This window comes from Giraffa tippelskirchi, chromosome 6, assembly GCF_054371585.1.
Source record: "Giraffa tippelskirchi isolate mGirTip1 chromosome 6, T2T-mGirTip1v1.2.pri, whole genome shotgun sequence".
NCBI lineage: Eukaryota > Metazoa > Chordata > Mammalia > Artiodactyla > Giraffidae > Giraffa > Giraffa tippelskirchi.
The window spans coordinates 51,128,588-51,272,766 of NC_137280.1; the positions used below are offsets into that span (position 1 = coordinate 51,128,588).

The 144,179-nt window shown below is 45.6% G+C and overlaps 1 long non-coding RNA gene and 1 pseudogene across 5 annotated transcripts; both read right to left on the minus strand.

Moving 5' to 3' along the window:
- Nucleotides 1-13,616: 13,616 nt before the first annotated feature.
- LOC145510774 (SKA complex subunit 3 pseudogene) lies at nucleotides 13,617-16,812 on the minus strand (annotated as a pseudogene). Its single transcript, XR_014057277.1, has 2 exons — nucleotides 16,252-16,812; nucleotides 13,617-15,961 (listed from the first exon to the last, which is right to left on the minus strand). The product of XR_014057277.1 is annotated as an SKA complex subunit 3 pseudogene (transcript).
- Nucleotides 16,813-20,901: 4,089 nt separating this feature from the next.
- LOC145511568 (uncharacterized) lies at nucleotides 20,902-85,290 on the minus strand. Of its 4 annotated transcripts, none has more exons than XR_014057958.1 (5): nucleotides 85,112-85,290; nucleotides 62,321-62,440; nucleotides 30,106-30,418; nucleotides 24,278-24,526; nucleotides 20,902-21,701 (listed from the first exon to the last, which is right to left on the minus strand). It is a non-coding gene; the product is annotated as an uncharacterized LOC145511568 (long non-coding RNA). The 4 variants fall into 4 exon arrangements; XR_014057957.1 differs by lacking the exon at nucleotides 85,112-85,290 and adding an exon at nucleotides 72,650-72,854; XR_014057959.1 differs by lacking the exons at nucleotides 62,321-62,440; nucleotides 85,112-85,290 and adding an exon at nucleotides 30,659-31,364.
- Between the last annotated feature and the right edge of the window lie 58,889 nt (nucleotides 85,291-144,179).

Below are 144,179 nucleotides of genomic sequence, written 5' to 3' on the forward strand. Positions count from 1 at the left end.
TGCTAAGTCGTGTCCAGCTCTTTGCAACCCCGTGGACTGTAGCACACCAAGTTTCCCTGCCCTTCACTGACTCCCAGAGTTTGCCCAAACTCATGTCCATTGAGTTGATGATCCTATCTAATCACCTCATCCTCTGTCACCCCCTTCTCCTCCTGCCCTCAATTTTTCCCAGCATCAGGGTCTTTTCCAGAGTCAGCTCTTTGCCAAAGTATGGGAACTTCAGCATCAGTCCTTCCAATGAGTATTCAGACTTGATTTCCTTTAGGATTGACTGGTTTGATCTCCTTGCTGTCCAAGGGACTCTCAAGAGTCTTCTCCAGCACCACAATAACAACAATGGGACATACATGGGATAGCCATTCAAAAAGGTGTGTGCCATTCAAAAAGGGTGAAAACCAAAGAGGAAAAGGAGTATGTGGGTCTCAGTCAGTGAATATCCACATGCAACCAGCAAATTCCATGACATTTCAGGTCCTGGGAATGACTCTCTGTGGCTCTCAATCCACAACTCCACCCTTTTTCTTGAAGGATACTGCATGTTTGCAGCTGAGTACTTTTACCAGCCTGTCTCCAACCTGTAGATTTTGGGGAGCCCACCAGCCTTGCTTTATTTCATCCTCTTTCTGTCCCTTTCCATCCAAGTGGCAGTGTACCTGCTGGAATAACATTCTCAAAGCCTACGGGCCATTATTCAGCCTGCCACAGATCGCACGGACAGGATAATTAATAAAGGGAGGGAAACGTGACTTCTAGAGGGTGGACTTGGCTATCTACGTTATTATAAAGCACTATACACACAGAATGCAATCATTCCACGTTCTTAACCATGGATTTAAGGCATGTCAGACCTTTAAATCTCAAGTTATACACAAGAACACGATATTATCTGAAAGACCTTTCAACTGTGATATATCTCCTTACAGAAAAAGTCAGAATGAATGCTAAAAAGTAAAAGCTGGACTGCCTGAAGGAGGCCTTTATGATTAATAAACAGAGAATAATTCTTAAAAGGAGGGAGGTTCAAATGACACAGGAGGTATTAGGAAGAGCCTCCTCCTAGGACCCCAAACAAACAGCAGGGTGGTTCATGAAGCCATGGAACCTCTTTCCTTGAAAATTCTTAATCACTGCTTCGGAAATTAATGGCATCAAGAACTGTCTTTCCTGAGTCAGGGCCCCACTACTGGTAAGGTGGACACTGAAAAAGTGGCAATCAACTACTTGGGAAAGCAATTTGGTAAAAATTAAAGAGGGATACCATACAACCCAGCAATCCCAGTCCTAGGTATATGCCCCAAGTGAACTCTTGCAAATAGGCCCCTTTAAACATGCTTAAGACAATGTGGCATATAATGGCAAAAAAATGTCAATAATCCAGCTATTTATTGACAGGAAAATTGATAAAGACATTGTTATGGGCTTCCCAGGTGTTGCTAGTGGTAAAGAACCTGCCTGCCAGTGCAGGAGACATAAGAGACCTGGGTTTGATCCCTGGGTTGAGAAGATCCCCTGGAGGAGGGCATGGCAACCCACTCCAGTATTCTTGCCTGGAGAATCTCATGGACTGGTGGGCTACAGTCCATGGGGTTGCAAAGAGTCGGACATTACTGAGCACACACGCAACACAGCAACCATCATAAGCTTATGATGAGGTCCAATAACTTTGGACCTCATTTATGAAATGGGCATAATATTACCTGCTTCACTATGGTGAGTGTTAGATGGATACAGAAGTAAAGCACCATACAAATCCAATTTGTTTTTATTGCTTTGACAATTTAGCACTTCCTTGACTATCTTGGAGATAATAGTCTAGAAAATAGCCATGGAAGTCAGGATCAAGATCTCTTAGAAAATATAGAATTGGGGGAAAACAAAATACGATTAAAAGGGCACAGGAATTAAAAGTTCTAGAAGATGTGTACTGCTTAAAAACAAAAGTGTTATATTTGAATAATATTTTTAATTACTAATGAAAAATATAGCCGTTTTCCTGAATGATCATATCTAGCTGTTCAAAAAATATTGCTTTGGATCATGGTCTATGATAGTTTTAACAATAAATACTGTTTTAGTATAAGTCAAGTACCTTGCAATATTTGGGATGTTGTTATTATTTAGTTGCTAAGTCATGTCTTATTCTTTGTGACCCCAAGAATTGTAGCCCAGCAGGGTCCTTCTGTCCATGGGATTTCCCCAGGCAAGAATACTGGAGTGGGTTGCCATTTCCTTCTCCAATATTTGGGATGCTATGCTGTGCTAAGTCACTTTAGTTGTATCTGACACTTTGTGACCCTATGGGCTATAGCCCTCCAGGCTCCTCTGTCCATGGGTTTTCTCAGGCAAGGATACTGGAGTGGGTTGCCATGCCCTCCTCCAGGAAATATTTGGGGTATACTTGTGCAAAAAATTATCTGCATTTCAGGTACAGTGAATGAGTTTTGAGATGAGGGAGAAACAATAATTATTGTTGTGCTATTTCATTAAGGACCTTGAACTAAATCTCATGTATTTATTAAAAGGTCATGGATTTCTGAATTATATTCTACAGAAATAAAACAGTGACATCTTAGAACCTCAGTTGGCAAAACTAAGGCAAGCAGGAGTTTGCTGTCCCCTGACCTTCTACACCAGGTCTCTTCTTTTCAAAGGTCTGATCAAATTGCTGCTCTATCCTTTTAGACCCATTGTTAATATGAAAATTCCAATGTACTTTTCCATCCACAGAGTCCCTTTCCTGGGACCTACTGACATACCTATTTTTTCACTATTGTATGAAAACAAGATACCTATGGTTTTCTTCTCTAAGATATTTTAGACCCTGATGGGTTCCATTCCCATCCCAGTCGTCATTGGTCATCCCTTTTAAAACACTATAATGCCTTATACCAGCTTCCTGTCCTGACCTCAGTGATGAGATTTTGCAGAGGTAGTTTTGTACCATGAAGATTTCTCTGCAGTTCACCTCTTTTTTTAAAAAATAATTTTTTTTTTTTTTGGCTATGCTGGGTCTTCATTGTTGCTCGTGGGTTTTCTCTAGTTGTGGCAAGTAGGGGCTACTCTCTAGTTGCGGTGCAAGGGCTTCTTATTGCAGTGGCTTCTCTTGTTGGGGCCACAGGCTCCAGAGCACTCGGGCTTCAGTAGTGGAGGTTCCACGGGCTCTAGAGCACAGACTTAGTAGTTGTGGCTCATGGGATTAGTTGCTCCGCAGCATGTGGGATCTTCCCTGACCAGGGATAGAACTCATGTCCCCTGCATTGGCAGGCAGATTCTTCACCACCGGACCATCAGGGAAACCCTCTTCACCTTTTTCATTTCAAGTACCTTTTATTAGCTCTTACAGTGCACGTCCCAAGACAATCTTTGATTCTCCATTTACATTTAAGTTTTCTATATGTAAATGCACTGAGGTTTGGACTCACAACTCTCTCCATTTCTAATTACCTTCCCTGAATCCAGGGTTTCCCAACCTTGGCACTACTGACATCTTGAACAAGATAATTCTTCATTTTGGGGGTGGGGGTGCTGTCCTGTGCATTGTAGGATAGGATATTTAGCAACATCTCTGGTCTCTACCCCTCAATGCCAGTACCTGAATTCTCACCTCCCCCAATCAAAAATAGTTCCAGATAATATCAAATTGCAGGAAAGGAAAATAGGGGTTCCAGTAAAAGAGGGGAGCACAAAATCTTTCCTGACTGATAACAACTACCCACCTCAAAGTCTTTTTTTTTTTTCACTTGATACCAGTTTTCTTCATGTGCAATATTTTACAGGGTAACCAGTTGTCTCATTTGCCTAAGACTAGGAGTTTTCCAGGAGACAGACTTTTCAGTGCTAAGATGAACAAAATTCTGGACGTACCAATACAAATTAGTCATCCCACTGGGTGATAAGAGTTTTAAATCCTTGCAAATCCACCAATATCTTCCTTTCATTCTGTCAGTTAATCGTAATCTTGCCTAAGCATTGGATTCTTGTCTTAGTTCTGTATTCACAACAGCCGAAGCACATTATTGCCTATTTTCTAGCACAAGAGGGACATGTAAACAATCCAAGTCTAGTCTGGTTTCTGAATAAAAGTTTGATGTATCAGTACTTCTTATCCTTGCATCCGTGCTAAGTTGCTTCAGTCATGTCCGACTCTTTGTGACTCCATGGACTGCAGCCCGCCAGTCCCTGGGATTCTCCAGGCAGGAATACTGGAGTGGGTTGCCATTTCCTTCTCCAAGGGATCTTCCCAACCCAGAGATGGAACCTGTGTTTCTTATGTCTCCTGCACTGGCAGGTGGGTTCTTTACCACTAGCGCCACCTGGGAAGCCCTTCTTATCCCTGCTCTTCTATAAATAAATAATGTACTCCCCCATGCCACCCTGGGGCTTCTTTAAAGATTTGCTTTATCTTTGATTTTCTAAAGTTTACATGTGCTATGTATAAGTGGTTTTTTTGTTTTGTATTTATCCTGCCTGGTGTTTTCTGAAGTTCCTGGCTCTGTGGTTCTGTGTCTATCATTAATTTTAGGAAATTTCCAATCATCATTGTTTCAATGGTTTCTTCCATTACTCTCTCTTGCCTTTCTTCTTGCCTATTATGCATATGTAACACCTTTTGTAATTGTCCCATGGTTCCTGCATATCCTGTTTGAACTTTTTCATTCTATCTCTTTGCATTGTTTCATAAGTGCATACTGACATTTCAAGATCATTGATTCTTTCCTCAGCTGTGTCCAGGCTATTGGAGAGTCCATCAAAGGCATTTTTCATTTCTGGTTTTTTCCTTCTTTTTTTTTGCAAGCCTTCCTTTTGGTTCCTAGAGTTTCCATCTCCCTGTTTATATTACCCATTTCTTCTTTCATGTTGTCCACTTTTTGAACCAGGATTCTTAGCCTATTAATCATAGCTGTTTTAAATTCCCAGTCTGATAATTCCGACATCTCTCCCATATCTGAGTCTGGTTCTGATACTTGCTTTGTCTCTTCAAATTGTGCTTTATGTCTTTTAGTATGTCTTATCATTTTTTGCTGAAAGCTGGGTATGATGCACTAGGTAAAAGGAACCTGGTACTGATTCCTGTGGAGGTTTCTGCTCCAGCACCTCTACTCCAATAAACTGTGATCCTCTGAATCGGCCTATATAGCTCTAGTTTGGGGGTCAGGGGGGAAGTTTGCCCTCTGGCTTTGGTCTCTGATGGATCTAATAAGTGGTGTTGATTTTCAGCTTCTTAATTTTTTTCTTGCTATGAGGACTGGAATAATGACTTCTAAGCTTTTTATAAGCCAGACTGAAAGGCAAGGATCCTCCCTTCTGCTTCTACCAACAATAAGAACACTACTGTCTAGCACAGGGGAACTCCGCTCTGTTATGTGGCAGCCTGGATGAGAGGGGAGCTTGGGGGAGGATGGACCCATGTATATATATGGTTGAGTTGTTTTGCTGTCCACCTGAAACTATCACAACATTGTTAATCGGCTAGACTCCAACATAAAATAAAAAGTTTTAAAAAAGAAAAAAATACTCTTATCTCTGCAGACCAAGATACAATTTATTTGCCTAACCCAGGCTCTCTCCATTAACTCCAGGCTCTTGTCAAGCAAACGGAGCAGAAATCCTGCCTCAACCTTGGAATCCGCCAGAGACGAGGCCATCCAGCCTCATACCCTCCAGCCTGGCATGCCTGCTGGCTTCAGCAAGCATTGGCTCAGGAGAAGAAGCCTGGACACATTCAAGTTGCCATCTTTCCAGAATTCTCTTTAATCCACCTGGACCCGATTAGTTGCCAAACCAAATGTAGATTCTGCCTTTTCTCTTTTCTTCCCCCCTGCTGCCTCCAGCCTGGCCCAGGTCCCGACTCCTTCTGCTCTCTCTTCCTCACAGGGCATTCTACCAGCTTCCGCTCTGCAGGTCTCTTCCCAAACCATCCCAGCTCAGTCCTCACTATCAGTGAAGCATGACTTGGATCATGTCACTGCCTCCTCAGAAACTGTCAGTGTCTTCCAGTGCTTTCTGGATTAAATACAACATGCCTCATCCTGACGTGTAGAGCCAACCTACATTCCTAATCTTAACTCTTACTGATTCCCTACAAACAACCTTCTGCCAGCCAAAGTAAAATTACAGCATTTTCCCAACACCTGGGCATCTCCTATTCCGTGCCTTTGCCTTATCTTTTCAATTCTGCCACTTTAAAATTCTTTCTCACTTTGCCAAATTCTTAGCCACTGTTCCAACACCATCTCCTTTCTAAAAGAACCCACCACATGCACCACGACCTCACAACTAAAAGCTAGTTCTTTTTTTTTTTTTTTTTAAAGCTAGTTCTTGTGGCTCTTTCTCCTCCGTGAACCTCCAGGCCACTTTCACTTTCAGCATTTAACACCCTCTTTTATTAGAGTGTGATTGTCCTTCAGACACCTGTCTTTTCTATAATACTTCTAATTCTTTGAGATAGTCTGTGCCATACCAATCTCCATATTCTTCTATAACATCTAACACTATGCTCTGCAAACGGTACATGCTCAGCAAACATCTTTAATTGAAATTGTGTTATTTTAAGAAGGCAACTCATGGGTTTCAGCAGTCATTATGGTTCTAATGTATTGGATAAAATAGATGATACAATACCCCTGACATTCACAAGGGAAAGAAGGAATGGGGATCAGACGAATCCCAAATAGTAGAACTCAGAAATGCTCATTTACCTACTGCATGCATGCATGCATGCATGCAGTAGGTAGATTGTGTCTGACTCTTTGCAACCTCATGGACTGCAGCCCACCAGTCTCAGTCCATGAGATTTTCCAGGCAAGAATACTGGAGTGGGTTGCCATGCCCTCCTCCAGGGGATCTTCCCAACCCAGGGATCAAACCCATGTCTCCTGCTTGCAGATGGATTCTTTACTACCGAGCCACCAAGGAAGCCCCACCTACCTCTTACTTCCTCCTTTGTTACATCTCTGTCAAAAGATACGTGTTGACCAACTCTCCACAAGTTAACTCCATTTTCTATCTTTACTTAACTTTCTCTCTTAGTTAATGGCCATTTTATTCAAAGGAACAAAGTTTTTAATCACTCCATGAATATTACTATACATGTGCTTGGTGTAGGTGACAGAGGAGCCTGGCAGGTTACAGTCCATGAGGTCACAGAAAAGTCGGACGTGACTTAGTGACTAAACAACAACAAACCAGGAGAGATACCGGCAGCCAATGAGCCTTGCAACATGTGTTGTTAGGTTTTTTTTATTTCCCCAAAATAACAAATTCCTATAAATTATGGACTTCACACTGTTTTTCAATTGTTAAATCCTTATTGTGAAGAAATTACTATACTAAGATATTATATATGTATATACAAATTATCTACCACCTGCCATTGATAACCTTTAGTGCCAGCAATAGATAAGTCCAGATGTGGAATATTCCCCCTTAGCCCACTAGCTTTACCTCCACCTCACTAGAAACCACACAGCTACAATGATAGTCAACATCAACATTCTCAGCCACTAGAGTAAGATAAATTTTCTCTATTGACTTTTTTATTGTGATAAAATACACATAAGATTCATGATGACTGACATTTAATGCGTTCATAGTGCCGTGAAACCATCAGTATTAACTAGCACCAGATATGTGTTGTTCAGTTGCTAAGTCATGTCCAACTCTTAACGATCCCATGGACTGTAGCACGCCAGGATCCTTTGTATGTGGGGTTCTCCAGGCAAGAGTAATGGAGTGGGTAGACATTTGCTTCTCCAGGGGAACTTCTCGGACCAAGGATCGAACCCACATCTCCTATATTGGCAGGCAGAATCTTTACCATTAAGCCACCAGGGAAGCTCACCAGGTATTTTTATTTTTATTTTCCTAATGCTTTTTCTAAAATAAATAAAGACGATTTTCTATAATGTAAATAGTATTAATTTTGCCTAATTGAAATTTTCAGTCTCTGAGATGCACCAGCTTTTGTCAATAGGACAAACAGCCCAAAAGAAAGAAGTACTGCTAGATCCCTTTTTTGGTCTGTGTAGAGGTATTTTGAAAGTATAGGCAATTGACAGCCATCTGCCTTGGGAGGACCGGCAGGTGACATGGTTTTTCTAGCCTCTGGCAAGTATGTTCCTGGAACTATAACAAACTTGGATGAAACGCAGGAGACCCAAGACCTTGGCACATTTTCACCTAAGCCAAGTCACACCATTAAACCTCAGTTAGGAAATATCAATAACTTGGGGAAAGTGGATTGCAGTTTAGCGTATTACCAGCTGTCAGCACCTCAGGAACTCAATTGAACAGCCAGGGAATTGAGATATGAAAAGTAAAGAAAGAAATCGCACAGGTCTCCTTTAATATCATCGGTGACATGACACCCCCTCCAGCCTCACACCACTGCCCCTCCCCAACTGAAACCAATGTAAACAGTAAAACAGACGTTTTGTTTTGTTTTTAAAGAAACAGGGAACAGAGAGATTGTGAAATTCCAGAAATATAAAAGCTGATGTCTCAAAGACTGCTACTCTTTCTACACTTATATTTTATAATATAAACCAGATGTTTTGAGTTTTCCAAATAACCTCTTTCAGAGAAATAATGCCTTAGTCTTTGGCATGCTTTTGATCTTAGGTCAATTATTCCTATCTATTTTTTTTTCTTCAACCTTCACAATGTTTTCAGAAAATTCAAATGTAAATACCCCCTAACTGGGCTAATTTGAATTTGCAGCTGTTCATCTTAACATTGAATATTTATCATATAACAGGATATTGGTTTTGAAAAATGTGAACTTAATGAGAAAAATGCACAGGCATATCCAGAGACATGGCAGATTTGGTTCCAGACCACCACAGTAAAGCTAATACTGCAAGAAAGTGAGTCTCACAAATCTGCTGGTTTCCAGTGTATGTAATAGTTATGTTTACACTAAACTATGGTCTATTAAGTGTGCAATAGCATTATGTCTAAAAAAACTAGTGTACATACGTTAGTTAAAAAGCACTTTATTGCTAAAAAATGCTAACCATCATCTGAGCCTTCAGAAATCTGTAGTAGTAACATCCAAGATCATGATCATCATCACAAACATAGTAATGAAAAGATGTGAAGTATTTCTAGATTATCAAAATTGATGTTTTTGCACTGTGGTGCTGGAGAAGACTCTTGAGAGTCCCTTGGACAGCAAGGAAGTCAAACCAGTCAGTCCTAAAGGAAATCAACCCTGAATATTCATTGGAAGGACTGATGCTGAAGCTGAAACTCCAATACTTTGGGCAGCTGATGTGAAGAGCTGACTTTGGAAAAGACCCTGATGCCAGGAAAGACTGAAGGCAGAAGGAGAAGGGTGTGACAGAGGATGAGATGTTCAGATGGCATCACTGACTCAATGGACATGAGTTGGAGCAAACTCTGGAGATGGTAAAGGACAGGGAAGCCTGGCATGCTGCAGTCCATGGGATGGCAAAGAGTCGGACAGACTGAGTGACTGAACAACATCAACAATCAAAATGAATACAAATACACATACTGAGCAAACACCACTGGAAACTGACACCAGTAGACTTGTTTACTCAAGGTTGCCACAAACCTTCAATTTGTAAAAAGGCAATGGTCTGTGAAGTGCAATAAGGTGAAATGTGCCTGCAGAGAACTCTTTTGATCTAACAATATCTAATTCTTAGAAATTTTCAGAGGAAACATCATCGGTGTAGTTACTAAACTAAGATAAAAAAGAATGGCCCAATATATACAAAAATGCCTGAAGTCTCTACACTGGGGGATTTCACACACCAGCATCAAAAATGTGGGAAGAAAAATTCTTGAGTTCAACAAATGTCCTTGAACTTGTTAGAGTTATTGTTAGAGTGAAAAATACAACCAGTTTCAGAATGAATTAGATTAAATCTTCTGAGTTTTCACTCTGAATCTTCACAGTTTGCATGCCTTTCAGACTCTGTAGAAAACCCAGCAGGTAACACAAATCAAAATGGCCATAAAAAATAGGTATAAGCTACAACTAGAAATTTCCATACTTTCTGACCAAGATACTACCTCTTGCCGAACCCTGGTCCCTGCCATGGCCCTATGGCCAGAGATGGCAGATAAATAAACACACAAACATGGCACCTGAGTGTCCTACTCCAAATTAGGGAATAAAGTCATCACTCGTGCCTCATGACACAGCACAGGGGAGCAATTCCTGTGTGTGTGTGTGTGTCTTGGTGCCCCAGATAGTTAAAATAACCACACTGCAGAATGTCAAACAAATAAACCTCCCTCCTTCCCACAGCCTGTAACACGTAGCTTCTTTTATCAGCTGCCTGCTGCACCCTTTAGACAAGCACCCCTATTGGGTGGACTGTGTGGGCACAGATGCTGTCTAGGATCTAGTCCTGAGTCCAGATGGGGGTTCTATTTAAAACTTCAGATCAGCACGCCCCTCAGCTTCCCCCGCCACCAGCACTACTTGTTAAAACAATAGGACTGCAGGGCCAGTCTGGTCTCAAGTCAAGCCAGCTCAGTCTAGCTCAAGGACACAAAGGCTGTGGGAGGAGGAGCGGAGTCTGGGAGCTGGCCACCACCAGGCCACACCAGCAGTGCAGACTCATAGGCCCCTGGGCGTCGTTATGTGGCTCCGGCGTGGTCCAGGGTCCACTGAGGCTGCCGATGCTCTGCCAGCTGCAGGAGGGGAGCCTAGACAAGCACTTTGCTTGATCCAAGGAGCTTGCTATCATACTCCTCCCTTTCCAGCTCTGACTTCAGATCTCGGTCTGCTGGCAAAAGTTTAGCGAGTGTTTCAATTTGGAGGACTTGCTGGCTTTTAGGAGCTCAGGAATAGATGAAAGCTATAGATTCTGGGCAAAGGAGATTATCTGGTTTCCAGGCCAAGGTCTGGCCCAAACCCAATAATACGTTTTGGTAAATATTTCAAAGACCAAATGTAACCATATAAAACAGGAGCCCTAGCCTGAGAGTAAGGCTTAGTAGTACTCCCGGGGAGACACAGTAATGGCCTAGCTGGAGGTTTGCAAAGTGAGAGGAAAAGAGAGGAAAGGCATGATTGCCAGAAGATGAAAAATAGGCCTAAATCTTAGTGTCGGGGCTCTGGCCTTCTTCCAATGGGACGTATTAGAACGGGTATCAGGAGTGATACAGCAGGAGCCACTGAGCTGATGCACTCTCCTGATGAAGCCACCCAAACAGCTGGCAAGCTGCCCTGCTCCACCCATCTCCATGAGCTCACCACAACATGGGAGCATCTGGTACATTCATCATCCTCTCCCAGTGTGAATGGATGCTTAGGAGGTAGATAATTTCGCAGGCATATGTGTGTGTATTATCACGCAGATGCAGATATGATGATTATTTCATAATAGAAGTGGAACACAGCCCAACTTTGCCTGACTTTTGATCCTGCCGTTGCTGCAGAAAAATTCAGGCTGATCTGTTCCATAGACAGGAAATGGAAGGACAGAAGGAGAAAGAGATTACAGGTCACTCTGTGCGTTCCCTAACGCGTGCTGTGATCTTGGCTCTTTCTTGCAGAGATCTGATTTCACAGGGAGGAGGAAAAGGCAAGTGGGAGACAAAGAGGCTGCCACCAGGCATGCACACACTTTCCATCCCTGTGTGAAACTAAAAAATAGGACAGGGTCATGTAAATAAGGCAAAAGCGTATCAACAGACCACATGCTGTAAAATGGTGCCAAAAAAAAAAGAGAGAGAGAAAGAGAGAAAGAGAGAATAAATAAATGAAAGAAAGAAATATGTAAAACTGATTTTTCCTGAAGAGAACTTTCTTTTGAATCAGATCAGAGTACCCACCTTGTTTTCTTTCATGTTGAGTACATAGATACGTAGACATCCATAGAGATAAATAATTTTTTTTAATTAATTTATTTATTTTTGGCTGCACTGAGTCTTTGTTGATGCATGGGGCTTTCTCTAGTTGCAGCAAGTGGGGGTTACTCTCCAGTTGCGGTGTAGCATATGGAATCCCTCTTGGACAAGTGATCAAACCCAGGTCTCCTGCACTGGCAGATGAATTCTTAACCACTGGACTCCCAGGGAAATCCAAGATCAATAATTTTCTACTTTAGATTTTAAACTCGGTGAGAACCATGCATGGTACTAGTCTTTGTTTAATTCCATAGCCTCAAACTCTTGGTAGAAAATCTAATATTACATTTTTTTCTCATCTAATTTGGAAAGATTTGAAAGATGTAGGGGAAGAAGGAAGTTAAAAAGGATATGTGAAAACAGAGTTCTCTGAACTTGAATTGATTGAACTATAAAAAGAAGCAGGGAAGGAGACACTGTGGTCCAAGCCATGGAGCCCACCATATTCCATTGGTAACCAAAGCAGCAATACTTAGTCAATGGCCCAGGACACCCTGGGTGTTTTCTGAGAAGAGCATGTGAGAAAGAGGAGCAAGGATAAGTGAGGGAAACCAGTACTCAACCAATCATTCACATTCATGGGCAATCACAAATTAGGAGTTTTCATTGTACTATGTCTGGAAGAGGGCATGGCAACCCACTCCAGTGTTCTTGCCTGGAGAATCCCCATAGACAGCGGAGCCTGGTCGGCTACAGTCCATGTGGTCACAAAGAGTTGAACACGACTGAGTGACTAAGCACATTGTACTATGTGCATTATTTTCAAATATCTTTTGATAGTGATTTCTAACATAATTACACAGTGTTAAGAGAACAGACTCAGTATGATTTCAATACTTTTTGACCATGAAGTTTTTGTACCTTGTTTTATGTCCCTGGATATGTTCCAGTGTCTCCTAGTTTATAATCTATGGGAACTTGAATAGAATTTGTATCCTACTGTTGTATGAAAATTGTGTAAATCTTAGTTATGTTGAATTGATTCATAATGCTTTTCAGGTCTACTATATCCTTCTACTTCTCTGTATATTTGTTCTATTCATTTTTGAGAGCTTGATATTGAAACTCCAAATAAAAATCTTAGTTTATCTACTTAAAAAAATTATTTTAATATAATAGTGGAACTATATGTACCCTTGTTCTGTGTTTTCCAAGTCTCCTGTAAATGTGTTATCATACTTTCATAATTTAAAACATAAAAAAGAAAGAGAAAAAATAAAGTGATTTTCTTATAGAAAAGATAAATAAATAGATAATAAATAAATTGTTTATAATTTGGGAAATACTTTTGTTTGCATCATACTTAGAGTAGCTTCAATCATAGTGAAAAGTTAGGAAGATGTGACGAATGTAAAAGTCACTTCATTTTAATTTGGATCTATTTCACGCATCTGAGAAATGGTCCTATTGGCTCAACTCTGATACCCCTCTGGCAGCCTCTGCAGAGGTTGCATCTTGTCAGCAGTGGAGGGTGCTTATGGGTTTTTATGCAGATAAACGTAGAGGTGCCTGACTGATCTGTCATAATTGTTTCAGGGGGATGGGAAGGAAGGTTTGAAGGAAGCTTGATGATGGTGAGAGAGAAGCGGGGACTGGCGAAGCCGCCCAGCGCAGGTCCAAGAGGGCTCAGGCCTGAGACCATTTTTGTTTGGGACTCAGGCCTCCGAACTTGAGGAGCAAATTTTAAGGTCAGCAAGGGGTGGAGGATGGGAAACAGCCAGAAATTCTTTTTTTTTTTTTCCATATAATGTTCTTTATTTCCCATCTCCAACATTCCTGTTTCACTCATACCCACTCTGGTTGTCACACCATTTCCTCTCTCCTTCCTTGAGCAAAACTCATGAAAAGAGCCATCTCAGTTCATTGTCTTTGCTTCCTCACCTTTGACCTCTCCACTCAACTCTAGACACTAGTCCCGAGCACTCCGTCAGAATTCATCAGTGCTGTCAGTAACAGTGACTTTGTCAAGTCCAGTGGTAATTCTGTCTTTTTTTACTTGGATTCTCAACAATACTGATAAAATCGATCACTCTCCTTAAAATATTTTCTTCCTATTTCCCTAGCCGCTTCTCAATCTGCTTTGCTAGATTTTTCTGCCTCTTTCCATCTTCTAAAATGAGAACTCCAGGATTCCATCCTTAGTACACTGTGAATATACTCACTCCTCCTTAAGCAATCCTGTCCACTCTGTGGACTTATATATACCAAGCCACGGTAAACAGTGTACAAAATGTTGACACAGTTCGGGAGTGAGCATCATATACTAAAAGGTTGACCAGAGCTTACCTTGAAAAACAAGGTAACATTATACTTAGCAAAACTTAAATTATAACTACACAGTAGTTCCTAGGACAGAGAATAAGTTTTTCTTTAGTGACAATTTTCTGACAAAATGAAGAGACACAACGTGACAGGTCTTCCCACATGACTTTCAAGGCACAACCATAAAAGAGGGTAATCTTTGCTGAACCAGCTTGATGTGGATCATAAGGCGCTTGGGCTCCATGGACAGGGCAGCCTGACACTCTCAGAGACAGGGCCACAGGCACAGCTGACAGTCCAGAGAGGAGCACCCCCTCAGGAGGATGCCCAGGATCTTCCAGAGGGTGAGGCTCAGGCTCTGTTGGGGGCCGAGCTACATGGGAGTCTGGGGAGGTCACAGTCATGTGCTGGGAAGAGCTGATTTGAGAGGATGAAGTTGACAAGTTAGAGGAAAACACCCGTCCTGACATGACAGCAGGCAAGTGTCTAAATCCAAATGTTTGAGACGCCCACTTCAGTTTAGCTACCGAGGCCTGTAAATTCCTCTTTTTCTGAATCAGTTCAGGCTGTCTTTTGTAAACAACAGTGTCTTAAAGAGCATTGTTGAAATAAAAGGTGTAGAAGACTTGGGACAGTCATCAGAGGAGACAGTGGGCAGAGCCAGCCCCAAGGAAGAAGCCCAGCTCTAGCAACAACTGTCCAGCCCTGAGAAGACTGAAAGTGGTCTCATTTGAGTGGCAAACAGTAATGTTTAAGTTTCAAAAATTATTTATCCTGCTTCCTAATATTACTTAAACCACACAGTTCCACGAGGCAGGGTAAACTTGAAATCAATGAAATAATAATGGTCTTTCAAAACTGAGTAGCTGATCTACACATCAACAAGACAGGTTAGATTAAATCAAACTTAATAAAAAGCATTTTGTGACATCACTGTCCATACTCATCTTTAATATGAGTCAGTTTTTCAAAAGGGGGAAGACGTAGGGGAATGTCAAAAACAAAGTGAGACCAGATTTGCCTTAATCTCTGTTCAATTTCTACAATGGAAGCATGGATCCACTATCATTTCTTCACCGGTTTTCTTTGTTGCCGGCATTTCGCACGTTCCGTCCTCCACGCCGAGGAAGGAACGGTTTGCTGGGTGGCACCACTCTAACTGCTACCAGAGTCTCTAGATTTGAGTTATATTTTGACAAAATCTGGCAAGTATCTTTTGGAATCTTCTGTAGTAACTTCTGGAGGTGTAGGTGTTTTGAGCAGATTCTTGTAAGAAGAAATCGTAGGAGAAGAGGGACCTGCAAAATTCTCAAAGCATTTGTCTGAATTTGAAACTAATGATGCACTTTTTTTCATTTCCAAATCATTTGATGAACTGTTTGCTTTTGATAATGGATACTCTGTGGATACCAAAGCTGTGCTGCTCTCTGTAGAAGGGACTTTCAAACTAGGAGTGCAGAAGAGAGAATGGGTGTGCTCAGCATCATTTTTTTCCCAACAGCTGGCTCTTGAGGCCAGGAGTGGCAAAGACATTATCATTGGGCACTGGTTCTATTTCTATGGTCTCCTCACTGTTAGTCTTCACATTTTTAAGTCCAACTGTGTAATCGTCATTTAAGCACATAGTATATTCAGAGATACCAAAGTGTTCTAATTTAGGAGTTACACACTCAAAATCATCCAACTTTAGTGCACATTTTGGAGTTTTTACTAGTGACTATTTGGAAAATGGAGTTAAAATTTTTGGCTCTTCCTTCTGGTTGTTTACTGCTTGGGGTGGGTTTGGCAGAACTTGGGATACAACGTACTGCTGCTGCTGCTGCTGCTGCTGCTGCTAAGTCGCGTCAGTCGTGTCCGACTCTGTGTGACCCCATAGACGGCAGCCCACCAGGCTCCCCCATCCCTGGGATTCTCCAGGCAAGAGTACTGGAGTGGGTTGCCATTTCCTTCTCCAGGGCATGAAAGTGAAAAGTGAAAGTGGAGTCGCTCAGTCGTGTCCGATTCAGTGACCCCATGAACTGCAGCCCGCCAGGCTCCTCCGTACATGGGAGTTTCCAGGCAAGAGTACTGGAGTGGTGTGCCATTGCCTTCTCCTACAACGTACTACTCAAGTCCAAAATCAGAAAGTTGTGGACTACGTGGTGACTTCTCAGAAACAGAAGTGCTTAGAGCAGCAGAATCCAACAAGCCGTCTTTCATGTCGAGCTTCTCAGGATTTTCACATTCACTGGACTCTGGTTTAGAGTCAGTGACTTCTTGCTCATCCACTGAATTTTTCTTGGCATGTGGATTATATCCGTACTTCTGGAAAAACTCTTTCATCTTCATGATATCCACTGAATTCTTTTTCATCAATATTTTTGTTGCCTTTATGAAACCAATGCTTTGTTGACTTTCCAAGCTTGCTTTATCAAGAAGAATATTGATCTCATTCTTTAGAGTTCATACTTCCGAGTGAAGGTCATGCAAAACTCTCATTGGACAATCTTCAAAGTCACTGTCCTCTCTGTTCAGTGCTAACTGCAACCGGGCCATCACACCATTCAGGGTGACGGCCAGAGACGGCAGCTTCCCCCTAAGCCTCGGATCAGATCCATAGATGAGCCTGGTGCTCCACCTCAGTGCCTGCACCCATTTGAATCCCAGCGCTGGAAGCGCCATTGGCTCCAGGAGCTGCAAAAAGACCTTTTTTGCAACCAGAAATTCTTGAAGACTTGAGAAAATGTGCTGCTTTATCTCAACATGTCATTAAACGCTCGTTGTCCTTGGGAATACATTAATAGTTTTGACAATAAAACAAGAAGAAGGATTTTAGAAAAACCAAGCTGTAATTCTTGGATTAATACCAACAGCCCAGTAAGCAAACCACACTGCTGACAAACTTAAGCTCTCAAAGACTCAGCGGATGAAACTAAAATGATGAGGATAATGAGCATGGTATAAGGACTAAACACAAAACATGCCAGGGGATAAAGTCACCCACAGAAAGCCGGGAGAGCTCGGAGAAAGGGGTTCTGCTCAGAACCCCACAAACACGCGCATTCAAGCGGAAGGCAGAACAAGAGACATCCAGGGAGGGGAAAAGAAACCTTTCCAGTGCTGTGAGGGGAAAGGGGGTGTGTGTGCTGGGACATCAGAAAACAGGCAGAGACCGGGGATGCTAAGACTGAACAGAAATAGGTAGCAACCGAGGAGATGCTAGCGTCCCTAATTTTCAAGAGGTGCTGAGAGCAGAGCCAGGGAAGGATGGGGAGGACAGGGAGGTGCCTGACAAGGCACATGGGAGGAAGCCTGGTGACTGACTCAAGACATCTGCTCTAAGGTTCACCTCGAGAACTGTGTTACTTATTAACAACTACTCACAAATGCAAATGGCTTACTTTCAAAGGGAGGGCGGAAAGGAAGGGAGAGAAGGGAAGGAAGGGGAAAGCAGAGAGGATTTAATACAATCCTTGGGCTTCCCAGGTGGCACTAGAGGTAAGAATCCACCTGCCCATGCAGGAGATGTAAGAGATGCGGGTTGGATCCCTGGGATGGGAAGACCCCTGGAGAAGGGAAGGGCAACAACCCTCTCCATTATTCTCGCCTGTAAAATCCCACGGACAGAGGAGCCTGGCTGGCTGCAGTCCATGGGGTCACAAAGAGTGGGAGAGGACTGAGCAGCTGAGCAGGCACGCACACAATATCACCTGTAGTTACCTATATTCTGATATGATTTCTGGAAATAACGCAATGTAGGAGAGTTGGCACTGGTGCGCTGGGAATTGTCCGTGATCCTGCATTTTAAAAGATGCTGTGTGACTGCTGCTGTGGAAGAGGGCAGATGGAAATGCGGGGCAGGTCAGAAGGCTAGAATCCTTCTGGTCTGTAGAATCCAGAAAAGTGATGAGAGCACAGCCTCTCCACAGGCAGAGGGGCATCCATGGTGGAAATGGACCTGGAGATTGAAGAGCCTCCTGGAAGGGGAAGCGGTGGGAGATGAACCCAGGAACGAGGAGGACGCAGATCCCCTGGAGAGGCTTGTGTGCCCGAGAGGGGGCCACCTTACCTTTGGAGGTCAGGCTGGGAGGTCGTGGGTGTAGGTAAATTGGAGGTAAAGGGTGGGAAGTTACCAGAAAGCACACACATGACCTCAATTTTCTCGATGACTCACAAGGTGAGTTTGTCTGCTGAGAGCAGGGGCAGGCAGGAATTGAGAATGAGTCTTGAGAAAAGTGCCGAGGTCTATAAATAGTCTTCTAACTAATCAGGCTGCTAAGGGGGACTGCGGGTCTGTCTTTGGGCATCAGAGGCATGAAGGCGACCTCTTACCGGGGACCACAGTCCCAGCTCTTCACCCGCTGCTGTGTGTGCGGGATGGACAGTTAACACTCCCATCTTCCCTGTGCTCTGCAGCCCTGGGGTCACCACCATATTTAAATAGCATGAGGGTCACTCACATTTCTGCTGCCTCTGTGAGCATTCGTGCCTGAATAGCTAAGACACGCTGGGATTTCAAATAAAACTTAAAAACTAAATTGTACTATATAGACTGTCCTTGCTGAGAAAAGTAGCCTAAAAACTTACAAAATATTTTTATTGTTGTTGTTGTTGTTCAGTTGCTAAGTTGTATCAGACTTTGTGACTCCATGAACTGCAGCATGCCAGGCTTCCCTGTCCTTCACAAAATATTATTAATGAGAATTGAAACAAAAAGTGACTTCTGCTCACAATATTCTGATTAAGTGTTTCTGAGTTTTGCTCCAAATCTACAATAAACAGAATGTTATTTCTCTAACCTCCATACAGATTAAACTTTTTTTCAGTTATACATATACATATATCTATTCTTTTTCAATTTTTTTCCCCAATTAGGTTGTTACATAATATGGAGCATAGTTGCCTGTGAATGTTTTGCTTTAAAAAAAAAAAAAGGTTATAGAGGATTTGCTGACGTCAGACAATGAATTATTTGCAAAGATTCCTTGTGGTATATTATACAATTCAGTCTGCTTTCATATATATAGTGTCCCGAGTGGTATATTGGAAGAGGAAATGGCAAATCACTCCAGTATTCTTGCCTGGGAAATCCCATGGACAGAGGAGCCTGGAGGGCTACAGTCCATGGGGTCACAAAGAGACACCACTGAACAACTGAGCAGGAACACATGCATGGTAGTGGCTCAGTTATTTTTGTGCTGAGTGAGTCACTCTTGTCTTGTTTCAAACTAAACGGGAAAAATAGGAAATAAATAAAAGTGAAAACTTTGTTTACCAGAAAAAAAATAGCGTGAAGCCTGGAGGAAGCTATTGATTCCAAAGTGGGAGCCTTTAAAAAATGATTTAGATTATTGCTGGGAAATTTTTTTTGTGCTCAAAATATATGGCTTGTACATACATATACATACAATGAGTGTATATATACTTTGTGTATTCGATGATAGTATACATATACATGTGTCATAGCACTAATATATGTGTGTAAATGTTTGTAGGTATGCAGACATATGGGTATTATAAATGTATTATGTATGTATACACATATGCATATAATCCATATGGGTTTCCCTAGTGGCTCAGTTGGTAAAGAATCTGCCTGCAACACAGGAGACCCAGGTTCAACTCCTGGATGGAGAAGATCCCCTGGAGAAGGATATGGCAACCCACTCCAGTATTCTTGCCCGGAGAATCCCATGGACAGAGGAGCCTGGTGGGCTATAGTCCATGGGTTGCAAAGAGTCAGATATGACTGAAGTGACTGAGTACACTACAGTATCTTTTCCTTAAAGTCCTTCAACAGTTCCCCATTTTCTCCTGACCAAGTACAAACCAGGCCCTTTGTGGACTGGGTCCTGCTGGTCTCCTCCTATGTCTGTCCTTCTTGAACCCCAGGCTCCACCCAGGCCAGGTAGCTTGCATTTCTCCCATCATGCATCTGTGCTTTGCTTGCTCGCGTTCTGATTTCTGCGATGCTGTTCTCAGCCCCCACCACCTTCCTGATGGAAAACACCTTCTTATCCACCTCAGCTCCTCTAGAGAACGTTTCCCAAGACTCAGTTGTTTCAAATCCTCCAGCCCTGACCAGGGAAATGACTGCTTTCCCTCTCTCTCTGTCTTCTTCACTGTCCCTTGTACACATCATTATCACAGCAAATACAATATTAAATGCACTTGTTTATTCATAGGTCTATCTTCCTGTGTGATTCCCAGGTGGCACTAGTGGTAAACAACCTGCCCGCCAATGCAGGAGACACAAGAGAAGGAGTTCCATCCTTGGATTGGGAAGATCCCCTGGAGGAGGGCATGGCAACCTACTCCAGTATTCTTGCCTGGAGAATTCCATGGACAGAGGAGCCTGGTAGGCTACAGTCCACTGCGTCATAAAGAGTCAGACACGACTAAAGTGACTTAGCACGCACAATGTCTTCCTATGCCATACCCTGGGCAGGGGGTGGGGTGGGGGTGGGGGGGCAGGGGCAAAATCTGTTTATATAGTATGGTTTTAAAATCTTTGGCTCAAACTATTGACCTTGGGCAAGATATGTAACCTCTCCTATATCTGTTCCGTCTTCCATACAATTCAAATGGTAATCATAGTCTCTATGCCATAGAATAGTTATGAAGCATAAATGAAATAATGCATGTGAAGTGCTTAGAGAAGATCTGATATAGTCAACCAAGTGTTTGATCTAAGGAAGTACATAACCAATAACAACTGTTCAGTAGTTAAAAGGATGAATATTTATCACTGAGACTTGATAAGAATGAATAACTTAATCCCAGATGTTTATTTAGAAAGACAAATGAGGAAGTTGAATGATTGGAAGAAAGAATATTATAAGGGAACATCTTTTGGTGTCTGTATGGTCCAAATACCTCCAAAGACCTCTCAAGTTTCTGCCATAAACTCTTCCAGTCCTCCAGAACCAGCCTAACCAGGCTACAGAGATCTTTAAAGCATCACAGTCGTCTTAGAAAACAAAAACTCAGGGAAACCAATAAGAAAGGCTCACTGCCATAGTTTTCACTACCAAGCCAGCAGAGGCTCATTGTGCTTTAAGAACATAAGCCAGTCCTGCTGTAGACTTTGAAGAACTTTTGCGTGTTTTCTACACTGACCCACTTGCATCAAAATGTTGGCAAACTAGGCTCACTCCTGAAAGGTAAATTGTAAATAACCTTTTCTCCAACTAGCCTGGCTTTGGGCATAAATTCTTATTTCACATGAACAGGTACTATCTACTTTCAAGGTACGCAGCTGACTTCCACAGTGGACACTAAATATTATATGATATACATGCATCATTTGTTATAAGGCAACGTGCGATGCAGTGAACATTACTGGAGTCTTCCTGGTGATGGTACCCGATTTCCATGCCATCCCATTAAAGCGGACTTCACAGCCAGTCTCAGGGGGTGGAACTTGTGATCCAGGTCTAAGCCATCAGCATGTCTCATCTCCCTATCCTTTGATCTTCATGGACCTTATGTGACCTAGTCAGAGCCAATGAAATGCAATGAGGTTTTCACTGCATCTTCTGGAGAAGAGACTGTCACATAAAACCTTTGACCTAAAATATAAGAGAATAAGTGGGTTAGCGGGGACCTTTCTGCCACAAAATCCAAGGCTGAAGTCAACACAAAGGAAGGCAGAGCAAGGAATAAAGTTTTTAAAATTTGGCAGGTGCCGCTGAGAAGCCTGAGCCCTGAATCGAGTCTTGTCTGTAGCTAGCATCCTCTTTTCAGTTTCTGAGTCAATATATTCCCTTTTTGACTAAGATAGTTTGGGTTGGGTTTTTCTGTAATCGCAACTAAATAATCCCAACTGGCCCTCATCAAAGCCAGTCTTCCCAAACGGGAGCTCCACACTCCGATTCTATCAAAAAGATACCTGGCGTCCCTGGAGAACTCAGACGTGAATGAATCACAGCGTATTCAGGAGGATAAGTGTCTTGGGTAAGAAAACACCTCCTTTGGGGAGGCCTGTGGTTCACGTTTCTGTGTGGGCCAGGAAACTCCTATAAATTTCACCTGTTGACACATTTTCTTTGCAGGCATTTTGCTGCTTCATGGGGAGGAGCCGGAAACAGAGGTGGAGGAGGGAAGGCGTGAGGCAAATATGAATGATTGTGCAGGAAGCAATACAGCTGATGGCCTTTTAGCAGAGGGCTGGCATGTGGGTACATGCGGTGTGAATTCACAGGGGAGGAACTAATCAGGCAACGTTATCTGATCTGGAACAACAAGAAAAAGAAAGGGTCTCTTTCATTTTCTCCTGCTTTGGTCTGTCTGAAAGCCCTTATCAAGGGGACAGGCCTTGGAAGCACCCAACCAGAAAACCTTGACTTTGGATTGTGCTAAAGTGGGGCCCCGGGATCTGGCTTGTTTTCCAGGGACCGACTGTCATTTCATCTACAGAATGGAGCTGGAATTTTGTTCTGTGAAAATAGAGCAGGTTCTGGACTGAAAACAAAATCTGACATGCTGATGCTTGAATATGAAGAAGTTCAGAGTTTCATAAGTTCTGAGTAATAGAGGCTAGTCTCCAGCCTGGAGGTGAGGAGGTGGTGAGAGCAGAACCAGAGTCTGGGAGGTTATTTCTCCCGTAAAAATCAAAAGCCTGAAGCAACGCATTGAACAAAGTGCAAAGCAACAGAGCTTTCAGGAGAGGACTTGGCCTTTGGGTACCAGGATGGGTTTCAGACTTCTTCTGTCTCCCACTGTCTCCATGGTGATGAGAAGTTAGTTACCTTCTCTGAATCTGTTTCCTCATCTTTAAGCATCAGTTAGGTTCTTGAGAGAAGTAAATAGGTTGGATTACATCAAGAGTTTTGTTATGGTTCAGTCACAAAGTTGTGTCCAACTCTTTGTGACCCCATGGACTGCAGCAAGCTAGGCTTCCCTATCCTTCACTCTCTCCGAGAGTTTGCTCAAATGCAAGTCTGTTGAGTCAGTGATGCCATCCAAGCATCTCATCCTCTGTCACCCTCTTCTCCTCCTTCCCTCAATCTTTCCCAGCATCAGTCTTTTCCAATGAGTCAGCTCTTCACATCAGTTGTTTATGCATCGAGAGTTTATGGCCCATTGTAAGAACCTAAATAGAAACTAAATAAATGGTAATGACACATTTTCACTTACTCTGGGAGGATTTAGATCAAATACAGGGTTGTATGTACCAAGACATGGGTACCTTCTTCTCATATGGCAGACAGAGGGGGCAAAGTTCAGTTTCACCTTAATGTGATTTTCTAAAGAATATCAAGAGAAAAACACCGACTTGCCGCCATATCTCTGCACTTGTCCATCTTCTTTGAAAGAAAGATCTTCTCTTTCAAAATCTTGTCCCTACACTACCGACAACTCTCTAACTCCAGACTGGCTAGAGACAAACAAAAATCAAAAGACTTCCATTGGACCGTTGATTTCTTGAGTATGAAAGAGAAAGTGTTAGTCACTTAGTCGTGTCCAACTCTTTTGCAACCCTATAGACTATAGGCTGCCAGGCTCCTCTGTCCCTGGGATTTCCCAGGCAAGAATACTGGAGTGGTTTGCCATTCCCTTCTCCAGGGGATCTTCCCAAGTCAGAGACTGAACCCACATCTCCTGCATCGCAGGCAGATTCTTTACCACTGCACTACCAGGGAAGCCCATGGAATTTGCTCTTTACTGTATGTCAATTCTACTTCAATTTTAAAAGGATGTGCCCTTTTTTCAACAGATAATGAGAATAACAGAACTTGGTGGTCAGTCAGAAGTATCTGCTCCAGCTAGTTTCTTTTGCTATGTTACTATGAAGTCTGGGATGTTCTGGACCAGAGGAAGGGAGACTATGGTAGGAAGATTTCTGTTGAGAAATAAGACTCAGAAAAGGATCTAGCCCTTGGCCTTGCCTCGAACTCACGTGCTTCTCAAGCACCAACTGAGAAACATCTCTGGTCTTGTTCTTTGCAGTGAATACATCCCATCCTGCACAATGCCATGAAAATCTCCCACCCATAGCATGCAGTCCACAAAGTCCACTGCCAGTGACTTGGCCCACTTGCCTCAGCTCTGCCTGCCAGACCACACCTTTCACTGCAGCCTGCTGGCCCCAGGCCCTACTCCAATTCAGCCCACCAGACAAGCTTCTAGTAGGGTTGATGCTGACCTGGGCAACCGGGTAATTTTGCTTCCCTTGACATTTTCAACAGGGTGAAAAAAGTGACTATCTCTGCATCCCATTGAAACCTGGATAAAACTTTCCCTCAGCATTCCAGTTAGCATCAACGGGACTTGTTCTCCAAGTACTCTTCAAATAGACGTCTTCAAATCCAAGTCCTTTGGAAGCTGCCACGCTCCTTCTCAACAGCCTGGCACATTCCTTTTGGTGACACTTTGGATTCTTCCTAGATGAAAGCTGAGAGATAAAAAGGCATCGTAAAAGAATTCTGAAGGGTTTGGGCAGGATTATTCTAAGAAATTTATCTACCCACTTCAAGCAATTTCTTCTGTTGATCTTTAGGATTACTAGGGAAGCAGCCAGGGCTTTTGTTGATGGATCCCAGAATCTCATCCTTGTGGGTGCATAGAGTGTGGTATTGCCAATGCAAAGGGTTTTTTTTTTTTCCTCTGACTGGCTCAAAGTGGGATACCAGAGCTAAGTAAGAAATAAGCCCATGTAAGAATGAGAAGATTTAAGGATTATAATTGATTCTCCTAAACTTAGTTTGGAAGAGCAGGGTGGGGGTAATGGGGAGCAATTTTCATCTTTCTCCATCACATACTCAGGCCTCACCTGAGAAACAGAGTGTGTCAGCCACCCTCCATTTAAAGGTGAGGTTTTTCTTGGAGGGGTGTGTGTGTGTGTGTGTGTGTGTACAAAAGATGCTAGCATTAGCAGGACTTGATCAACGGAGCTGGTGCTAACTGGAGTTAACAGCTGCTGATAAATCAGAAAAATACAGGAGAGAAGAGATAAAGCATAGAAAACACTGGAGATGGCTTCATTGGATTACCCCAGGACAATGAGACTAGGGTGGTCTGTGGACCAAAGGCCTTCCCTCTTGGGTTCTTTGGGCAGAATTAGCAAAAAAACAAGTTGCAGAAGAGCCCTTTCTCCAGCCAGAATTCTTATTAGGCAGTCATGTGGGGGTAATCGCCTCTTTGTCTGGCTCCGATTCCCTCTCGCCATCAGACCCTCTGATTTCTGCCTGAATGGAAAGAACTCCCAGCAGTTGAGTCTGGGGGAAGCGTGGGAGGGGGGAGGGGAAGGAGAGGAGCTCCACTCTCCAGACAAAGGCCCTGGAGGTCTCCTCTCCCCATGTGGAGACAGGCAGGAAGGAGGCTGGTAGTGACACTGGTGGAGGTGATTGCTCCTTCGCTATCTGCCTTCACCTTTATGACGTGCCGTGAGATGGGAATTATTGACCCCATCTTCACAGAACAAATAAGGTTAAATAAGTTGCCAAAACTTCCCAGCTACCATGTGGTTGGCTGGAGAATTTTTCCTACATCAGCCCAAGGGCAGGAGATGACTCAGCCATGGGGGTAAGGGACTGGGGATCTGAACAAGGCTTGACATTCTGAAACATGAGAGTCAAGTGTGTGTGTGTGTGCATGTGTGTGTGTGTGTGCGTGCGCACATGGTTGCTCAGTCATGTCCGACTCTTTATGGCCCCACGGACTGCACTCCACCAGGCTCCTCTGTCCAGGGGCTTCTCCAGGCAAGAATACTGGAGCGGGTTGTCATTTCCTTCTCCAGGGAATCTTTCTGACCCAGGGATTGAACTCAAGTGTCCTCCTTGGCAGGCGGTTTCTTTACCACTAGGGCCAGGTGCTCAGTGATAAATGATACCCTGGTCTCACAGACAGAGATAGAGACAGAGAGAGAGACTGATCTGGCCTGCCCCACACCACTAAACTATTTTAGTGTGGAGCCTTTCATTTTCTGATGATTATATATATATATAAAACAGGGAAAGGCAGACTTCTTTTTCTACAGACTCTCCTTTTGGGTTGCTGTCTTTTTCTGTTATTATAGACTGAAATTTTAAGATGTCAAATTCCAATGTAGAAGCTAATGAGGTAAGCAAAACTCAGTGGCAAACCAAGGAAATTAATTTAATACCCTCTCTTGAGGCCCTGGCAAGTATTCCCACATCCTTTGGAGTAAGAGTCTGGCCACTAGCCGAGCCAAAAGCTTCTTGACTGTGGTCACAGAAAGCAGACACTATTGTTACAAGTTCAGGCTGGCATGCAGTTAAGCTGCATCCCTCGCAGGGAGATGTGGTCGTCTGTGGTCCAGCATCCATCCTGCTCTGGTCAGAGGGTTGTTGTTGTTGTTCAGTCAGTCAGTCGTGTCCAACTCTTTGTGACCCGATGGACTGCAGCACGCCAGCCTTTCCTGTCCTTCACTAGCTCCCAGAGTTTGCTCAAACTCAGGTGCATTGAGTCGGTGATGCCATCCAACTATCTCATGCTCTATTGTCCCCTTCTCCTCCTGCCTTCAATCTTTCCCAGCATCAGGGTCTTTTCCAATGAGTCAGCTCTTCACATCAGGTGGGCAAAGTATTGGAGCTTCAGCTCCAACATCAGTCCTTCCAGTGAATATTCAGGGTTGATTTCCTTTAGGATTGACTGGTTTGATCTCCTTGCAGTCCAAGGAACTCTCAAGAGTCTTCTCCAGCACCACAGTTCGGCTGGTCAGTGAATAATAAGCAGAATTGGTCCACACCAATCCCAGGTCTGGATTACAGATCACTTGTGACCTTCCATGCCCCCTTCTCTTCCAGCCACGGGAATGAGTGGACCCCAGGAACTGTGTCAAGAGCCACATGCCAAACCTGGTGAAGCCACAGATAAGGAGGCGAGCTGCTTGGAGTCAGCCTTGGACTGTCCGGAAATCAGGACACAAACTTGTGGCATGTAAGGCAGCTACCATGGGGTGATTTTTCTGCTATAGCAGCTGACACTTCCTTAACAAACACATCCCAAAGCCAGCTTCTGCTCACCTTCCTGGCATCAGGATGGGAACCAAAAAGCTCGAGATCTGGGAGAATAAAACATACTTTTCCAGAAAACAAAACGACCTACAGACTTCTAAGCATCAGGACTTTCTTCTCTTGTGCTTTATGTTCCAAATACAGGGAGTGTGGAAAGAATTTCGAAAACATTTTCTTTATCTGGTTTAGAAAGCAGCATCCAATTGTGGCACCCAGAATATTTTTACCTCATTGGAGGGTAAAGTCATAAATTAAAACAATCTTTTTTAGATGATGATGGGAGAAGTCCAAAGGAAATTACCTTAAAGAGTGAATAATAGGGTTTTAAGGTAGTTTTATTACTGTAAATAAAAAGTAGAGTGAACACCAGCTGCCTCCAGAAATCCTCAAAACCCTGCTTTTGTGAATCCAGACGATTTTTGTGGACCTGGCACCCATTGTTTGGGTGCAATGTGTCAGTCTAAAGTGCTTGAGGGTGTTTAAAACATTTTTTCCCTTAAACATTTTAAATCCACCTTTCCTGCAAGCATGTTTAGTCTGGTAAAGTGTACTATCTCCAATTATCTGAGCGTGCTGCGTGCTAAGTCGCTTCAGTTGTGTCTGACTCTTTGCCACCCCATGGACTGAGCCTCCTGAGCTTCTCTGTCCTTGGGATTCTCCAGGCAAGAATACTGGAGTGGGTTGCCATTCCCTTCTCCAGGGGATCTTCCTGACCCAGGGATTGAACCCGTGTCTCCTGCACTCCTGCAATGCAGGTGGATCCCTTACTGCTGAGACACCAGGGAAGCCTAATTATCTGAGCAATAAGTAGATTTTGTTTCCACATTTGTCAAGTGCTACAGATTCCAAATGGGTGGCTCTATGGTTAGTGAGGTTGGTTGAGCTGGTGTCCTTCATTTCCACAATGGCAGGAAAGTATATGATTGGCTGGAAGGCTCAGTGATGTTAGATGATGAAAGGGTTGGTGTGAAAGAGAAGTCTTCTCAAAGGAAACAAGGAATCCTGAAATAGGAGCAAGCAAGTGGGCAACAGGGCTTCCCTGGTAGCTCAGATGGTAAAGAATCTGCCTGAAATGCAGGAGACCCGGGTTCAATCCCTGGGTCGGGAAGAGCCCCGGAAGAAGAGAATAGCTACCCACTCCAGTATTCTTGCCTGGAAAATCCCATGGACAGAGGAGCCTGCCGGGCTACAGTCCACGGGGTCACAAAGAGTTGGACATGACTGAGTGACTAACACACACACGCAATGAGGCAATGATTTTAGATGAATGGGATTTATATCGAGACTTTGGGGTCTTGATACCCAGGGGTCTCTGAAGTCCTAGTTTCAGTCTAGGTAACCAGGAATTATCACTGGAGCATCGTTTACCTGGTCAGGGTGCAGAGAAGATCAGGGCTCTCTCAGGGCTGATTTACACATCTGGCCACATAGGAGAGAGCCGTGAGATGAGCCAAACAACCCCTCTGCACCCAGACCTGTTAAGGGTAAAAACACATGGAGAAGATGCCCCAGGTGGCACAATGGATCTTCAGAGCTGAAAGCTAGCACCAGTGGATTACACTCTGTTCCTGGTGTCTTTAAGACACTGCAATGAGTGTGTGGCTGGCCCTTTAAAAAAAAGCACCAAGTCAGAGAAATCTCAGCCAGCAGAATTAGTCAGTTTGTTTTAGCAACAGCTTCCCGGGCCCTGGTCTCCCATTACTTCATCTGCATTCCCCAGATGCTGGGCCCCCAGCCCGTGGCAGTCCCCTTGGTGGTTTTCATAATCTCTCAGGGAACTCCCAGTACCTGGACGAACCCCGTGACCCCAAGACACCACCTCCTGGGTCACAGGTGGAACCCAATGCCCTCGCCCAGCATATCTGGTTGTAACCCTACCTACCCCCGATTGCAGACCTGCGTCAGAAGCTGCCACAGGCAGGAGGGAGGTGACCCTGTCTGGTCTTGCCCAGATCAGCCTCTGCCACACAATTCCAAGCAGCAGAGAAAAGTCCTGAATCTGGGGGTTGCTTAGTGAGGCTTCACTGAGAGGGTTGCCCCCTCAAGGACGGCCAGGGTCCTTGCCCAGTGGCTCAGAGACCCAGCTGGTCAGTCAGCGAGTTGGCAACATGCCCCTCCTCAAGCTCTCTCCCTAGGAGAGGGCATCAGAGAAATCCCTGTGGAGGTGACGGACAGAGGATGATTCCAAGGAGCTTAAAATAGAGCTTATCGGCTGGAAAGTGACATGGAGTCCAAGGAGGGAGCAGGCTTCAGGCAGGGCTGGATCCAGACCCAGTCCAGATATTCCTGTCAGGGACCTGGCTCTTCATCTCAGAAGGAGTGAGTCCACCCGAGAGGCCAGAGGCAGGGACGTCTACCCCAACAGCTTAGCAACTCCAGGAGATGGGCCTACCTGCCCTAACAACTCCAGCAGGAAAAGGCCAGAGGGTGGTCTGACGGGCCAGGCTGGACCTGAATAAGCACGAAAGCCAAGGGAAGAGATCCCTGTGGTCAGCCAGGCCCGGGCCCACCCCTTCTCCAAGAGGCCAAGGTTGGGGCCGGAGCTACAGCTAAAGAGTATCGAAGGGTTTTCTTTACACAAAATCAAGCTCAACAATGGCCTCCACGTTGCTGGGACCAGCTACCATCTTTAGGCCTTATCTTTGCTGAGGTGGACAACCACCCAAGATACTGACCTGCTCAACCGCTTGTCCTGTCTCCCTCTTAATTGGGCCTTTCTTTTCCAGTCTTTCTCTTTGGTCTTCCTTGGCTCCCTGATCTGCTCACACTGGAGGCCACAAGCTCAGGCCTCGACCACTCTCTTCTCTCTGCCTGCATTGCCACACCCCCACGCTGGTAACTTCATCCTGTCTTGTCACCTTGAATGCCAACTCTGTGCCTCGGGCACCAAGTCTATCCCTGGAGGACTCTCCTCTCATGGGCTGCAGACTCCACTCCTTGTCTGTGGTGAAGGACAGTCCTCTGGGGTCTATGCAGCCCCCAGCCCCCCACTTACCTTGCCCCTCCAGCCCTCTCCTTGTCATGAGGATGGAGAGCTCCAGGTTCGCTATTGTTCAGGCCAAAAATCCACCTCCTACATCTTTGCTTCCACGCTTTCTCTCACATTCTACATGCAGGCAGTCAGTGAATCGGGCTGTTCTAAGGCTGTCTGCACTCCGGTTCTCGCTTCCTTCAGCTCGGCCAGACTAAGTCAAGTCATATCATGTCTCACCAGCATGATCACAACAGCCCCAACCTGGATGCCGTCTTCTCTTTGGTCCTCTTTGGACCAAGATGAGAGGGCTGTCATCTCAGCTGTCAGAATGAACCTGCAACACAGTCAGACAATGACTTCCTTGCGTCAGCTCCCGCAAGGACTCTCCAATCACTCAGTAAACCTCGTCCAGCCGTCTGCAAAGCCCCTCAGGGCCCCCACCCTCACCCTTCACCTCCCTATGTCCCCTCTGATAAGCTCTGCCACCACCACCCCCACCACCGTCTCCATTCACACCAGGTCCTCAACATTCCTCTCCCTCACAGAGCACAATCATGCCTCAGGGCCTTTGCACCTGCTTTTCCTTCTGCCCGGAGTCCTCTTTCTTTCCTTAAGTCCATCGGATTTTGAATCAAATGTTCCTCCTCGATGAGACCTTCTCTGACCACGTCTTTAAAAGTGCAGAACTCTTCCTGATGCTGATACTTTCTGTCTTCCTTCACTGATGTAGTTTTCTCCATAGGAGTTGTTATATTCTAACTCACTTGCGGTTGTTGTTCAGTCGTTCAGTCATGTCCTTCACCTTCTCCCGGAGTTTGCTCAAACTCATGTCCCATTGAGTTGGCGATGCCATCCTGTCATCTCATCCTCTGTCACCCACTTCTCCTCCTGCTTTCAGTCTTTCCCAGCATCGGGGTCTTTTCCTGTGAGTCAGCTCTTCATATCAGGTGGTCAAAGTATCGGATGTTCTTTGTCTCTGTGTTGTAATGTGTCTAGTGCCGGTCTACCAGCCCTCGGTGACGTGGGGAATCAATGAAATGGAGTGACTGGCTCAGTCCCCCAGTCTGACTCCCACTGGCTGGGAGGCCCTTTCACCCCGCTCACCTGTCTCAGCCTCTAGGTCTCTCACTGCAGAGAACAGGGGGCAACACGGAGTCATGACCTAGGCCTAAGCACGGTGGTAATATCCGTCAGGAGACGTGAGGCCAGACCCCGGACCAGCAGGGAAAACGTGGGTGCGCTGACCTTCCAGCTGTGGGTTGGACCCACTGGACAGTGGCTGGAGAGGGTCAGGCAGTGGGCAGAGTCTGTGTGTGGCGTCAGTCTTTCGTGGAACTGGCACTAGGTAGATGCCAGCGCCAGGCAGGGGAAACAGGGGACAGAAATCATGAGACACATTGATGTGGCTGGGAGCCAAAACACAGCCAGTGAGCTTAACCGAAGACAAGCGATCCAGAGTCCTCTCCCAGCCAGGACTGATGGACGCCCGGTCTCTGAAGATGCCTGGCTTCCCCAAGGCCAGTGCCTTCCCTTACCTTAAAGGCTCAGCTCTTTCTCTTTCTCACTTGACTGTGCTTGTTCAGGAAGGATCCCAGTAGCCTGGTTCTGGTGAGCCCTAGAGGGTAGCTTCCCTGACTGGGCCCACACCCTCGGGAAAACAGCCACACTGCTCCCCAGACCTGGCAGCAGGCAGGCTGGCTGCCAGCATGAAGGAGGCCCTGTCTTCCCAACTCCACTGCTTCTGAAGCAATTTCTCTTAGCATTACAGAATCTAAAGGTGCCTTGTGGAGCTAGGGTCCAGTGTCCAGTCCTCATTTTATCAGCCAGGAACCTGAGCCCAGAGGGTTGGGTTAGTGGCAGTGGCCACACAGTGTAGGTGCTTAGCTGCAGGCTCTCCCACAACCGTCCTATTGAAAGTTGCCTGCCTTTCCAAGGACAGGCCTGGCTGCCTTTCCTGTGAATTGTTATTGTTTAGTCGCTAAGTCGTGTCCGACTCTTTGCGACCCCACCGACTGCAGTCCACCAGGCTCCTCTGTCCATGGGATTCTCCAGGCAAGAATACTGGAGTGGGTTGCCCTGCCCTCCCCCAGGGGATCTTCCCAACCTAGGGATCAAACCTGGGTCCTCGCATTGCAGGCAGATTCTTTACCATCTGAGCCACCAGGGAAGCCCCAAGAATACTGGAGTGGGTAGCCATTTCCTTTTCCAGGGGAAACTTCCTGACCCAGGGATTGACCCACGTCTCCTGTGCTTCCTGCATGGCAGGAGGATTCTTTACCACTGAGCACAAGGGAAGCCCTACCTATGAATTAGCAGCTCTCTAATATCCTAGGAATTCGCCACGTGATGGGTGAAATGATGAAGCTGCGCTGCAGCGGCGCCTGTTCATCCCGCCCCTTCCTCTCCTCTATGCTCCCCACTCTCTGCTCCCCACTTCATGATGGAATGGGATAGGGGTCACTCCTCTGCCTGATGGAAGTCTCAGCTGCTTGCCCTCTAAGCTCATTATCTGACTGGCTCAGACCTTCCCAGGGGTTGCAGGGAGGCAGAAAGGTAATTAAGTGTTTTGCTTAAATGGCCTCTTCAGTTGACAGAAATGCTGCCCAGGGATGCGGTGGCTCTGCTTCCCACTTCCCTCTATACAACGCCAAATCTGCAGGCCCTGGGCAAGGCGGCCAGTCGTGGTGCAAGGCTGAAGGGACCAAAGCCTGCTGCGCTCCCTGACTGATCCCCAAAGTGGATCATCCTCAAGCAGATCGTAGAGGAGAAGGCAATTGCTCTGAGGACCCTGTGTCCACCCCAGCTGGCCCCGTGTCCCCTCCTGGCAGTGTCTCCCTGTGTGTCCGCATGCCCTTGGGCGCCATGTGTGATCAGGCCAATGAGAACCAGGGTGTTTCTCCTGCCTCCCCGGCCCCTCTGTGGGACCAGCAAACTGAGTGCCACTCCAATCAGTGGTGATGTTTACTGTCTCTTTGCTGCCCGGGGTATCACAGTGGCTTAGAGGATGCGTTATTTTGGGAGAAATGATCCTGCCCTATGGAGCCCCTTGGAGGCCGGGGGATGGGATAGGAGATGCAGACAAAGCACAAGAAGGCATCTCTCGTGGACTCCATGAATGCAAACAGAATTCAACACTCTCCTCCAATGGGCAAATATCTGTTTCCAAACAGAGAAGAATTTGGATGCGAAAGGCGGTTGTTATAGAAATACACATAAGGGGACTTCCCTGGTGGTTAAGGTTAAGACTTTGCCTTCCAATGCAGGGGTTGCAGGTTCGAACCTTGTAGGGGGATCTAAGATCCTACATGCCTCAGGGCCAAAAAACCAAAGCATAAAACAAAAGCAATATTGTTAACAAATCCAATAAAAGCTCTCTTTTTTGCACTGGAGGATAATTTGCTTTACAATATTGTGTTGGTTTCTGCCATACATCAACATGAATCAGCCGTAGTTATAGATATATCCCCTCCCTCTTGAACCTCCTTCACATCTCCCACCCTACCCCACCCCTCTAGGTTGACAATAGAATATTATTCAGTATAATGACTTTAAAAACAAAAAAGAAAGAAAGGATTGAGACTAGGGAAGGAGGAGAGAGTGAATGCAGCAAAAAATAAAATGAAAACAAGAATGGGAATTCCTGAGGGTGGAAATCACCAATAGAACTGTGAGAAGCAGCTGAAATCAGACCAGAAAGAGTTAAGTCCAGTCCTAACTAACAGCACCTACTTATGCGTTCGGGCGCCTTCAGCGTTATTGTGCTAAAGATAATAGGAGACTTATTACAACAGAGTGCTCCATACACATTAGTGCCCACACAATGTCACCTGTCTGTGAATTCAGCAGAATTTGCTCACAGAATAATACAGTATTGCCATTGTCACAGCTTAGAATCCATTAACAGAAACAGTGTTTCTGGCATCTCTATGTAACACTCAGCCCCCAAGAAGGCTCATTATGGAATGTGGCCCTGGATCCAGTAATGGCAGTCATTATGACCATGTGCATTAATATCAAAGGATCTATAATCATTTTCACATTTTTCCTGGTATCATCAGTGAGCCTCTAAATGATGCACGTCTTCGGGTATAATTATGGGTCCTTCAAGTCTCTAACCATATGCAAAATTCCACAGCAAGCCATTAAAAATTACAGAAGATATGCCTAGTAGAATGTTTATTAGCTACCATTTTGTTTCACATTGAACCTCAAATTGTAGTCAAGGTGATTTTTCTATCGTTTAGTGATATTTAACACAAATCAATCAAGTGCTTTGGATTTCATAATTGGAAAGAATATAATAAAGGCAAAATCTCTCAACTTCTCTGTGTTGGGTTGGGATGGTTTGAGCTAGACACCAAAACTGAAGGAAAGAAGAGAAATTGATACATGCAAGAAAACTCAGTGGGAAAAAAATGACTTTGCCAGATTTGTGCTCATTGTTATAGAAATTCCTATTCTTACCCATATCTTGCTCTCCCCTTCACTTATAGATGGGTCGTGTTCCAAGTTTTAGCCTAGACTTGACAGTGGAAGTGATGGCAGTTTCTAGGCTGAGTTACAAAAGAGTCTGTGACACCTTGTACCCTTCCTCTTCTTTCTGCAATGTTCTTGGAAAAACTCAGCAAGGTGTATATTTCAGTGTGCTTTTCTGTACATGCATTATGCTTCCATTAAAAAAAAACATAAAAATAAGACACATACAATGGAATATTGTTCTTGTTGTTGTTTTGTCACCAACTGTCTGACTCTTAGCAACCTCGTGAACTGTAGCTCTCCAGGCTCCTCCATCCATGGGATTTCCCAGGCAAGAATACTGGAATGGGTTGTCATTTCCTTCTCCAGGGGATCTTCCTGACCCAGGGATCAAACTCACATCTCCCATGTCTCCAGCATTGGCAGCTGGATTCTTTACCATTGAGCCACTTGGGAAGCCCTTACGATGAAATATTACTTGGCCATGAAAAAAGAATCAAATGATGCCATTTGCCAGAACATAGATGGACCTAGAGATTATCATAGTAAGTGAAGTAAATTAGACAAAGACAAATATATTAAATCATCTATTTGTGGAATCTAAAACAATGATACAAATGAACTCATTTATAAAACAGAAAGAGACTCACAGACATAGAAAACAAAGTTATAGCTACCAAAGAGGATAGCTGGGATGGGGAGGAGGGCTAAATTAGAAATTTGGATAGTCTATATAAAACAGGTAAACAACAAGGACCTACTGTGAATCACAAAGATTTATACTCAATATCTTGTAATAACCTATAACAGAAAAGAATCTGGAAAAAATACATATATAAAATCACTTTGCTGTATACTTCAAGCTAACACAACATTGCAAATTAATTTTACTTCAATTTAAAAATTTTAAATTTAAAAAGTAAAAATAAGAGGTGGTCTTTAATACATTTTGCCCTCTATGGCACCTTTCAGTTCTAAAAAGTCTGCCATTAGAAGCTTCACTCCCCAGGGTTCTTATTTTTCTTCACAGGGTAATCCTTCTCCCCAGGTAAAAGGACTTACAGAGGGAGAAGATCAAAGTTTTGGTCAAAGGTTCAGAACCTCAGGATTCGTTGAGGGGGCACCTTACAAGGAAAACTGGTGAGGAAGCAAGGGAGTGAAGTGTGGCAGGGAGAGAGAGCTGAGCGAGGCTGTTGTCTTGGGAGAAGTCCAGTACTGCCTGATCCACGGTGTGATAGAGGGAGCCCCAGGGCATGGACAGAACTGCAGAGTCATCCCCCAACCCTGATGCAAAAGATCCTGCCTTTCATACCCTTTTATCAGTCAGTCATTGCCTACAGGCCCCCCAGCCTGGAGGGCTGTCCCAGTTTCCTCAACAAGTCTATTTGAGAAACAATCACTTCCGGGAACCGAGGTGTTTAAAATTCTGACATTTTGGCACAGGCTGCAACATGAAGGAACTTTTAGCTGCACCAGTTCTTCAGGTGTGGCACTCAGGATCTTGGCTGTGTCATGTGGGATATAGTTCCCTGAACAGGGATTGAACCAGGGCACACTGCATTGGGAGTGAAGAGTCTTAACCTTTGGACCACCAGGGAAGGAAGAAACCTTAAAGACATTATGTTCAGTGAAATAAGGCAATCATAAAAGGACAAAGGCTGCAGAATTCTACTTAGTATGAAGTACCTAGAGTAGCCAAATTCATAGAGCATGCTATTCTATGCAGGCTAAGTCATTTGAATCCTGTCTGACTCCTTGCAACCCAATGGACTGTAGTCCACCAGACTGCTCTGTCCATGGGATTCTCCAGGCAAGAATACTGGAGTGGCTTGACATGCCCTCCTCCAGGGGATTTTCCTGACCTAGGGATCAAGCCTAAATCTCTTCTATCTCCTGTGTTGGCAAGAGGGTTCTTTACCACTAGCGCCACCTTCACAGACAGAAAGGAAAATGGCTGTTACCAGGGGCTAGAAGGAGGAAGAAATGGGATCTAATGTAATTGGTACAGAGCTTCTCCACCTGCGATACAGGAGACCCCGGTTCGATTCCCAGGTCGAGAAGATCCACTGGAGAAGGGATAGGCTACCCATTCTAGTATTCTGGCCTGGAGAATTCCATGGACTGTATAGTCCATGGGGTTGCAAAGAGTCAGACAAGACTGAGTGACTTTCACTTTTTTTCCCTGAGTGACTTCCACTTTTTTCAGCCTGGGAAAGATGAAAAATTTCTGGAGATGGATGATCATAGTTGCACAAAAATGTGAATATACTTAATGCCATGGAACTGCATACTTAAAAATGGTGACAATGGTAAGATTTATGTTATGGGTATTTTATAGAAAAATAAAAAATAAAATTAGAAAAATATTCTAAAATATTAAGGGTTTTTGTTGTTTTTCAGTTGCTGTCATGTGTGTCTGACTCTTTGTGATACCATGGACACAGCACACCAGGCTTCCCTGTCCTTCACTTTGAGTTTGTTCAGATTCATGTCTATCGAGTCAGTGATGCTCTCTAAACATCTCATCCTCTTCTGCTCCCTTCTCCTTTTGCCTTCAATTTTTCCTAGCATCAGGTTCTTTTCCAGTGACTCAGCTCTTCACATCAGGTGGCCAACGTATTAGAGCTTATTACTACTCAAATGCACAATTTTGGTGTCATGGCAGTATAGGGCATATTTTATATAAATGTTGGTGGTGGTTTCACTAAGTAGTGTCTGACTCGTGACCCCATGGACTGTAGCCCACCAGGCTCCTCTGTCAATGGGATTTTCCAGGCAAGAATACTGGAGTGGGTTGTATTTCCTTCTTCAGGGGATCTTCCTAACCCAGGAATCAGACCCAGATCTCCTGCACTGCAGGCAGATTCTTTACCAACTGAGCTATGGGGAAAAAATATTGAAAATGTCAGTCTCCTATTGAATGCAAGTTGTGTATTCTGGCTGTGATTTCAGTGGAGGTTCTTCTCTCCCCTTCCTAGTCAGAGAGGCCCAGAGTCTAGTTCTGTGTCAGACACATGACAGGAGTTTAGAAATACTCATCATATGGCTAGCGGGAGGTCTGATGGGATGTATGGGTGGACAGACAGTGGATAAATTTAAAAAAGGATGTCCATGATAAAAAGTTGTTCAAAAGTATGTTATGGAAACTAGAATTCATATCCTACACACTGGTAGTTATGACACCTTATATTCTCAAATCACTTCATTCCCTTTTCTAAAGAAAGGTATATAAATGATGGAATTCAGGGGAGGGGGCGGGGGGCAAGCCACGCAGCAAGTGGGATTTTAGTTCTGACCAGGGGTTGAACCTGTGCCCCTTTCATTAGAAGTTCAGAGTCTTAACCACTGGACCATCAGGAAAGTTCCCAGTGATGGATATCTTTAATCAAATTTGAGGGTAATCTTGAATCAGAAAGGCAGAATTCAAAATTGTATGGTGCTATTTATTTCTGAAAGAAGTATTTTATTCCCAAAGATTCCAAAGAAATCACAATGCTCATTTTAACATTTACAAGTGAGCCATTTTTATCAGCCACATTTTACAGGAAAGGTCACTGGAGCAAAGGGAGAGAAGTACCTTGCCCAAGAGCACGTGATGAGAAAATGACAAAGCAGGAGCTGGGGGACAAGTCAGAGCCCGTCTATGGACCAAAAGTTCTACTGGTTCTTCCTCTTAAAGAAAGAAAGATAGGAAGGAAGCGGGGGAGGGAGAGAGGGGGGAGGGATGGGAAAGGAAAGAGCCTTCTCGTTCAGCTTTCTAAAAATTTAAAAGCCAAGTCATAATAACTCTGTGGTCCAATGTAATGCTTCATTCTAATATGAACAATGCAGAGTGGGGCTTCTGCGTGTCCTCCAGTTCAAGTCTTACCAAACGATGTCTCTTGTGTCCCAGGATGCTGACCCCTTGCAGCTGCCCTGAGAGTCCGGGCCAGAGGTCCCACAACACCCAACGCCTTGCTCACTCTTCCTGTAACAGAGGGTAACTTCCCTTAAAACACTCCAGGTTTCCAGGAGTCTGCATTGTTCTCAAATCCCCACTTTGGAGTTTCAAAAGACCTCATTTCCTCTGGTCATTCTTTCCCCTCCTCAGGCCAGAGGGGGAAGAAAGTCACCCCTACCGTCCCCCTTTGCTCTGGGTCACCCTCTCCTAAGGGACCTTCCAAAGTACACTTAAAGTGATAAGACATCAATATCCTCTGTGAAGACCCACGACCTCAGTGGCGTGGTGTGGAGGGTGGGGATGGTGGGGAAGGGGCAGGAGCAGGACGGGAATGAGTGGGAAATCACAGGAGGAGGAGCCTGATGAGAAAAGTCCAAGAAAGTCCATGACACTGGGTCTAAAGATACCAGTCTACTCATAAAAAAAGTTCATCAGGTGCACCCAAAAGTATCATTGAATTAAAATTTATTCGAATACATGTTTCTACTATCGTTGCCAAGTTAAACCAGCTTATATATAAGATGGGGTTTCACAGGTGGTGCTAGAAGTTAAGAACCTGCCTGCCAGTACAGGAGATATAAGCGACACGGGTTTGATCCCTGAGTCAGGAAGATCCCCTGGAGAAGGAAATGGCACCTCTCTCCAGTACTCTTGCCTGGAGAATCCCATGGGTGGAGGGGCCTGGTGGGCTATACAGTACATAGGGTCACAAAGAGTCGGACATGATTGAAGCAACTTAGCACGCCCGTAAGATAGTATTTATAAGCAGTAATTTTTTAAAAAAGAAAAGAATTTGAGGGAAAAGAATCTGTGGTCTGCGTTTGTACATGCATGCACACTAAGTCACTTCAGTTGTGTCCAACTCTGTGTGACCCCATGAACAGTAGCCCGCCAGGCTTCTCTGTCCATGGGATTCTCCAGGCCAGGATACTGGAGCGGGTTGCCATGCCTTCCCCTGGGGGATCTTCCCAATCCAGGGATCGAACCCAGGTCTCTTGTGTTGCAGGCAGATTTTTTACCATCTGAGCTACCAAGGAAGCCCCGGTCTGTGTTTACTAGCACTCTGTTCTCCTGGAGAAGTCACTTATCATCAATGCTGGGGTGTCTGCCTGGTCTTTATTCTTCAAATGAGTCTGTGGAAGGCCTCCTGTGCCTTAGAGAACTGATCACTGTATTACTCTAGGCAGACACCTGCATCTCCAAGCTCATATTAGAGATTACACTGAGCAGATCCTTCCTTATTCTCCTCTCACAATTCTGGCCACCCCTTGAACGTGCAGTCCTACTCTCAGTAATGGTAAGACAGGTCAGATCCCCCAGGCTAGTCACAGGAGCCCCGGCCTCGGCACAACTATTCTTTAGGATCATATTCAAAGTGTTGGCAATTTCTCTCCTGGTGGTGAGCCTAAGAAAACACAAAATTACTCTTAGATGTCTTGCCCTTATTTTATCAGTCTACTTTGTAAAGTAGAAAACAAAAACAAAAGACAGAACTTCAGACTGGAAAATGCAAACAATAGTAGGAAATGACACTCTAATTTTTGAACTCTCAAGAATCGGTCAGTTTTGGTGAAGGAGGAATTTCAGACTCTCCCCTCCCCCATCCACTGCATCATAGTGTGAGGTCAGGGTAGGAAACCTGCAGCTCTCCTCAGAAGAAAAGACTAAAGACCAAGAATTTCAGTTTTTTTTTCTTGATTCAGTTTGCATCCTTCAGAGTTTAACCTTAAAAATAAATTTCAGGGTATCCAAAAAAATTCAGAAACTAATTGTTTTACAATATACGTTTTCATAAAAATCTATGCGTATCCCCACGTTCATTGCACCATTATTTACAATAGCCAAGACTTAGAAGCAACTTCAGTATTCACCCATAAATGAATGGAGAAAAGGGATATGGTATATTTACACAATTGAATATTATTCAGCCATTAAAAAAATGAAATCTGGCCGTTTTGGACAACATGGATGAACCTTGAGGGCATTATGCTAAGTAGAATAAGTCAGACAGAGACAAACAAATGCTGTCCAGTCTCACTAATTGTCAAACAAACAGACAAACACGCAAGCTTGTAGATACAGAGAACAGATAGTGGTTGCCAGAGGCAGGTGGTGGGGGCTGATTGAAATGGGTAAAAGCAGCCAAAAAGTACAAACTTTCAGTTACAAAATAAGTAAGGCATGGAGATATAACATACAACCTCTGATCATAGTTGATAATATTGTATTGTATGTTTGAAAGTTGCTAAGAGAGAAGATCTTAAAAGTTTCATCACAAGAAAAAAATACCCTATAACTATGTATGGTAACAGATGTTAACTAGACTAAACATTATGTTGTACACCTGAAACATATATAATGCTGTGTGTCAATTATACTTTCATGAAAAAGGAAAATAAATATCATGTAAATGAAAAAAATACATAGATACATTTTCAAATAATATGCTCAATACTTATCTTCAGCTTCCAGACTCCTTTTCTGATGAAGCAGCTCTAAATTTAAAGTATTAGGCCCAGTTATTAGCCTGAAAAAGTAAACTCTATTATCTAAAACATCTGGAAATTCAAGACAACTGTGTATTTATTGTACATTTATTGGATATATCTTGAGTTTGGGGACCTCCTATGTTTATCTCTTTTTTTCTAAGACCTCTGCTTCTCTTTTGCAACCACTGTATTGAGTTCTTTCAGGAACCACTGAATACAACTTCCCCAGAGAACTATTGCAGGTAAAAACATTAAGCTGCACTGAAAAAGTTTTACTCAAAGTTATACCTGAATGGGGGATTCCCTGGTGGCTCAGATGGTAAAGAATCTGCCTGCAATGTGGGAGACCTGGGTCCGATCCCTGGGTCTGGAAGATTCCCTGGAGTAGGAAATGGTAACCCACTCCAGTATTCTTGCCTGGAGAATTCCATGGACAGAGGAGCCTGGCAGGCTACAGTCCATGGGGTTGCAAAAAGTTGGACACGACTGAGTAACTAACACGTTCACATTCATATCTGACTGGCAATAGCCTTGACAAAGAAGCTCCCAAAATGGCAAAAGAGAGAGCAATGGTCATAAAATTGGTAAAACTTCTTAATCAACGACTCCTGGGTGTCCCACATGTGGGAGGGTCATTCCTGGTTCCTCAGTTCTGAGTCAAGAACTGTTGGTTTCTGACCCTTGAGTTGTGGGCCCGGGGAAACCCTGATGCGACCCTGGCTCTCACCTCTGCCCTTGAACTTGGGGATGACCAAGAGGACCTGGGGGAGCTGACCCAGCAGAGGAACTGGTGAAGACCCCACGGTCAGAACCCTCTCCAGCTGGAGCCCCAGCCCTCAGATTTGTAACAACTAATGAAAGGCTGCAGCTTTCTGCACTGAGTTTGGGGAAATTTTGTCGTATAGTATTGGGTTGGCCAAAAAGTTCATTTGGATTTTTCTGTAAGGAAAAACCCAAACAAACATTTTGGCCAACCCAATATTTCGAAGCCACAGCTAACAAATATACCCTGTTAGGTTTCCCCACTGGGGTCAGCATTGACTTCTGCACTGCAACTTTGCTTGAGGACAGAAGAGCCCTTGGAGCCAGAAGGCATGGGGAAGAAGGAAATGTAGCTTTCCCTTTATTCTCAGCCCTTCCTGTGGGCCCCCTCCCCAAGTCTCACATGCCCAGGCCTGCCAATGGAGGAAGTGCTTCTGCAGAGGGGAGCAATCCCTTGACTCCTTCATTCAATGTCCTGTTGTTCTTTACAACAGAAAGGCCTGCGATATTGGGGAAGGGAGCTGGACCCCCCAAGAGCTAACTGGTCACTGACATCTCCTGTTGATGGTTGTCAGAGCCTTGGCCAGCACCATTCTATTGCCAGGCTTGCGTTGCATGCGTTACTCATAGAGGGTAACAGAAAGCTAGTTCAAAAAGAGACCCTGACACACGGAGGTGGTGGAAGGCAAGATGACCAAACCCTGGAGAAGCGGCAGCCCGTTACTGAATCCTGGCTTCCACTTGGTCTGAGAAAACAGAGCACCAGTAGGTATTCAAATGATGAAGCACACGAGGCAGGTATGTTTCAACACACGACTCAGCCTCGTGATATCCTTCTCACCCCCCTGGTCATGGTCTTGCCTCTCAGGACGGAAGCGAGTCTTACCCACAGCACAATTTTGTCATCCTCAACGCTGCACACACTTCCTAGGTCCAGACTCCTTCTGGGCCACCTCTTTCCGGCTGGCTGCCCACCTGCTGCCCTCACCCTAGTCTTAACACACAATGCCTCTGAACATCTGTGAAGATCAGGTATCCTTGTCTGAAATTAACCCACTGCACTGCCCCCTGATTTTATCTTGTTTTGTTTCCTTGAATCCTTCCACGCAAGTCCAGAAGAACTTCAGTCTTCTTCTCGGTCATAAAATCTTAATTTCGTATCTTTCCCCTCATTTTCTTGTTTCATTTAGAACAGACGCCAATTCATGTTTTCCTGCTTCAGCTCTTCCTGTAACCCCACCTGTCCTACATCAAGAAAAGCCATTCAGCACCTTGTGCCCGTTCTGCATTGAATTATTGATGCCACTCCCACTGCTAGATTTCAAGTTCCTCAAGAGCCATGAGGAACGCTTCCCAGATGGTGCTAATTGTAAAGAAACTGCCTGTCAGTGCAGGAGATGCAAGAGACACGAGTTCTATCCCTGGGTCGGGCAGATCCCCTGGAGAAGGAAATGGCAATGCACTCCAGTGTTCTTGCCTGGAGAATTCCATGGACAGAGGAGTCTGGTGAGCTACAGTCCACAGGGTCACAAAGAGTCGGATACGAATGAAGCAACTTAGCAGGAAGCAGGCAATAGCCATGAACTTTGCGATTTGTTTGGTCTATTTCGTCAGCTGTGCATTTCCGTGTTCATTTACTACTCCAAACGCAGACTAACGAGGGAGTAACAACGTGAAACCCAAAGGCAGAAAATGATGATTTTTCTTAAAAGGCACAGAGAGAAATGGGGACATTTCTAGAATAACTGGGACACAATTATTCTAGTGCCTTTTGCTCTGAAAAAACCACAGAAGTTGACCTTTTAGCATTTGGCTCCAGTTGAACCTAGCGTGGAGATGGATGGAGGAGGAGGGGGGATGCAGGAGGTGGGTTTCCCCTGGGTGAGGAAGAGTTCATTCCTGGGAAGATGGTTGCAGAAGCCGCTGCTAAGAGCCAAGCAAATACCAATGTTTGTCCCAGTGACCGCCGGGCAGCACGTCCAGAGAGCCAAAGCAAACATGCACTTTCTTTCCCTTCCTGTGACCCTCCTGCCCACAACGCACCCTCCCCCAGTCCTCTGTCCCCCCACCCACCCCTAGAGACTTGCCATTCCATCCAGCTCTGTTCTTCTAGAAGAACTTTTCTGTCCTTTCTATCTACCCTACTAGCTACAGTTTACTGGGTTGCTCAGAACTTGGCAGACTTGGAGCAAACATATACTGGAGCTTACAGAAATGATCTCACTTAATCCTCAGAGATGCTCTGCAATGAAGTAGGCGTTATTAGCATCTTCCTTTTACAGGGAAAGAGACAGAAACCCTAAAAGTTCTTAGCTTGCCCAAAGTTACAAATCCAGCTGAGGTCTGGACCCAGAAGCCTGGCCCCTAACTTGACATCTTTCTACTGCTCGTCACCCCACCTTCACAGCAGCCAACCTCGGCCAAGTCTCCAGGCCAGTGCAGCTCAGGGATGTGGGGACTTTAGGGAGAGAAGGAGCCACCTTACCAGGCAGGGGCTTCCCCAGCACGATGGAGAAACTGCAGCCCAGCACACAATTTGTGTTCAGTGATTATTGGACCAACAAGGGAGTATCTTGTTGGCAGCCACCTTCTCTATCTCTGGGTAGAATCTTCCCCCAGGGTTGCTTTGTCAGGATATTCTGAGAGCCTGGGAGGAGAGCAGACCTTGGCCCAGCATTTCCAGTGGCTATATCTGTGAGAAGATGAGTATGAAGTGTATGAAGATCCCCTATCAGGACTTCTCTGGAGGTCCAGTGGCTAAGACTCCTCATTCCCAGTGCAGTGAGTGTGGGTTCGATCCCTGGTCAGGGACCTAGATCCCCAGTGCAGCAACTAAAGATCCTACACGTCACAACAAAGACCTGGCATGGCCAAATAAATAAAAATATCTTTTTTAAAAAATAAAGAGCCCTTATATGTGCAAAGACATAGTACCTTCATTTCTCCAAAACCAAACCTGCTATCTCTGGAGCTCCCCATTTCTACTGATGTTGGAAAACTTACTCTTGCTAATTGATGATAATTTAGTCAATTCGAGATTTTTTTCAGCCCATTTTAGGTAAATACTTAGTCAAGTCATACTTCGCTCCCTGTGCCTTCTCATTTCCTTCTTCCTCAAGACAATCTAAGTTTCGGGGAGAAAATCGTTTCTTCTCTAAGACCAAAATTTTATTTCTGAATGAGGTATTTGGAGACCATGGTATATTAGTAGCAAGTCCCAGTTGGAGGCAGATGCATGAGTCTCGTGTGGTTGGCCTGGGGCTGCCCAGGGCAGGGTTTACTGTCATCAAATGGGCAATGCATGGGGCCCCCAGAGACCACGCTATGTCAGAGATTCACTGAGTTTTCCAATGGTTTCTGTGATTACTAAGGAGATCTTAGATGCAAACATAGTTTCCAACACAGGGGAGAAGTGTCAGAGGGCCCTCTGTCACAGGTCCTAGCATGAGTTGTAGGAGTTGGCCAGTCAGACTGAGCCTCGTGGGAACTGAAATCACCCTGATCTTCTGCCCTGCTTTACACCCTATGTCAGTTAAGGGAAAACATAAGTACCAGCATTTTTGTGGCTTAAGACAACCAAAATGTATTTCTCACCCAGATAGGAATCCAACACAAAGGCTCCTTGTAGGCTGGACTGGTTCATCTCATGATGCTACTGTCTCCTGACAGACAGGGGAATGACAGCGGTAAAGTCTTCATTGATTCTTAAAAACCTCAGTCCAGAAGTGACAAGTTTCACTTCCACTCACGTTCCAGTGGCTGCTCTCCCGGCCCCGCCTCCCTCTCCTCCACCCTCTCCCCACCACTGACCCGGTTTCCTGGGGTGGCTGCAGGTGCCTTGCAGGGAGGCAGACACTCACAGGGAGACCATACTCTCACCAGAGCCAGGGGGAGCCTCAAAGTCAGAAAGCCTGGGTTGAGGAGTCAACCATTGATGACAGATAAACCCGGGTTAAATCCCAACTCCCCTCTCACATACTAGTTAACCTGGAGCCAGTTACTTAGCTTGGGACTCTGGATACACATCCAGCATTCAGCACTCCCTCTAGGTCGTGTCAAGTGCTTAAGTGTGAGCCATCACATGGGCTCTGGTCTCCTAGTCAAACTGCAGAGGTCAAAGTGAAGTCCCCAGAGCCGGTGACATTTGCTTGTGGCCATTGGAGCCCTCTGCGTGGCATGCATTAGAATCAGGAGCAGGGGCTTCCCTGGTGGTCCAGTGGTTAAGAATCTGCCTCCCGATGCAGGGGACACGGGTTCGATCCCTGGTCCAGGAAGATCCCACATGCCGTGGAGCAGCTAAACCCATGTGCCACACCTACTGAAGCCCGCACACTTAGAGCCTGTGCTCCTCAACAAGAGAAGCCATAGCAATGAGAAGCCCACCCACTGCAACTAGAGAGAAGCCCCTTCTTGCCACAACTAGGGAAAGCCCACACACAGCAATGAAGACCCATTGCAGACAAAAATAAATAAATAAAGTAATTAATTAGTTAAAAAAAATAAGAGTTGGAGAGAGAGGTGGGCACCTTGTCCCTTCTTCAGCCTCCTCGGGGTCCACCGAGGAGCAGCTGCAGGAAGAGTTGAAGCAGAAACAGACACAGGGAAGGAAGGACACAGCAGGGAAGGATGTAGGGGACAACTGGTCAGGGAGAGGGCACGTGGAGGGAGTGAGAGCCACAGGCAGCAGGTGGAGGCTGGCGGGGACCCTGATCAAGGAGCCGAGGAAGCAGGGAGGACCTGAGAGTGTTACCACAGGCCTAGACATCCCCCAGCCCAACCCATGTCCACTTCTCAGAGGACGGACTACAGGTCTTGGAAACTGCCCTTGTCCACACAGGGTTCTGGGTCATGATTCTCCCAAGTGCTCATCTCAGAAACATGCTGTTATTCCCCAGATGTTGCGGGTTAAACTGTGACCCATTCCCCAAAATGGATATGTTGACATCCTAACCCCTGGCACAGTTGAAGGTGACCTTCACAGAAAATCACATCCTTCCACATATAAGTTGAGGTCACACTGGAGTCAGGTGGGCACTTAATCCAACGTAACTGATGTTCTTATAGGAAGAGACATAGGGACAGGCACCCGCAGAGCGGGAAATGCCGAGGGAAAATGCAGGAGGATGTTCATGTGACCACAGCCACAGAGATTGCAGTGCTACCCTGCAACCTCAGGTTGCAAAGCATTGATGGACACGGCCAGCCATGGGGGGTGGAGCGATGAGGAGATTCTCCCTCCAGCCCCTGAGCAGGAACAAGCCTGAAGACAGCCTCCAGAGCTATTGTTTTAAACCACCTAGTTTGTGGAGGTTTGTTACAGCAGCCCTTGTTACTAGTACAACCCTACTGCATTTGACAAATATTATTGAGCATGGATTGGGCTTCCCTGGTGGCTCTGCAGTAAAGAATCCACCTGCAATGCAGGAGATGTGGGTTCGATCCCTGGGCTGGGAAGATCCCCTGGAGAAGGAAATGGAAACCCACTCCAGTATTCTTGCCTAGAGAATCCCATGGACAGAGGAGCCTGGCAGGCCACATGTCAGACACGACTCAGCAACTAAGCAACAGCTATTGAGCTATTACCCTCTGAGTATTGAACAAAACAGATTTGGGTCTTGCCACCATAAAACTACAGTCTGCTGGGAGAAACTGACATTAATTTAAAAGTTAATTATTAAAGTCCAGGGGTCTTAGTCACTTTTTTATCCCTGCCCTAGATGCTAGCACAGTGCATGCATGCTTCAGTTGTGTCCGACACAACTTCAGTTGTGTCTGATTCTTTGCAACCCCATGGACTGTAGCCTGCTAGGCTCCTCTGTCCATGAAATTCTCCAGGCAAGAATACTGGAGTGGGTTTCCATTCCCTTCTCCAGGGGATCTTCTCAACGCAGAGATCAAACCTGGGTCTGTTATGTCTTCTGCATTGGCAGGAGGGTTCTTTAGCACTAGTGCCACCATTGCAACTGCTCCGAATTCCTTTCCTTCTCCCCTGCCTCTCTGGGGAGGTTTTTCTCCCTTCCTGGTCTTTTCTCATGCAAAGAAGTTTAAACTTTCTTGGCTTCTCAGAAAGGGTCCTACTTAGATGCTGCGAGAAAGGTGAACCTATTAATATTTAATATTTAGATTTCATTTTTGTTCTCATGAACTCGTGCATTATCAAGTGAATATATAAAGAACCAGCTGCAAGCAGCCTCAGGTCTTTGCTTTTTGCAAAGCAGGAATGATTCTGAATTATTTGCAGACCTCGAAAATCCAGATCTCTAATCAAGAGCCCTTCTTCTAGGGCGGGAAATTAACGCCTTCCGTGAAGTATCTCTGATTTCTCAGCTACTCTCTGATCTCATAGTTTCTCACACGGGGCCTCTGGTATAATAGACACTCTCATTTTCCCCGTTTGACACCAGTTCACTGTTGGTCAAGGTGCCCTGCCAGAGGCCACAAAGAAGAACCTGCGCCGGGGATTTACAGATGTGTGCCTTTGGGGAAGTCCCTCCAGGTCTCTGACCCTCATCGTGAGCCCGAGCAGAGGGAGAGGTTGCCGCTAGACACCGCTGAAGGCCAGGGTAAGCTCCAGGGTGCAATCAGCTTGGGTAGCAGACAGGGAGGATCACAAAGACCAAAGAACAGAACCCTCAGTTCCAGAAACTTCACCAGTTCTTTGTTAACTAGGACCCAGTGATTGGCTTCAGTTCATCAGCATTTCTTTGATGCTGATCTCCTAAGTGATACTTAGGAGATTCCTTAGCAACCAGCATCCTTAGAAGAGCTAAGGAACCAAGACATCACTCTCAGAATATTTGGCCCAGCCGAAGCAAAGTGGCCAGCAGAGAAGTCTGGAACCTAGAAAACTCACATTGGAAGGCTGGGGAGGCAGAAACCAACACAATATTGTAAAGCAATTATCCTCCAATTAAAAAGAAAGAAATTTTTTAAAAAGGCCAGGGAACTTCCAGAATTGATCTTGACACCAGCTGACACCTCAGAGTAGCTAGGAATTTGCTACTTTCACTACTTTAATGCCTGGAATCCTAAATGTCTTGTTGTTATTAACTTACTGACTGTTGTTCATGGTTATCCCACTGGGAATAAATTCATTTGGTATGAATCTTGATGTCATATGTATATGACTTTCATAAGAATTACCGTATGATTCAGCATTAATTAATCTCTCTTTAATGTGAAGTGCTGGGCTTCCCTGGTGGTTCAGTGGTAAAGAAGCAGCCTACCAATGCAGGGGACGTGAGTTCAATCCCTGGTCCAGGAAGATCCCACTTGCCATGGAGCAACGAAGCCCATGCGCCACAGCTATTGAGCCCGTGCTCTAGATCCCAGGAGCTGCAACTCCTGCAACAAAGCTGAGTGCCCTAGAGCCAGTCAGTGCTCCGCACCAAGAGAAGTCACCACGTTGAGAAGCCCTTGAACCACAACTAGAGAGAAGCTCATGCAGCAACGAAGACCCAGCACAGCCAAAGATAAATAAATAAAATTACAAAATAAAATGAAGTGAAATGTTAACAACCAAGTCATACTTCTTGGGTCCTTAAGCCACTGGCAGGGCCTTTGTTGTAACTATTATTATCTGTGAATTGTGCATGGTATTTTCAAATGTATGCATTCAGAGATTTCTCCCCGCACCCCACTCCCCTATCTATACATCACTGCTGCCTTGCCAAACAGATTTGTCCAATCAATATCTCTGTGTCGTTATCTTTAAAGATGTCACCTTGTGTTTGCAGCTGTTAGTCCATCAATACGTGTAAAGATTTCTGAGCAGCTTTGATAGATGTGAAACGAATCATATTTTTACACCACATTCATTCAAGGACCATCCAGCTAAGAACGACATCAGGATCTTTTCTATTATGCCATGAAAATATTCTCTTGATTGCCTACCATACCTTATCATAGAGGGGTCGATTCACCTCTAAACAAGATCATATTTTAGAAAGTGAGCATTAGAATCAGATTACTTCAAGGGGAGTGTTACTGTAACTCAGATGACTTCATATGAACATATTCAGTATATCACCTCAAACATGCTGATGCCAAGTGAAAAACCATGCGGATGTTAGTCATATTCTAACCAGACACTGAATGTTCTAAATACACAGCCCATCCATTCGCTCTGCTGCAAATGCGAACGAGCAGAAACAGACACCAATGGTAGAGAAAATATCCAGCAAAGAATCGCAAAATGGTAAATCATCATGGTGCTGACACTTCATGAACTTGACCTTAAAGATCTCAACAGCAAAAGAGAGTTGTTTTTAAGGGGTCAAACTATAAATTTAATTTATGTGGGGTCTTTTGATACGGACCCAAAGCAGAGGTGACATACATATATAATTTTGAGTTAGACAACTCATTTGACTCATTTTATTAATTCCACTCCAACTTTTGACATTTGATTAGCCCTCTTAATGTTTAATTCCAAACCCCTAGAGCAAATGCCTAGTGTCTACTGAATTCTTTTTTATTCCATAGTTGTGTGTGTGTGTGTGAAAAGCACAGCGTGATGCAGGCGAGTCGGTAGTTTACCGTAAATTACAAGGTCCATGTAACTCACATCCTTTTTGGCTTCTATCAGAAGCTGCTGTGAGTCTCCTTGAGACAGTGTTTGTCTCACTCTTGGTCATGACAGCGTGATGGATATGATCCATCATGTTCATTTCCTTCCTGTGTTCCTTGCCCTATTGGAACAGGCATGAGATGATGGTAATCTGATGAAAACTCAACATGATTTGTTTATTACTGGAGGTTTATTTAAGGCCGTCACCATGACCTATATCCATTAGTAACCTCACAGGTTCTTAAAGGGACACTAATAATAATACCTGACTTTTTCAAAACTCAGTATGCTGAGTACAAGCCCACATAAAAGGTGTCTCTTTGCTCCACTTCTCCCCTGCCTTCCCATCCCTTTTAAGAATCACTTTGAGTTGTATACACTTTTACATACACATACACACAAAAGAAAACTTCAGGACATTAATAATCCAACATTCCATAGTGAGGTGCACTAAAGAAAATAAAAATGCTCAACACTCTTGAGTGAAATGGAATTCTCATGACCTGACGTGGTTTTGAAACGTTTATCTACTAACAAGAAAACGAAAACCAAGTCCGGCCGAAAGTTGTAGACATTTCCTCATGTCCACTAACTCTGATCCAACTTGTGTACTGGAGTGGTGGCCATGCTCACTGTGTTCTGCTGATACCAAGCCAGTTTAGCTTCTGCAAGATCACTGCAAACCCCAGACAGGAGAAACTCCATGCCCATGGCGTCCAGCAAGGAATTAAGTGTCTGACCAAGTACTCTCTGGGAAAAACAGCTGTATCAGTGGGAAAACGAGATGAACCAGGCAAGTCTTTAAAGAGCATTTGTTGATGAGGCCTCACCTTGTAGAGTACTAGCAAAATCTCTCACCTGAGCCTTCTATCTGGATGTATACACAGGTGTACCAGGACAGTCAGCCCTCCATATCTGCCTGTTCCCCATCTGTAGATTCAACGGACCACAGGTTCGAAGTATTCAAAAGAAAATTCCAGAAAGTTCCAAAACCAAACTTGAATTTGCAGTGGGGTCAACTACTTACACAGCATTTACATTGCATTAAGTATTGCTGATTTAACATGTACAGGAGGGTTGTGGTTGTTTTGTTGTTTCAGTCACTAAGTCGTGTCCGACTCCTTTGCAACCCCAGGGACTGTAGCCCACAAGGTTCCTTCTGTCCGTATGCGTAGGTTATATTTGAATACCATGTTATTTTATAATAAGGGGCTTGAGCATCCTTGGATTCTGGCATCCATGAGGGGTCCTGGAATCAATCCCCCTCAGACACTGAGGGACCACGGTACCTAAGGATGTAGTTTGCAGGTCCACAGAGCTTATGTGTGCACACTACGTCTCTTCAGTCATGTTCAACTCTTTTTGATCTATGGACTGCAGCACACCAGGTTCCTCTGTCCATGAGATTCTCCAGGAAAGAATACTGGAGTGGGTTGCCATGCCCTCCTCCAGGGAATCTTCCTGACCTAGGGATCAAACCACATCTCTTATGTCTCCTGCATTGGCAGGTGGGTTCTTTACCACTAGCGCCACCTGGAAAGCCCCAGTAGAGCTTAACTCTGTTCAAAATTAGTTTAAGAATCTGCAGAAAAGATGCATAAAGCACTGTGTTTTGAAGTGTTTGATTTGTCAGCAAGAAAGTTTTTTTGGTGTTCAGATATGTGAAGTGGAAATAGAAGACAATTTCCTAGGTGACTCACTGGTAAAGAATCCACCTGCAATGCAGGAGACCTAGGTTCAGTCCCTGGGTTAGGAAGATCCCCTGGAGAAGGAAATGGCAACCACTCCAGTATTCTTGCCTGGAGAATTCCACGGACAGAGGAGCCTGGCGGGCTACAGTCCATGGGGTCACAAAGAATTGGACATGACTGAAGCGACTTAGCACGCACACATGCAGCACTACTTTTATACACTTTGCTTCTGGTTTTCTCTATAAAAGAATAAGCCAAACGGATGAAAGACTGAGTTTGAAGGAACTAGTTCACTCCTGTATTTCTTTGTCACCTCCTTTAAATTCAGTAGAGGAAAAAACCTATGAAACAAATGATTATATTAGATAGGAACTAGAAAGTCATAGGCTTCCCAGGTGGCTCAGTGGTAAAGAAACCACCTGCCAGTGCAGGAGATGCGAGTTCAATCTCTGGTCAGGAAGAGCCCTTGGAGGAGGAAATGGCAACCTTCTCCAGTATTATTGCCTGGCAAATCCCATGGACAGAGGAGTTTGGTGTGCTGCAGTCCATGGGACTGCAGAGTCGGACATGACTTAGAAACCAACCAACAGCAACAAAGAAAGCCATAGTGCTAAGGGGGAGAGACCAACATACAAGAAGGTGACTCCCGGCCACAGCACCCAGACAGTGTGCTGGTTGGTTGGTAAAGCCCTGGGAACTTGCCTGAAAACAGGACCGTTGCTGCAGTGACCCAACTTCAACAAAATCGATCCTAATGGCAAGATTATCAACACCACATGAAATGCACAGTCAGGATATTTATTGATAGAAGAGTTTTCCTTCAGTCACCAGATGAAGCAAAGATGATTCCACCTTGAAGGTTAATGACCCGACCAACGAGTCTGAATTTTTTCTCTGAGTAGCAAGAAGGAAGGCTCTCTGGCCCTGGGTTCTTTAAAAGTGAGATTTTCTGCATTAAACGCAAGCTCAATAACAAGCCCTTGTAGCCCCATTCTGTCTGCCTTTCTTGAACCAAATGAAAGCTGTTATTTAGTTTTGACTCTTGCTTGCAAGATGAAGCGGTCTCACGGTCTCCAGAGATTTGTAACCTCACACGTGCAGAAGGACTATAAATTATGTGCTTTTGTTCCCAACCTGGCAACTTCTTCCTTACACTTTTTTCCTGTACAAACATCTGAAGAAAGTACTCAGAAACTGTGGGCAACAGTGTTGTAGGGAGAGAGGCCTCCTTTTAAGGGGAGGGAGGGAGAAACACTTTAGAGGATGAAAAAACCGTGGGGCTTGGTGAAGTGAGCTAAACTTTTAAGAGGTGGTTCTGGCGTCTCATTTGAATTTACTGTTGTTGCTGTTTAATCGCTAAGTTTTACCCGACTCTTTGCACCCCATGGAATATAGCCTGGCAGGCTCTTCTGTCCATGGACACTCCAGGCAAAAATGCTGGAGTGGGTTGTCGTTTCCTTCTCTAGGGGATCTTCCTGACGCAGGGATCAAACCCTTGTCTCCTGCATTGGCAGGCAGATTCTTTGCCACTGAGCCACCATTCAAATTTATTAATAATAAGGAAAATCTTCGCAAGAAAACACAAAAATAGACCATCTCAAACTCAGCGAAAAACCCCAAACACCATCTGTTGCTGCAATGAACCATTTGACTGGGAGAGGAGGTAGCTAGCAAATAGAAGTTCGCACATAAATATCCACTCTGTGTCCTCTGCCTGGGACCCTTGCTGGGATGCTCAGATTACTATGTTCTTTAAAAAAAAGTGTGAAAGCATGTATGTGACACATTTATGTAGCTTTGGAGAAGCAACTTAGATTAAGCAAAGGTGTCAAAGAAGTTTGAAGTAAGGAAATTTTTTTTCTTTTCTATTCTTTTAATTTTTAAATTTTATGTTGGAGTATAGCCCATTAACAATGTTGTGATAGTTTCAGGTGAATAGGGAAGGGACTCAGCCATACATACACATGTATCCATTCTCCCCCAAACTCCCCTCCCATCCAGGCTGCCACATAACATTGAGTAGAGTTCCTTGTGCTGTACAGTAAGGTCCTTGTTGGTTATCCATTTTAAATATAGCAGTGGGTCCATGACCCCCTCAAACTCCCTAACTATCCCTTCCTCCCATATTCCCCCACCCTCCCAGCCCTGGCAACCATTAGTTCGTTTTCTAAGTCTGTGAGTCTATTTCTGTCACGTAAATTCATTTGTAACACTTTTTAGATTCCACATATATATATAAGGAGTGTCATATGATATTTCTCCTTCTCTGTCTGACGTATGAAGTGAGGAATATTTTGATGCTGCTTTGAAGGGATTTCCCTTCTAAAACACACAATCGTCGCTTGATGGTTTTTGACTTGCTGAATAAGATCACTGCATTGAACGCAGTTTAAGCCCGCCTCTAAACCAAGGGCTAGTTTGCAGTTGTCCTGACCACGCCAGAATTCAACTCTGTTTCAGAGATGTTAAAAGGGGAAAAATAAAATTATCCGGAAATAAAATACTTTTTAAAACGTAACCCATGGTATGATTCGGCATTGTCTTTATCTGGGAAATCATGTTCTTGGCATCAGCAGAGTGTTTGTGCTTCAGTGTCCTCTCGAAGCAGTACTATGCAAAGCCAGAGACTGGTGTTTGGTAATGAAGGAATAGCTTTCCAGATCTGCCTGGTAAACAGCAGTTTGATTAGATCATCTGGCCTTTAATAAAGAAGAATGGGAGTAGCGAAACAGGGACCAGACCAAAACAGAAAACCCTCCTCCAACCTCCACAGCAAATCTCCCTGGGTTGTCCCCGCGACTTCAAGTTGACCCACGACAGCAAAGCCCCAGGGAGCAGTTAGCATAGGAGCTGAGAGCTCGTCCTGCCTGTGATGTTTACAGCGACAAGCGCGATGCGGCCACGCGGCTTTCAGCGCCGGAACCCGCGGCCGTGCCCGAATCGGCCGGTAGATGGCGCACCAGGCCTCCGCCTCAGCCGGCTGAGCCGCTTGGGCTGGTGAGGCGGGCAAGGATTTTGATTCCTCAAAAACATAAATTCTACTTGATGAACAATAATAATAAAGGAAATTGACTACTGGGCACCATGGAGATGAATTTTTAAAGCCCCGAACTCCAGTTATTTGAGATTATTTAATTTAATTTACTAAATTTGAATAACTGTGGTGTAATGACGCATGGCAGGGCATTTAGGCTTTATGGCTTCTAAATGCTCCTCTTTAGGGCTATTGCTCGATTGCTTGGTCGCCAGAGAACTCTGTCCCGATCTCCAAACCCTGTAAACAAATTGAGAGAATAATTGCACGTTGGGTGAAAGGCAGAGGGGGTGTGAAGGGCGGGGGAGAGGAGGCCCAGTTACAAAATTTCCCGTTTGGGGGCAATGCACCACCTCAAAAGTACTGGAAGGTCAGTGCTAAGGACCTTCTTAATATAAGCATAGCAGTGGAGCCTAAGCTAAGTGCTTTCCAGCTGCTTCTTGAAGTAGAATCCTTATCTCTTAAAAAAACAATTAAGATCTCTAAAAATCTTTAATAATCTCTAATCATCTTTATTAAAGATCTTATTTGTTTTATTAAGAGACAAGGATTCTACTTCAAGAAGTACCTGGAAAGCACTTACCTTAGCCTCTGTTCCTTTCACATCTAAATTTTTTAATTTGGTGAATGTGTGTGTGCTAAGTCATGTCTAACTCTGTGACCCTATGGACTGTAGCCCACCAGGCTCCTCTGTCCATGAGGTTCTCCAGGCAAGAATATTGGAGTGGGTTGCCATGCCCTCCTCCAGGAGGATCTTCCCAACCCAGGGATCGAACCCAAGTCCCTTAGGTCTCCTGCATCGGCAGGCAGGTTCTTTACCACTAGCGCCTCCTGGGAAGCCCAAGTTGGTGAACATATGTCTCTAATACAAATGAGGACACCGCAAAACTTAGAAATTCTGTTCATCTTCTGATCCACAAACATTTTCTACAAGCAGATGCAAAAAGTCCTTTTATAAAAACGCAGCCCCCATCTTCCCCTCCGTGTAGCTCCAGTGCACACGTTCTATATTTGCACAGACGTGAGTGTGTGTCTGTGTGCACAGGCACATGTATTAGTTCAGAGATCTTTGGGTGTGTACACGTCTGTGCAGGGATGCACACGCTGTCTGTGTACCCCTCTCCTCTATTGTTTTCAGCATAACTGATTTTGGCACCAGCTCTTTAGCACTGTGGAAGGGCCTTCATTAGCACTGGGACAGTGTCCAAGAAGAATCCAGAAAAATCAACACATGGCTGCTCTTGTTCTCACGATAAATGACAGCTTTGGTGGAAAACAACAACAGTCAAGAAGCAAAACAAAAACCAAAAAGCAACAAGAGTAGCGATAACATGAATAGAAGTCAGACATCATGAACTCAGATTTTTAAAAAAATTAAATGTATTTATTTATTCCATTTTTACAACTCTCTTCCTTTGCCACTCACCCTCTGGGTACTTTCACACCATTAGAAAATACAAATAATGAAAGTATATTAAGGATCCTAAGAAAAAAAAAACTGAACTGAAGGAAAAAATAACCAACAATCATGTGGTCTTATGTCTCTTTATAGACACAAACATGCTTATTATATTCTTTAAAATGTGTGAAAATATATAAGGGGCACATTTATGTAACCTTACTGTTATGGTAAGGCATAAGCTGCTTTATCAGTAAACCGATAAAGTAAACTATATCCGTCCCCAAATCGAATGCTGTCCTTTGAACCTTTCGTACCAATAATCCACAGTTCTTTGGAACCAGGATTCTGAAAAGATGAGCCTTTCTTGGAAACTAGAATCTCCCTAATTACCCAAAAGTCTTGCCTCAAAACCATTAACAGGAACTTTTGGGTCATTCAGCTGCCACAAGATTATGTAAAGAAGGCAGTAATTTCTAAACTAGTCAAAAATCCAATAACAGTGTGTGTGTGTACGTGGATATGTCCTTCCATCATACCTAAATAGGTAGATGATAAATCACACGTTGAAGGAAAGCAGTAAACAAACAAACCATGGAAGACTTGGCTTCAAAGGGTTAATTCCTTTGCTCTTCAGCTGTCAAAACAATGGTGGAAAATTGAAGTGTGCGCGGCCCTTTAAGGCCAGAGGCTGTGCCCAGGAGACCAGCCAGCAAGAGAGAAAACCCCACTGGGTCTTGAGCAAAGAAAAGCTATGAAGCTATTGTGCTATTCATCTCTCTATTAATCCTTTGCCTTCTCTTTCCTCAGTTTCTCAGATTTTGTGAGTTGTTTGTAATTGGAGAGTCTTGACATTTTTCAAGGAGATGGGAAAGAGGAACAAGACAGCCGTGACACCAATGTGAAAAAAGAAGAGGGAGAAAGTACCTGGGATTTGTAGGCATGCACTTTCTCCCTTCCTTTAAAATGTTTCACTGCTTTCCCGTTTCTTTTTCCTTTTTCCTTGAAAATTTTTGAGACTTTCCTTGCTTCAGAAGAGGACAAGGATGAGTGTGGGGTAGGCTCGGACCCTGCAGGATACTGGTGGTGAGAGTCCAGAGGAGAAGGAAGGTGGACGTGAGTAGGTGGCAAGAGAAGCCTCTTAAAGAACCCACTCTTAAGCTTTAAGACATGCTGGGAGAACAGTTCTGGAGTAACTCAGAATCAGGAACAGCCTGAGAGGTCAGATCATGGCAGAGAGGAAACTCCAAGTTAATCCATTCATTTCACACGGGTTTATTAAGTGCCCCTGATGTGACAGCCAGGTTTCCCGCATGGTTCAGTGGTAAAGAACCTGCCTGCAATGCAGGAGACACAGGAGACATGAGTTCAATCCCTGGGTCAGGAGGATTCCCCTGGAGAAGGCCATGGTAACCCCCTCTGGTATTCTTGCCTAGAAAATCCCATGGACAGAGGAGCCTGGTGGGCTACAGTCCATGGGATCACAGAGAGTCAGACATGACTGATGGATTGAGAATACAGGCATGATGTGACAGGCACCCATTAAGCCCTAGGCAAGCAAAAGTTAACAAGCTACTTCTTCTCAGTGACTTTCTTAAGGAGAACATGGCCACCATCTTGTCTGACCTCAGACTCAGTCAAAGTACAAAATCCTCTAACGCAGGAGACAGAGGTGAAAACCCTTATGAGTCTATGGTTCAATAAGAAATTAAGTCCATCTCTCCTGATCACCGAATGTTGAAAGGACACCCTCTCAGGCCGAATGTTGAAAGGACACCCTCTCAGGAGTTCAGTGGTGAACGGGATTCCCTGGTGGCTCAGTGAGTAAAGAATTCACCCACAGTTAAGGAGACATAGGTTCGATTCTTGGGTCAGGAAGATCCCCTGGAGGAGGGCATGGCAACCCACTCCAGTATTCTTGCCTGGAGAATCCCTTGGACAGAGGAGCCTGGCATGCTGCAGTCCATGGGGTCACAAAAGATTCAGACACAACTAAAGCAACTGATCATGTGCGCACATCTGTTGACAACAGTCTATCCTTAGAAATGGCTCCATTTCAACCCATTACTGATCATTATTATGAATAAGCTCATGCTGGACAGATTGTCTCACTCTCCAAGAAGGACCAGAAAGCCGACTGAAAAGTCTCCAAGAGGAGGAGAGCTTCTAAACAGATCAGAGGCTACCTCTCAACAGCCTATTCAATAACCCCACAGAGGAGGACAGAAGCGGCCCAGCTTTTGGCAGGAAGACCAATGTCAACACTCTCTATATTTATTTATTGGCAGTTTGGAAGGCAGCCACCATTTATGGTCCTTCATTCCCAAATAGAGGGAGCGATGGTTCCTGCCAACAATGTTTCCATGCCACCTGACAGGTCTCTCTCTCCACAAGCCAGGAGGGGAAAAGGATCCAGGACACTCACCGTGGGCCGCCATGTTTGTGACATATTTAACGCTGCCTACACTCCCAAAGATGCCAACCGGAGAAGAGAATGGGCTGCAAGTTCCCCAAAATGGCTCAGCGCTCACAGAAGGAAGGCCTGGAAGGACAGAACCTGACCATATCCACACCCAGTCACACAACCCCAGTGCAGTCAAGACCATATTGGCATTCTGTTTGGGAGGTACAACTGGAGTGATATGTGAGGACGGTGGAGAGGCTCCTACTGCGTTTCATGTCCATATGGTTGAAGATATGTCTGGGAAAACTGTCCTGAGACATGGCCAAGGACACTGGAATTTACTTTAATGGAGCAAAGAGGGAAAGCTGGAAAGGGCATGGGACCTGTAACGGTCTTCAGAATGATCCTGGGTAAGTGAGCTTGTCTTTGAGAGTAAACAGTGGTTCTCAAGCTATAGAACAACTGGAACAAGAGAAACTGGAACATTTTAGAGCTGGATAGGTCCCTAGCAGGGCTTCCCAGGTGGCTCAGTGGTAAAGAATCCACCTGCCAATGCAGGAGATGTGGGTTCAATCCCTGGGTCTGGACAGATCTCCTGGAGAAGGAACTGGCAACCCACTCTAATATCTGCCTGGAGAATCCCATGGACAGAGGGGCCTGGCGGGCTATCGTCCATGGTGTCGCAAAGAGCTGGACATGACTGAGCGACTGAGCATGCAGGCAGGTCCTTAACGACTATCTGGTCTGACCTCTTCACTTGAAGGATGATGAAGTTTATTTTTTAGGGGAAGATTCTGGACCAGAAGTAGTTCCCCTAGGTCTAAATGGAGTGCTAGATTCTCACCGTGGGCTGATACCATCTCCCGAAGGATCAGTTTAGACATTATTAGAAGCACAGACATGTCACCAAAGGCACTCCAGCCACAGGTTAAAATCTAGACCAAGGTCAGAAAGTTTTTCAGCCAGGACCTCCTGAAGTCCTTATGATGGGATCAGACAGCTCTTCGTGGACTGCCAATTACACTGCTTCAGAAAGCAAAGCGACAGTAGGGAGCAGGTAGAGGGCAAGTTTGACTTGTCCAAGCACAGGACAATGCAGTTTTATGAAGTGCTGAAACCCGCCTCACTATAAAATCCAGAGAGACTTCTAGATATGCAGCTCACTGGCCGCTCCCTAGTTGTCTGCGCTTATAGGCAATTTCATGGGAAGCAGGTTGTGGACACACCGTGTAAGTTACTAAAGCTCGGTGGGCCTCCCCCATGGCTGCAGCATGAAATTTCCTGTTTGCTCCACAACCTCCAAATTCAAAGCAAAATTGCCACCAGCTGTGCTTTCAACTTTCTCCACTGCAAGTGAATTACGAAGCATCTTTGAGGATAACATGAGTGGAGAAAAATTTAGGGCATGCCTTCTCCACCAAGAGCTCATCAAGGTTGACCAAGGTCAAAGCCAAAATCCACCCCAGCCCTTGAAGAGAAGTCATTTGCTCTCAAAGATGGCATCCTGCCTGGCCCAACAGGTGCAGTAATGAGCCTGGACTGGAGGTCAAAGAAGACTGGAGGTCTTATCATTCTGATAAGAAAAGGCACACTCAAGAGTTAAATGTGTCCACAAGAGAGGTGTGACCGGAACAGTTTCAGCAGTTTAAACATTAATCAGTTTTGCAGAAATGAGGTGAGTGATCTATTTTCAGTTCCCAAAGCACCTTGCTCTCATTTTTACCCTGTAAACTTTGTACATACCATTCCTTCTGCCATTTCCCAACCCATCTTCCATCTCCATTTGGCCAACCCTGCTCACCCTACCAAATCCAACAAATATCTTTTCATGTGAAATCTCCTATTACTTCCCCAGCAGAATTAAGGATCCCTCCTCTGTGATTCTAGGTATAAAATATCACATTTTATACATCGGATCAGACAATTAACATTGAGCACATTAAACTACAAGAAACAGTAAGGAGGAGAGAAAACAACCAGAGCTTTGGTGTCAGAGATAAGAGACTGTATATCCCAACTCTTCCATTTACAAAACTGTGTCTTTGAAAGAATTATCTACTCTTCCTGATCTTGCAATTCCACCTATAAAATGGGGGGGGGGGGGGAGGCGATAATGCCTAGAGTATTCTTGTGAAGATGACAAGAGATTGGCAAATAAAGCCCCCAGCCCTGGGTCTGACTCACAGCCAGGGCTCCATAAATTAGTCTCCTCCCTCCAGAGACAGAAGCATGCTTTTCATCATTGTGTCCTCAACACTGAATGCAGTAAGGACTGAATACATGGAATCGTGCAGTGAATGTGATAACTAAGGGCACACAGGGACCAGTTTTTCTGGGCTTTTATAAAATATTCATTATTTATTTGGTTGCTTTGAGTCTTAGTCGTGGCCCACAGGCTCTCCCTTGTGTCAGGCAGAATCTTTCACTGTGGCACATGGATTCTCTAGTTGTGGTACAGGCTCTAGAGCACACAGACTCAGCAGTTACAGGGAACGTTTAGTCCCTTGGAGGCTTGTGGCATCTTAGTTCCCTGACCAGGGATCGAACCCCTGTCCCCTGCATTGCAAGGAGGATTCTTAACCACTGGACCACCAGGGAAGTATCCAGCGGCCAGTTTTTAATCATAGAATGCAAGGCGTAGAGATGGCCCTAGACCAATAGCATTTGACCAGATGACTATTCTGGAGGAAGTTCAGAGACCAGAGACAGAAAGTAGCAGGGCTTGGATAAGCCCCTCCTTTTGTGCTCACAGCCCAGGACTCTCCCACTCTTCCCACTGGCACATGCGTGCTGCTCCTTGGCATTGCAGACCAGAGCCTGCGAGGGCCTTTCTGGGGATGCATTTCAGCTGGCCTTTTTCAAAGCCTGTAGACTTGGATACCAAACCCAGTCTTGGTGGCTGCTTCAGTAGGAATCCTGTCCAGCTCTTCGTGGCTAAGGGCAGTTTTTCATCATCTACACGAATAAGGCTTCATTCAAAATGGAAATGATGGCTGATTAACAGGCACGAGAAGACGTGTTGTGCTACATTCAGAAAGGATGCAAATGACAAAAACACATCGCCTTCTGGGAGAGGCAGAGAAATGGCGGCAGCAGAACACGCTCGGTTTCTCGCACCTTCGTGTCTGGCTCGACGGTTTTATGGCATTTAGCGGCACTGGGAGAAGGCACCCACAGCATCCCATAACTCTCACAAAACAGCATTTTCATGTGCTAATAGCAACGGAATCAGAAACACATGGATTTAATTTCCTCCAAAATACCCAAGGGGATAAAAATCAATGCAGGAAAGCCATTTGGCTAACTGTATCGGGGGCTTTTCTGAGCCCAAAACGGGTGAGAAATTGTTGGAGATGGCTGTCGAGTCCCAGATCCCACCAGGTTCGGCCCTCCCCAAGCACAGCCCCGGCCTAATGCAATGTGAAACCCTGGCTGTCTTTTTGGAGCGTGGCAGGTGCTTGAGGTGTGGTACCTTCGCCGGCTGCCATCCCTGCAGATTTCCTGCTTTCTGCTGCTCGTTCGCTCGCTCGGCCTCTTTCCACCGCAGAGCCGTCAGGGAGATCTCATTTTGGCAGCAGATTGGGATCCCTGCCTGAAAGTTGATAGAGGTTGAGCTATTTGCAGAAATAATGCTTTCCAGACGTACTCAACAGTCCCCCTCTTTCCAGATGGAGTGGCATTAGCGTTGCTTCCAGCCACTTCCTCACCTTCTGGTGTACTTGTCAGCTCTGCCATATGCACCGCAAGCCTTCTGTATTCTGGGGAATCTCAGAAAACTGCTCAGACCCTCAGCACTTGCAGGCACAAATGTGTGCATGCGCGCGCGCGAGCACACACACACACACACACACACACACACACACACACAGAGTCTCCAGTCTTCTGTATGCACATACACAGTTTTCTTCCTCCACCTCCTGGGAGTCAGCTTAGATTTTCCGAGAGTGCTAATCACTGAATGTGATAGTTTAGCAACTGAAGCAATTAGATGGGCTTGAATATCGGAACAGCAGAGAAGTCCCTTCACGTGGTGGTGATTCCACTATCATCAGTCACTGATGACTTTGCTATTCAGTGCCTTTTGTCGGCCTCTGGTTTTCAGCATCATGAAGATGCCTTTGGTGAAGAGGCTACCCCCTGGCCCCAAATCAACCTCTTAAGAGATGAATGAAGCCTGTTTGTGTTCGTAGCCCATACACAAGACACTGTGGGCTGCAGGGCCCCATAGTATCGTGTGTGTGTGTGTGTGTGTGTGTGTGCGCGCACGCTAAGTCGCTTCAGTAGTGTCCAACTATTTGTGACCCCATGGACTGTAGCCCACCAGGCTCCTCTGTCCATGGGATTTCCCAGGCAAGAATACTGGAGTGGGTTGCCATCTCTTTCTCCAGGGGATCTTCCTGACTCAGGGATCGAACCCGGGTCTCTTGTGCATCCTGCACAAGACAGGATGTGAAGACAGACAGATTGGCAGACAGACAATTGGCAGACAGATTCTTTATTACTGAGCCACCTGGGAAGCCAGGCCTTCATAAGCCTTAATATTCCTCCCCAAGGCTGAGCAGATTGGCCACGTTTCTTAAAATCCCCCAAATTTTTTCCTTGATGGTTCAAAGGACATAAAAGGAACAACAAAAGTCTTTTTTTACAAGTTAGAGAAATTTTTTAAAGATTTCAAAATGCATCTTAGTGCTAGATTGATGGATACATACAGTTTAAAAGTACAAACCAAGTGTTCCATATCCATTTTCTTGATGTTAGAACTCTATTTTCTGAAAGTCCCAAAGAGCAAAATACCACCCTCCCCAACTCTTTCTGCTACTGCTGTTGATAAAAGAAAATGAAAACTATCGGTCACCACCCATCAACTCAGGCTTCTGATCACTTTGTGAGACTTGCTCATTAAAGCAGGTGTGGGGTGCAGAGCAAGAAAGGAGAGGTTTCCATCTAGCCCATGATGGCAGTAACAAGTTGCTCAGCCTGACACACCAGCTTCACGATCGGAATACCTTAAACAACCCCATTAACACTGATTTATCTCAACCAGGTGATGTTTTAATGAGCCCACCCTGGTGCTCCCTTCATGACAGGATGCTTCATGTCACCCCACACAGGGGCACGCCACCTTTTAAAGAAAAGAGATCACTGGGAAATCCAGAGAGTGGACACTTGCAGAGGAGCCGAATCCCTTTGTCCTGTGGACACGCATGGCCTGGGAGAGCTCCAAGGGCCTGGAGCTGATCTCTGCTGACAGCAGACCCAATCCTCCCAGCCAGGAGCCCGCGGCCTGTCTGTTGCAGTGATAGGGGAGGGGGGCAGGCTGCAGCTTGGACTCCTCAGTTGTGCAGCCCCACAGGCCACACCCAGCCCTGACAAGGACAGCTGGATCGCACGCATTTTTGAAGTAAAACAAGGGGTTTGGGGGCAGGGGAGGGGAGCAGGCCTTACTCTCCACCCCCAACCCCCCACCCCCAGTGAGGTCCCCACGGAAGAAAGGCACAGACCAGCCTGTTGATCTCGGCAGCGGCACACACAGTCCCTCTGCTCCGAGGACGAGCTGACACGTGCACATTTGCAGAGAAGCCATTCCAAAAGGTTAATTAAATATTACCATTGTTTTCTGAGCTATTAATGCATGTTCTTTTATTTCTTCATGTGAAAGGCTTCTCTCCACTCAAAAACCAGAGTTTGGGTTTGCTTCCCAATCCTTCCCCTTTTAAAAACTCGGACAGAGGATGACTGAGGGCCTCAGAGAGAGAGAGGGAGGGAGGGAGGCAGAATGCCTCTGGAGCTGGGGAAGGAGGGGCTGTGTTCTCAAGTGGCACACTCACACACACACATACACAGTCAGCTGCAGCTGTGGACAGGAATCATGTCATTCAAGGAAGGTTCTAGAAGGGGGCCAGGAAGGAACCCCTGCTTCTTCCACCTGTATTTATTTGATGATGTAATTGACCAGTGGAGCTGAGGAACGTTGCCAGCCTGAGTAGTTCTGGGGAGGATCAGGCTGAGGGCAGACAAATGGCCTAGTGAGGACTGGAAGATGGACACAGCCCACCTTGTACTGTCTGTCTGTCCCCTGCCTCCTCCTCCAAACCATGCTGTCTTCTCCCTGCCTGGGACAAGGGGTGAGGGTGGGCGGGTGTACTGAGGTTGGCAGAATAAGGCCCTCGATACAAATGAGAGAGGGATTCCAAGATGGACAGCAAGGGAAAATGAGAGAGGTCACGGAGGGGCCGAGGTTCCTCCCCGGCAGGAAGTGCCACCCTCTGTGACTGCAGTTTACAAGAACCCCAAGCAGTGATGAGCACAGCTGTCTGCAGGAAATCTCTCCAGACGACCGTCTTCCAGGGCAAGCAGGACATGTTTCGTTTGCAGTCAAGATGCCTTCCTGAATGTTGGGGACACGGCAGTGAACAGACAGCATAATGAATGATAAACAAAGGACAGAGTGAAGACAGGTGCTGATGTGGGGAGCGGCAGCATGTGGGTGGGGGCAAAGGGCAAGGAGGGTGGGCAGTACCAAGTGTGGTCATGGAGTCCCGCCCAGGACACCGACTCCGAATCTCTGCCCTCCCCACCTGCCCCCAAACCTGCCCTGCAGGCTGAAAGCCAGTCATCAGGAGCAGAGGGCTGGCACTACAGAGCACTTCCACGTGCAGACTTTGCAGCTGGAAGACCTGGGTTCAAAACCCATTGCCGGCACCCTGACTGGGTTTCCTTAATGTTGCTAATTTCCTAATGGCTTCACTTTAATTTTTTTAAGTATTTTATTTATTTAGTTTTGGCTGTCTAGAGTCTCAATTGCAGCTCGCGGACTTCTCAGCAGTTGTGGCACTCAGACTTAGTTGCTCTGAGGTACAAGGGACCTCAGTTCCCCTAGCAGGGATCAAACCCAAGCCCCCTGCCTTGGAGGTATATTCTCAACCACTGGACCACCAGGAAAGTCTCATGGCTTCACTTTTAAACACAAATGGCTATGCTGCTGGTTGTTGAAATGAAAAAATGAAAAGTACTTAAAGTGCCGAGTATACAGTAAGTGCTCATGCCTGTCTTCAGGGGTCCTGACACAGTCTACTCTTGCCCGTGGGGTTGCTTTGACACACTGGGTACCCACACCCAGGGCTGAGCCCCTGCATATGCGTGAAGCTTGGTGGTGACCTGGCTGGGATGGGAGGTGCCAAAGCTAAGTGTGTGTCTCCACAGCCGCTGTCGGAGAAGTAGAAGGGGCAAGCACACACGCGTCCTCGTGAGCCGGTTGTAGGGGCTGAGATGCAGCCTCCGGAGAGAAGTCCTGGGTCTCCTGTAAGATTGATGTCCTGGGACAGGTGTGGCTGGAAACTGACGTCACAGATTCAGGGACCTCGGGCTGAACTCATTCCAACCAGGTGTGTGCTGGCACCTTAATGAAATGTCAGGATGCGTTCAAGAAGCCCCTCCCCCACACAGACCCTGCACTTCATGTGGCTTATCTCATCTCATGGGGACCAGAGATGGAGAGAAGTTAACAGTGGCAGCAAATGACAGGGCACAGTGCTAGCGAGGATGGGGTGCCATCAGGCAGAATCAGGGGAGAGAGCTGGCAGAAAGGCCAATTAGCAGAGTTCTGTGTGATTTCTAAATTTAAGGAGAATACAAGCCAGTGTTGAAAGATATACCTTCTCCCCACTCTGTCCACAAAGCTAGAAGTCCCCCTGCAAGCAGAGCAAAAAAGCTCACGGATACCTGAGTACCTAAAATTTGAGCCACAAATTATTTACTGCAAATCCTAGACCCTGGGCTCATATCCTACAAACCAGTAAGAAAAATACTGGTTAAATATTACCATTGTTTTCTGAGCTATTAATGCATGTTCTTTTATTTCTTCATGTGAAAGGCTTCTCTCCACTCAAAAACCAGAGTTTGGGTTTGCTTCCCAATCCTTCCCCTTTTAAAAACTCGGACAGAGGATGACTGAGGGCCTCAGAGAGAGAGAGGGAGGGAGGGAGGCAGAATGCCTCTGGAGCTGGGGAAGGAGGGGCTGTGTTCTCAAGTGGCACACTCACACACACACATACACAGTCAGCTGCAGCTGTGGACAGGAATCATGTCATTCAAGGAAGGTTCTAGAAGGGGGCCAGGAAGGAACCCCTGCTTCTTCCACCTGTATTTATTTGATGATGTAATTGACCAGTGGAGCTGAGGAACATTGCCAGCCTGAGTTGGCTGAGGAATGTTGTCAGCATCTCCCCACAAGAATGGGGAAAGGGATATTTGCAAAAGAAATATAAATTTCTAATAAAATGTTCAATCCCATTAATAAGCAAACAAATATAAAGAAAAACTCTGAAATAGCCTTTTTAGACTGTTAAATTGGCAAATTAAGTAAAGCAGTTCTAGACTCACAGACTTAGAGACAAAACTTACAGTTACCAGGGAGAAAAGCTGAGGGGAAGGGATAGATTGAGAATTTGGGATTGACATGGAGACACTCCTATTAATATATTTAAACAGATAACCAACAAGGGCCTACTGTATAGCACAGGGAACTATGCTCAATACTCTGTAATAACCTAAATGGGAAAAGATGTTGAAAAAGAATAGATATATGGATATATTATAACTGAATCACTTTGCTGTACACCTGAAACTGATACAACATTGTTTATCAACTGTACCCCAATATAAAATAAAATTAAAGAAAGAAAAAGAAAATCAGTTCTACTGAATGCAGGCCAGGGTGCAATGGCATGAGAGCTCTTTTGCATGAACTGTGTGTCCCTAATACACAAAGACTTCTGCAAAATAATAAATGATAAAGCACCTAGTAGAAAAATGGGCAAGGGGGTTGAACAGGCAATTCACAGAAGAGTTGCACGTGGTCAAATAGATCAGAGAGTTCAACTAGACAGGGATTTTGATTTTGGGTAGGGCTTATCCTCACAGTCAGAGAAGATCAGAATAAAAACACAACACCAGCTCTTGGCCTGTGATGTCATAAGTACTGATAACTTCTATTCCTGGGAAGGGCATTGGAAGACAGCCAGTCTCTCACACACTATCGATGGGCGTTGACATTCCTACAGCATTTTTAAGGGCTAATTCTGACTCTGGCGACCCCCATGGGCGTGTAGCCCACCAGGCTCCTCTGTCCATGGGATTTCCCAGGCAAGAATACTGGAGTGGGTTGCCATTCCCTTCTCCAGAGGATCTTCCTCACTAAGGGATTGAACCCATGTCTCCTGCATTGTAGGTGGATTCTTTACTGACTGAGCCACCAGGGGAATCCAAACCACCACCACCAACACCATAGTATCTGCTTAAAGCACCCCCAAATCTCTGACAGTTCTATACTTCTTCCTTGAAGATAGAAAAGTATTGTTTACCATTCTCCTTGTAAAAGGAAATTCCCAGTGGTTAGTGTCTCAGGAAATAATAATTACTCCATGCTCCTCTCCTTTAAACACATTTTTAAAATTTTCAAACAATGGAGTCATTTTCCCTGGGTTCTGATCCCTTTTCTCCCTAATCTGGGCATTCTTTGATGAATCCTCTCTCATCCTTGACTATTGCATTAAGAATGTGATGACCTATATGGGCATAATATTATTCTTAAGAAACAAAGTGTAAATGCATAAACTGTAACAAAGTAATTACATTTTCAGCAAAGATGGGGAAGCTGCGATTGTGTTGAGAGGGTAAGGATCTCTTATGCGCATCAAGAGGGGCTTCTGGCCCTGTGGTAAAGAATCTGCCTGCCAATGCAGGAGACACAAGAGATGCAGGTTCCATCCCTGGTTTGGGAAGATCCCCTGGAGAAGGAAATGGCACCCCACTGTAGTATTCCTGCTGGGATAATCCCATGGACCGAAGACCCTGGTGAGCTATAGTCCATGGGGTCACAAAGAGTCAGACACGACTGAGCGACTGAGCACTCATCAAGAACCTAAGCAACTCAGCTAAGTTACAGCCCATTCCTCCACTTGCTTCCTTGGAGTTCTTCCCACTGCCCCTTCAGCTAAGCATCTTCCCTCCTTCAAGTTCCCTTCATTCTGGGCAGGAGTCCCTGAGCCTGGAATCCTGCCCCATCCCATTTCATCAAGCTGTCTCCTGCAATCATTCTACTAGCTCTTGAGACCCCGCTTCCTCCACAAAGCCCCTGGATGAGAGTAGAGTGAGCCTCCTCCAGCTGGCCACCTGTTTCAAGCCACTGCAGCTCCCCGTCTCCTCCTCCCATTGTTTGGACCCAAGAGCAGTGGGCTCCACAATGTCCTGTCTGTTAGATGGCGGTAGCATCCTCCACGTCATTTTCTATGCCCGTCTGCTTCCAGGGCAGACCGGGCCCGAGTTTATCCACGTGCTTTGCTTAGATCAGCAACTCAGGAAGCTCTGGAGTGATGTCTGTGTTACCCGAGATCAACTTGCAGAGCATCACCAAGGACCAGAGTCCCTTTGCTCTGTGCGCTAGGCTCACATTTACGGTCAAGTTGAGCCTCCCTTGAGCCTCCCTGTGCCTTTCTCAGTGTCCCTGGGCTAGAGGAATGCTGGCAAGATCTGAAAATCAAACGAGTGATAGTGACTTTAGTGAAAGGTAGGTCTTACTTTCCTTTAAGTGGTTAAAACCCCACTAACAACTGGATCTAAATATTAGGATCTACCCTCTTGGAATTATATTTTCCTCTCCTGTGATTCAGCATGACTGTCATTGAACTGAATTCCATGAGACTAGAAATCTGGTGTCTAGGACTAGAAAACATCTTTGGTTGGTAAAATATTTGTGAAGTTTTCTTTTAAATCTTTCTTCAGATTTTGTCTCTATCCACTGTTAACATGAATTTCACACCCATTCTCCCTCCCCTTTTACCTTTGGGAAAGATACTTGCTTTTACAGCCTCCTCATAACATCAAAACAAAACCTCTCTTACACTTCTTAGAATCTCAAGATCCTTTTCTGATAAAAAGGAAAACAAATATCATCTAATTAAAGCGACTGGGGAAGTCCTGGATAGCTGAGACCAGAACTGTCTTTAACTTCCTTGAATTGGTACCTGGAATATTAATCAACAACACGAAACAGGAGGATCCCGGGAATCACTCAACTTTTCCTTCATTTACTTTTAATTTTTTCCTAAAATGTTGTATGCATTTTCATAAGCCACCATCTGAATGGTGTACAGTTTAGGGTGATATACAAAGACATGTTTACAAAATCATATAAAATTATATTCTGGAGTCAACGGTGTTACTATAGAGCAAAGGGTTTGTCTTTCTTTTTCATCCTCTGTCAGGAAGCAAGAGAAACAGAGCAAGCTCAGGGTCTAAATCCCTGGTTCGTGTGAGTAATGTTTTCTTATTTCATGTAGGCACTGACAACGAGACCCCACAGAGGACAAACAATAATAGACAATAAATTATAGATGCGAGGAAACTGAAGGACATTAGATTTCAGCATTTCTGCCTTCTAATCAACCAGGAGGGATGTGATGCCCTTCTTTATCCGTCTGCTTACAGACCATTGGTTCATCCACACCCACTGTGTCGTGGGTCACCCACACAGGACCTCAGCAGACAGACTGCAGAAGCAGTGAACAGTCACTGACTGGTGAACCCTGCCTCCCTCCTCCACCAGCCACCCGATTTGGTCCAAGGGCATCCTTGAGAGCCGAGAGAGATGAAAAAGGATGCTCCTCTCAGTGGCAAGGAGGGGCTGTGAAAACTGGCAGATCTCAGTCTCCACAGCACCTTTGTCGGCATCAAGGTCTCCATCCATCCCAGCCTCCCACACCAGGCAGACAGTCCCTTCCCCAAATCCAGAAGATCAGCAATAATTGATTTGGCTTCCAGCCCGTCCCCTTCTGGTGCAAAAGCAACATCACACTTCACTAGCTCTTTCCGATTTCTCCCTGCCCTCCCTTAAAGAGAACCCTCGTGTCTGATTAAAATCGGTCATGCGCCCGTCCCGGAGTGGAGAAGTGCTATTTATTTCTGTCAAGTTCTGCTTGGAAGGTTTGAGGCTTCCCCTCCCTGCCAGACATTTTACTAGTAAACAGAAAAGTTACCCGTATTGTCATGCTTGCCCTGACCTGTGAGCTAGTGAACAATAAATCTTAATTACAGTTAAATGCCAAAATCTGCAAAGAACGAGGCAGCACTAGTCAACTGTGAATTGGCCGACTCCTCGCCTGGGCTGGGGTGCAGCTGCAGGAATACGTAAATTAGTCTGTGATTTGTTTGTGCCAGAACAATCAGTCCGGGCTGTTTCTTAAGAGCACTTCCAGTATCAGTGGGGGCGCAGGCACTCATCCTATCGCCATGTTAGATACAGGTGGCACCTGGAACGTTTGATTTTAAAGGACGTTCAGCATCATGCTCAGGTTCATAAGAAAGCTCTGTTTCTAAATATCTCGGCAGTTTTCCGAAATAGTGCTCCATCTTCTGACATCTGCTCCACCCATGTGTGTGTGTGCTAGTCGCTCAGTCATATCCGACTCTTTGAGACCCCATGGACTGTAGCCCACCAGGCTTCTCTGTCCATAGGATTCTCCAGGCAAGAATACTGGAGTGAGTTGCCAAGCCCTTCTCCGGGGGATCTTCCTCATCCAGGGATCGAACCTGGGTCTCCCACATTGCAGGCAGATTCTTTACCATCTGAGCCACCAGGGAAGCTCCATCCATATTTGTTACCTTTGAGGTTGATCAGGGAGCCACTGAATAACCTTTTTGTTAGCAGTCCCTTTTTTCACTGTGCAGGGCTACTGGAGTGGAGCCAGGCATCCATGCAGGGGCCTTCTCTTTTATTCCTGCTGCTGCAAAGCTCATGAGCTCTTTGCTATTCAAGTGTTTGCTTGTCATCACGCGAAATAAAGCCACCCCATTGTCCTTTTGCCTGGGTCCTCTTGACGTATTGGCACCTCTGTGCAAGAATTAGAAAGATGATTGCCCACATAACTCTGTTCAATGGCTTCAGGTTGCTCTATCAATTTTGAGACTGACAAGAGACCAGAGATGGAACTCGGAAGAAAGGATGGAGTTTGGGCCGCTCCGTGCTCAGTCCCATGAATCAATCTGCAACCCACTCTTGTTATTTTCCATGCAGATCCTGCTCTCACTGGGAGTCAATCATCTGCTAGATGCCCCTTCTAGGCAGGTTCCTAATAACCAGGCAGGCCCAGTGCCCCACCTCCGGAATCAGCAGAGGGTGATGGCAGGCAGGGATGCAATGCTATTTCACTAATGAAAGATAGATGCTTAAGTGGGTAAGTTGCTGTTGGGTCTCTAAGTCGTATCCCACTCTTTGTGGACTCTATGGACCATAGCCCAGGTTGACATTCCTACAGCATTTTTAAGGGCTAATTCTGACTCTGGCGACCCCCATGGGCGTGTAGCCCACCAGGCTCCTCTGTCCATGAGATTTCCCAGGCAAGAATACCGGAGTGGGTTGCCGTTTCCTTCTCCAGGACCTCTTCCCTACCCAGGGATCAAACCCTCAGTCTCCTGAATTGGCAAGCAGGTTCTTTACCGAGGAGCCACCAGGGAAGCCCAAGTGGATGAGAAGAAAGTAGAAAAACCCTTCCCCGACAGAGTTAGGGGGAAGAGAACTGCAACACAGCAGCTCTCTGTTTTGGGGGTTTTTTTTTTTTTTTTTAAGTGTAAGAAGGCGCATTACTTGGCACTTAGATAAGGATGTCGGTCTCACTCGGATCCCTGGGCTGACAGCCGCCCCCCACCCACCCTGTTCCTGCTCCCCCAGCATGGGGGGCGGGTGTGGCCGCCCTCACCACCTCGCCTGGCTCTTCCCGGCGCTCACAGGGCCCCATCCCCTCACCCGCGGTCCTGCTTCCTGTTTGTGTTGCCGCTTTGCTGCTTCCTGGCGGTCACCGGAGCCGCCCTTCTGCTGCGCCTCCACCCGGGACTGGCTCTCCTCCCAGCCTTTTCCCGGGCCGGCAAATCCGGCTCCCTCCATCTGGGTCTCAACCCGTCCAGGTGCTGGAGGCCTCGCCCTCACGCCCCGGGGGTAAGGGCGTCCTCTCCCCTGTGCTTGAATTCTCTGCAGACCTTTATCCTAGAGCTGGGTCAAAGCATTTTTGCACTTGCTACCTCCCCTGCCCTTTTGCATTCTTTTGAGGAGGGGCACAGGGTTGTTTCCCCCTTGTATGGATTGAGAAAGAGCCCCAGAGAGATTGAGGGGTGCTCTGGTCCTGAGGAAGACGGGGGTGATGAGCCCTCAGCCAGATAGCATCCACCTGGTCCAGTTCGTACAGGGGGCCAGGCCTCCCCAGGCCTTCTTGCATTTAATCTCCCGAAGGCATCATTGCATGCATGCCCAGTCGCTCAGTAGAGTCCAACTCTTTGAGACCCATGGACTGTAACCCACCAGGCTCCTCGGTCCATGGGATTCTCCAGGCAAGAATACTGCCATTTCTTCTTCCAGGGGATCTTCCGGACCAAGGGATTGAACCTGAAGCTCCTGCAGCTCCTGTATTGACAGGTGGCCTTTTTTTTTTTTCTCACCACTGAGCCACCTGGGAAGCTTCCCCCACCACCCCTGTAGGGCTTAGCTTTAAGCTGTATTTTAAACCATGGAAACAGCTTCCCAGAAGTTATCGCCTTGCCCCGGGTCATGCAGCTGCCTTGGGAACTGATTCAAAGCTTCCTCTGCAGGTGACGCTTCCCCCAACGACACTCTTGTCTCATCCAGGACTCTGTCCCAGTGCTACCCCCTCAAGTGATGCTTCTTCAGATCGATGGCTCTGTTCCAAATATATATATATATATATATGGCTTCCTAGGTGGCTCAGTGGTAATGAACCTTCCTGCCAATGCAGGAGACACAGGTTTGATCCCTGGATTGGGAACATCCCCTGAAGAAGGAAATAGTAATCCACTCCAGTATTCTTGCCTGGAGATTCCCATGGACAGAGAAGCCTGGTGGGCTACAGGCCATAGGGTCACAAGAGAGTTGCACACAACTGAACAACTAAGCATGCATTCATATATGTGTATGTATGTGTATATATATATAAAGTACTACATAAAATAATTTCATCTAATATTTTATTTTATATTTACATACAATACATATTATATACAAGTATTATATTTTATTTTTATTATGTTATTAAGTAAATATTTTATGTTTTTATTTTTGAAATGTTTTTGCTTATCTAGCTATTGCTAGCATGTGTATAAGGTCAGGGAATTTGTTTCGCTCACAGCTATATCCTCCTGGTTATTGCAAGCATTTAATAAATGTCTGTTGAAGGAAGGAAGGAAGAAGGGAGGGAGGGAAGGAGGAGAGGGGAGGAAGGAAGGGAGCTGTATTTCTTTCCAGCCTGAAGCTAAATCAGTCATATTTGGCCAGTTGCCAGAAATGACCGGCTGCAGTCCCATCTACATGTGGAAAACTTGGGCATGAGGTGGACGCATTCAGGTTTCTACCGTGAACCACTGGTCCATCTAGGACTAAACCATCAAATTCTGGGCTAACAGACTAAGCTATGGCCTGTTATCCTAGCAGCGATTTCCTGCCCCCATGAGAATCCCATCTGGGAGCGCTTTCTTCTTACTATTATTCTGCAAGTGTTTTGCACCCTGGAAAGCTCTTGCCAAGACTTGATAATCCAACCATAGACACTTGGCAGCTGCTGAGATCAGAAGCTGGTAGGCCTGCTGAGTTGACCACAGCTTCCCCACAGAACATGGGTGACCCTGACTGCCTTCCGCTGGCCTTGCCCCACATCCATACACTTTTTTTTTAAGTCAAGGAGTGTAATTCCTGTGTTTGCTTGGATCATGGAAGTAAGCCCTTCCTATGTTTGGTATCCCTCCCACTCAGAGGATCCAAGAGGAAGTGCTTGGACCATGACCCTCCTACAATGACCCCACTAGAAGCCCCACATGTGAGACAGAGTCTCTTCAGAAACCCCCTCTCCTTTTTGTTTTTTAAGTTTTTTCCTCAGAGCTGCAGAGGATCTGCCAGGGAAGGAAGCCCATCTATCTGCAGCTCCCTTCTCTGCCTCTGCCTCTGGGCCCAGGAAAGAGACATCCCCCAAAGTTAGATGTGGTTTGGCCCGTCTGATGAGCTACAGCAGACCAAGATCAAAACCCAACTGCTCTCCTCACTTTCTTCTTTTCTTTTTTCCATCTATGACCCTTTTACCAAGTCAACTTAACAGAGATGAACCCCAAAAGAAGACTGACTCTAAATGGAAAGCTTTCATTCTTCCCTAATCCTGGTGGCCCACAAGGAGGAGTCAACTCAAGGAGACTTTAGTGCAGGTGATGGGGTGTAGGGGCTGGAAAATGTGTGGGGCTGTGGAGATGAGCATCTCGGATTAGACTAAGATATAGGTCAACGTGGATTTATTAGAGGCACCAATGTGCTTTTTTAAATGATTTTTTCAACCTTTTGGCCATGTATCACAGTATGTGGGATCTTAGTTCCCTAACCAGGGATTGAACCCATGCCCCCCTGCAGTGGAAAGAGAAGTCTTAACCACTGGAATGCCAGGGAAGTCCTGGCCCCAGTGTGCTTTGAAGTATAAAAAAAGAAGGAGAAATCACAGTTGACAGACTCACAAGTCAGAAAATCAGGAAAGATTTCATGAAAGAAGCGGCTTCTGAGATAAATCTGGAAGGAACAGCAGGATTTTAATAGGCAAAGATAGTGTGAAGGGAAAATGCCCCGGATGAAGAGGGTGACAGAGGCCCTGCAGTGGAGAACAGGAAATGTGGAGGGGGTGGAGCAGAGGCTGGATGAATTTGGCTGGAGTAGGAGGTCCATGCCCAGCAACTGCCGAAGATAAGGCTGCAAAGGAGTTAGGGACAGAAAGCCGGTCACAAGAGTTTGCACTTGATATAAAAGGCAAAGAGGAGTGAGTGGTCCAGCCTTACCGTGGGATGCTACTCTGCAACAAGGGTGAGATTTCTGTTCTTTGATTCAAGCTTAACTAACGTAAATTCAACTCTAAAACCTGATGTTTGATTCAGTTATTGGAAATGTTTGAGGCATGTTTAGACAACTTGGTTTGTGGATCTTCTCTTAAAACTGTCAATCCTAGGAAATCTAAACACAGATGAAATATATCTGATAAAATTGAACTTTAAAATTGTGTGTGTGCTGTGTGCTAAGGTGCTTCAGTTGTGTCTGACTCTGTGCAACAGTAAGGACTGTATCCCACCAGGATCCTCAGTCCAAGGGATTCTCCACGCAAGGATACTGAAGTGGGTTGCCATTCCTTCTCCAAGGAATTTCCCAACCCAGGGATAGAACCCGAGTCTCTTATATCTCCTGCATTGTCAGGAGGGTTCTTTACCACTAGCGCCACCTGAGATGAGCTGTTACGGGGCAACACAGACTGGGTTTGAAGCTCAATACAAAGAAAGGATATAAAATATCTTATTCATCATTCTAATGTGGATTATACTTCATAATCGTAATATCTTTGGATTTCTTAGGTTACTTTAAAATGTTATGAAAATGAAAACCAAAAATAGGCAAAGGGGAACCATTGAAAGTCTTTTAGCTGGGATGTAACCCAATTAAAGATGCATTAAAATAATAATAATAAAAATAATAATTTCGAGGAAGAGTATGAGACAAGGAGGGGAGTCTAGAGACAAGAAAATCCATTGAAAGATTTTTTAAATGACAACATCAGAAACAATCTGAGTCAGAAATAACACAGAGATACACACTTCACTCCCCAAACATAGCTCAGAAGTGGGCCTGTTTTCAGGGATGTTCCCAAACACTAAGCCTTACTCCCTCCCCCAATACTTCAAGGTCAGGAGAGTTCTGGGCTCTATGGGGAGGGGTCAGTTACTGTGAAGGGTCACCCTGAAGGGTCCTGGACCAACCCTGACCCCTGGTTTGACTTGGAGGCAAACCTGAGAAACTTTGTGATTGCATCTCAGGCTGGAATTTACCATTGGAAATGCAGCCTTTGTCACTGGCACAAGGAGGACTGTTTTGCATTTGATGACATTTTCAAAATGGTGTGAAAAAACCTTGACGTTTTTATTAGAAAATCTATAAAGCCCAAACAAATGGTTTCATGCTGCTTTGCCTCATTCTTCATAGGTTCATTGGCAATCCATCATCCTTCCCTCTCCCCTTGAACCCAGCAGTAGCGACGTCTTGCCCAGGAACAAAAGGGCCTCTCAGAGAAGCCCTTTCAACCTTGGTTGTCCTCTGCATCTCAACTTTTACCCCTTAAATCAACTACAATCACCCCATTTTCACTGGCTCCCCTCCTGTAAGGCTGAACAATGCTGTCACCTCCTTGCCGAGGCTCTTCCTTTGCTTCTGATGGCACTGGATCACAGAAGCTTGACCTTTCTCTGAGTTAGACATGGGACTCTCCCTTACACATGACTCAGCTTCCAGTTGGAACCAAATAATTGGATTCAGAACAAATCAATGAAGACTTTCTCTCCTGAAACAAAACAATCCATCCATTCCTTAGATTGCCATTTTGGATATAAAGATTTCATCTAGCCCAAATTTCAACTAAGGTGCCCTGCCTCAAACTGCCTCTCTGTTCACTGTACCCCACCCACCATGGCTGTCTGTCCATCTGTCCATCAGTGTGCGAGCTCCTGTCCCTGCCTCTACTCACTTGCCCAATAGCCAACACTAGTCTCTTAAACATGGGTGCTGCTGTTCAACCAATGGACCCTGTCACTCCTTCTGCATTTTCGAGTGAGTCTGGCATCTCCACCAGCACCAGCACCATTTGGTTCTTTCTTAATTCTCCACCTGGCTCCCTCCTGCTTACTTGGATTAATCATCTTTTCTCTATGTTCTGTTTTCTACGCTTCTATTCAGTTCTTCCTTCAACCCAATTTGTTGACCCAACCGTTTGTCTGAGGAGTGTGTTAGCATGAGTTTTGTCTTACAGAGTCTTCATGTCTTCGTTTACAGCCTTATGAAGGAGAGGAGGTGGAAAATGATAATCGACTCCATTTTCACGGTGGCAAAATGGAGGCTCAGAAAGGGTAAGTCCCTTTTGCAAGGCTCCCCAGCTCATAAAGGGCAGAGGTGAGACCCAGGTCTCCTGCCCCCAAATCACAATGCCTCTCTGCAAACCCCATGGTTTCACTTCCTCATATTTACCCTCCTGCACTCTCATTTCTGATTTCTGGCCTCTCCCACCCCTCACCCATTCTCTGCTTGGCTCAGCTTCGCCCACACGGCTTCCTCTCCTCTTCATCCTCTGCCCAGGCTCCTCTCGCCCAGTAACCGCTGGCCGGCAGCCTGGCACACTGAGCCAAGAGGGACGGACCAGCCAGCGTCCTATGCGTCCCAGAGCCCACACCCTGGTCTGCCTACGAGCTACTTAGAGGGGGATTTTGCTCTTAAATGCTGCATCGGTTGTCCCCTACCTGCTCTCCACTATCTCTGCTATTTTGTCACCTCCATTTTCACACACCTGTGGACTTAAAAAAAATGCACAATGTGAGAGCTGAAAGTTTAGTTTATTTGGGACAAAATGAGGACTGCAGCCTGGGAGATGATACTTCAGATACCTCTGAGAAGCTGCTCCAAAGAGGCAGTGGGTGGGGAGATCTATATGAGATTTTGGTGACGGGGGAGTACGTGCCATCAAGCACATATTTCTCCAGAAGGTTTCTACTGGTTTCACGAAGCTTTGCTAGTCTTGAGGAAGTCGTCACCATGAAGGCTTACAGTGCTATCTAGATATGAGGAGATACAAGAATTGGGCTCATAAAATTGGCTCCTGAATATATCTGACTATCTGAAAACCTGCCCTGCCACATTTCCCCTGAGCAGAGTTCCTCATTTCTGCTCTCCACCCTGAACTCCATTCAGGGGGATGTTGAAGGTCAGCAGCTGCAGTAGCTCATGATTTAATCCTTGCAGAGGTAGATGGCAAGCACCCATGCCGAGTGCCCATTTGTCATTGACACACCCATCAAAGCCCAGGATCATGGCTGCTTAACAACTAGACTGTCCCCTGTGTTCCCAAACCACTGTGGGCTGTAGTACCTTGGGGGCTCATCTGTGTTTTTTTCTCATCCCCATTGCATGTTGTAGAATTCCCTGGGAGCAAATAGATATGGGAGAGGGGCAGGGGTGACAGGGAAAACAGCAGGCAGATTCTCTAGCCATACCAGGGAGTGACTACCTGCACCAACTTAACTGCAGCTGCATGAGACAGTCAACAAACCTGTACTATGGGTAAAGGGAAAAGCTGCTGAGAAAAGTCTACTGTGTTGTGGGTTTTTTCCTTTTCAAACTGAGACTTTGGGGGTCATGTTTACTGATTCTCCTCCAAGACCAGGGAACAGACCCAAATGCGGGGATAGTCGATAGAACTCCGGTAACACCCCAAGCCTGGCAGGAATGCTTTTTGTCCCCTCATCCGTCTCCTGCGCTACCAAGTGTGACAGCAGCCATGCCAGGCAGCACTGAAAAGCCTCGGAGAAGAAGCCCCAGCCCCATCCTGCACCCAGGGGCCAGCATCCCCCGGGGCAGCCCAGCTCTCATCAAATGGGCTTTGGTGGGGGTATCCTGGCACTGCGCTGCAGCTATGGGATCAGAGTCAAATAAGTTCACTAGACAAGGATGAGGGTGGTTCAGGTTGAAGATGACACCAGCACAGGTGAGAAGCAGGTAGGGGGTGTGGGGGGCCGGCAGGCAGATCTTCCCAGGGTTGACGAGGCACCTCTCTACCTGTCCTCTTGTCAACAAACAGCCTCAGCACGACCAGCAAAAGAGGGGAACTAGCCCCATTCCTCCTCATGTGGTCTGTCCCCTCAAGAGAGCACTCAACTGGAAGTCCACTTTACAGACACTTTCTTACTGGAAACCATGCAAAAGCACAAATGCTCAGAGCCTTGTCTATTTTTTTGTTTGTTTGTTTTTTGGGCTGCACCTTGTGGCCTGTGGAACATTGGTTCCCTGACCAGGGATCAAACTTGCATCCCCTGCAGTGAAAGCACAGAGTCCTAACCACTGAACTTCTGGGGAATTCCCACTCAGTTTGTTTTAAAAAGAGATGCTGCCGTCCTTCCAACCTATTCCAAAACCTCCTGTCATCCTACACACACATGCACACACACTCACACTCACACACACTTATACTCAGTAACCTGAGGGTTAGTAAGACTCCTGAGACTACTGTGAGCTCCTTTCCATGAACTCTGCATAAATACTAAAACATCTCTTGACCATGACCACCTGGCTATTTGAGTTTCCCCAAATAACTCAGACAGTAAAGAATCTGCCTGCAAGGTGGGACTGATCCAGGTTCGATCCTTGCATTGGGAAGATCCCCTGGAGAAGGGAATGATAACCCACTCCAGTATCTTGTTTGGGAAATCCCATGGACAGAGGAACCTGGAGGGCTATAGTCCATAGGGTTGCAAAGAGTTGGAAATGACTGACTGACTAACACTCTCACTTCACCTGGCTACTTAAAGTGGTCTTATGCTCTTTAATAGAAAAAAAAAAACAAACCTTACGCTCTTTTCAGCTCAAGAAGAGAGAGCCTAGCAGCAGCTTGAGAAAGGTGACAGCCTCACCTTTCCTCGGTGGCACAGCTCACACAAAAGGCAGAGAGCACACCTGGGCCGGGCTGGGTGCAGCAAGAAGTTGGTCTGTCCCCAGATTGGCAGCCAGGGGTGTGTTCCCAGCAGCAGTGTGGGGAAGTGGACCGAAGATGGAGACTTGGAAAACCTGGGATCTGCCAGTCTCCTCCCCATTTGATTCTATTCTAATCAACATACATTTAACAAACATGTACTATATATATGTCTATGTGTGTGTGTGTGTGTGTGTGAAATATGTGCATATTTGCATACATCCATGTACTACTTGATTGCCCTGAGTGCATGCTCCAAACACTGAGCGTGCCCTGGTCTGTATTTTAGGCAAGCATGTCCCACAATTGTTTCTAGATGTTAATTGCAATGGCTCCCAGGCTCCCCAGCACGTCTGTCCGCTCTCTGAAAGCTCTTTGAGGGCTGCTCATCATTAGAATTCCCCGAGTTTTCGCTCCTTCCTGGCAAGCCATCTGGCCTCTCTGCACTGCAGCTGTGGCCGCCCTCCCCCTGCCACTCACACCTGAGCCTTTGACATCCCCCACCTGAAGCAAACCCATCCATCAAGGGGATCCAAAATTACAACCAGAAATTTTTGTTTTCCCAAAATCTAGAATTAAAATTTTCTTTCTTTCTCACCTCCATTGAGGTTTCAGGCTTCATTTTGAGGGGGGCTCAGATTCATCATTTATGCTATTGGAATAGATGGCGCTGTGTACGAGAGAAACGCCTGCACCTCCATTTCATCATTTAGCCCATTTAGCTGAGGACACTCACCTCTGCAGTGTGTCTCTTGAACAACGATAATTGCCGTTAACCAGGAAAGCACCAAGAGGGTCAAAGGTTGTAGGCAAATGGCTCATGGGCTTGAAAGCCTCTGCCTGCTTCTCTCTGGAAGGGGGTGTCCTGTTTGTTGTTGAGTCGCTAAGTGGTGTTCATCTCTGCAATCCCATGGATTTCAGCACACCAGGCTTCCCCTACCCTTCACTATCTCCCTGGAGTTTGCTCAGATTCATGTCCATTGCATTGGTGATGCTATCTAACCATCTGTCACCCCGTTCTCCTTTTGCCTTCAATCTTTCCCAGCATCCGGAGAAGGCAATGGCAACCCACTCCAGTACTCTTGCCTGGAAAATCCCATGGATGGAGGAGCCTGGTAGGCTGTAGTCCATGGGGTCGCGAAGAGTCAGACACGACTGAGCGACTTCACTTTCACTTTTCACTTTCATGCATTGCAGAAGGAAATGGCAACCCACTCCAGTGTTCTTGCCTGGAGAATCCCAGGGACGGCGGAGCCTGGTGGGCTGCTGTCTATGGGGTTGCACAGAGTCGGACACGACTGAAGCGACTTAGCAGCAGCAGCAGTTTCCCAGCATCAGGGCCTTTTCCAATGAGTTGGCTCGTCGCATCAGGTGGCCAAAGTATTGGCGCTTCAGCTTGAGCGTCAGTCGTTCCAACGTATTGAATATATGGGGTTGATTTCCCTTAGGATTGACTGGTTTCCAACTGGCAGGTCTTACCCACAGCCATGAACCCTGGCCAGAAGGACATTCTGAGTGATAGAGAGCCACGGAGGCACCACTCAGAGGAATCCGTGGAGGGTGACGGCATTTATGGGATGTGGGAACCTGGGAACAGGAAATTTGAGAAAAGAGAGAGGAAAAGCCCAAAGCCAGAGCTGCTGCTGCCCTGTCCTGGGACAGAGGCAGGGAGGGACATAAATTTTCTAGAGAGATTTTTGCTTTTCTCATCTTTGGAACCAGGCAGCTCCCTCTCCCTCTTTCGTCATTTTTGTGGTGGCTATTACCACTGCTCTTTGTTTTCTTTTGTGTTAACTGAACAAACACCGAAAGGCTAATTTGTAAAGATGTCACCAGCAACCTCAATGGCTCAGGATGGATTTTCCTTCTTTTTTTTTTTTGGCTGCACCAGGTCTTAGTGGCAGCACCCAGGATCTTTAGTTATGGCACGTGCAATCTAGTTCCCTGACCAGGTATTGAACCCAGGCTCCCTGCACTGGGAGCATGGAGTCTTAGCCACCGGACCACCAGAGAAGTCCTTCCTTAATTCTTAGCGTGACAATTGTGAACCTGTGCCCCAGGGACATAGGGCATGTGACCAATAAGACAGCAGATGGACAATGTCCTGAAACCCCTAATGCTATGTGGCCTGAGGAGACTTACCAAGTTCATTTTTGATTCAGTAGCATCACAGCCAAAAAAAAAAAATTCTCAGTTCTGCCCTCCAGTGCCCCTCTCTAGCAATGGCACAGCAGGCAGCCAGGCCGGGCATGAGCTAGACGGAAATGAAGCCCAAGGCCGGTTCAGCTTAGACAGAGCCGCTGTCAAACCCGCTCATGAACCATAAGTCACCTCAACAAAATAGAGCGCAGCCACACACATCAACCTCTTTTTCCTTTTTATATTGAAGTATGCATGCTCAGTTGTGTCCAACTCTTTGCGACCTCATGGACTGTAATCCACCAGGCTCTTCTGTCCATGGGATTTTGCAGACAAGAATACTGGGGTGGGTTGCCATTTTCTCCTCCAGGGGATCTTGCTGGTCCAAGGATAGAACCTGTGTCTCCTCTGTCTCCTGCATTGGCAGGCAGGTTCTTCACCACTGTGCCACATAGCTGCTGTACAATATTATATGTTACAGGTGTACAATATAGTGATTCACAATTTTTAAATACTATACTCCATTTATAGTTATTATAAACTTCCCTTTCATGGGTTTCGCTTGTGGCTCAGCTAGTAAAGAATCTGCCTGCAATGCGGGAAACCTGGGTTCGATCCCTGGATTGGGAAGATCCCCTGGAGAAGGGAAAGGCTACCTACTCCAGTGTTCTGGCCTGGAGAATTCCATGGACTGTATAGTCCATGGGGTCGCAAAGAGTCAGACATGACTGAACAACTTTCACTTTTACTTTCATAGTTATTATAAAATATTGACTATGTGCTTCATATTATACAATACATCCTTGTAGTTTATTTTATACTCAATAGTTTGTATCTCTTAGTTTCTTACCCCTATACTGCTCTTCCCTCTCCCCCACTGGTAACCACTAGTTTGTTCTCTATATCTCTGAGTCTGCTTCTTTTTTGTTACATTCACTAGTTTGTTGTGTTTTTAGATTCTACGTATAAGTGATATCACACAGTATTTGTCTTTCTATGTCTTATTTCCCTTAGCATAATACCCTCCAAGTCCATCCATTTGTTGCTACAAATGGCAAAATTTCATTCTTTTTATGGCTGAGTAGTATTTCATTGTCGGAGAAGGCAATGGCACCCCACTCCAGTACTCTTGCCTGGAAAATCCCATGGACGGAGGAGCCTCGTAGGCTATAGTCCATGGGGTCGCTAAGAGTTGGACACGACTGAGCGACTTCACTTTCACTTTTCCCTTTCACGCACTGGAGAAGGAAATGGCAACCCACTCCAGTGTTCTTGCCTGGAGAATCCCAGGGACGGGGGAGCCTGGTGGGCTGCCGTCTATGGGGTCGCACAGAGTCGGACACGACTGAAGCGACTTAGCAGCAGCAGTATTTCATTGTAAATATAAATATATATATATATATATATATATATACACACACACACATATATATGCACCACATACATATATATATTTATATATATAAATATATACATATACCACATCTTCTTTATCCATTCCATCTGCTTATTTATTCCATCTGTTGATGGACACTCAGTTGCTTCCATATCTTGCCTATGGTAAACAACACTGCTATGGATGTTGGGGTGCATGTATCTTTTTTAATTAGTGCTTTTGTTTTTTCTATTATTGGTAGTTCTATTTTTAATTTTTTGAGAAACGTCCATACTGTTTTCCTCAGTGGCTGCACCAGTTTACATTCCCACCAGCAATGCACAAGCTCTCCCTTTACTCCACGTCCTCACCAACATTTGTTATTTGTGTTCTTTTTGATGATAGTGATTCTGAAAACACATCAACATATCAAACTAGCACTAATCAAGTGGCTGCTTTATGCAAAGTTTCAGTACACAGTTTCTCACTCAGCTTTCTGTTATAAGATGAACTGTGCCCCTACACCCCCTAAAATTCCTATATTGAAGTCCTAGCTCTCAGTACCTCAAAATGTGACTATATTTAGAGACAGTTTTTAAAGAGGTAGTTAAAATAAGGTTGTAGGGGGTGGATCCTAATCCAGTCTGACTGGTGTCCTTATAAGAAGAAGAGATCAAGACACAGGTCAAGGGAAGACCATGTGAAGACACAGGGAGAAGATGGCCCCCCACAAGCCTGGGAGAGAGGCCTCAGGAGAAACCAAGCCTGCAGACACCTCGATCTCGGGCGTCCAGCCTCCAGAACTGTGAGAGAAGATTTCTGTGTTGTTTATGCCCCTCCCAGGTGGTGCTAGTGGTAGAGAACCCACCTGCCAATGCAGGAGATGCAAGAGACTCAGGTTCGATCCCTGGGTTGGGAAGATCCCCTGAAGGGAAGGCATGGCAACCCACTCCAGTATTCTTGCCTGGAGAATCCCATGGACAGAGGAGCCTGGAAGTCACACAGAGGGTCTGCCACAGGGTCACACAGAGTCAGACATGACTGAAGCGACTTAGCACACACCAGTCTGTGGTATTTTGCACCCCAAGCAGACAAATGCACCTTCTCAACAGCCTGAACACTCAGAATAGAAGCGAGGTCATAAAGGCTCGGTGATGGAAAGTACCTTGTTCAGAATCAAAGTTGTGAGGAGGCAGAGTAGACTTGAAAACGCATCTTCTAGCTTGAACTCAGGAGCCTTGAACAGGCAGTGGAGTGTCCAGCTCCTAAACATGGGAGAAGCACTAGACAAAGATGTCCCCCTCCATGGCTGAGCAGGCGTCCCCGTAAACCCCCACCCTGGGCAACTTTAGAGAAGTCACTGATGCAGAGGATCACGAGGGGCTGAGATGAGGCTTGCCCATCTCCTGCCACTCAGATGAGCCAAGCTCAGAGCAGCTTCAATGGCGGGTCCTTCCCCAGGGCTCCAGATCTGTTCCGCCAGGTGATCCTCACCTTATCCCATGAGCTCAGGACAGCTGTCACTGTCCTTTCATACCTGAGAGGCCCAGGGTGCAGAGTAAAGTAAGGCCCAGGGCCCAGCCGGTGGGAGGCAGACAGGGCAATAGCCCGGGCTGTCACTGTACAAAACTGCTCTTGAATGTGGAGTCTCTGGGTAGATGTCCATGCCTGGAACTTTACAGAAAAAAAGCAAAGGCCATTCCAAACTGACCGTATATTTACTAAATGGGAAAAGACTCTGTAGTCTGGGGAGACACTGTAAATCCTGTCCCAGAAGGTCCGTGAGAGGCTAAGGACCTACCCCCCCACCACCACCATTTAGTGGAACTGTTGCTCCAGGTGGCACTAATGGTAAAGAATTAATGGTAAAGACGTAAGAGACATGGGTTCGATCCCTGGGTCAGGAAGATCCCTGGAGGAGGGCACGGCAACCCACTCCAGTATTCTTGCCTGGAGAATCCCATGAACAGAGGAGCCTGGCAGGCTACAGCCCATGCGGTAGCAAAGAGACGGACATGACTGAAGTGACTTAACATGCAGTTATTTTTACATTAAATATAAGGGAAATTGCATAAAAAAACAAATAAAGAAAAAAGCCCACAGCTTTCCAGATGTTAGGAATGTTTCTTAGCCCCTCATGACTCCCTTGTGAGGGAGACGAGAAGGTGTTTTAGTAACACTCACCCATCTTTCCAGTGGTGGAAGTGGGCTCAGTGAGGCAAGCGACGCACTCACAATCCCAGCGGTGACAGGGCTCCTCCTTCCATGACCTTCACTAACTCCACGGCCCTCCTCCCATTGGCTGCATTTTTTCTGTGAACCTCTCCCCACGTCTGCCTCCTGGTTCTCCCAGATTGCTGGCCCACATTCATGGTGCCATGATTTTCTCTTCTCATTTCAGCTGGTTCCTGTAAGGCTAAAAAGATCTTTAGTCCTTCTTTTTATTTTTTAATGTATTTATTTTTGGCTGTGCTGGGTCTTCGTTTCTGTGCAGGTCTTCTCTAGTTGAGGCAAGCAGGGGCTACTCTCCAGTTGTGGTGTGCGGGCTTCTCATTGCAATGGCTTCTCTTGTTGCGGAGCACCGGCTCTAGAGCGCAAGGGATCAGTAGTGGCTTGTGGGCTTTAGAGAATGGGCTCTGCATGTGGAATATTCCAAGGTTAGGGATTGAACCCATGTCCCATGCATTGGCAGGCGGATTCTTAACCACTGGACCACCAGAGACGTCCTTTTAATCCATCTTAAATCTCTGCTTCCCTGGTGGCTCAGATGGTAAGGAATCTGCCTGCAATGCATGAGACCTTGGTTCAATCCCTGGGTTGGGAAGATTCCCTGGAGGAGGGATAGGCTACCCACTCCAGTATTCTTGCCTGGAGAAGCCCATGGACAGAGGACACTTTCTGGCTACCATCCATGGGGTCACAGAGTCAGACATGACTGAGCAACTTTCACTTCACTAAATCACTAGGTTTTCAGAAATTTTTTTTAAAAAGCTATGAAGTTCACTCAACAACAACAAAAAAATGCACCATAAAGATCTCCAGGGAATTTTCTGTGCAGTTGCTACAAGTTCACAGACCTCCAAAAACACGCATTAACACCCCCTGCCCTGGATGGTCCCTGCTCCTTGTCTAATAAACTGTAAGTCTTTTCTCTGTGTGCATTTTCCCCCCACAACTTTCCTCTTTTGGGTGTTTCCTCTCTTGGCCTTCCATTACCTTGATTCAAGGAAGACCTCTGCTACAGAAAGTGTCCTTTAGTTGCCTCTTGCTTTGTGTTTTATGCCACTTCCTTTCTGCTCATTCTAACAGTTTCCACCTTCCTCCTCATGGAAACTCTATCTTCTCCTATACAAACATGCTAGCTGGTCGTGTCTTTATTTTCTATAACTGTGGCCCCTTCACTGAAACATTCTATATCCAACTAAACAGGAGGCTTGGAGGGACTTCCCTGGTGGTCCAGTGATTGAGAGTCTGCCTTCTAATGCAGGCAGCACAGGTTTGATCCCTGACCCAGGAAATGGGATTCCACATGCCATGGGCCAACTGAACCCGTGCACCACAACTAGATACCCTGTGCGCCACAAGACTCAACACAGCCAAATAATAAGTAGGTAAAAACAAACAAACAAAACAAAAAAACAGGAGGCTTGGAAATAAGTGATGGAACACAGGAGATCATGAGACTAACTTACAGTGAGTACAAAAGATGAAAGGAGTCAGTTACTAACAAATGGGACTTCCCGGGTGGAGCTAATGGTAAAGGATCCACCTGCCAACGCAGGAGACACAAGAGACATGGGTTCAATCCCTGGGTTGGGAAGATCCCCTAGAGTAGGAAATGGCAACCCACTCCAGTATTTTTGCCCAGAAAATTCTATGGGCAGAAGAGCCTGGCGGGCTACAGTTCATGAGGTCACAAAGAGTCAGACACGAATGAGCACACGTGTAACATAAAAGATGAAAGGAGACAACTATTTCCAAATACCACACATTTCCTTAGCAGAATAGAGATGTATGGGATCTAAAGCAAGTTGCTGACTGAGCTGCTGTGAGAATACGGCATCTCAGGGAAACCTGAACGATCAGGGCTTGGTCAGGCCAGACAGGAGTGAAGATGAACCAGGCAGAGCAAAGAGTGTTTTGGTTTCGCACATCCAAGCGGGCTGGGCTGAGCTGGGGGCCTGCAGCATCTGTGTGACAGGCACAGGGTACGAGGATGTAGAAGCCAGACGGTGGGCATCCTGAAAAGTCACCGAAAGGGCTGTGCAGCATACACCAAGGATAACAGGATCTGACAGTTTTTTGTTTTGTTTTGTTGCCACTCTGCACGGATTGCAGGATCTTGGTTTCCCGACCAGGGATTGGATGCGGACCACAGCAGTGAAAGCACTGACCACCATGGAATTTCCAAAGGGTTTTTGACAGAGGAAACACATGGTCTGATGTGGAGGAGGAGCTGAGAACTTATTTTACTTTTGATTTTAAACTTTTTATATGCAATACATTCACATATCTTCAAAAACCAGAAAGTATGAGACGATGTGGGCTTCCCAGGTAAGGAACCCACTTGTCAATGCAGGAGACGTAAGAGACTCGGGTATGCTTCCTAGGTCAGTAAGATCCCCTGGTATGGCAATCCACTTCAGTATTCTTGCCCGGAGAATCTCCACGGACAGAGGAGCCTGGTGGGCTACAGTTCATAGGGTCGCAAAGAGTCAGACATGACTAAAGTGACATAGTACGCATGCACACGTGAGTAAAACCTCTTCCTTGTCTTCTCCTAAATAGGTATTGATTTTTTACAGTTGCTTATATGTCCTTCCTGACTTTTTCTACACTTACACATAAGCAAATAAAACTAGCAGTTTTTATTTTTCTCCTTATATATTCAAAAAGTAGCATACCAGACACAGAGTTCTGCACCTTGACTTTGTGATAGTTTTTGACTGTTTTGCATATTGTCGATTTAGCTCTTGGTGTTAGTATGAGTATGACTATTAGTATTAGTATTAGTTTTCTTTTTGCAAATGTAAGTCTCTCCTCCCCAACCAGATGGTGAGCTTCTGAGGGCAGAAGCTGTGTCTTATTCAATTCTGTATGAAGTAGGTGTTTGTTTAAAAAAAAATCTGTTGAACTGAAGTAGGTGATGGAAAAGTATCTTGTTGAATAAATCAGGTACTCTTGAAAACAACCCAGTGTTCCATCTGACCTCTTCACTTGAATTTTTATTTTTATTTATGCTATGTCCCTAACACTCACAAAGGCGGTGCATGCGTGTGTGCTAAGTCACTTCAGTCGTGTCCGACTCTTCGCGATCCCATGGACTGTAGCCCACCAGGCTCCTCTGTCCATGGAATTCTCCAGGCAAGAATACTGGAGTGGGTTGCCATTCCCTTCTCCAGGGGATCTTCCCAACCCAGTGATTGAACCTGAGTCTCATTATGTTTCCTGCATTGGCAAGCAGGTTCTTTACCACTAGCACCACCTAGGAGATGGAATATATAATAAACCCCACCTCGCCTTTCCCCAGCATCAAGAATTACTTTGATTCTCATCTACCCACACCACCCGTCCACTTTGGGGAAGGAGACGGCTGCGGTATTTTAAAACAAACACAAGACATCATGTCACTTCCTCTGTAAATACCCAAGGACACAGCGCTAACCGATGGAGGCTCTGCATTAGGAACAAAAGGACATGCCAGCAAAATGAACACAGTTCTTTAGTCTCATCTAATTCCTGTGCTGTGGCCTGACATCCCTGATTTTCTCCAGAAGGCCTGTGTACAGGAGGCTTGCTCGAATCAGGAGTCACGCTCTGCCCACAGATAATACTGGGCCACTGTGTTGATCATTCTTTTTTTTACTGGCTGCACCAGGTCTTAAATGTGGCACAGGGGATCTTTAGTTGTAGGATGTGAACTCTTAGCTGTGGCATGTGGGCTCTAGTTCCCTGACCAAGGTTTGAACCTGGGCCCCCTGCATTGGGAGCATGGAATCTTACCCCCTGGACCACCAAGGAAGTCCTGTATTGATCATTCTGACACCTCTTGGCTTCCATCCCAATCCCCTCTCGTTATCCTCTCTCTCATTCAGGCCATTGATCTGTTAGCAAAACCAGGTCCCTTGCCCTGTTCAGACTCCCACATTTTGGATTTGACTGATTGCTGCTTTGCAGAATCATAGAACTTGTCTTCTGCCTGCCATGTTTTCCTGGAAACTGGCAAGACTTGTGCTTTGAAAACATCATCCAAGCTGTTGTCTGGATAGCCGATTGGAGGCGGGGAGAATGGACAGTGACACTCATGTTGCCCCCAGGCAGGATATAGGGTTCCCTACATGACGGTGTCGCCTGTAGCTACAGGGGCGGTGAGAAGAAAGAAACGGGCTGATTCAAGAAACACTTAGGAGGTAGGCTCAACCAGGGTGCTGTGCTCAGTCACTGAGTCGTGTCCGACTCTTGGTGACCCCATGGACTGCAACCTGCCAGGCTCCTCTGTCCGTGGAATTCTCCAGGCAAGAATACTGAAATGCCCTCCTTCAGGGGATCTTCCCCACCCAGGGACTGGACCTGCATCTCTTATACCTCCTGAATTGGCAGGCGGATTCTTTACCCCTAGTGCCACCTGGGAAGCCCATGCTCAACCAGACTGTTGGCTAATTGGAAAGGACCGTGCTTTTCGACACTGTTAAGAATCTGGGCCTCACCATGGAAAAGTCTGCTTCTCCTGGAAACATTTACATGTTTTCTGACAGTCTCCTCCCAATGATCATTTATGACATATTTTAAGGGCAGACAAAGTTGTAGTATTATTGTTGGTGTTAAATTTTACTGCTGTGGCCTTAAAACATAAACAGAAATAATTCCTTAAGTAGCTGGAAATTGTAATGGTACTCTTGGGCATAGATTTTACTGCTATGGATACTGTAAAGCACAAAGATAATAAATTTAAATTGCGGTATTAGTATTGGGAATATATTTTATTGCTTTGGCTATAACACAAAGAAACAGGATTCCCAACCTTTTTTCTGCCCCCCAGCAACAGGTTTATATGCAATGACGCTGGGGCAGTGTGTAGGGAGGATCAGAGCTCACCAGCATCACAGGTTACATGACCAGGTGATAAACCTGGGCTGATGGGAGCCGGGAGAGAGAGGTTTGATTCTTACAGGTGGCCAGGGAGCTGGAGAGACGCAGGCCCGTGAAGAGGAGGTACAGGTGTTTGCACGGCCTTGAGGGAGGGTCACCTGGGAGGAACTGCTGAGCATCCGCACCCCACTCAGATGTCTCTGCGTCCCACCCACCAACCCACACACTGCCTCACACACTCCTGATTTGAGTCTAATTTTGAAAACAAGTTCTACAGACCGAGGACTCGTTTGGGTTTGGGTGTTCCATGGTCTTTCACTTTGTGGACATGGCCTGCTGCTCCCACTGTGCCCGTCTCAGTAGACGGACCCCCATGCACCCGACCAGAAGCAGCCTAGAAGCATTTCTCACTCTCCTCTCTCACTGCCAGGACATCCTCGGTCACCAGTCGTGCCCCCCCGGCCCACTGGATTCTGCCTCTCCAAGTATCTCTCACATCAGCAGCTGCCCCTCCAGCCCATGTCAGGCTGCCATCATTTTCCCCAGCCTCTTGACTGCTTCAGATCCTGCCCCCTGCAACCCATCCTCCACTCTCATCATCATACTAATGACCACTGTTAACAGAGCATCAGCGATGTGCCCAGAGTGTGCTCAGTACCCGATACCCGCATCTCATGGGACCTTGGATGTGGGAGGGACCAATCTTTGTCATAAATGAAGAAACCGACTTCAGAGGTTAAACATCAAAAGACATAATGGACTTAACAAAAAATCACCAAACATAAGCAGAAAATAAACTTTAGGTCCTTTCTTATTCTTTAATTCTTCTATTGCCATTTCTTGCTTCCTTTCTCCCTCCCTTCCTCTCTCCCCCATTTCCCTCCTCTTCCCTTCCGTCCAAAAATAAACCCCTTGGAATGAAACAAAAGAGCATTGCCAACTTATCCATTCTCTTCCATCACCATAACCCCAAGTAAGGGTAGCTCTCATTAACAAAGTAATTTGTAGCTCTTGAATGCCACTTGCTCTTATCTAGAACAAAATCCTTTTCCCTTTTATTATCTCAAGTCCAGTTATCCTTTCAGATTTATTTTACACATCATCACCAGGAAGCCTACTTCTAAACAATGCATTTCTAAATGCTATGAGCATGCATACACACACACACACACACACACACACACACACACGGCTGGATCTACAGCTCCCCTCCTGGATCCTACTGTCCTCTGGTCATCTTATCATATGATAGTGCAATCATTCCTCTGGTCTTAGAAGCACCTCCTGAGTGTAACTGGCCTGAGGGCAGGGACTGTCCTGTGTGTGTGAACTCCCAGAATTTGGCACTTGAATCCTGGTTTGCAGTGAGTGCTCAGTGACGGGTTACTCAATGAATACAGCATCAAACAAAAAGTATAACATACAATGAATTCAACAGTAATTATTAAAACAATGAGACATGAGCCTTTTCAGTCTCAAAGAAATTTCAGGTCATGCTTTATAGAGTTTGAGGAATGATGTTTATATGTGTTTCAAATTCAATCTGCAATTACTCACCTGTCTCATTCTAACACCCAAAAAAATGCTACCTATGGGGTCGCAAAGAGTCAGACACGACTGAAGCAACTTAGCACACACACACAAAACTCATGGCAGAGTGTAATTAATGGAGAATAAGCTCCTTTCGGGGCTTCCCAGGTGGCTCAGTGGTAAAGAATCCATCTGCCAATGCAAGAGACACAAGAGATGCAGTTTCAATCCCTGGGTCAGGAAGACCCCCTGGAGAAAGTCATAGCAACCCACTGCAGTATTCTTGCCTGGGAAATTCCATGGACAGAGGAGCTTGGTGGGCTACAGTCCATGAGGTTGCAAAGAGTCAGACACAACTTAGCCACTAAATAACAACAACAAAGCAGTCCTTTTACTTCAGCAAGGGACTGGAAAAGAGCACCGTAGCAACCACACAAATAAATATTGGCAGTCGTGTTTACCATGTCACAGCAAACTTGGAAAGCTACAACCAGTTAAAGAAATCAGAAGGTTTAGTAAGTTTGAATGCTCTCAAATGCCAGAATCAGCCTAACTTCCGTGAGCTTCATTATTGTGTGTGAGAAAACTCTTAAATTCTCAAGTTACGTGAAGCTCTTTTTCTTTGCAGTTGGTCCCCATCAAGGTCAGAAATTGGAAGAGTCAGAGTATGGAATTCGAGAACATGGGAAGTGGGCAAAGCTGACCTGGTCACTTCTGACCAGGGCTGGTTCCTGCCTCCACGTCTGTTTCCATGAACACGGCCATCAGCTCAGGAAAAACAAGTTCAAGTTTCTTGCACTTCGTTTTCCTTTCTTCTTCCTTAGAGATAACCCGTCGAAGTTTTGCTCATTAGAGAAAAGGGGCTTTGTGGCTGAAATTTGCAATGCTTGAGAAGTTAAATATCCTCCTAATAGCAGAACATGTTTCTACCGTGTGTCCTGTGGGGCCTGCTCCAGTGACAGCCACCCTCCTGAATCCGGTGAGATGCTGACCACCTCGGGATCCACAGTCATCTTCTCAGTCACTTCCGGCCCCTGGACAACCTTCATGACCGAAGGCATTGCTGGGGCTTCTCCACGCTCCCCATCAAACCGAGATGAATGTGTCTCATAATGGCTGTTTTTGTTACATTAGTCTGGGAAGATGAAATCAAAAGGACGACTTTCAACAAAAACGTCCAGCGTCGACAGTTCAATACTCTTTCTCCAGGCCCAGAGATTGCCCTGATTGTGTGCCGGATAAAGGCTAAGCGTGCAGCTACCTGCTAGTTTGACAAAGCTGTTCTCTCGCCAGCAGGTTGCTTAGCCTTCTTCTTTTTTTTTTTTTTTCACAGTAACCCTCTAATTCCAACAAACCCACTGGATTAACAAAAACCTGAAAGTAAAGTAGCACAAAATGATAGCCCTGCATGAGCAACTATTATACTTTGCAACCTACAATTACACAGGTTCAATCTCAATGCCCTCAAACATTATTTCATTAATGCAAGCCATTTCAGAACTGGTAAATATTTCCTCTTCTGGGATTTTCTGTTATTCTTCGTTTGCAGCAGAGAATTAGGAAGCAAGCAAAGGCCACTTGAACAGTGGAGAACAGGGCCAAGGGCACCATCAAGATGACAGAGAGTGAGGGGCTGGCACAGAAATGGGAGTGGGAGTTGACAAAGTCGATTCAGAGACAAAAAAGAGGAAGAAAAAAAAAAAAACAGAGGGAGAGAGAAAGTGAGATCAAAGAGAGGGAACTCAAGAAAGAACTCTCCAGGCGGGTAGTGGAGATGAGCAGGCTGGTCTAGTGCCTGCAGCCAGCACAGGCCAGTCAACTCAGAAGCAGGGTCCACCCCACTGAGTGCCACAGCCACCGGGCATGTGCAGGAGCTGGGCTGGCTTTCAAGGCCCACGTTCAAGACGTCTGAGGGTCTGAGAGTCAAGTCCTTTCAAGAGATTTCTTCCTGTGACAGAATCCTTGGGCCAATATAGATGCAAGTGCTAGTTTACTTTGTAAGGGGAAAAAAAATGTCCTAACATTCTCATTTGGTCCAAAATTTTCATTCTGTAAAATAGCTTTTCAGGCTGCGAAATCGGATTTGAGGAAGATTGTGGACCTGGGCACAGATGAACCACTTGTGTGTTCTCGGCAGCTCTGCGCTGGGAAGGAAGGAGGAAGGACAAGGACAAAATGTATCTCACTCGTGGATTCATTTCCAAGACAGTGGATGGTGAAGAGGAGGGATTTTGAAAAGAGGACTTTGATTCATTAGCAGCTTTGCTACTTACTAGCTGTGAGGTGGGGTGAGTTACTGGACTTCGAAAGCTACCGTTTCCTCATTTCCAAGAAGGAAATAAAAATAGCACCTACCTGACAGAGCTGCTGTGAGACTAGAGATGCAGGTAAAGAGCTTAGTGCATTGCTAGGTACCCCTTTGACCTCAAAGGAAAGTTAGATAGTATTATTTGAAACATAAGAAAATGTGAGAGCAATAGAACTAGATCTTAGGAATCTATAAGAGTGACAGAAAGGCGCTCAAGCCGATTTCAGGGTTTTATTTATTTTTTAAAGTCTTTATTGAGTTTGTTACAATATTGCTTCTTGTTTTCTTTTTTATATTTTTGGTTTTATGGCCCAGAGGCATGTAGTATCTTAGCTCCCCAACCGGGAATTGAACTCCTCTCACCCCTGCACTGGAAGGAGGAGTCTTAACCACTGAACCACTAGAAAACTCCCGATTTTAAGGTTTTAATTCTCGCTAGCAAGACCGGGATATGAAGCTTCATGTTGGTGGGTAGCCTCTTTCTAAAATCAGGTGCTGGAAAGGGGAAGATGTTCTAGAAAAATGGAGGAGTCCACCTGCACCATCCATACCGTCTGTCCCTTCTGGCTGGTGAGGATGCCCCTCTGCACCTCTGAACCTGTGAGGGAGGGAGGTACCCAGGAAGTGCTGGGTCGGGGGAGGGGTCCCCATGGAGGTGGGAAAAGAATTGACAGGATCTCAGGTCAAGCGGGAAGTTCTCCTTTCAGAACAACAGACATCTCCTCCTGAAAAATGTTATGTGCTAACCTCAGGGGCAGCTCTGTCGGGAAGAAGAGCCACCTGCCTACACCTCCTGCGGGCGGACATTTTGGGGAGCAGGGGGGTCTTCGGTTATTGTGCGAGCCGAGCTGAATGGCCAGCTGGAGCTCAGCACCAGCAGCATTGCACTAGCCTGGATTTCATGCTGTTTGCACAATTACGAGACAGCAGACAATAGAAAAGGTGCCAATTCACTCTCCAAAGGCGCATGAACACCCCTGGTTCCGGAGGCTGACATGCAGCACGCAAGCACCACCGATCCCCGCATCCCTCTCCTGGTGGTACCTTATTCAGGCTCCAGGGCTCTCCCGTGGGACTCTCCATCCCTCCCCTCTGGACGAAGAAAGGGCTCCTCCTCACTGATGAGCTGATGAGCGTCTAGGACGGAGCTCTAGCGGCTGGGTCAACAGAGGCTTTTGCAAATGCCTGCCGCTTGGTCCCTTGGCTCTCCTGGCTGCTGGGGAGGGAAACCAGCTGCATCCTGAAGGCAGTTCCACTCAACAAACAACACAGTGCCTCAGTCAGAACGAGGTCCAGTTCAAATGTTGGCACGCACACAAAATATTAATTAAAATAACGTGCATGATAAATAATATTGCCATCAGAAGCAGAGGACTCCTGGAAAATCACAGTTAGTAATTACTTGAGCACCTGTTAACACACTCTCAGGATTCCAGGGCCGCTTACAGGACAAAATAAGTCTCAGGGAGGTGACCTTGAGAGGTCACCTTGTGTGAGTATTCTCCTGCTTAGGAACTGAACCATGTCTGAGCAAGCCCAGAATAAGAGTATCCATCCTGATTTTTCAAGTGCTAAAGGAAGAAATTCCTTGAGAACTCAGTAATTTAATTTCATAATAAGTATTGGAGTACCAGCTAGTGTAAGGCTCTCTGCTTAGCCTGAGGATAAGGTGTGGGGGTGGGGAGGGACACAGGGCTCTCATTTTTCAAGAAGTAACTGGTTATTAGCAGATAGAAACTCCTTCTCTATGCCTCCCTAGGCCTTCCCAGGCGGCGCTAGTGGTTAAGAATCTGCCTGCCAATACAAGAGAGACACGAGTGACGCGGGTTCAGTCCCTGGGTGCCAAAGATCTCCTGGAGAAGGAAATGACAACCCACTCCAGCGGTCTTGCCTGGAGAATCCCATGGACAGAGAAGCCTGGTGGGCTATAGTCCATGGGGCTGCGAAGAGTCAGATACAGAGTACAAACACACACACACACACACACACGCCTCTCTAAATCTTTCATGCTACTGTTAAAACTCATTGCCAGTTGTTCAGTCCTTAACTCAGGACCCCACGGGATTCCAGTTCAAATGCTTCTAGACCCTTTCTTAAGTACCAGGGACTTGGGGGTGGGGGCAACACAGGGAATTGTCCCTAGTACTTCTCATTACTGAGGTTTCCCACCGACTCCAACAAGTGACGCAATTGTGCACCACCTAATTTATCTAGACCTTTAAAATTATTACCAGATTTGACGTTTATTGCCCCAGTTAGTACAGAAAACCAAGAGAGGAAAAGACCCCATTATCTTCATTCCAAAAGCATTTTCTATTTGTGGCTCCGTCAACATTTCGGCATCTCATTAGACATATTTAATTTCATTCCCTCAACAATAACCCACGTATCACACCAGTGACCACCACTTCGCTGCTCCAGCCCCTAAATTCTATTAGTGTTCAGAGAGTCTCCTGGTTGCAACGTAATGTTCAATCAGCGCAGAGAAATTAATTAAATTAAAATTATTTTTATTGTGATTTAATTAGCTTAATTTAATTACTTTGTTCACTGACTGGGCATTCTGTGGTTACGGCCAGATCCTCGCTCTCATTCGTGGCATGAATGTTCCCACAGAATTGCACATTTTCTCTGCTCAGCCATTGGAGCGGGCTGGGGGAGTGTGCCAGAAACTCACGATTTATCACAATCAGCATCATCACAAATTATAGGAAGCATCCAGCAGTATGATAACTTCTAAATGAAGTGTCTGAAAGCAGGTCACACCACCAGCCTCAGCTGTTAATCTATCATATTTCATAGTCAACCTGACACCTTGTCCAATTTGCTGGGCCTGCTTTATCACCAGTTCCCGTGAGCTGCTGCCTCTCTGGGCCGGTGAGCTGGGGATTCAGCTCCGACTCAGGCTACCACCCCCACAGAAGGCCTGGCCGGCCCTCCTTGGCCTCCCTGGGTCCCAACTCCACACTCCCTGTGGCCAGTCAAGCCTCAGCTCCTTTCTCTCCTCTGTCTGAGCCTGAGCTCCACTCTCTGAAATTCAGTCTTTCCCCTGATTGCAAATGTCGGTGACAAGCCACAGTGTGTGGCAGCCCTGGGTCTGGATCACCAGAGCACACCAGATATGTCTATGATTGCATCACAGTCACTGACCATATCTTGGAAGGGCTTCCCTGGCTGGTCAGCAGTAAAGAATCTGCCTACAATGCAGGAGACACTGGTTCGATCCCTGGGTCTACAAGATCCCCTGGAGGAGGGCTTGGCAACCCACTCCAGTATTCTTGCCTGGAGAATCCCATGGACAGAGGCGCCTGGTGGGCTGCAGTCCACAGGATCGAAAAGAGTCGGACACAACTGAAGTGACTGAGCATGCACACATCTTGGAACACTTTACTTTCCTCACTACTTCAAAACAACAGTGGGTATTAAATCCTGCAGTAGACCACTCATGAACTCAACCTTTCTCCCCTGAAGGGTAGTCCACGATGCTGTGGGCGACTCAAGCTGGACCACACTGGCCTTTGCATTGGCATTTTTCAGAAATGAGATCAGCTCTAATTTGCACTTGAAATGTGTTCTCTTGATGAATGTGTTCAAAGCTGTAGAAAGGTGTTTTCTAATGTTCTAGCAACCACAGCCATGAAATAAAGACACTTGCTCCTTGGAAGGAAAGCTATGACAAACCTAGACAGTATGTTAAAAAGCAGAGACATCACTTTGTTGACTAAGGTCCATATAGTCAAAGCTATAGTTTTTCCAGTAGTCATGAACGGATGTGAGACTTGGGCCACAAAGAAGGCTGAGCGCTGAAGAACTGATGCTTTCAAACTATGGTGCTGGAGAAGACTCTTTAGTTAATCCTTTAAGGAAATCAACCCTGAATATTCATTGGATGGACTGATGCTGAAGCTGAAGCTCCAATACTTTGGTCACCTGATGCAAAGAGCTAAATCACTGGAAAAGACCCTGATGCTGGAAAAGACTGAGGGCAGGAGGAGAAGCGAGCAACAGAGGAGGAGATGGTCAGATGGCATCACCGACTCAATGGATAGAAGTCTGAGAAAACTCCGGGAGACAGTGAGGGATGGGGAAGCCTGGAGTGCTTCAGTCCATGGGGCCACAAAGAATCGGACATGACTTAGCAACTAAACAACTGTATATCGGTATACTTGGCTTTCTGCATGATCTTCTGTATTTTATTTTATGCTCTGAAACCATTCTTCTGAGGAGAGATCCAGAGGCTTTGCCAGACTGCTCTAACAACAGAAGCCTAAACTATTTTCTTCTGTCCCTCTGATAGTTTCCAGTGGCTATTGTAACAAATCATGACAACTTGGATGGCTTCAAACAACAGAAACTTATTCTCTCATAGCTCAACGTCAAATTCAATGTCAGTCTCATGGGGCAGAAATCAAGGAGTCCTGGGGCTGTTCTCGCTGCAGAGGCTCTAGAGGAGAATCTTTGCCTCCTTCCACTTCTAGTGGCTGCCAGGATTCCTTTGCTTGTGGCCCCTCACTGCCATCTCTGCCTCCATCTTCACATGGCTCTCTCCTCTTCTGTGTGTTATCTCCCTCTGCCTCCCTCTTAGAAGAACACTTTTGATGGCAGTTAGGGCAGCAGTCCCCTACCTTTTTGGCACCAGGGACCAGTTTCATGGGAGACAACTTTTCCATGGACTGAGGGGTGGGACAGAGGAAGGTTTCAGGATGATTCAAGCGCATTACATTTATTGTCCAGTTTATTTCTATTATTAATATTGTTGCATCAGCTCCACCTCAGATTATTAGGCGTTAGATCCCAGAGGTTTGGGACTCCTGATTTAGGGTCTAATTGGATAATTCTGGAAAATCTTCCCATCTCAAGATCTTTTTTTTTAATTACTATTTATTTTATTTTATTTATTTATTTATGGCTGCACTAGGTCTTCATTGCTGCATGCAGGCTTTCTGTAGTCGCAGTGAGCTGGGGCTATTCTCTAGTTGTGGCATGTGGGCTTCTCATTGTGGTGGTTTGTCTTGTTGTGGAACATGGGCTCTAGAGCACGGGCTTCAGTAGTTGTGGCACCTGGGCTTACTTGTTCAGCAGTATCTGAGGTCTTCCTGGACCAGGGATTGAATCCATGTCTCCTGTTTTGGAAGGTGGACTCCTAACCACTGGATCAGCAGGGAAGCCCTGCCTCTCTCTTATAAGGACATTTTTGATGGCATTTAAGATAATCTTGGAAAATATTCCCGTCTCTAGATCTTTAACCTAATCACATCTTCTCAGGCTCTTTTTCCAAAGAAGGTAACATTTACAGGTTCCTGGGATCAGGTGCTGATATTTTAGGCTTCCCAGGTGGTCTAGTGGTAAAGAACCTGCCTGCCAACGCAGGAGACATAAGAGACTCGGGTTTGAGTCCTGGGTAGCAAAGATCCCCTGGAGGAGGGCATGACAACCCACTCCAGTATTCTTGTCTGGAGAATCCCATGGACAGAGGAACCTGGCGGGCTACAGTCCAGGGGGTCCCAAAGAGTCAGACTTGATTGAAATGACAGCATGCGTGCATGCATTCTAGGGGCCACAATTCAGCTTACTCCAGTCCCCATGCTTAATTCTTTACTGACTATACAATTCTGTCTGTGAGGAAGGGACATAAAATGATTTCAAAGATGGGACAAAATTGAGAGCAAGTTAAAATAGATGTTCATGCAAAGCCCACTGAAATAATTTGTTGTCATTATTTAGTCGCTCAGTCATAGCTGACTCTTGTGACCCCATAGACTCTAGCCCACCAGGCTCCTCTGTCCATGGGATTTCCCAGGCAAGAATACTGGAGTGGGTTGCCTTTTCCTTCTCCAGGGATTAGGTAAGAGTTAACGTGATGGTTAATGACAGATCAAGATTCTTAAAAAATGAAGCTTCCACCCTGGCCCAGGAGAGGAAACAGGCCTGTTTCTTCACCTCCTGAGGAAGAGAGTACCAGCATTGTAAACCTGGCTGCTGAAGCACGTGTGGTTCTTGGGCCCCAAGATCTCACGGGGCCCAGGTCAGCAGTTCTGCTTTTCCCTCCCCACCCCGCATCCTGCCCTGAGCTGGGGCTGTCTGTATTTGTGTGCTTCGCAAAGTATTGAATGAGGAACTTGGTCCACTGACCAGAAGTGAAAAAGGGCAGGGACTGTGTGTTTTTAAATTCAATAGAACAAGAGGAAGTAAGTGTTCACTTGGACTTGAGATGTTCAGGCTACTGAGGGGAACAAAATTCCTGCAGTGAGATGTGGCAGCCACCAGTATGTTTCTAAAAGGAAAGATAGCCGTCTCTTCTGAACATGGTGAACATGGTGCCTGGCTGTTCCAGCAGCAGCACCCTGATGCCCTTCTCAGGCTCCCTGCCCCTAGCCATGTCTCTTCATTCATAAGACCTGACCTTCCCAGTTCCGGTTTGGTCAACTAGGCCAGATGCACCACGTGGGCTCACGCTTCACTTCCTATGTGTAGCTTTGAGCACAGGGCTGGGACACAGAAGACCCCCAAAAATACCCACTTACTTGACCTTGAACGTCTCTAACCCACCTGACTCACAGCCTCAAGGCCACACCAGGCGTGCTGCCTCTGAGGATAATTTAGAAACTGCACAGACAGGCTGCGTTAATGTTGCAGCAGGTGCTGTTGCTATTACACTAACTCATTTCACAAGGTCACTTCTGATACTGCGCAGAGCCCTGTGGGGCTCCTGGGCACAGGGCTTTTGTGTCCTCCATTTCTTTGATTACAGGAAACAGCCTTCATTCAGCCTCCATGACCTTCCTCGAGTTCCAATGGGCGGAGTCAAGCAGTTGTGAATCAGGGACACCAGGGAGAAAGAAACCATTGAGAGCAGCCTTGGGACGAGGTTCTGTTTCCCATCAACGGATACACACAACAATATCTTTGATGGGTCTGCAGATATTGAAACCCCTTCCAGGTGGGAGAAGCTAATGATTAACAATGGCATGCTGCCCACAAATATGTGGACCCCAGACCGGTGGGACCTGAAGGTTTTTGATGCTGACTCCTACTGACCTCACCACCAACCCATCAGAAGAACAGCCACAAGCTTATCAAGCCCTCTTTGGATCATTAATATAAAACGTCTCACTGTCTTCCCCAAGTGGGGACACAATGGCCCTCAAAGCCATTAGCCCACGGTGGCCCCCTTTGCCTGACAAAGCAGCAGCCACAAAATTAAAAGACGCTTTCTCCTTGGAAGAAAAGCTATGATAAACCTAGACGGCATATTAAAAAGCACAGACATCACTTTGCCAATAAAGGTCCATCTAGTCAAAGCTATGGTTTTTCCAGTAGTCTTGTACAGATGTAAGAGTTGGACCATAAAGCAGGTTGAGTGCCAGAGAAATGATGCTTTCAAACTATGGTGCTGGAGAAGACTCTTGAGAGTCCCTTGGACAGTAAGGAGACCAAACCAGTCAATGCTAAAGAAAATCAACCCTGAATATTCATTGGAAGGACTGAAACTCCAGTACTTTGGCCACCTGATGCAAAGAGCCAACTCACTGAAAAAGACCCTGATGCTAGGAAAGATTGAGGGCAGGAGGAGAAAGGGGTAACAGAGAATGAGATGGTTGAACTCACTCAATGGACGTGAGTTTGAGCAAACTCTGGGAGACAGTGAAGGACATGCAGCCTGGCATGCTGCAGTCAGAAGCAGACTTGTGACTGGCATCTAAAGTGACGGTAGGGGCACCCCTGGTGATCCAGTGGTTCAGACTCTACCCTTCCAATGCAGAGGGTACAGGTTCGATCCTGGGCAGGGAACTAAAATCCCACAGGCCACACAGTGCAACCAGAAAAAAAATTAAGTGAGGGCAGCCTTGTGGAACCGAGCCACGAAACTGTGGGATCTGTACTAATTTTGGGTAATTAATGTCAGGGTTGAACTGAATTGTTGAACACCCAGCTTGGGTGTTTAAGAATCAGAGAATTGGCTGGTGTTAGAGAAAACATCCTGCTAGGGTTTGGATTTGGATGTATATTTGGGGGGTACGAAATTTAACTCACTACAAAGGGGAAAGGAAAGAAGCAGCAGGATCCTTGCTTTCTTACAAAATCTAACAGAACTGAGCACATATTAATTAAATCTGTGAATGTGTGATCTATGGAATCAACCTAAGCAGGCAGAGTCCAGAGGTTAATGGGTGCTTTTTGCTAGAGACCTCTATTGCTTTTGGTGACACATGAGGTCATCATACAAACTTTATTAAAAAGATTGCAAGATTTTTTTCAGGAGTTGCACCATTTGTCCACCAATCCTGAGTATATGTTGCAGATGTTATTCTGGGAGGATGGGCAGGAAATACGAATCACATTTAATGAGGGTGAAATCTGTAAGCTGAGCACCGGAATGGTCACTGACCCTACAGATAAGGAAGCACCAGAGATCTGGGACCTAAACTGAGGACCCTTGGGACCCCCTTCCTGGAATGCCCCACGAAGTTTCTCACCAGTAAAACATAAGTGATTAGAGACTTCCCTGGTGGTCCAGAGATTGGGATTCCACGCTTCCTCTGCAGGGCATGCAGGTTCGATCCCTGGTTGGGGAACTAAGATCCCACATGCCACGAGGCCAGAAAATAAAAATTAAAAAAATAAATGGTTTAGATTCATGCCAAGGTCAGGTAGCCAAGAAAAGAGATACCATTGTTCTCAATCTTATGATTTTTATTTTCTTTCATGTCATTTCTCTCCCTTTTCTAACATTACATTTTCTTTCTTGCCTTTTTTTTTTTTTAATAATAGCAAACATTTGGTTTCACAGACATGCAATTTCTTCTTGCATCAATGCCACTAGGTAGGTGTCATTACCACTATTTTATAAAGAATAAAATGAGGCCCCAAAAAGGTAACAAGAGGTTATACAGACATTCAGTTGTGAACCTGGCAACTGAACACAAAAACTAAATCTCACTCTTTTTCCCCACCTCTATGATGTCTTCCTTTCTACTCCTGAAAAGTGAAAGTATTAGTTGCTCAGTTGTGTCCAACTCTTTGAGACCCCATGGATTATAGCCTGCCAGGCGCCTCTGTCCATGAAATTCTCCAGGCAAGAATACTGGAGTGGGTTGCCATTCCCTTCTCCAGGGGATCTTCCCTACCCAGGGATCAAACCCAGGTCTCCTGCATTGCAGGCAGATGCTTTACCTTCTGAGCCACCTCTGTTTCCCTTTTCCTCTTGTTATTTCAAAGGCACTCACAGACTTAGGACATACAGCCTTTATTTTAAGAGCCACTGTTGTCAGCACTCTCAGTACCAAGACTACCCAAAGAGGTTTTATGAAAGCTGATGGCTGGCCCCATACTAGGCCAATCAAATAACTTTGGGAATGTGACACAGACATTAGCATTTTGTCATCCTACTCCCCACCAGATAACATTAATATGTAGCCAGGATTGACAATAATATCTCAATGTATCAAGAGACAGATAACATCTCTTCTTAACCATAGAAAAGAAGATATTCACTCTCTGAAGTATAATACAATTTCTGAAGTGCATCTTCATAAACTGGCTGATGAAAATTGAGAATAAACAGATCAACAACACTTGCAGATGGCAATTTGAATTGACATGTTTAATGCCCCCTCCCTTCCCAAATCCCACTGAAAGATCACAGAGTTGTGCTGGGCAGGGAGAAAAGTCTAGAACATTGACGTAAAATAAGAAAGGATGATATCAAGGGGCTAGAATTTTGAAGAAGTTGGCATGATTTGGTGCAGGTGAAAATGACAGGCCAAATACTGACAAGCACTATTCAACACTGACAAAGAAAAGCCATGTAGGAAGCAAGTGGGTGAAATTCTCCCTGAAGACCCAGGAGATTCTCAAAGTTGACCCGGAAGCACATGGGACTGTGGGGCAGTTGGTGGGTAGCAAATGACTGCAGTTTAGCAACACTACCAGTGCCTGACACAGAACTGTTGGCCACCCAGAAACACCTGGATAGGGAGGGACCCCCTGTATCAGCCCCTCTACTATCAGAGGTTTCAAAGGAGTGAGAAAGCGGTGAATTTCTAAGGTAAAAATGCCTTTTCAGTTGTCTGCTACTAATTTTTCCTAGCTGAATAGATTCCCTAAGCATGGAAAATAAAACTCCCAAATAAATAAAAACTAACAATTCCCTCTTTGGGACTAAGAGAAAAGGAACCCATAAAATTGCTGACAAAACCATCTCAAATCTCCAAAATTGAATAGAGATCTCCTTCCAAAGGGAAAACAAATCAAAAAATGAAATAAAAATCACAGAACATATGAAACTATTTAGTACACAACAGAAAGAAGACATTTTGGAAGACTCAGAGCAAACGTTTATCTGTGAAATAACTTATTCCAAAACAGGAGATAAATGTAACACAATCTTTCATTTAGATTTTCAACAGTGTTGAAAGGACATTATGGAGACTAGCTATAAAGAGGAAATAAGTGATAGATATTCCTAATGGTGAAAATCATGCTCACTAGAATTTTTCTATTTTAATCAGCTTTAACCCGGGTAGTTGTAAATTTTCCAAAGATGGCAAATCTCCCAACTCCCACGTTCATCTGCAGTGTGACCTTCCTCTTTTATCAAGAGGAGGAGTCTATTTCTTCACATGCTCTAAACTGGGCATGGGTAGCAGAGAGACTAAGATTTCTCTGATCAGTAGAACATGCTGGAAGTAACATTGGGCCAGTGTTTGGCATCACTCTTGATTGGCCTGGCAGCTTTTGTTTCCTGCCAATTGGAAGTCAGCAGCCATGTGGAAGGTTGACCACCCTGAGACCACCACGTTGTGAAAAGCCCAAGTTACAAGGAGGCTCTGGAGAGTGAGATACCATGGTGGGGTGGGTGGAGGATGGCAGGAGTAGGGGCAGGGGTGGAGAGAGAGGGGCAGTCTGACCATGCCATGGGAGTAGAAGCCACAATGTAAGGGGACCCTCCACCCAAACGGCACCAACCGAGGCCTTGTGATAAGAGATACAGTACCCAGCCCAGCGACCAAACTTCTCACCCTAAGTATCAAAATAAGATGGTCATTCCAAACCACAAAGTTTTGAGGTATTAGTTTGTTAAACAAAAATAGATAACAGGCAGGGGCAGCTGACAACAGCCTGCAGTGCCTTATAGAAACAGGCGGGTTTGGTGAATGTGAACTTGCTGAATGTTGAAATCCCAAGCCCTTTCCCTCAGTTCAGCTCCCAGAATGCAGACAGCCAGGATATTAACCCTCCAGGCAGGAGGTGAACAAATTCTCCTCTGAGAAATCTGACCAGCTCAAGAGGAAGATCTAAAGCAGGCCTTTCCCGAAGCCATCCTACAGAGAAGGTCCCTCTCAGCAGGGCCTGCCCACAGGCACACACAGCTTCCAATCAGATTTTAGCCCCAACTCTAAACATGCAATCCTAAAGGAAATCAACCCTGATTTCCTGTTTCCTTCCTGATATCCAGTGGAAGGACTGCTGTTGAAGCTGAAGCTCCAATACTTTGGCCACCTGATGCAAAGAGCTGACTTGTTCGAAAAGACCCTGATGCTGGGAAAGACTGAAGGCAAAAGGAAGAGAAGGTGGCAGAGGATGAGGTGGTGAGATAGCATCACTGACTTAATGGATATGAATTTGAGCAAACTCTAGGAAATAGTGGAGGACAGAGGAGACTGGTATGCTGCAGTTCATGGGGTCACAAAGAGTCGGACATGATTTGGCAAAGAACAACAACAACCAAACATGCAAACAATCCAGGAAAGAGAGAGAACAAACACATGAAGGAGAGGGCATTTAGAGGAAACAGAGGCTATGCAAGGAAAAGAAAATGAAAAAGCAAAACAATCAGTACTGTCCTTGGAGAGGAAATAGAGGAAAAGATATCAGACCCATAAAACAAAACAGAATGCGATTAAAAAGAAAAACTAGTCAAAGAACAAAAATAGAGCTTTTGGAAATTAAATAAATGAATAATTGACCAGAAGTTTTGGAACATTAGTTGAGGAAACTTTTTAGAAAAGAAAGCAAAAGACAGAGGGAAAATGTAAAAGACATGAAAAGTAGGGGACGGAAATAGACCAACAGTCATCTGTTTATCCAAACAATAGAGTTCCAGAGAGAACAGATGGAGAAAATGGAGAGGAGGAAATCACCAAAGAATTAATTCAAGGGGATTTCCCAGAATTGAAGGGCATGACCCACACCAACTCACATTACCAGGAACCTTCACCACAGTGGTGAGAACAAGATTCTGAAGGAGAGGGATTGAAAGAGAGATTGAGAGACAGTCACGCACACACGATAAGAAGTTGGATGACAGAATTTCTCAACAGCAACACAGGGAGCTAAAAGACAATGGTGCAATGCCGTCCAAATGCTGAAAAATAATCTCCATACCGGATTTATCTATCCAGACAAACTATGAGTCAAGAGTATGTGTAGAAGGAAGACATTTTCAGACATAGGAAAAATTAACCACCTACACGCTTTTTCTTAGGAAACTGTGGGAGAGTATAAAACAAAGTACAACAAAGGAATGAACCAAGGAGGAAGAAGATGAGATGCAAGGATGTGGCTTCAGCACAGCAGAACAATAAAGGGACTTCCCAGGCCATTAGTGAAGGGGGACCTCAAAATGACAATGGTCAGTCAACACCAGAGCCTGTCAGAGACTCCTGGACATACTCCCCCAGAAGATGAAGACACAGGATGTCTTATGTGAATGCTCATCTCAAGGGACATCTGGAACACTGGAATAGAATCAGGGATTGACAAATGCATGGAAAACCAAATAAATGAACAAACAAAACATATAACTCAGAGTAGCCGACTCAAGAGTCCCAAATGTAATTTTAAATTTTTTAGCAATCATATTAAAAACAGAAAGAGCTGGGACTTCCCTGGTGGTCCAGTGGATAAGAATTCGCCTACCAATGCAGGGGACACGAATTCAATCCCTGGTCCAGGAAGATGCCACAGAGCAACTAAGCCTGGGTGTCACAATCACTGAAGCCCACATGACTAGAGCCCGAGAGCCTCAACTATCGAGCCCACATGCTGTAACTACTGAAGCCCGATCACCCTAGAGCTTGTACTCCACAATAAGAGAAACTGCTACAACGCGAACCTGCACACCACAACCAGAGATGGTTCCCACTACTCACCGCAGCTAGAGAAATCCTGCACGCAGCAACAAAGACCCAGAACAGCCAAAAATAAATAAATAAAAATTTAAAAAGAAAAGAACTAAATTCATTTCAATAGTATACTTTATTTAATTCAATGCACATGGCAACCCACTCAGGTATCCTTGCCTGGAGAATCCCATGGACATAGGAGCCTGGGGGCTACAGTCTATAGAGTCTCAAAGAGTCAGACACGACTGAAGCAACTTCACACACACATCCAAAACATTATTTCACCATAAAGTCAATATGAAATTATTGAGATTTTTATAATTTTTTATTAAATCTTTGGAGAGCCAGTGTGTATTTTGCATTTATAGCTCATTTCAGTTTGCACACTAAAATTTCTCAGAAATGCTTGATTTCAGCTGTATTTAGTTTTCATTAAATCTGCAGTTGAAAAAGTGATTCACATACTAAAAACTTAATTGTTTTTCCCAAGAGCCATCAAGTTTTAATTTAGATGTAAAGGAATTAATAAATAAATATTTAATCAATATTAAAAATTAATCTCTTGGTCACAATAGCCACATTTTAAGTACTCAGAAGCTCCATGTGGCTAGTTGCTATTGTTTTGGAAAGTTATATGTTATGCGTGTGTGCTCAGTCATGTCCAGCTCTTTTGTGACCCCATGTACTGTAGTCTGCCAGTCTCCTCTGTCCATGGGATTCTCCAGGCAAGAATACTGGAGTGGGTTGCCATGGCATTCTCCAGGGGATCTTCCGAGCCCAGGGATCCAACAGGAGTCTCCTGGGTCTCCTGCATTGGCAGGTAGATTCTTTTACCACTGAGCGACCTGGGAAGCTCTTGGACAGTTAAAATTCTGAGAGATCAAAAAGTTATTTGGAGAAGGAAAAAGTCATTGTAGTTACTCCATGGCTTGGTTTTGAATAACATACTCTGAATATTCATTTAATCAAAATTATAATATAAATTCCATTGGGTAGGTGGGCATGGGAAATGTTCATTGTGTCAAAGGAGGAAGAGGAAAGAAAACTAAATCCTAAATGCCTGAAACTGAAGAATGAAAAAGCAGCAACGTAATCCTATTAAACAGGTGCATAGAAATAGATACAGAAGGACTCCATCAACCTAGCTCAATGTGATGGCCCCTGAGTAAGGAGAAAGGGAGGGGTAAGGGGTGTGGGGTTTTTTTTGTTTTGTGTTTTTTCTAGCAAACTTTATGGTATTGATTGACTCTTAAAACTCATGCATGTATGATCTTGATGTTTAAAAAGATCTTGAAAAATAATCTTGGGAAGGTGTGCAGAGTGGAAATTTTCTATGTAATATTGCTAGCATAGGATTGCCACTTTAAGCTGTGCCCCCTTCTCATTGTTTTACAGAAGGAGAGAGGGGGACCCAGGAGTGGGGGGGGTACAGGCCCTAATTTAGGAGGAAAATAAAGTGAAAGGGAGCAGAGGGGTGGCAGATGCATCCTTCTGGCCAGATCCCAAGTCTCACTCTCTAGTGCCCTCCCCCACCCAGCACAGGCTCCTAGAAGTTACACAGACGGGCATCCTGGGGATCCTGGAGGATGGGGCTGGGGAATTTGTGTGGGGGACAGTTCTCAGGGGATGAACAGGAGGCCTGCATTACACCCCACTCTCTTCACATCTCAAACCAGCCCATCTGTGAAGCCTGGTGGCTCCATGAGCAAGACCAGCTCCCCTCCTCCAAGCCAAGCCCACCATCCTTCAAGGCTCAGAACAGAGCTTCTTTCCACAGTAATTTTTCCTTATTTCTACTGTCCTCACCAATTATATTTTCCTGTTTTGTTTTGTTTTTTTCCAGTCTCACACAGTACATGTGGGGTATCTCTCCCCATTTGGGCCTGAATTATAAACTGTTCTAAATGCACACTGCTATTTCCAAGCTGTGTGGTGAGATCCAGGTCAACCCCACGTGCTTTCACAGGCCCCACCATACCCAACATATAGCATGGGTTTAAAGAGTGTCTGATGATTGATCATTGATGATATTGTATTTGCTTGCATGAATGTCTACAGTATTGCTTATAACAGAAACTATGGTATTAGGTAGATGGATGGATAGAGATAAATTTGTATACATAGGAATCAGGTACAGAGTTGAGTTCATTGTTTCTTCATTTCATGCTTTTGCTTTTTTTTTGCATGCGTGCTCAGTCATGTCCAACTCTTTGTGACCTCATGGTCACAGAGGTCTGAAAGCCCACCAGACTCCTCTGTCCATGGAATTTTCCAGGTAAGAATACTGGAGCGGTTTGTCATTTCTTTCTCCAGGGGATCTTCCCAACCCAGGGATCAACACAATGTCTCCTGCATTAGCAGGTAGATTCTTTACCATGGCTCCACCTGGGAATGTTATTACAATTGGTCAGTATAAACTCCTTTCAATTTAATTTTATTTTAATTTTTCCCCTGTATCCTTAATCCTCATGACTTGTTTTCTTCCTCTCTCCCCACCTAATAGACACCCATCTAAAGTATTAATTTGCCCTTGGAAACATATGTATCTTAAAGATAGAGTGTTGTTAGTGGATGTACGCTTTTCCTAACTTTATTAAAATGATATCATGCACAGTGATGTGACTGTAACTTGGTGCTATTGAACTGTACAGTTAAATAAGGTTAAAATAGTATGTTTTATATTATGTGACCTTTACCACAATAAAAAACATTTTAAAAATGATATGCTATAGATCTTGCTCTCCATCTTCCTTTTTCATTCATTACTCTTTCTAAAGAACTATGTTTATCCATTGCTTCATTACAGCATGGTCTTTACATCCAGAAACTTCTACCACATCTCATCTATCCATTCTCCAAATGATGGATACCTATGTTGCCTCCAACCCCTGGAACCCAAAGGGATGCTGTGAGGAGCATCCTTAGACATGTGTGTTAGATGTGTGTTGGGATTGCCATGTCACATAGCATGTAAAACATGTAACACACAATTTCTGAATTGCTCTTCAGAATGGCTACACCCATGTCACTTCCACCAGCTGTAGATGAGAACCTACTGCTGTGTAACACAGGAAGAGCAGTCAGACACACTGGGACAGCCGAGCACCTAGGTGGGTATTTCTCACATGACTCTTAGCATCTCCACAAGAAGTAGAGGACAGGAAGACAGCGGCTGCTCTGGTGGATCATTTCCTTGGATCACAACCCTTTAATATAGGGACAAGAATGAGCCCTGGGGGACCTGTGCTTCCCTGGCTGACTCACTTGTGCTTGCTAGGGTTCAACTTATTTCAAACCCTGCTTTTGATGTGTCAGCTACAATTGGGCACTTGGCATGGGCACTTGCCATCCACCTCTACAAGGACTAAATCATGTGCTGCTGCAGCTGCTGACCTTCAATAACCCCTGACAGGAGTTCAATGTGGAGAGCAGGAATGAGACACTCTGTGCTCAGGGAGAAAAACTGGCAGGACAGGTCTTCAGATAGTTCAGTATTTTCACAAGCCAATTTTATGAGACCAACTCTTGTATCCCCTCATACCTAGAAAAAGCACTAAAATCCTTCATAGTGACGACTGTTTCTTGTGACTAGCAAAGCTTCATGGGACTGGTAGAAATCTTCTGGAAAAATATGTGCCTGATTGCATATATTTCCTCTTCACCAAAATCACATATATGCTGACCTTCCCCCTGACTCTTTGGAGCAGTTTCTCAGAGCTATCTGAGGTGTATCTCCCGGACTACAGTCCTCATTTTTCCCCCAAATAAAACTTAACTTGCAATTCCCACATTGTACTTTTTTTTTTTAAATCAAAAGATTCATATCCCAAAAGGTTTTCTAACCAGGGAAAGGAAGGCAAGAGGGAAAAAGAAACAAGAAGGAATTAATGAACAATATCTGAATCCATGGTTTCTTAAAGGGTAAACGCACACACACAATAAAGAGGGCTCCAAGGTCAAGGACTCCTCCTAGCCTGAGAATTGATGACCCCTGTGCTAGATGTGGCTGAGCAAGTCTGCCTCAGTCTTTTCCTGCCCATACCCTCATGTTTCATCACCAGGGTCTCCAGGGTCCTAGCAGCGTGGAGTTCTTTGCTTTATGGTCCCTTGGAGTCCTCCTTGGCATCATCCACCCTCCACAAGTGTGCCCTGCACCCTCCATGTGCCCACATTTGAGCTTCAGGATCAGACGTGCCTGGCATCACTTCCCTATTTGGCCTCAGTGGTGGCACCTAGAGAGCTGGGTGGCAGGACTGCAGATCAGATGTGGAGGCAGAGAGAGACCAAGCCCTCAAGAAAGGGCAGACGGCCATCTCCCACCTGGGCCCCCTGCACCCCAGCATACGCCCCTCCACTTCCTTCTCCTGATCCCCACCATCTGGGATCCACCTAGGAACAGACAAACCTCCTGTTGGTCACATCTGGTTTAAGAAAAAGAAACAAGGAGGCTGGCGACCTCCACTAACAGGCAGCACTTGGCAGGCACAATAGAAGCAGCTGCTGTTTACAGCCGTCTTAGGGTGGCCTCAAGCTGGACCTCACACTTCCCATGCCCGGCTCTCCCCTGGGGGACATGGTTTTACACGGGGCATCTGGAACCTCACAGTCCTGCAGCTTAAAAAAAAAAAAAAATCCACTAATCTCATGAAGCTCTGAAACTAGACCAAACTCTCTTCCTGGGAAAACTTTACAGATCAGCTCCTGATTGACCTCTTACTCTAAGCTGGTTCCTATAGCTCCCCAACTCCCCACTTTCTCTCTCCATTAAATGGGAATAAATCACCCAGTCAGCAGCCCAGAAAAAGGCAACCCCAGGAAGTCTTGTTCTATGTAACAGCCAACGGAGGTTTGAAAACACTTCTGATTTCTTAACTGGGAAAAATACCAGCAAGAATTCAGGATTTCAGTTCAAGACCAGTATCACACTGCCTCGGAGGCAAGTGGCTAGGGCCTCCCCAGGCCTGTCCTATTTGGTGTTGCTATCTGAGTCTCTTCTGACCCCTGGGCCTCTCTGGTCCCCATAGAAACAAGCCTGGTGCAGGCGCCTGTGGGGAGCTGGCGCTGTGCACCATCTGACTTTACCAGAGCCATCCCAATACCTGCTCCTGATTTTGGCAGCCTGAGCCGGCTCCGCTGGGCAAGGTGGTACCTAATTATCTCCCTTCTGTTTTCCCCTCCTCTCCTCTCTGATCCTCTCCCCTCCCCGCTGCCTCGGAGGACAGCCTTTCCAAGAAATAGCACAGCGCACACCTGGTGCGGTGAGATAGGGGAGCTGCCATGGAGACCAGGCTCCCATACCCAACCCGCTGGCAGCTCCTGGGAATAAGTAACTATCTCTAGAATGCTGCGAACTCCAGATGTGCAGCCTGAGTGCCTGGAGACCCGGGCTCCTCGTCTCATTATGCCTAGTTTTTTTCACAAGTTTCATATATGCATATCCAGCCTTCAGAAGGGGGGGGATGGGAAATGGTAATCTTCCTTTTAATATGCTACCACATGCCAGCCACGGACAGCTGTGCACACACCGCACGTTGGACTGGACATGAAATATAGCCTGGGACCATTTTTTAAGCAGTCATTCCCAGGGCTTACAAAACACATTTACTTGGAGGGAGGTCACACAGTCTTCCTTCTGCATAAAAAGGTGGCTTTGAAATAGGTACGACCATCTGGAAGCAGCCTCCTCAGCCATTGATATGGAAAATGTACACAGGACACCATCGTTCCCTGGACTGGGCCACAGAGACAGACACACACACACAATCTCTCTCACACACACACACACACACACACACACACACGGCCGTAATTGTTTAAACAGACAGCTTCAGGTCTTCTGTGATGCTTACCTTGCTCTGCAAAACCATTTGCCAGCAGCCTGGGTGACCCTGGGCAGGCTGGAAGGGGGCAAGATTGCAGTTTGAGGGAGGGGGCGTTCATCTGTGTGGAGGAGGAGTGTCCTGGAATCCAGATTTGGGGGAAATTATTTGCACACTCTCCAGCTCGTCCCTGGGCTTGTTAATAAGGAAGACTATGTCAAGTGCATGACTGCAAGTAAATAGCAAAACACCCAATCGAAACCATGACCTCTGCTCTTCTGATCATTACAGCCAAGTGCTTGCTTCCCTCCCTGGAAGACTTAGATCTCACCTTTAACAATGGGTTTTGTCCAGGCATTTAAAGGAAAAGCACAATGGCTTCGTATGGCTAATTGATCTCCATGTGATTGGCGGCGGGGGTGGGGTGGGGGGGGTCTCTGTAAGTTCATTAACATTTATTCTTCAAAATGAGTAAACCACCCCCCTTGACAAGACTTTCATTGTGCAGACCTCATCCAGACAAATTCTTGACCTCTGAAGCTATTTAAATTTCATGTTGTTTCTTCCGTTTGTATTTCCTAAGCTTGTTTTTCTTTTTTTTTAAATATACACGTTAGAGATAATATAAATCAGCTGCCTTAAAATTTAGAGTGCCATTCCAAAACTGGGCACTCTCTCAAAAGAAAGCTTAGAAAGAATATAGTACAGAGCTCTGGGTAGTCCAAAGGGTTAAGCTGTTAAGTGCACAAATAGCTGAGCTCCTGTTACCCAGAGGAAAGGGAGCTGACTGGAGGAAGGGGACCACTCTAGGTCAGCCTGTCCTTTACATCGTGAAGAGCTTGAAAGGGGCTAATAAACCCAGCAGCCTATGGCAAAGGTAATTTATTTTATATTCCTAGTCATCACATGCAATATTTTTTTGGAGGGGGAGAGCAAATATAATTCAAAGAAAGTGATAAACAATAGAGGAAGAAAACCACAATATTGAGTGATGCTTCCATCCACCTCCCCCCCTCAAGTCACGAGAACACATGCCCTTCTCTGCTTTTGTGGTGTATTTCTCATCCTGTTTGTGCGTCAACATCTTCAAAGTGCTTCAGGGCTGGGGCAGGGGGAGGGGAGATGATGGCGGCTCTGCCTGGCCGGAGGTCACTGGTCCTTCCTTGGGGCTGGGGGAAGGGGTACTGGGGTGGGGGGTGGGCACGCAAATCCCCTGAGATGAGATGAGCAGCTCCCCAAGGTGGGTGCAGGCATTTCTGCACGGGCACCTCCCAGCCCCACCCCCTGGAAGTCCTGTCCACTTGACTTATGAATCCGCCCCTGGCTGGGTGTAATTACTGAGAGGACAGCTCTCCAGCTGGTTTCCTGTGCTTCGCCTGGGCCCTGGGCTCAGGGAGAGGCAGGGCTGTCCTGTTCCTGTCTCCCATTTGCCACATTTTACGTGCATGAGGTCACTGGACTGCAGATGAGGTAACTGTGCAGCCAGCCCGTGAGCTGGGAGAGGCTACCACATGACCATCCATGTAAACACGGCGAGGTCCCCGAAGGCCGGTGACAGCTGGGCTCTGCTGCCGGCTGCCCCTGCCAAGGGTAGGAGCCACCCAACTCCCAGAGCCTGTCCGAGCTCTTAAAGGAGCCAGATCACTGCCTGAGCGTGTGTCACACACACCCCCTGGGACACTGGTCTATCAGGCTCAGGGCAGAGCAGCGTCATCGAGGGAGGAACGCTGGGTGGTCCTGTGACAGGTGTGCGGGTGGTGGGGGGAGCTGAATGAACGTGCGTGTGTGCTCAGTGGCTTCAGTCGTGTCTGACTCTTTGTGACCCCATGAACTGTAGCCCTCCAGGCTCCTCTGTCCATGGAATTCTCCAGGCAAGAATACTGGAGTGGGTTGTCATGCCCTCCTCCAGGGGATCTTCCTGACCAAGGGACAGAACCCACATCTTTTGTGTCTCCTGCAGAACAACACTGCCTTTTAAAAGAGTACCCCACCCCTACCCACACAGGCAGAGAGGCACAGGGGTCTCAGAGTGCATGGTCTCAGCAAGCCTGCTCTAAACCTTTCTGCCATCAGCCAGGAGAGGTGGCCCAGGATTTAGGGGCATCTCCTAATCATCTCTAATTTAGAAACACGGCTAAAAACAAGTATTTTTTAAAAAGTCAACCAAAAAATACATTGTTAAGCTCTCCTAAATTCTAGAAGGGCAGAATACATTTCCAGCTGTGCCCAGGGCCTCAGGAGTCTCAATGTCAGAAAGTTCTTTCCAAAGTCAAATCACATTAACTGTCCCAGTCCCTCACTTATCTCTTTTTTTTATGGAGCGTGATATGTACCGAGCCTTCCACTGAACCAGGGGTTGTTGTGGGACCAAATTTGGGCTCCACACTGGGGAAGCTCCGGCAGACCTGAGATCACGAGAACAGTCTCCATGAATGATGATAATAAAAAGGATGGGAGGAGGAAGTCCTCTGACAGAACTGCAGAAGGTGGAGAAGAGCAGGTCCAGGGAAGCTCACTAGACAGGTAGACACACAGGTCTCAAGCTCAGGACCAAGATCTGCTGTGAAGACACAGAGTGAGGAGCTGTTGACATGCGCAATTGAAATTGGGGGGCTGGCAAGCATGGCCAAGATGCTACTGACACCCCATTTCTTTACCTTGGGTCTTTTGGGTACTCGTAGAGAGGACCATTCTCCTCCACTGGAATAGAAGCTACATGAGGGCAAGGACAATTTTTTGGTCTTGTTCTCCAGTTTTCTACAGCACGTGGCATCTGAAATGTAGGCAATGTTCCATAAATACTGTGAAATAAAAGAACCGAAAGTTGTTGTGCTGTTCAATCGCCAGGTTGTGTCCAACTCTTCATGACTCCGTGGACTGCAGCATGCCAGGCTTCCCTGTCCCTCACCATCTCCCAGACTTTGCCCAAGTTCATGTCCAACCAAAGGATAATTCTTGGTAAAATAAAGGTTATAAAAATAACATAGGCAGGGAGTTTTTAAAGTTTTAAAGCATGTCAAAGAATTTAAAATTTAAATTCTCCCTCCATCCCCACCCCTCATATGTGCTTTGTAAGATGAGGAAAGGAGTGTGAGTGCATCCCCCAGCCTTGTTCAGCTGCCATGAACCCTCCTACAGCATCAAGGTTTCTGTTTATCTTCTGTCCTTAATTATGGTTGAGCCCTTCTTGCTTCATTGTTTCAGGCTGACTCTAAATTTCATGCTTCCATGTTCTGGCTATTGTAAATAGTGCTGCAGCGAACATCAGAGTACATGTATCTTTTTGAATTATGGTTTTTCTCAGGGTATAAGCCCAGGAGTGGAATTGCTGGGTCATATGGTAGTTCTGGTTTTTTGTTGTTTTTAAGGAACCTCCATACTGTTTTCTATAGCTGTTGTTGTTGTTCAGTTGTTATGTCTGCCTCTTTGCAACCCCATTGACTGCAGCACGCCAGGCTCTCCTCTCCTGGAGTTTACTCAAATTCATGTCCATTGAGTCGGTAATGCTATCTGTTAATTACTGTCTCATCCTTTGCTGTCTCCTTCTTCTTTTGCCTTCAGCCTTTCCTACCAATGAGTCAGTTCTTCGCATCTGGTAGCCAAAGTATTGGAGCTTCAGCTTCAGCATCAGTCCTTCCAATGAATATTCAGGACTGATTTCCTTTAGGATTGACTGGGTTGATCTCCTTGCAGTCCAAGAGACTCTCAAGAGTCTTCTCCATACAACTACTGGAAAAACCATAGCTTTGAGTATACAGATCTTTGTTGGCAAAGTGGTATCTCTGCTTTTTAATAGGCTGTCTAGGTTTGTCATAGCTCTCCTTTCAAGGAGCAAGGGTCGTTTAATTTCATGACTGCAGTCACCATCCACAGTGATTTTGGAGCCCAAGAAAATAAAATCTGTCACTGTTTCTACTTTCTTCCTTCTATTTGCCATTAAGTGATGGGACCAGCTGCCATGATCTTAGTCTTTTGGATACTGAGTTTTAAACCAGCTATTTCACTCTCCTCTTTGACCCTCATCAAGAGGCTCTTTGGTTTCTCTTCCTTCCATTAGAGTGGTATCACCTGCATATCTGAGGTTGTTGATATTTCTCCCGGCAACCTTGCTTCCAGTTCACCGTGTTTCATCCAGCCCAGCATTTCCATAATGTACTCTGCTTATGAGTTTTCCAGAGTAGCTGTATCGATTTGCATTCCCACCAACAGTGCAAGAGGGTTCCCTTTGCTCCACACCCCTCCAACATTTATTGTTTGTAGATATTTTGATAATAGCCATTCTAACAGATGTGAAGTGATACCTTATTGTAGTTTTGATTTGCATTACTCTAATAATTAGAGATGGTGAGCATCTTTTTGTGTGCTTCTGGCCATCTGTATGCTTTCTTTGGAGAAATGTCTATGTGGGTCTTCCCTCCATTTTTTGACTGGGTTATTTGTTGTTTTGATATTGAGCTACAGGAGCTGGTTTTGTATTTCAGAGCTTAACCCTTTGTTCATTGCTTCATTTGCAAATAATTTCTTCCATTCTGAGTGTTGTCTTTTTATCTTGTTTATGGTTTCCTTTGCTGTGCAGAAGTTTCTAAGTTTAATTAGGTTCCATTGTGTATTTTTGTTTTTATTTTCATTACTCTAGGAGGTGCAGCAAAAAAGATCTTTCTGTGATTTATGTCATACAGTGTTTTTCCTATGTCTTCCTCTAAGAGTTTTATAGTGTCCGGTGGGTTGTCAGGGAGGGAGAGGATATGTGTGTACATATAGCTGATTCACTTCATTGTAGAACAGAAACTAACACAACATTATAAAGCAATTATACTCCAATAAGAAATGTTTTAAAATAATATTATTGCTACTATATAAATATCGCCCACTGCAGCATCTACAATGAAGCGAATCAGCTATATGTACACACATTTGATCTCCTTGTTGTCCAAGGGATTCTCATTTTCTGATTAACAGATGACACAGGCACCTTTCTTATCTTGAAAATCTAGGTTCTTAGTCATACAATGTGTGTAATGTCACTCCCTTTCTTATTAAGGGCCTCTTTTCTGGGCCCTCTGCCGTCCTGGATTCATTTGGATCAATTGTTTTCTAACACTGCTGTACAGCTGTCATCCAGGGTGCTTTTTCAGGACACTCCTGGGTTTGTTCCACTGTTTCTCAGATTCCCATTTTTCTTTCTGAGACTTCTTTGTTTTGACTTTGGATTAATCTCTCTCAGTCACACTAGCACTCTCTCTGACTGCCGAAAATACCCAAAAATCCCCATTGCACAGGCTCTGCTCCATGTTTAATGCTCATCTCCCCTGCCTCAGATCTTTACCCTACTTGGTTCTTTATCTTATATAAGTCAAATTTTAATGTTGCCCCCTCACCGGGCATCCCTCCACTAACATCCTATCAAAAAAAATAAACAAAAACAACCTCCTAGTCTTTCACTAGTAAAACAACTTCTTTTATTTTCAACATAACACTTTCATCTCCTGATATTTTCTAGTTTTATTCACTTATTTGTTCTCCTATTATCCCCATTAAAATGCCAAGTACAAGAGAGGAGTTTTTCTTTCTTTTCCACCTATAAACTCAGCCCCTAGAGCAGTGAAAGATGTGTAGGAGAGGCCCAGTAAACAGGCTAAAAGAGCTTACAGGAGGCCACACTCATATAGAACACCCAAAATTTCTTTTACTCTATCCTCTGACATGACAGGAGAGGGGTCAGAATCTTAGGAGATTTCTTCTGAAATCTTGCTAACCTGTGACTACAAACTCTCGGATGGAACAGGAGCTATAAATTGGTGCAACAAGATGCCGAAGGACTGGAAGAGATGCTTAAGGAAAAATAGATGTTGTCCTTTAGCTAGCTTACCAGGTTTTGCCTAGCTGAAAGGGTATGTAAGCTAAAAGAGAGAGATACATTGTTAAATTCTGCTATTAGAAATACAGGAGACTAGATATTTCAAAACTTCTTTCATTATGAAACACTGAGATGCTGGATAAATTGAAAATATTAAATGAGTTGATGAACAAGGGAAATTCACAGAAACACAAAGTAAAATAAAACAAAACAAGATAAGCGCCATGAGCAGAAAAGTAAGAAAATTCAAAAGCCAGGGCTGCTCGAGAAACAAATGTCAAGGTCAGGATTCTAGAGTAGAGATTAGCAAACCACAGCATGTGGGCCAACCACCTGTTTTTGTAAATAAAGTTTTATTGGCACATGGCCATGCTCATTCATTTATGTATCATCCATGGCTGCTTTTGTGCTACAACAGCAGAGCTGAGTAGTTGCAATGGAGATCATATGGCCTGCAAGCTTAAAATATTTACTCTGATACCTTAAGAAAACCCTTAATGGTCATGCAAGGAAATGGGGTCTTTGGACCCTTGCAAAGTGGGACTCTGAGAGTCATCAGAGCTTGAACCTTCAAAGGGGCTTGCTCTGAAGGAAAATGGTGGGCTAGAAAAACACACTAGCTGGTAAAAGCAAGTCAGAGGTAAATCTTTCTGTTTCACCACAGCTCCAGGTGGAAAATGTAATTAACAATGATGATAATAATAAAACATTTTAAATAATAATGATGGCTTCCTTGGGAATTTATAACTATGGATCTGCTTCCTATGAACCTCAGATGCAAATTTTTTTTCTACCCACCTAATCTTAAAAAACCCAAATAAAAAAAATAAAGTGGCCTCAGCACCTGGCAGGAAGAAATTTAGATCCTCTCCAGAGCAAAGCCTTCCTAAGTTAGTCCCAAGAGGATTTCCACAGTGTAAGTGTGATTACATATAACTTTTTTAAAAAGAGAACCAAACCACAAGGTAACTACCATCATAAGTGAGAATCAATAGAAACCCCAAGCATGACTTAAGCCCCCAAGAACTTCAAATATTAGGATTATGAGATGTAGGACTTAGAATAACCATGCATGATATGTTAAAAGAAATGAAAGAAAAACGAGCAAGTTTTTAAAAAGGGACTATCAAAAGTGACCAAACAAATCTGACAAAGAATCAAATAGAACTTATGGAAGTAAAAATAGAACTATATGTACCCCTGAGGTAAATATATTCATACATACATGTATGTAGGTATGTATGTGTATATATACATTAATGAATAAGTGAAACAGCAAAATAAACATGGATGCAGAGAGGATTAGTGAACTGAAGATAGATCTGAAGAAAACAGAATGAAGCACACACACACACACAAAAAAAGAAATAGAAAACAGAGAAAGAAAGGCAGGAATAAATGAGAAGCTCTAATATGTATCCAGAGTTACACAGAGAGAATAGAAAGAATGAGAGAAAGACCCTGACTGAAGAACTAATAGCTAAGAAAATGTCAGAACTAATGAAAGGCATGGATCTGCAGAGACAGGAAGTATAATATATCCAGGCAGGGTAAAATTTTTAAAATAATATCACACACCAAGCACATTCTGTGAAACTGTAGAACATCAAAGCCAGAGAGAAAATCTTGAAAGCAACAAGAACGGAAAAACAGATCACGTAACAGAATGACTGTGGTGTAACAGTGGGCTTCCAACAGAAACAATGAAGCCAAAAGTCCATGGAGCCACATTTTCAGAGACTGAAAGAAAATAACTGTCAATCTAGAACTGTGTTCTCAGAAATATTATCTATCAAAAAATTATAATAAAGTAAAAACATATCGGCTGAACAAAACTGAGACACTTTACCATCAATAGACTCTAACCAAAAAACCATCTAAAAGACCAACATCTAGAAGAATAAAATGATCCTAAAAGATGCTCTTGAATAGTATAAGAAATGTTGAGCTGCCTTGCTCAGAAACGTAGAGAAGATTTTGAAGCAAGAGAAGAAAGGGAGATAAGAAAGCTTGCAAAACCAGCAACAATTTGTGAGAGTCAGAGGAATGTCTAATTGGTATTTTATTATGTTTTTGCAGTGTGAGGTGGATCATAAATTCATCTCCCTGTATTCCCAAAATATCTTCAGTAAAGTATACATTTCTCTCAAGTGCTTTGTGGAGCTGAATTTACCTCTCAAGATAGGAGGAAGAGCTTTTCAAATGTAAAGTTAAGGTACCACCCTCATTTTCACTAAGATGAGGCTTCCTTAGAAAGAAAGCTATGACAAACCTAGACAGCATTTTAAAAAGCAGAGATATCATTTTGCCGACAAAGGTCCGTATAGTCAAAGTTATAGTTTTTCTAGTAGTCATGTACAGATGTTAGAGCTGGACCATAAAGAAGGCTGAGCACTGAAGAACTGATGCTTTCCAATGGTGCTGGAGAAGACGCTTGAGAGTCCCTTGGACTGCAAGGAGATCTAACCAGTCAATCTTAAAGGAAATAAACACTGAATATTCATTGGAAGGACAGATGCTGAAGCTGAGGCTCCAATACTTTGGCCACCTGATGCAAAGAGCCAACTCATTGGAAAAGACTGAAGGCAAAATGAGAAGGGGGTGACAGACGGAGAGCATCACCCATTCAAAGGACATGAGTTTGAGCAAACTCCGGAAGATAGCGGAGAACACGCAAAGTCTGGCGTGCTGCAATCCATGGGGTCACAGAGTCGGACACAACTTAATGACTGAACAACAACAACAATAAAATTACGTGAAACTCAAATTTCAGTATCCATACCATTTCATTGGAACACAGCCACGCTCATTCATTTACGTCTAGTCTGTGACTTCTTTTGTTCCACAGTGGCAGAGTTGAGTGATTGTAATAGAGATGAAAACATAGGGGCTGAGAAGGTGCAAGGAAAGAGGCTGAGACTGTATTTCAGGGGAAATAATGCCTCTGTAGCAACAAGGGCTCCCCCACACCCCCATCTGATACATGTACCCCACCTTCTTCTGTAGCTTTAATTCCTTTTTTCTTTTGCCCAAAATATTGATCAGATTCTTTACAGAAAGTGTCTACCAAACCCTGGTCTAACTGATAGTATTAACATATCTAAAGAAAAAAGGTAATAATCAGAAAGGTCAGTGAGTGTTTCAAGTGAAAAAAGTCAAGGAAATGAAAGCCAGATGTTCCCAGGCAAGTACTAACTTGTGAGGTTAGCTTGATAAAGGCCCAGGTTTAGCAGACCTGGTAGGACCTGTTGCAAAACTAAGCATTGAGCTAAAGTTGTGTATCAATAGTTGCTATAGCACCATTGATCAAGCATGGCTACGTGCCAGACACTGTGCTTCACACCTCATACACATTATTTAGCATAGTGTTCAAAACAAGACTATGAGTGAGGTGGGTGTTCTTCCCACTTTAGTGAAGAGAATATGAAACTCAGAGAGAGTAAGTGGCTTTCCCAAGGTTATGTGGCAAGTAGAAGAATTAGAGTCTTGGACCAGCTGACTTCAAAGCTCCTAAATTTACATATACAGTTATTAATATCCTAATATTAAACACACTAAGAAACTGTCCATGTGGCTACTGCTGCCCCTGCAGCACCTAGCCCAAAGTCTAGAGCATCTTAGGTACTTAAAAATTGTTTGTTGAGCACAGCAAGGTTTTCATTATAGTTTGGCTTCCTAGGTAGTTGGCTGCATGGAAAATCTGCATCAAACAGAAAACTCATGATTCCTACCTTGGGACTTCCCTGGTGGTCCAGTGGTAAAGAATCTGCCTTTCAATGTAGGAGACATGGGTTTGATCCCTGGCTGGGGAACTAAGATCCCACATGCCATGGGGCAACTAAGCCTGTGAGCCACAACTAGAGAGCCCGCATGCTGAATGAAGAGCCCATGTGCCACAATGAAGACCCAGCACAAGCCAAAAATAAAAGAAATGAAAAAAAAAAGACTCCTGCCTCTTGCCATCTCATTCTACCTCTATCAAGTCAAATAAAAGTAGAGACTAATATATACGTGAGTTATTTAGGGAGCTGGTTAGTGGAAATCAATCTCTGAGAGACTCTTGGGTAATAATAAAATCAAGATTTTTAACCCACAAAGCTGTAGTGACCAAGCTCTGTTCACACATCAGCCCCTGTGGACCTTCAGGGACCCATCAGATGACAGCCTGTCTCTCTGTGCACTGTTGTGAGTCCACAATGCTCAGACGAAGAAACAAAAGACCCAAGTGTCGAGGCTACCTCGCGAGTAGGAGCAAAGCTGGGATGCAAAACCAGCTCTTTCCTGTGCTAGACCCAGTGCTGTTTCCTTCCGCCATCCCTTCTGTTTTATATGACAAGATGCCTACAATCTTCCATTTCCTTTAGTTACTCAAGAAATCTGTCTACATCTTAGGAAAAAACTAACATAACATTATGTTAAGAAAAAAAAACTTGCAGTTAATCCCTCTCCCAGAGATGATTTGTTAATATCCTAAGTTATATTTCTCCAGATTTTCTTCCTTTTAATTTTATTTATTTATGGCTGTGCTGGGTCTCTGTTGCTGCACGGGCTTTTCTCTAATTTTGGGGAGTGGGGGCCACTCTAGTTGTGGTGTGAGGGCTTCTCACTGCGGTAGCTTCTCCTGTCACAGAGCACAGGCTCTAGGGCCCACGGGCTTCAATAGTTGTGGCATGTGGGTTCAACAGTTGCTGTTCCTGTGCTCCAGAGTACAAGCTCAATAGTTGTGATGCTTGGGCTTAGTCACTCCACGGTATGCTGGGATCCTCCCGGACCAGGGATCAAACCCATGTCTTCTGCATTGGCAGGTGGATTCTTATCCACTGAGCCACCAGGGAAGCCCCTTTCCAGATTTTTTCTTAGGTGTACACGTGTTAACCAAAAACGCAATATAACGTTTTATAATCTGCTTTGGCCTGTTATAGACTGTGAATATTTTATGAATCCTAAATACACATAGAATCATTTTACTGTCATCTTGTTTTATTATATTGATATGTCATAATTTGGGGGGCTTCCCCAGAGGCTCAGTGGTAAAGAATCCACCTGCAATGCCAGAGACGCAGGAGACTCGGGTTCAATCTCTGAGTCAGGAAGATCCCCTGGAGGAGGGCATGGCAACCCACTCCAGTATTCTTGCTGGGAGAATCCCATGGACAGAGGAGCCTGGCAGTCCATAGGGTCGCAAAGAGTCAGACACGACTGAAACAACTAAGCACACATGCCTGTAGTAATTTATTTAACCAAAATTTTACTGTTGGACAGCTAACATGTGTATCTAATGTGTATATTTCAGTAAGCAAGTTGCCCATCTCCAACCCTAGTCCTCACTCATCTCTGTCTCAGAAGCTAGTATTAAATTTACAGTATTACAGCAATGATCATCACAGCTCTTTGCTCCATCTTTGAGAATCAATTCAAAGTAGATCTAGCTGTTCAACATGGCAGCTTTATTGCTAGTAAGACTGTATGGGACACCAGAGTTTAGATATGGCCACAGGTGGTTCTTCCCAATGGAAGACCCCATATCTGGACCAAAAGAACTCAAACCACTGCCATGTACCCAAGTCACAAAAAGCACACAGCAAGCAGCAAATCCAGCCTCAGAGCACCAGAAACCCGTGATATTTGCAGGTTGGCAATTGGACTTCCCTGATGGCTCAGTGGTAAAGAATCTGCCTGCAATGCAGGAGATATGGGTTCAATCCCTGGGTTGGGAACATCTCCTGGAGAAGGAAATGGCAACCCACTCCAGTATTCTTGCCTGGAGAAACCCATGGACAGAGGAGCCTGGCGGGCTACAGTCCATGAGGTCGCAAAGAGTCAGACATGACTGAACAACAACAAATAACAAATCTTTGCAAGAGGCGAAGGGCTAAGATGCCACACTTGCTTCTTACAGCCTCAACAGTTCTACCAAAACACTCCCGCATCCTGTGAGGAAGGACTGAGAAGGCACGAGGAAGAGGCTGGGAGGGTCACTCCAGCAGCGGGACCACCACACTGGATGGCACACCTACAGCTACACCTGCCTCTCAGGCTGCCGTCGCCTCTTAGTCTTCCCCCTCCTCCCCCAGTTCTGAGCAGGGATGGCTCCGCACATCTTCCCCATGTGTCACATGCCTCTTTGAAGGCCACAAGCACAGAGCTATGCGTCTGCTCTGGCCACAGCTGTAGGCTCAGCGTGCCCACCACTGGCCCTGCTGACTCAGCCCTGGTCAGGGTAGCCAGTCTGCAGAAGGCACTTGTTTTGCCTCAATGTGAGTCATTCTGAGTAATCACAGGAGTTGATGAACTCTGAGAAAACCTCTTTATTCTCCTCCTGCCTGTGTCCCTTCTAGTGTGGGCATCCTAGGTCAATTCAGTTCTGTCCAACCCCATGGACTGTAGCCTGCCAGGTTCCTCTGTCCATGGGATTCTCCAAGGAAGAATACTAGAGAGGGTTGTCATTCCCTTCTCCAGGGGATCTTCCCAACCCAGGGATCAAATCTCCTCTCCTGCATCGCAGGTGGATTCTTTACCACTGAGCCACCGGTAAAGCCCCTCCCCTTTTAAGGGCACTGGGACACAAATCAGGGCCACTCAGGGGGCAGCTTTGTGGGTGCCACTCTGCTGCTGCTGGGTCAGAAGCTCCTAGCCTTGGATTACAGAGAATCTGGTACAGGGTGCCCGCTCCAGAGCCCCAGGCCATGGATGCACACCATCCGTACCTCTCCAACACAAACAGTCCCAAAAGACAACACCAGTTTGTTCCAAAGAGACAAGAATTCTAAGCAGTTGCTGTTTCCTGGATGGCTGAGTACTCTTTACCCTGGAAACATGGATAGTCTGAACAGATTTTATTCAAAAACATCTTTTCCCCTTTTTTCAAACTAAGGAGGGGGTTCCATGTCATCTCTGATGGGTCTTTGATAGTGACAGTGGAAACAGGAAATATTCCAATGGATATTTCTATGCTGTCCCCTCCACGGGGTACAAAAATTCCATCATAAAACCCAGAAATAAGAAGACAAAGAAGAATGCCAAGTATAATAAGCACAGTTTTCTGAAAGACCTGGGCATAATTTCTACCTCCAACCAGTCTCATTGTGCAGATGATTTTGTGTGTAGCATAGACATTTTTTTTAGCTTGAATCAGGCTAAGGAGAAAAACACTGTGGCCTTTTTTATAAGGGAAAGTGTCTCCCTAAGGAAATAATTGAAGGCCCCAATTGCTCAAGTCTTTCAAAAAAGACTGTATAAAGCTCTCCTGAAAATACCGTAGGGAATAATTCTGTGTCAGCTGGGGATTGGCTCGATGATCTAATAGGTCTTTGCCCTTGTTCTAATTTCTGATTCATGTGTGACTTATTTAATTGTTATAGTCTATTGCAGATATATAAAAGAATGCTTTTATTCTAAAAAAAAATCTAAATTCAAATCATCTTTAATATCACACCAAGTTCTTACTCCCATCAACCTTCAGAACATTGACATATTAACTTTTTGACCTACTTGAACCCTCCCGCAACCTCTCAGGATACAGAAAGTACATCTGCCGAGCTGCTGGGTATAACGGGGAGCCCCCACCCCACAGCAAACGGAAAACAAGTTTGGGAGAACTAAGGGTTAAGTGAAGTCCCCTAGGAATTCCAATCTGTTGCAGGCTGCTAATTCAGAGGCTGCCTGGGGCCTAGGTGTAACCACAGCTAGGCAAACAATGCCTAACTGCCTTATCCACAGCAACATTTAGCATTTATCATGGTCAGAAAACCACCTGTTACTTGGGAGTGATTCAAAAGAAGTCTGAGCCATAATTAAAGCAATAATGAACAAAAACATATTGCGAATCGCTACCCAAACCCCAGGCAGATGTGTGATTTAACTGTTGGGCTTGATCTATGCTATTAATTTGGAATTAGAAATAACAGACAACAAAACATAGACCCAACCAAGACCCTGCCCTGCCCGAGGTTTTTTTTCCTTTCAAGTTCGCGACAGTTGTGGTTAGCAACCCACTGCAAGCAGAGCTGCCTGCAAACCTAGTGGAGTCTGGCAGCTAGCAGCCAATCAGAATTAAACGCACCCCTAGACCAAGATTACCCATAACCCAAGTGAAGGAAAAACTGGGGTTTCCACCCTCCCACACTCTCAAGGCCTTTTAACCCTGCCCAAGCCACCCAGGTGGCTCAGCAGTAAAGAATCCACCTGCAATGCAGGAAACAGGGGTTTGATCCCTGGGTCGGCAAGATCCCCTGTAGGAGGAAATGGCAAACCACTCCGGTATTCTTGCCTAGGAAATCCCATGGAGAGAGGAGCTTGGGGGTGGGGGGGTGGCTACTGTTCATGGAGTCGCAAAGAGTCGGACACAACGGAGCAACTGAGCATGAGCAAGCCAACAGCAGATCTTCTATCCTAGAAGAGTCTCACCTGACCACTGGGATCACACTGGGAGACATTGCAGGCATTTCTGCAGGACAGTTTCTACCACCGTCTACAGAACTGCAAACAAACACAGAAACTCACATGGGAGGGTCAGCGGCAGGGAGGGGTCAGTTCCACTTGCAGGTTCTGTTTGGCGGCCACTGGCTTCTTTTTAAGGGTCTGATTCCCTCTCTTTAAGCTCCTGTGAAATCTTCTGGGAGAACTGTGCTCTAGAGGGGGTGAAGGAAAGGGCAGTGGGGGTGTGAGGTGAGGAAGAGAGGGGCAAAGCAATTTTGTGGCACGCGGGTGTTCATAACTTTGTATTAAACATGACTCTGAAAAGAATTCAGAATTCAGTTGACATCTATGCAAATGTGTGAAAAGTGGAAAAAGACAAGCGAGCGTTCATTTCAAAAGTTGAAAGCATCGCTTTGATTTGCAATGATCTTTAATCTACCTCTTTCACCACAAGGAAACACTGCAAAGAAAGGAGCCCCAAATGTCATGAAATAAAATCTGTTGGTGTTCTGTTGGCATATATTTTAATTCTTGAACAATTACCCTGCCATATATATTTATTCTTGAATGTTACATATTGACACATTACATTTTGGAGCTGAAAGAGAAAATGACACATGTAAATACCCCCAAATGCAGAGCTGACTTTACAATGTAGTCTACTAATGTGTGTGTGTGTGTGCACTACAGTAAATCGGAGAAAAGTACAAGGTACAGAGGGTTTATTGAAGTTGACTTGATGTCACACTCAAAGACTGAATATACATGTTCACGCCCTGAAAACGTTTTGGGTGAGTCTTTAATGGGATAGGCTATCTTCTGTATTTAGGGCGTAATCTCTAAACCAGAAAAAATAAGTGGCACTGATGTGAACTGGTACTTGAGGGTGGTCTTTATGTGATTCAATCATATTATTGCCCTTAGATGACTCCCCATTGCCTTCTAAGTTAATTACAAACTGTCATTAAATCAAAACTGCCCAAATAAAGCCCCAAACATCTTTCTGGGTTTACTTTGCATTACTGTATAAACTCCATGCTAGTCACAGATGAATCCTGGCAGCTTCACAAAGCTTGCTTACATTTTTATCTCTATGCCTTTGCGTACATACATGTGTGCATGCTAAGTCACTTCGGTCGTGTCCGACTCTTTGCAACTTCTTTTTATGGCTATGGACTGTAGCCACCAGGCTCCTCTGTCCATGGGATTCTCTAGGTAAGAATATTGGAGTGGATTGCCATGCCCTTCTCCAGGGAATCCTCCCCAGCCAGGGATCGAACTCTGTTTCTCCTACAGTTTCTGCATCGCAGATGGTTCTTTACTACTGAGTCACCAGGGAAGCCCTCTATGACTTTGCTGACCCTATTTCCTCCTCTTGCAATGCCCTTTCCAATCAATTCCAGTTGAAAACTCAAGCCAAGAATCATTTCCTGGAACCCAGACTATGTCTTAATCATCATTGCATCCCTAGCAGCCAATGACTTGGCAAAGGGTAAGGACTCAATATGAATTGAGTGAATGGATTGCGTATCTTTTCAAAAATTGGTGTTTTAATTAAGCCTTTTCCTATTTCTTTCTCTGCTGGACCCCAGAGTTTGATGCTGGAATTCTCTTGTGGGGCTTCCCATATTGCGTCTGGTATCACAGTCACTCATCTATCCTCCTCCGGCCCCTTCCTCCAGCCCCCTCCATGGTGGTCTCCATGTCTTGCTGGCCTATCTGGCGAAGTATTCACCTACATGCCTTCCGTGGACTTTATACTCACCGAGTATTTAACAATAATAACATCTAACACTGGAATGGTGAAAAAAATTTTCCAAAGCACTTGCACATTTATTATCTCATTTTCTCCTTGCAATAAGGATATAAAATAAAAAAGACCTTCATTTGAAAGATAATAATGGGGAATATTTATTGAGGGTTTACTTCAGGCCAAGCATGTGAAATACATGACTTTATCTAACCTTCACAATCCCAAGGGGACAGTTCTGGTTTTGTTCTCATTTTTACAGAAGACGAGCCTGTGACCTAGATCAGCTCCTTAAAAGGCACCCAGCTGGGAAGTGGCAGTGCTGGGGTGTGAACCCCAGGTTGGTCTGGCTCCAGAGTCCAGGCACTCAGTCAATGGCCCCAGCTGAAGCTTAAAAGACTGTCAGGAAATCTCATCTCAGAGCTGTAAGTGTTCCAGTTCTCTCCACTGCGGGATTCCAGGTGGCGCTAGTGGTAACGACTCTGACGGCAATGCAGGAACCACAAGAGACACACGTTCGATCCCTGGGTCAGAAAGATCCCCTGCAGGAGGACATGGCAACCCACACCAGTATTCTTGTCTGGAGAGTCTCATGGAGAGAGAAGCCTGGCGGGCTACAGTCCATGGGGTCACAAAGAGTTGGACACAACTAAGCAAGCACACACGCCTCTGCTCTTGTCTCTGGAAAGCGCTCTAGGAAGAAAAAATAAGAATTGAATTGTAGCTTGCAAGCTGAATCTGATTAGCAGGACAGTGCTTAAAGGCACTGATTCTGGAACCAGAAATCCTAGGTTCAAATCCTGGAACCCACTACTTCCCAGGGGTGCAGTGTTGGGCAAGTTGGTTGTTTTCCATGACTCCCCATCTCCATTGACACAATGGGGGCAGCCAGAGCATCTACCCCTTGAGGGTGTTGTGAGGATTAAGTCAGTTCATATATGAAGAGCGAAAGGGATGGTGCCCTGCCCCTCTTGATGGGGTTCTAAAGCCAATGGATGGTCTCAAACAGCTTTGCTTGGCTCCGGGATCTCTGTGTGCTAGAACCACATCTATGCATAGAAGAGAGTCCACTGGGGCTGAGAGTGAAGCCCCCTGCCGTGAAGACAATCTCCTGGTCTGATCTACCCAGGCTGCCACCCTCCCAGGGTCCATCCCAGTCCATTAGGAGCAAACTAACCACCACGCAGATGCTCACTTTGCCCTGACTTCACACATGGTCCTCCAGATGGGCTGACATCCTACACCACCCATTTGTGTGCACTTAAATTGGAGAAGGAAACGGCAACCCACTCCAGTGTTCTTGCTTGGAGAATCCCAGGGACGGTGGAGCCTGGTGGGCTGCCATCTATGAGGTTGCACAGAGTCAGACACGCCTGAAACGACTTAGCAGCAGCAGCAGCAGCAGCAGCAGCAGCAGCAGCAACCTGACCAAAAGGCCGCCGATGGTGCCGCCTGCCCGCGTTCCCAAGCCCTCTATCTGTCCAGCTCTCTACTCTCCTCTTTCCTTGTTTCCATCTGTCTACATCTCTGATAGCCTTCTTCTTCTCTCAGGAGTTTCTCTCTCCCCATCCCTTTCTCTGTCTCAGTTTTGCCTTTCCTTTCTCTTTTTCTCCCTCCACTTACTACTCTTTCTCTCTCTTACACATACACACATTCTCTCTCTCACACACACCATGACATGCTAATTGGGCTCCCAGGAGAGTCTGCCTCCTCCACACAGGCAGAAGTGAAGAGAGCTGGTGAGAAAAGGACACACATCACACCTGTCAATCAAGCTCAGTCGCTTGTTGTGTGACACCAGCCCTGGTCCCAGGAACAGGCTGACCTGGCCATCTCTGGGCACAGCCTCAGCTGTCCTTCCAGAGTGGGCCCAGGGAACAGATGCTCTTTGTGCTGTGTATGACAGCGTCTCCTGGAATGTCCTGGGAGCAGGTGTGGGCCCCTCAGAGGCTGGACAGAGGGGCTTACTCCCAGTGAGTTTATAGAACTAGATGTACTGCAGTTGGTCAGCTATTTTTACAAAATTCCAATCACACAGCTAAAGGACAAACATCACAGAAGGAGGAAATAGGTGACATCCTCGTGCTCATGTCACTGGAGTATGTCAGCAGCGAGGAAACATCTTGAAGCTGGACTGGCCATAACAGCAAAGAAATATGACCCGAAACAAAGGCGCCTCTGTTAATATATGACTTTCGATTTAAAATGATCTGCCGACTGGAACAGAGCACATCAAGAGAGAAGGCTGGATGTCGCCACGATGGATGAAGGTGGGAATATTTTTAAGTGTAGGCTGAGGTCCAAGTCTTCATCTATCATTTGATGCACTTGACAACTGTTTGAGGACTTATGGTGTTGAAAGCAACCTCACACAGCTTACAGTTCAGAGGAGAAGAAGGAAAAGGGAACAAGAAATGCCCGCTCTGTGTGTGGTGTGGCGTGGACACGGAAGTTCAGGATGTGAATAGGGAAAGTAAGTGGAGGCTGGAGAGGGGCCACAGTTGAGCAGGAAAGGCTGCCCAGAGATCTGGCACGGATGCTGAGACCCAACAGATGAACAAGGCTAATAGCAGAGGGAAGGACCGGGGGGGTGGGGGGACTCCAGATGACAAGGACGGATAGCACCAAGGCCAGAAGTGAGAGGAACTGGACAGGGGAGGAAGCCAGAAGACAGCAGGTCTGATTGGCCCATTAAGGAATTTGGGTCTTATCCTCAGATGAATGAGAGGTAATTAAAGGGTTTTAAGCAGGGGACAGTGTCTTAAGGGAAATCAACCCTGAATACTCATTGGAAGGACTGATGTTGAAGCTGAAGCGCCAATACTTTGGCCACCTGATGGAAGAGCCGACTCATTGGAAAAGACCCTGATGCTGGGAAAGATTGAGGGCAGGAGGAGAAGGGGACAACAGAGGATGAGATGCTTTACCGACTCAATGGACATGAGTTTGATCAAACCCAGGAAATAATGAAGGACAAGGAGACTGGTGTGCTGCAGTCCATGGGGTCTCAAAGAGTTGGACACAACTTAGTGACTAAACAAAAACAAACACTTTCTCTGGGGAGGAGGTAATAAGCCGATTAAGGGAGCTCCTAAAGCACTAGGTTGAGAATTCAGTCTCCAAAGTCAGAGTTCAAACCTGCTGTGTAATGCCAGATGCATGACTCCAGGGCTTAACCACCGTCTATGAAATGGGACCGTGACGGGATCTTCCTCAAGGTAACAGTGCTTAGAATTGCACCTGAAACGCAGCAAATGCTTAGCAGGCGTTGGCTTCATGAGAGTGAAGAGCTTGAGGAATGAAGTAGAGACTGTTAACCACAGAATTGCTTAGAGTTCACAGCTATTAAAGTTAAACTTCGAGCAAACAAGTAAAACTGTGGTGAACTCTGGGCTTCAGGTCCAAGCGAGCTACAGAGCATTGTCAGTGATCCCACTCAACCTCAAACAGATGCTCAGGCTTGTCTGTAAAACTGAGAGCCAGTGTGCACGCAGGAGGCAGGTGGAGTAGTCCTGAGCCGCCCCCAGCTGTGGGAACCTGAGCGACTCAGAGGCAGGGCCACTATTAAGGTCACCTCTGAAGTTTCATCAAGACCCAACAAGTTGTGTTTCAGAGGCTGGGAAGTGAGTCACTCGCCTGTAGCTGGCACCTCCAAATGAATCTATTGTGTAAGACACCCAGGAGGACAAGGCACCTGGTTAACTCGGGGCCACCAAGGTGACTCTTCTCCCTACTAAGACCACCAACCACCAGCCACCAGCTGCAGCCGCAGGTTCAAGGACACTGCTTCCATTTCATATGACAGAAAAAGGGAGAGCATCCCTTCCCCCCTGCCCCAAAGCATTCCTCTCCCGCTCTGTCGTGCCAAAGCTGAGCCTGCATTTCCAATGACTGGTTTTTCTCCTTGAATTCTTTGGGCATGAGTTGGTAAGAGAGCGGTCCCAGGTGTGGGTCCCAAGTTAATCACAGGAAGGGTAGAACTGCTCCAATTACTTTGTTCCTTTTCCAAAAGGTGAGGCTTCTTTTGAGCCTCTACTTTGTGTGTTTTCTTTTTTTTCTTTTATGACCTTTTGCATAGGGACTCACCAAAAGGCAGTTCCCATATTTCAACAGTCCTAGGATGCACATTTTCCTCACATTCAACATCTGGGAAATGGAGATGCATTCTACAGTCTGTGGTACCTTAGCTTTGTGTTGTAGTTAAACTGCCCATCTGGCAATCAGTGTCTTTGTTTGGATGAACTATGGAAATTGTTCTTCATTGAGGGCCTGCCTCTGTGTTGGAACTTTGCATAAATGTTTTCTGTGTGTCTAACCACAATCCTGTACACTCCATATGATGCCCCATATTATGATGGAACTCAATTCAGTGAACTGCCTGAGGCCACTTGGTGAGCAAGTAGCAGTGTGGGATGATGCCAAGTCACCCTGCTTCCTGGAATATCTGAGCTGGATCAGAATCATCAACCAACCACAGCCAGGAGTACAGAGGAGATGAACAAGGTTCACAGGAGAATTTCAACTTACACTGCACTGTAATGTATGGACATAGCATACATTGTAATGTAACATATGGACTGCAAGGAGATCAAAACAGTCAATCCTAAAGGAAGTCAACCCTGAATATTCATTGGAAGGACTGATGCTGAAGCTGAAGCTCCGATACTTTGGCCACTTGATGCAAAGAGCTAACTCACTGGAAAAGACCTTGATGCTGGGAAAGACTGAGGGCAAGAGGAGAAGGGGGTGACAGAAGATAAGATGGTTGGATGGCATTATCGACTCAGTGGACATGAATTTGAGCAAACTCTGGGAGATAGTGAAGGACAGAGGAGCCTGGCATGCTGTAGTCCATGGTGTTACAAAGCGTTGGCACAACTTAGCCACTGAACAACAACAACAGGGACATATCAAGAGAGCTATGTATGGAGAAATTTAGAACCAGCCATGGGACAAAACAACCAGAGGACTCTTCTTCCCTGGGCCTCTGAGTCTAAACATGTTCACAGTAACCACAACAGCTACCATTCATTAAAAAGCTGCCTGTCACTGGATCTATGCCAAGCATTTTACCACGTTGTCTTCTGTATTTTCTCACAACAGCCCCCAAAAGTAGATATCATATTCCCCATTAGAAACTGTCGCTTAGAGTGTTTAAATTACTCACCCAAGATTACAGATCCATCAAGTATCAGAACTGGAATTTAACTCTTCCTGGTTGGCCCAGGAGTGTGGAACTCCTGGGCCATTCAGCCCCCTGGTCAAAGGAAGTAAATGAAATAACCTCAAGGTCCTGCCCCTAAGAGGCAGTTGTCCTGCTTTCACAAATAAATACACAAGGACGCTATGCTCGGTGACTTGGGGGGCTGATGATACCTCAAAAAGTTAAACATAGAATGACCATATGACCTGGCTAATTATATACTCCAAAAAATGAAAGTAGAGACTCAGATTTTTTGCACACTAATGAGAACAGCATTATTCACAATAGACAAAAAGACGGAGACAAGTCAAATGTCCATCAACAGAGAAATGCTTAAACAACATGTGATATATACACACGTGTGTGTATATGTGCTTCCCTGGTGGCTCAGCTGATAAAAAATGGAATTTTTTCAGCCTTAAAAAGGAATGTCATTTGGACATTGGATGTCCAACACTGGCTACGATATGGATGAATCATGGACACTATGCTGAATGAAATAAGCCAAACACTGTATGATCCCATTTATATGTGGTACCTAGAGTATGCAAATTCACAAAGCCATAAGGTAGAATAGAGATTAGCCTGGGCTGGAGGGAACAGAGAATGGCAAATCACTTTTTAAGGGCACAGACCTTCTACTTGGGATGATAGAGAAGTCCTGGAGACAGGTTGTGGGGAGGGTTGCCCAACTCTGAATGTACTTAATACCCCTGAAATGTGCACTTTAAAACGGTTAAAATGGTAAGCTTTGTGTTATGTACACTTTACCACCATTCTTTTAAGTCACCAAAAAAAAGAAGAAAAAAGTATCAGTGACTAATCCTGCTACTCCAGATCCAGCACCGGAAAACTTTTGTGACCTGTGTTCTGAGCGAAGTGATGAATCAAGATCCCAGAGGGTGTCAGGCGGAGCCGCGAGGGGGAGAGGGGTGAGGAGTGCGTGTGGGAGAGGAAGATGCACAGCGAGGATGTGGGTTCTGCCAGGCAACCCCGGGCACACGCCCAGAGCTTCTCAGAGCAGATGGCAAGTGTGGCCACGACAGCGAGGAACGGCGAGGGATAACATGTCATTGAGAAACAAACCATCCACCTCAGGACTCTGGGGAATCACCTTCAAAACAGATCAGACAATCCCGTGTCCTTCCTGGAACCTGTGAATAGCATCCGGGCCTAACACTCACTGCACTAAGGAAGCAGTGGACGGATAAAGTCACTGCTCGGCCTTCAGGGGACACGGGAGAGATCTAAGACTTTTCCTCCCATCAGATCTCCAGGATCTGGACCGCAGAGTGTGGCGCAGCTCCTGACCAATGCGCGGTGACACGTGCTTCCTGTGGGCGGGCGGCGGGCAGGCTTCCCGGGCTCGGAAGGGCTCTGCCCCCGCGGTGAGGCTGAGCCCGGCTCCCGGCCTCTCTGGACGCGCGCCCGCCTCCTGTGGAACCGAGCTGCTGCACCCCTCTGGGCTGCTGGCACGCTGTTTCTATTGAGAAGCGAATTATATCCTTGATGAGAAGACTCAGGAAGGACTCTAGTACTCGCCAGTGCGCCGCTGTCTCTGCTCTGGGGCGTGTGGGTGTCGTGGGCGGAGATGAGAAGGCAGATGAGACCCGGCCTGTCTCATCTGGGGAACCTGGGGGCTGTGGAAGAGTCTGCACTGGTTTCCAAATTGATCAGATAAACAAACAAAGGAAAGTATTCTCTGAAAACGTAGCAAAAGTCCCAACTCAGGATCAGAGGATGACCTCATTGAATACCTCTAATCCACTTCCGCCCTGCAGCCTGGCTGCAAAGGTTTACCTGCAAGCACGCGCGGGCCTGGGTGCGGGGCACACGGGTGTTCGCTTCCTTGCTCCAAACAGAAGACACTGAAATACGTGGTTTGTAGGGGTAATACAGTAAACTCCGGGAGTTGGTGATGGACAGGGAGGCCTGTCGTGCTGCAGTCCATGGGGTCGCAAAGAGTCGTACACGACTGAGCGATGGAACTGAACTAAACTGAAGGGTAATATGTGTGCAATATCGCCACTCATGTTGTGCTTATAATTTTTAATGATAAAGGTAATATAACAAAAATAAAATTTATGACACAGGAACAAAATTAATTACCTATAATCCTATTGTCCTAACAAAGGTCACTTAGTTTTATATTCAAATGTTTTAAATCTTGCAGTATAACTGGTGCTGAAAAGTTCTAAAATGTTTTTAGCTGGGTTTTTTTGTTTTTTTCAGAAAAAAATTTTATTAACACATTTGATTTTTTTTTCATGGTCAAGCCATTATACTTTCTAAACTGCAAGGCCCTTGCTTGTCATAATGACTCTTGGGCTGAATTTCATGCTCCACAATTCATATATTAAAGTACTAATTCCCAATGCCTTAGAAAACTGAGTATATTTCAGATAGTCTTTTTAAAGATTTTTTTGATATGGACCATTTTTAAAGTCTTTATTGAATTACAATACTGCTTCTGTTGTTTATGTTCTGTTTTTGGGTTTTGTTTTTTTTTTTGGCTGCAAGGCATGTAGGATCTTAGTGCCCTGACCGGGGGTCGAGCCTGCACGGCCTGCATTGGAAGTCAAAGTCTTAACCCGCTGGATCACAAGGAAGTCCCTAGGAAATTTTTAAAAGAGGTCATTAGTTGGGATATATATGGCCGGTGTCTTTATAAGAAGAGGAAATTTGGACAGACACACACAGAGGAAAGACTGAGCGAGCATGGGGAAGACAGCCGTCTGCAAAGAGGGGAGGCTTCAGAAGGAACCGACAGTGACCTCAGACTTTCAGCCTCCAGAACTGTGAGAAAATAAGTATCTGTTGTTTAGGCCCCTGTTGTTGTTCAGCCACTCAGTCGTGTCTGACTCTTTGCAACCCCATGAACTGCAGCATGCCAGGCTTCCCTGTCCTTCACCATCTCCTGGAGTTTGCTCAAACTCATGTCCACTGAGTCAGTGATGCCATGCAACCATCTCATCCTCTGTCGCCGCCTTCTCCTGCCTTCAATCTTTCTCAGCATCAGGGTCTTTTCCAATGAGTTGGCTCTTCGCATCAGGTGGCCAAAGTACTGGAGCTTCAGCTTCAGCATCAGTCCTTCCAATGAATATTCAGGGTTGATTTCCTTTAGGATTGACTGGTTGGATCTCCTTGCTGTCCAAGGGACTCTTAAGAATCTTCTCTAGCACCAAAGTCCATCAAGCCCCTGAGTCTGTAGTAATTTGTTCTGGTAGCCCCAACAAAGAAGTACAACTGAGATATGACTCTCTTTCTTGGTAAACTACTGATCACACTAAATGGTCATTGACCACAGGGCCCACATAATAATACCCAGGAAAATACCAACACACACACACACACACACAATTTTCATAGCTACAGGTCTGTTACACTGTAACATGAGTGTGTTTTACAATCATTTTTTTGATCTTGTAGCAGAATAGGGTCTTGCAGAGTAACCACATCCGGTCCCCCAGCTCCTTCCCCCTTCCTGCCAGCCAGCTTCACTCACAGAGGGGCCTTGAGAGTGAGCCCAGGACAGGCGTGAAGTTGGAGACTTCCTCCACCCTGCCTGCCTCTCCAGTCCTTTCCAAGAAGGGCTGGTTACCAGTCCAGCCACTTTGCCGACAGGGAAATGAATGACACCCCTGCAACCGGCGTGTGTGCAGTGCCTTCAGAGCGGCTACAAGCAGGAAGTCTTCTTCAAGGATCACATCCTTGGATGGCTCGTCTCTGCAACTCTCACCGGATCAAGCCTCGAGTGACTTGCCAGCCGTGGGGAGAGCAGCCCCTTTGGCCTGTGGGACCAGCTTCCTGGCTTTGGGCTGGGATGTTTGCTTTGGGACGGAAAGCATCAGCTTCTGTCCGGACCTGGATGTGGGGGTGGCAGCCACACAGAGACCTGTTTATGTTGTGACCGGTACAGCTTTTAAACAACAACAGCCAAGGAAACACAGAGGGTTGGGCTGTTTTTCTTCAGGGGAGCAGGCCCTGCAATTCTGAATCAGTATAACCAGGAACCACCAAGAGTCAAAAAGGTAAACAGCCCACCCTTTCCTCATTCCTGCAACATTCTAAAGAGACAGTGAAGGTCACAAGGGACATGGTTATCTCTGCAGCAGACTATATGGGTTTCTGAAAACAGCTGAGCCCAGAATCCAGATGAACTCAGGGGGTAGGAAGCTCGAACGGGTGTTAGACAGCCAAGTGCAGAAAAGCACCTACTAGGCACAAAACAGAGTGGAGCCTAGACATCCCTGAGGATGTCTGGTCCGTCAAACGACCTGGAACAGTACCAAGACAATTGCTAACAGGCACAGCAACTTGAACGAGCATCAGCTCTGAGGCTGCGGTTACAAGCCAGTTTCAGCTTGTGCCTCCACAAGACAGTTCCTCTTCTTTCTCATGGGGAACTCTCCCATGACCACTGTCACCTCCTCTCATTAAAGAGCCGCCTCTGCATTATCACTTCCTTTGCATTGTCACTGAGGCCACGGAAACTAAGGGAAAAGTGACACTCGTGCGCCCCTGCCCTGGGGTGTTCCCTCCAGCCTCCCCAGGGACTGTCATCTCTTGGAGGGGGGGGCAGCGGGAAGGCAGAAAACTGAGGAAGGGACTAGCTAGGCTTCCCATAGAGATGCCCTCTGGGCCAGCACTGCCCTCCAGAAGCAGGTTACAGGGGAGATGGTCTCCAAAGCCATCAGAGAGACTCTAACCTTGGACTTGTTCAGAGTAAGTTTTAAGGACGGCAATTTTAGAAGGAGGCACTGACCAGACAAAGGCATGGGTTCAGTCCCTGTGGGCACGCCTTCCACACATGTTGCCCTACCTGCTCTTCACAGGTTTGTGAAATATTCAGACCCCCATTTGGCAGATAAGCCTTCCTTCAGGCCTTCACTTGACGCCAGCTTCTCAGTGCAGCCTTTCCTGGACACGTTCCCTAAAAACATCAGTGGCAACCCCAGCTGGAACGATTCTGATACCTCTCCTGCTTTGCTTTTTCACCGTAGGACTTTACCACTCTCTCAACATGCTATTTTACTTCCTTCTCCTATTTAATGTCTGTTTTCCCAACTCAAATATATAATTTCTATATAATCACATATTATAACCCACTCCAGTATTCTTGCCTGGAAAAGTCCATGGACAGAGGAGCCTGGCGGGCTGCAGTCCATGGGGTTACATGACTGAGCATGCATGCACGAAGGTGGAGGGAGATGGGTTGGTAGCAATAAACTGGTAGAACTAAAAAAAAGAAAAAACATATTATAAAAGCTCCAGGAAGGCAGGATTATGTCTGTTTTGTTCACAGCTCTATCCCCAGCACTCAGCACACAGTGCGGGCTCATCATATTTGTTGAATGAATGAATGAATAAGGCAACTGAACCCCTGAGGTTGAATCCAGCAATTGTTGTTGTTCAGTGGCTAAGTATGTCTATGTCTGACTCTTTGTGACCCCATGGACTGAAGCATGCCAGGCTTCCCTGTCCTTCACTATCTCCCACAGTTTGCTCAAAGTCATATCCACGGAGTTGATGATACCATCCAACCATCTCATCCTCTATTGCCCTGTTCTCCTCCTGCCCTCAATCTTTCCCAGCATCAGGGTCTTTTCCGATGAGTTGACTCTTCTCATCCAGTGACCAAAGTATTAGAGATTGAGCATCAGTCTTTCCGCTGAATATTCAGAGTTGATTTCCTTTAAGATTGACTGGTTTGATCTCCTTGCAGTCCAAGGGACTGTCAAGAGTCTTCTTCAGGACCACAGTTTGAAAGCATCAATTCTCTTCCATGCTCAGCCTTCTTTATGGTCCAACCCTCACATCCATCCATGACTACTGGAAACGCCATAGTTTTGACTATCTGGACCTCTGCTGGCAAATTGATGTCTCTACTTTTTAATACATCTAGATTTGTCATAGCTTCTCTTCCAAGGAGCAAGCATCTTTTAATTTAGTGAAAAGGCAGAACCAGTAATGGTTCTCAAATCTTCTGATATCAAATCTTGCCCCAGCACCATGCAGCCTCCCTTCCTGGGAGAAGGAATAAAACCGCTACACCAGCTGCAGCCTGGGAGACGGACAGCCAGACAAAATTACGCACAATAGGACCCAAAGGAGAGCAAACACATGCTGTTCACATTTTCTTTGAGAAAGGCTAGAAAAGCAAAGGCAAGTTGAAGGACCCATGAGACAACAGAAAAGTGACAGCTGATTCCAGGCGGGCAGAAGAAGAAAAACATAGGAAGAGGAGGTGAAATGAAAATAGACACAGAGCTTGGGGGGAGAAGCCACCTTGGTCCCTGGGGCTTTCTTTAGCAGCAGATGGAGAAAGGGAAGATTCAAACAGCTTCCTGGAGAGTCAGGAGAAGAGAAAAAGAAAAACAGCCAACATATAAGAGAGTGAACTTTGCAACAGCCTAAGGAAGCTGTCCGAACTAGGGTCAGGTAGGCCTGCCAGGGGTTGGAGTGAGAAAGTTGTGGTGGGGGAGTAGGGATCCTAAATTGGGGGAGGGGGGAGTGCTCTTGGAGTGGCCTAAGGGGTGTTGAGAAGCCTGAGTAGAAGCTTCGCATTAAGGATGAGCCGAGTGGAACATAAGAGGGAGCTCAGCACCTCTGAACAAAACCAATCTGCAGAGCCAGACTATAGAAGACCCGCCAATGAAGGGAAGTGAATCTGGGCTTCAATGATGGCCATTTCCAGAGCCACAGGCTAGAATCTCCCTTTTCCAACACCAGTGATTTTAAGAAGGGTCAGGTGTGAGTGGTTTCGCTTGGGGGATGAGTCCAAGATTCTTAAAGAATGAGGCAACCAATTCAAACTATCACTGCGGACTTGCAGCGTTGTGGGTACTACCCCAACCCCTGAGGTTCAAAGCTCAGTCCTGGGGGAAGGTGCCTTGTTAGGAAGACACTTGAGGGTAAATGGTGGTCGTGGGAGTACATGATGACAGATGAGATTATGAACTCACACTGAGAGATGGGGACTGGGTGACACCCCAGCCCAGGCCAGCTTGCTGGGGAAATCCAGCTGCGTCCCAGGAATCTGACAAGCTTTGCTGGCAAGGAACTCCTGAAAGATGGTCTCAGACCCAAGACGCAGGCATGGCTTTTACAGAGAGAGCCTCTGGACTAGGCTCCAGGACAAATGACCAGAAGGGAGGTTGAATTTCCTGGACGCACATAAAGGCTTTTCTAGCACCTCTCAGAGTGTTTACTCCTCTTGGCTTGAGTCACTCCTGAGTTAAAAATCATCCATATGGGTGAAATGATATGATGTCTGGAATTTGCTTTAAAAAGTCTCCAGCAGGGATATATATATGTGTGTGTGTATATATATATATATATATAATTATGACTGATTCACATTGTTGTATGGTAGAAACCAACACAACGTTGTAAAGCAATTTTCCACCAGTTAAAAAAAAGTCTACAGCAAACTGAAAGATGGGAGAAGGGATGGAAGAAAGCTGATGGGGGGAAGGGATAGTTAGGGAGTTTGGGATGGACATGTACACACAGCTATATTGAAAGTGGATAACCAACAAGGACATACTGTAGAGCACAAAGAACTCTGCTCAATGTCATATGGCAGCCTGGATGGGAGGGGAGTTTGGGGGAGAATAGATACATGTATATGTATGGCTGAGTCCCTTTGCTATCCACCTGCAACTATCACAAATTGTTAACTGGCTATACTCCAATACAAAATAAATAGTTTTAAAAAAGAAACTTGATAGGCCAAATGTTGTACGGTTTACATATTGAAGCTGGTGAGGGTTACAAGGGAGTTTATGATACCACTAGGGCTTCCCAGGTGGCTCAGTGGTACAGAATCCGCCTGCCAATGCAAGAGAAGCAGGCTCCATCTCTGGGTCGGGAAGATCCCCTGGAGAAGGGCATGGCAACCCACTCCAGTATTCTTGCTTGGAGACTCTTGTGGACAGAGGATCCTGGCAGGCTACCGTCCATGGGGTCGCAAACAGTCAGACGCAACTGAGCAACTAAACAACAGAGATCTCAAAGAGACCTTCAAGACCAGCAGCATCATCAAGTGGAAATCTGAAAATTCTCAGGCTGTGGCAAGAGAGCCCAGATCTACAAAATAAAAACCTCTGAGGGGTGGGGCCCAGCCTTTGGAGTTTTCATCAAACCTTCTGAGGCTGTTGCTTCCTGATTCTGAAGCCTGCTCAAATCTGAGACCCACTGCATTATACCGTCTTCTCTCCCTCAGTGTTTGTGCAATAATTTCCATGATAATGGTTTTTAAAAAAAACGCTACCGGCATTTTTGTTGTCGCGTTGTTTATTTCTTACATAGCTTGTCTTCAATTGCTATTTAACTATTGTTTTGATCTTTTCCTGGAGCCAGAACAAAAAGCCAGGAAGCAGATGCGACTGCCTACCCTCCTCTCCCTCCCTCTCCCGCTGCAGTTTGCAAATGTAAACTTCCGGTAAGAAGAGCCCAGGCGGGGTACACCGGCTCACACCTGAAGAACTGGGTCTCCAAAGTGGTCCAGGAACTGCCCTCCCACCTCGGGGGGCGAGATGCTGGGCGAAGAGAGGCCTTCCTGGGGTCCCCCTCCAGGGGTCTGGGGCCCAGAGGCGCTGCCACGCGTGGATCCTAGGGGTCAGGCCGGGGCTCCCGGGAAACGTCCCCCTGACCTGACTCTCAAAACTGCAACCCCTTGACCTCCGTTCCCTCTTTCGGAAGTTCTTTGGAAAGAAGACCGAGAAGGGAGTAAGGCCTCTTCCATCATCGCCTTCTCCTCCATCCGGTTTCTGCTTCTGGGAGCCCGGGCCAGGCGGGCAGGCCTGAGTGGCCCCAGGAGGGGAAGGGTTAACAAGCAGCGGCCACCTCCCCCTCCCTACCAGCGGGCCCCCCACCCCCCGTGCGCTGTAAAACAATCCCAGGGTTTCCTCTTGAAGACCTTAGCCTCAGGGGCCATTATGGGAAAGAGAGGTAGCTGGGCTCTTTTATCTGCAAGAATCCATTAAGCGTGGCCTCCGCGCACTGTTTACGGGCAGCTTCACCAGGGGACCCCGGGGGGAGCCCTCCCCAGCCAGGACTCAGACGCACCTGTACCCCCTCTTACCATCACCGCCCATCCCCCGGCTGGAACTGGAAATGGGGGGTGGG